Source organism: Pezoporus flaviventris, unplaced genomic scaffold, assembly GCF_033815535.1.
Source record: "Pezoporus flaviventris isolate CSIRO_AGI_PZ_B2104156 unplaced genomic scaffold, CSIRO_AGI_Pfla_v1 ptg000025l, whole genome shotgun sequence".
NCBI classification, from domain to species: Eukaryota; Metazoa; Chordata; class Aves; order Psittaciformes; family Psittacidae; genus Pezoporus; species Pezoporus flaviventris.
Window position 1 is genome coordinate 13,764,261 of NW_026892573.1, and position 143,038 is coordinate 13,907,298.

General features: G+C 44.0%; 3 protein-coding genes, 3 long non-coding RNA genes and 2 other non-coding genes across 14 annotated transcripts; 4 read left to right on the plus strand and 4 right to left on the minus strand.

Annotated features, from left to right (window-relative positions):
* Nucleotides 1-14,295: 14,295 nt before the first annotated feature.
* On the minus strand, nt 14,296-22,159 carry ALOX5AP (arachidonate 5-lipoxygenase activating protein). Its single transcript, XM_061457555.1, has 5 exons — nt 21,981-22,159; nt 18,385-18,484; nt 17,175-17,245; nt 16,189-16,270; nt 14,296-15,551 (listed from the first exon to the last, which is right to left on the minus strand). Exons 1-5 carry the CDS (start codon nt 22,048-22,050, stop codon nt 15,389-15,391), a joined length of 486 nt encoding a protein of 161 aa, XP_061313539.1. The 5' UTR covers nt 22,051-22,159; the 3' UTR covers nt 14,296-15,388.
* Nucleotides 22,160-27,991: 5,832 nt separating this feature from the next.
* On the plus strand, nt 27,992-28,065 carry TRNAN-GUU (transfer RNA asparagine (anticodon GUU)). The gene has a single exon. It is a non-coding gene; the product is annotated as a tRNA-Asn (tRNA).
* Nucleotides 28,066-28,279: 214 nt separating this feature from the next.
* On the plus strand, nt 28,280-28,352 carry TRNAV-AAC (transfer RNA valine (anticodon AAC)). Its single transcript has one exon. It is a non-coding gene; the product is annotated as a tRNA-Val (tRNA).
* Nucleotides 28,353-32,649: 4,297 nt separating this feature from the next.
* USPL1 (ubiquitin specific peptidase like 1) lies at nt 32,650-49,412 on the minus strand. 3 transcript variants are annotated; one of them, XM_061457559.1, is made up of 9 exons: nt 49,146-49,412; nt 44,870-45,036; nt 44,192-44,320; nt 42,473-43,130; nt 38,415-38,501; nt 37,877-38,006; nt 36,576-36,701; nt 35,773-35,933; nt 32,650-34,611 (listed from the first exon to the last, which is right to left on the minus strand). In XM_061457559.1, the coding sequence occupies exons 2-9, from the start codon at nt 44,966-44,968 to the stop codon at nt 32,744-32,746; spliced, it is 3,258 nt and encodes a 1,085-aa protein (XP_061313543.1). In that variant the 5' UTR covers nt 44,969-45,036; nt 49,146-49,412; the 3' UTR covers nt 32,650-32,743. The 3 variants fall into 3 exon arrangements, with proteins under 3 accessions (XP_061313543.1, XP_061313541.1, XP_061313544.1); XM_061457557.1 differs by lacking the exon at nt 49,146-49,412 and having other exon boundaries at nt 44,870-45,282; XM_061457560.1 differs by lacking the exon at nt 49,146-49,412 and having other exon boundaries at nt 44,941-45,281.
* Nucleotides 38,913-42,464, minus strand: LOC133271484 (uncharacterized). The gene is made up of 2 exons (XR_009744162.1): nt 42,029-42,464; nt 38,913-41,438 (listed from the first exon to the last, which is right to left on the minus strand). It is a non-coding gene; the product is annotated as an uncharacterized LOC133271484 (long non-coding RNA).
* Nucleotides 49,413-62,098: 12,686 nt separating the features above from the next.
* LOC133271479 (uncharacterized) lies at nt 62,099-83,332 on the plus strand. 5 transcript variants are annotated; one of them, XR_009744156.1, is made up of 5 exons: nt 62,099-62,275; nt 64,012-64,101; nt 64,421-64,491; nt 69,233-69,376; nt 82,723-83,332. It is a non-coding gene; the product is annotated as an uncharacterized LOC133271479 (long non-coding RNA). The 5 variants fall into 5 exon arrangements; XR_009744158.1 differs by having other exon boundaries at nt 64,015-64,101; XR_009744160.1 differs by having other exon boundaries at nt 64,036-64,101.
* Nucleotides 83,333-86,442: 3,110 nt separating this feature from the next.
* LOC133271480 (uncharacterized) lies at nt 86,443-87,716 on the minus strand. Its single transcript, XR_009744161.1, has 2 exons — nt 87,617-87,716; nt 86,443-86,694 (listed from the first exon to the last, which is right to left on the minus strand). It is a non-coding gene; the product is annotated as an uncharacterized LOC133271480 (long non-coding RNA).
* A 5,839-nt stretch (nt 87,717-93,555) lies between these two features.
* Nucleotides 93,556-102,298, plus strand: HMGB1 (high mobility group box 1). Its single transcript, XM_061457556.1, has 5 exons — nt 93,556-93,738; nt 96,558-96,720; nt 97,027-97,172; nt 98,143-98,317; nt 100,290-102,298. The coding sequence occupies exons 2-5, from the start codon at nt 96,571-96,573 to the stop codon at nt 100,464-100,466; spliced, it is 648 nt and encodes a 215-aa protein (XP_061313540.1). The 5' UTR covers nt 93,556-93,738; nt 96,558-96,570; the 3' UTR covers nt 100,467-102,298.
* Nucleotides 102,299-143,038: the final 40,740 nt, after the last annotated feature.

A 143,038-nucleotide genomic window follows, 5' to 3' on the forward strand; every position in this document is an offset into this window, starting at 1 on the left:
TTGGAATGTTTCTGGACCCTTTCATTGAAATGTGCATGGGCAGATGCACCAAAATTTCTAACTAAAACCCATGTTTCCTCTTGGGTTGCCAAAGTTTGGGTCTGATTTGGGGGGGGGGGGTTGCTCCAATCCCTGTCCAGCCTGGCCTTGAACACTTCTTTGGGTAACCCATTCCAGTGCCTCACAACCCTCATAGTAAAGAACTTCTTCCTTATATCTAAACTGAACTTCACGTGTTTAAGTTTTAACCCATTGCCCCTTGTCCTGTCACTACAGTGCCTAATGAAGAGTCCCTCCCCCACATCCCTATAGGCCCCCTTCAGATACTGGAAGGCTGCTATGAGGTCTCCATGCAGCCTTCTCTTCTCCAGGCAATTTCCATGTGGGATGAATGAAAAGTGCAGTCTGCAAACTTCTTGTGGCTCCCACTGACTTGGGTGGATAAGGAGCTCCTTCTCACACATGATCTAGCAGTTCTTGCTCCTCACACACTCCAGTCACACTGCAGCCAGAGGTCAAGTTCTTCTGCAGTGTGACCTTGCTGGTAGCTTTTGCACTGGTGTTTCCCAATAACTTCCAATGGCTGCAGCATATTTTGAAAGTTTAGGAAGTTCACTTCAATTTTTGTGTGATCTTTGCAGAACTGGTGGAAACCAGATGGAGAAGAGCCAATTCCCCCAGAAATTTAGAGCTCCAGCTGAACTCCTGTTCAAATTGTAGGAAATACTGAAGAAAAACTCTCATGCTGAAAGCCTGCCTGTGGCTTTCAGCAAAGGTTTAAAGGAGAATTAGCTGGCTAGGTTAAACACCACCTTACTCATTCTTGTAAATCGCAGCTCTTAATGCTTCATTCTTATTTTGCTTTTTGTGCAAGAATTACAGTCTGAGGATGTGTTGTGCAATGAGACAGATAGATGAACACCTATATTGGCAATTTTATTACAAAACTGTCAATGAATATAAGCCAGAGACAGGTACACGATGGTTATGATGACAGTGATAAATAAAAGGGGAGATGCTGGACCCTGATCATCCTTGACCAGTCCACTGCTCAGGTTCTGTCTCATTCCTTCATTCAGTTTTGCATGTAGTCCATCTAGCTCTTTCCAAGATGAAGCCCAAGGGTTCTGAGGAGGGCTTGCTACCCATTATGTGAAGAAACACTTTTATCTATCTTTAATCTAATACTAGTTTGATCATGGTCCCTCAGTTCTAGTGAATATATATATGTATATTCAATATACATAGTGATATAGTGAATAACTGTTCTACCTTCACCTCATCCACTGCCTTCATGATTTTGTAAATGTCAGTCTTAATCCCCAGCCTCCTTCTCTCCAAAGCCTTTTCAGTCTCTCCTTACAAGTCGTTTCATTATCTTGATTGTTTTAGTTGTCCCTCTCTGCCCTGTCTCTAATTCCTGGAGTTACATCACATCCTGGAGAGGACACAGCTAAGCATCAGTGGGAACATCTTCCATCTGGGTTATGCAGTACAATTTGCTAACTCAACTCCAGACACAGAAGCCTTGCATGAAGTGTGCTCCGGCCTCTCAGAACCACAGGTCACCTCATCAGAGAAGAGCTTGGCTGTACTCACTGTGCTGCTCTGACTGCATCTTACTGCACAGGTCTCTGTGGTCCAGACGGAAATCTGTGGACCTTGGACAGAAATCCCTCCTAATTAAGTGAAAATGTGTAATAAATGTAGGCAAGTTGACCCCTCATTCCCTTATACTTACAATGTAAAGTGACCACAAAGGCACCTAATTGCATAAAGACTAGATTGACTTTTCCATGATGCCACTGCCCTCCCAAGAGGACAGACGACCACAGGGCAGTGGCTGCAGTGTCTGGGTGCTGCAGCTGCAGGATGCTGGGGACAGCCACCCAGTTCATGAGGCAGATGGCTTGCTAAGGGCAGAGGCTCTCCAGGGCATTTCACGAGGTGACAGCAGAAATAAAACCCAACAGGCCAAAGACATTAAAAACAGCCCAAACAAAACAAAACAGAACCCCTGGATCCAGGAGAGCACTTGGTGGTTTCTGGTAAATGGCATGACTAATGCCTTGCCTGAAAGTCCTGGCCCCCTTCCAGCAGCCAGCCACCTACCATCAGCACTTGGCAGTGGCTGCTCCCCAACACCCCTCACTGAAAGCCAGGGGCAAGCGAGCCTCCCACCAGACAGCAAAATCAAGATGTTAAATTTTGCCGAGTCCTTGGGGCTCTGTGGGCCAACCCTGACGTGGGGCATGGGTGAAACACACACAGGAAGGAGGTCTCCCAAGGTCTGGAGATAAAACAGTGTGTGGTTGGGAAAGCTGGGAAGGAGCAGGTGTGTGGCCAAGGCTGGCTTGCTGCCTTCCAACCCTTCCACTTTGGGTGGAATTGCAGCAGAATCGCATCCTGTGCGTTTTTAGAAGTGTTCCTATGGCCCTTACTGCAAGGCTTGGACCTGAGGGAGAAAAGAAAACTGTGGTTATGAGGAAATAGCACTGACCTCTTACAGGTTGTTTTTGTTTGACTCAATCCATTAGAGTTCGGGTTTTACAGTTGTGTGATGCAAAATATGTCCATCCTTAGGATAAACCTAGAGAAAACAATGCTTATCTCTTGCCTCACAATTGGTACTTGCTGGTGCTGTTCCTAAGGTCTTCAGGTGGACAAGAAGAAATTAGTGTCAGTAAGAATGCACGTAATCTGTCACCCTTGCCCAGGGTCAGAGCTGAGGCAACAGACAATGGGCCCCAAAGCCGGTGCCTCTACTTGCTTTTGTGTCCAAACACAGTCATGAAATCTAGTTGATTGATTGGCACAAAAATGAGCCCAGTTTTCACTAAGAGGTCAGATGAACTCAGGTCCATGCTGGCTATACCCCATCTGATGGGATTCAGTAATGATCGCAGGTCTTTCCTGACCCACTTGCTGCAGCTCCATGAGCTGTAGCTCACAACAGAATCCATCTGGCATAAAATGGAAAGAGAAACAAGTGCAGTGAAAACACAGACTTTGGGATCTTCTGGGTCTTCTGAGTTTACATTTCTGTTTATGTAAGAGTCAGTCTGCTCCTGGACAGCTTGTGCCTTACATCCCCCAAGGAGATACTAATTCCTGTGGGCTGCAAACTGCGTTCTCCGAATTGGAAGAGAGATTTCATCGAACATGGGAGAAGAGTGAAGGCAGCAAGAGGGGACAAAGCTGCATGTCCACATAGCAGCAGGGGAAAATAAAACAGGGCCAGCTATGGCTGCAGTGGTGATGAGGTGCAGCAGAGCCCTGCTGATATGATACACAGCACGTGACACACCAGCAGTAATAGGGGAGAGCAACAGCCCTCTTAGCCTTCTTCCTCCTCCCTCCCATAAATCTTCCTCCAGCTGACAGCGGGCAATGTGCTCATCTATTCCCAGTTGTAACCATGCCTGTCCCTTTATAAATTTAACCAGATAGCTATTTTCCTATCCTTGACTCTAAGTAGTTGTGCAGCTTTTGGGCACACCAAGAATGAAAAGGGAGCAGTATGCATTTCCAAGAGATAAATATATTGCTAATGCTGCTCCTTCTGTTTCCTTTATCCCTTAATATATTGCTAATGCTGCTCCTTCTGTTTCCTTTATCCCTTACTTTTGTAAATGCTTCATACATACGTGCTAACACCAGCTCCCTTGAGAGCTCAGCACTGCAATAGCTCTCTCTTCTCCTAATCTTGCCCTTCCTAGAAGGACCATCTGAAGGTATTTCTAGACATTAACCAACAGTTTCTGTGCAGGGTTCAAGTTTGCTGTTGGGAGTCACTGCTCTTCCATCAGAGTGCTCCTCCAGTGGGACAGCGTGGTCTGCTACAGCTGTGCCATAGCTCTGCTATATCTCAGCATTCACTCTGGGCCATCAGATGGAATTTAGGACAGCTTCATCATTTCGTGATGGGTTTCTGCCTTGTGATGACTGACTTCTCTGTAACCCTTTGTGCACGTGAATCATCTCCAGTATAGTGATATACACCTATATGCATAGAATAGATGTATTTCTGATGAAAGACAGGCCTGATAATTGCATAAATAAAGGCGTACAGATAATGGAAATAAAATCAATGTACCCAGGCAGGAAATAAGCAAGTCACCGATATGAAATGCACATTACACTGCTGACAGGTGTTTTAATACAGCTTGTGAATAAGGGATTTATTTATAAGAAAAAAAGCTAAGTCAAAACCTCAGAGTCTAATTATTTATCCAGCTATGCAATTACTAGTTATAAATCTCAAAAATGGCTGAGAAAATGTTTGGGGAAATGCCAAGTCTGGCTTTGAAATGCTATTGCTAGGAACTGTGTTATTCCTACCAATATATTATGGCCAAAGACACCAGAGACTTTCCATTTTCTGGGAGCTCTGCCTTTTTGCAACAAGAAATGTGCTTTCAGTGATGGTTTTAATATCACATTACAGGCTCTGGCCACACAGGGGAGGAGGAATGGAGGTAGTTGGGCCTTTCTGGATTAAATGTCTATTATATGGTTGCCAGGGACAACAGGGACTGAGTTTAATTCTATACTCATATCCTCTGCTATTCAAATTGTTCCTTGGGGATGTGCCTGATCTAATATGAACTGCACTAAATCCTGAGACCTGTTGGAAGAGCATTGGCCTAAGTGATATAATATGTGCTGAGGCAGAAGAGGAGCGTGTGAGTCAGCCAGGGTCAGCTTAGCCTTTCCCATCCTGAAGACTCCAGTGTTTGAGACACAGGATGGTGACAGGTCCTCAGGAGCACAGCTCAGGGACACAGCTCTGCTTCCCTCCCTGCCACTGCACACAGGGATTTTTTTCCTTGAAGCTGGCCCTGGTTCTGTTTCAGTGCTCTTTGCACCTTCCATCCAAGCACACCTAATCCTGGAGGGCTCCTGTACCCAAAATCTCAGTGTCACTAGATATTTGCCAATGGTAAATTAATAAGCTCCGTAAAGTAATCCATCGGGACTCCTAGCATAACAAGAAGAGTACCAGTGCAAGAAGTTTGGATATATGCCGTGATTTTAGCCTTACCCACCTAGATAGTGAATACAAAGAATGAGTTACATACCCTAGTATAGTTTCCACAGGGCTATTCCATGATTGTACTTTTATGGCAGGGATATCTTACGCATACCTCCCACAAATTTCTATTGTGGTTTATAATGAAAGACTCAGAAACTGGACCAGTAATGAACTATAGATTCCTTGTTAGTGTAAAACATATTACAGTAGTAAAGCATAGGAAAAAGCCAATTAGCATTTGCCATCTGGGTCAGAAAACCCCAGACAGCCACAGTAAAGAACACTGCCATGTTGAGGATGAAACTTTGGTGAAACCTTGTCCAACTGACACCTGCCAAGGCCCACTGCAGACTGGTTTGAGCTAGGTTTTGGAGACTGTCCACACAGAGATGCTTTCTGGGATGTGCAGGCTTCCTAGGTGTGCTACACCTCCACTAAAAACTGAAAAGCTGCAACACAGGCTGCTCTGAAGAAATGACTGCTGCATCACCCTCTGTGCTTTATCAGCCCAGAAGGGAGGGAGGGAAGCATTGAGGACACTGCCAAATGTTGCCCTAAGCCACACTTCCACAGCTGCTGGCACTGTATTTATGCTGGCTTTTCTGGAGGCATACATCTGATCTAGGTCTGCCCCGAGCCTGCAGTTGGTGGCATGCAGTGGGTGCAGCAGTGCAGGCTTCAGGTGCTCTGGGTAGCACTGCAGGGTGCATGCACCCTGCCTTCCATGCCTTCTGCATTGCTCCCTCTAGGGTTGCACCTGCCACACCTGGATGAAAAACCTCCTGGATGAATACAGCACATCATTCCCAAGATGCCAATTCTTCCATAAATGAGGGCTTTAGCCTGCTGCTGCCCCACCACCTGCTGAACATCTTCTGCAAGCTGCAGTGGGTCTGGGGGTGTGGGCCGGTGCATGCACCAGTCCTGCAAGTGGCAGTTCAGACACAGTTTGGCTTCCCATGTAACACACGAGCCTCAGAGCAGAGCTGCTGCCATTGGCTGCATTGCTGGATTTCTCGCTAATAACGAAGATTCGGAGGGACAGCACCATGCCTCAGGGGTCTGGGTCCAGGAAAAGGGTGCTGAGCACCAGGAGAGACATTCAGCAGCAGTGGGGAGACCTCAGGATAGAGTGGTGGGAGTGGTGGTGTTTGCTGGTGTGGGATCATCTTTCCATGGCTTGGAGAATGAAGTGATGAGAGGACAGTCATGTGGGAGAAGGCAACCTCAGCCCACAGCCCTCAGGGCTACTTTGGAAAGCTACATCCCAGAGGTCTTGACCCATATTACTTTCAAGTGGCAGCAATACAGGAGGTCAGGGCACATTTTACTTGTGTGAGCTTCCTCAGGTAGACTGTGGATGCCAGTAGGATGTTCACTTGGAGGGGTGCTTCTAAGCATCACCACGGGCCCCAGGACCTGTCTGCTCACCCAAGCCACAAGGAGACTCTTCACACCACCCCAATTTGTGTGGCTGTGCAGAGCTCCAGCACAAGGCCTGCATCATGCCCTGGGCTGGCAGAGAAGTCTCCTCCGCTGGGAAATGTTAGGAAAAGGCTCCTTCTCCACTGCAAGCTGCAGCACAGGTTGGTGCCATCCAGGCTTGAGGTTTGCATGTGACTGATGGTCATGTGGGGGTGGAGGGAGAGAACAAGCCCTGCCCAGCTATGGTCTTGAGGGCCTGTCGGCTGATCTTCCTTTCATTTACAGCGCTGAATTTTTCATGCTGCACTAATAAACCCCTCTTGTACCATCCTGTAATCATTTGCTGAATCATTTAACAAAGGAACAGATTTGGCAAGGTGTCTCCTAATTGATGCGCAGCATGCATCACCGCTCTGCTCCCCTCACCTTGGTGGAGAGCCATGGTGCGTGTTGCAAAAGTAGCTGGGAGCAGAAATTCATCAACACACCAGATCAGCTATGCTGAGCCAAAACTCTTGTCAACACGATCCTGCCTCTGATGGTGGCTGAGAGCAGATCCCTGGGAGAGCACAGGGCAAACACGACAGTAATCTCCAAGCCTCCCATGATTTCTGGCTGTGTTTAAAAGCAGCAGCTGAACCTGCACAGGATGACACTGCTGATCTCAAATCTAACACCATAACTACCCAGGCATCTTCTGCTTTCAACCTGAGCTACACCAAGCCGAACACAACTCACAGCCACAGGCAGAGGCTGCACCCTTTGCTCCCCAGCCTGCATTGATCTTGCAGCAGCTGTGGCCTCTCAGACTCTTTCTGCAGACTGCTGTAACCTGAAGGGATGGGTGGTCTTCTGCCATTTGAGGTGGTGTGGTGGAGCAGGGTGCTGCAGCTAAAGCGAAAGTGGGGATGAGACACTGGGGTCAGGATTGGGAAAGCAAGGGCTGGGAAAAGCACAGGGAATTATGAACCATCTCCTTCCAGTGCCTGCAAGCTGTCAAGTGTGCTCAGCAGTGTGTGAAACCGCAGCCTTGCCATGTGCAACATCACGTCTCGACCTTCACTCGCCACTCATGATTCACATGGTGGCACCAAGTGGGAGACCTGGCCAGGTCCCTGCTTGGCAGCATGAAAGGTTAGCCTGCATGTCCTGCATGCCCTGCATCTGCCAGGAGGTCCAGAATGCCCATGGTCGCATGGATGAGGATCTCTTCATCCCACCGGGACCAAATGCCCAGCAGGTCACACACCCTGTGCCTGATGAATACTGGGAATGTGACCCTGGTGAGGTCCCACTGCTCCAAATCAGGTTGTTGAATATGCTTCTCAGACCACACAGCATGGGGAGAAACCAAAATATGTTGCAGGGGATCTGGGGGGTGCAGAGGGAAGGGAGGAAGGGGTGACCTGCCATGCTGGAGCACCCCACCATAGAGCAAGAGGTGATGCAGGACACTCAACAGCCTGGAGGCCAGGGCAGCCTCTTGCAAACATATTGTAGTGTAATACTGGAGTTAGGTTCCACTGCAGTGCAAATGTGGCAAGTCTTGAGCTCAGGGCTTGCAGCATCTGAGACACCCTGGGCTCAGGGAGATGTGTGCAGTCCCAGAGCGAAGAGGTGGCTCCACTGGGGTGGGGATCCACTGGTACCTCATGGGAGTAATCAGGGAGACTGGGCTGTGAAAGGGTAGTGGGTGTCACTGTTTACCTACCTTTCCACTCTCCCTTTCTCCCCTTTATAAAAGGCTGTTTCCGAGGCAGTGTCACTTGTGTGTGAACAGAAGTTCAGCTGACTTTTGCCAGACAGCTGGAACTGATGTTTTATGAGCAACCTTTGTTTAGCCAAAACTGTGCTGCCCACAGTGAAGCCCTGTCAGAAGGGTTACATCCTCCTGCCTCAGCCAAAACCAAATTAAATTAAAAAATTAAATACAAACTTCAGCCCCTGTTTGGGAAATGAAAGTACTTTTATGTAATACAGCAGCCCAGGAGCCATTAAACCAACAGTGAGTGAGAGAAGCAATGGTTGGCAAGGATTTTGGTCCCCATGACATGCCTGGGCAGAGCTTCCTGCTGCTATTTTCCATTTGTGAGCATCATTAGGATGCCATGGGTAAAGTCTGTGCTGTCAGATCTGCAGCAGAGGTTGCAAGCGTGGCAGGACCCAGGTACCGTTGTGTTTTGTGCACTGATGGGACGCTGCGTCAATCCTACGGACAGTAGGAGCTGAGAGAAGCAGGGGTTGGCATCTACATGGCTCTGCAACAATTCAGTGTGAACTAAGGGAAGGAAACCTCACCCACGTGTGAGTGCATGAGACTGAGACATCAGCACAACATTTACACCCTGCAGAGAGGAAACCCTGTGAGCTCCACAGGTATTTCTGTTGGGTCCCCACTTGTGGCAGTGGGGATCAGGTTGCTGAGATAGGTTAAAAAGAAGTCAATAAAAGGGGGAAAAATTAGTCTTCATCAGGGGCTGTAGTGATAAGACAAGGGGTAATAGGTTTAAACTTCGACAGGAGAAGTTCAGGTTAGATATAAGGAAGAAGTTCTTTACTGTGAGAGTAATGAGGCACTGGAATAGGTTGCTCAAGGCAGTTGTGAATGCTCCATCCCTGGCAATGTTCAAGGTCAGGTTGGGTGGGGCTTGGAGCAACCTGGTCTAGTGAAAGGTGTTCCATGGCAGGGGGTTGGAACTGGGTGATCTTAAGGTCTTTCAAACACAAACCATTCTGTAATTCTATGATTCTAAACCACAGTATTGTTAACTAGGTCAGGACTAAGCCATAACTTAAATGCTGATAAATGACTGCTGGCTTTGATTTATGGCTGAAGCTGTTTAGTCTGAGAGAAGGAAGTAGGTCTGCCCACCAGCATCTGTCCACCAGTAAGGGTACATGGTTCCCACGGAGGTGGGAGAGCACAGAACAGGGCAGGCAGCAGCCATGGCTGCTGGTGGGGATGTGCACTATCCCCTCCTGTCCACTGAGAGCAGTGGGAAGGCTGGTGTTGCCCTTTGAAAAGAAATTCCTTTGCTGCAGCACAAAACACAACACAAAACACGTGAAGCGGCTGGCTAGAGGACATTGCGCTGCTCTGCTTGATCCCAGAGCATTGAAGGGGCTCTTGCTGGGTCAGAGCAATAACACAGGGACAACAAATCAACCATATGCTTGTACAAGCGGTGGCAAATAGCAGTGCAGGAGGCAGCAGCCCTTCTAAGCCTTCAAAGCATCCCTGGCCTTGCAAGAGATCATGGCACCCAAGTAATCCCTGCCAGTTCCCATGTGACAGAAATGGCGCCTCTGTAACCATGAGCTGAATTCCACTGCAGCACCACCACACCTTTATTTTTTTTAGATGAAAATCACACTCCATTTGCTCTCCTGCCCGACATCATAGCTGGCACTTTGGTGCCTGATCCCCTTCCCCTAGGGATGAGCAGGAATAGCCCAGCGAATGGCACCCAAGAAGCTCAGTAGGCAGCCAGCATGAAGCCCCAGGAGCTCATCTGTCTGATGAAATCATCTCACAGTGTGAAGATCCTTGCAGCTGAAATTGAAAAGTTCTTTATTTCTCCTCTAAAGGGAAAACCAGCTCACTGTGGAGGCTGTTTGTCCTTTGGGGTAGGAATCTCACTCTTTCCAGGTTTCGTGTCTCTGTGCGCTGCTTGGGAGCACTGAGATGCTCTCTCTGGCAGGCAGGATGGATGGAGCAATGCTGATGCTCTCCTCCCACAGCCTCCCTCTGCCAGGGCAGGTACACCGAGGGGCAGTGGACAGGCAGCAGCTTGAGCTGGTCGTCTCCACATGACGTGTTTTCCTGAGGTTCATTACAGTGCTGTTAAAAGCTCTTCCTCTGCTGCAGTCAGTTAGCATGCAGAGCCTGCTTCTGCATCCTAATGTCCTCAGGCACTGAGCCTCCTTGAGAGGAGGCGCAGTTTGAGATGTCCCGCACCCTCCCAGACAGCCAGGGACATCAATCTTCATTACCAAAAGGGATTGTGAAGCTTGTACTTGTCCCTTGGGTGCTCCAATGGGACTTTCCTCTGCTGGAGTCACCATGCCTCCTGCAAGGGTGCTGCTGGGCTCTGCGAGGCTCTGCAGCTCACCAAGGGTTTTTTCCATGGGAATGCTCATCCTGCTCATTCCAGCTGGGACGTGAGACCAATTTAAAATCACCCAGGGAATATTTTTAACACTCTTCTCATTCCGTACTGCCACTTCACTTATTCACTTATTAAGGGTGGACTATTTCCAAACATTGCCTTCATGGGAAAAAAAAGCAGCCACTGAGTTGGGCCAGTGGTTGGTGATTTGCCACATCCCACCCAGAGAGGGCATTTGGAAGGTTTCTGTGAGTGTTAAACCAGCTCCTCTCCTAAAGAAAGTATCTCAGAGCAGGTGGGAGCTGAAGAAGCTGCCCAGAGCCAGTCTTCGCTCCATGCCAGCAGAACTCCTCTTCCAATACTCAGAGACTCATTTGGAAACTTGTCTTAGCAAAAATATGACTCAGATGAAGCTGATACTGCACAGGCTGGTTTTGCATGTTCTGGGAATCTGGAAAATACTGCAGGAATCCTTTATGGGTGGTGCGCATAGTTTTCTTATCCCACTGGGATGTTACCTGCTTGCTCGGACCCGCACTAAGCAGGCCTGCTCTCTTTGGGATGGGTAGGGTAGGGGTCCAGCTTCAGGACTAGGCCTCCTATGTGCCAGAATAATAAAAAGCAGCATTTGAGAGCAGCAATGCATCTGTTCAGAAATGTGGATTCTGTTGCATCACCATCAGGCTTCAAACCTCAAAGGAACCATTTATCCCATCGCCAGAGGCACCGGCGTGCCAGTAGGACCGACTTTCCACTAGAGGGTTGTAGTGCTGTACGGAAACAAATGCGGTTACTGTGGCAGGAATATTGCATGTACTCCAGGCCTTTGTCAGCAGATCAAAAGCATCCTGCGACAGCCCAGCTTCCAGCAGCCTCTGCAGTCTCTGATGTACACAGCCTGCACTCTGTGAGAGGGCTGGTGCCTGAGCAGCCTGCTTCCCTGCCTTCCCTGGAAAGCCTCTAGCATTCTCATGACTCAGCACCTACTGTACATATATATATATACACATATACACACACACACAGATATAGTAAGTAAACACACTGTATCTATGCGATACACACACAGACAATATGTGTATGCATGTACCTGGGGTTTTATGCATGAGCAAAACCCACAGCCGGGCAACAGAGTGAACAGGACTACTAGCAGTATTGGTGCAATCAGCAGGATGGGAAAGCAATAGCTGTTCACATACAGCCCCCATGCCAGGCCAGGCGCTGCTGTGCTGTGCACTGCACCAAACACGGGTGCTGGCCCCGGAGCTTGCAAACCAGCCTTGAACAGGACATGTCAGAGAGGACTGACACTTCTTCCACCAGCTATGTCCTCACATCCATCACAGCTCAGTAGGTCCAAGTAGGTTTATGTATATGTGACCCCACTATTCACCTGCACATCTTTCACAGTAGCTGTGTATTTTTGCATATGGATTTATAAAGTCATAGAATCATAGAATGGTTTGGGTTCGAAAGGACCTTTAAAGGTCATCTAGTTCCAACCCCCCTGCAAGGAGCCTACGTTTGAAGCTTTCTGAGTAGCTGGTGTGCAAAGTTATGGTAACTACTGACAAGATCAGGGTTGGTTTACTGCCAAAACTGAAAACTGGAGGTGTTCAACACAGCAGGGAAAGCCCGCAAACCACTGACACTGCCTGGCTTTTGAAGGAAGGGTGGGAAGGTAAATGCAACCACAGGGCGTGCCTGTAACATGATGTCCTGGTTTTGGCTGGGATAGAGTTGATTTTCTTCCTAGTATCTGGTGCAATGCTGTGTTTTGGCTTCAGTCTGAGAACAGCGCTGATAACACACCAATGTTTTAGCTGTTGCTCAGTAGCACTTAATCCTGATCAAGGACTTTTCAGTCTCATGCTCTGCCAGTGAGGAGGAGCACAAGAAGCTGGGAGGAAGCAGAGGACACCTGACCCAAACTGTCCAAAGAGGTACTCCATACCACAGCACTTCATGCCCAGTATAGAAACTGGGTGGAGTTACCCCGAGGGGCAGATTATTGCTCGGGGCAGATTATTTCTCAGGTCAGGCTGGGTATTGGTCAGCAAGTGGTGAGCGCTTGTATTGCGCATCACATGTGGTTTCTTCTTTCTATAATAATAATAATAAAAAATCATACCTATACTATAATATATAATAGAAGTAAATATTATTCTATCATTATTTTATTTCTATTATCAAACTCTTCTTATCTCAGCCCACAGGTTTTTACATTGTTCCAATTCTCCCTCCCATCCCACTGGGGAGTAGAGGTGAGTGAGCTGGTAGCTGAGTGGTACTTAGTTGCAGGCTGGGCTTAAACCAGCACAGTGGGATGATCACAGAGAATTTACATAGTGTACCACCCGTTCGTCTGATACTATTACCTTTTCCATATATAGCTAGATGGAAAATGGGTTTTGCCTACATTTTCATCTCTTTTGTTATTAGAAGGGCTTTGAGGAAGTAAGTAGGAGATACTCTTGTATCTTGGGTTTAGCAGTAGCAGTCAATTTTTTCTCCTTCTTAGTAGCTGGTGCAGCATTGTGTTTTGACTTTCGGCCTGGGAACAGTGCTGATAATACCGTTGGTTTTAGTTGTTGCTAAGTCATGTTTACTCTGACCAAGGACTTTGTGAGCCTCATGCTCTGCCAGGGAGGAGGGGAAGCCAGGAGGAAGCAGAGACAGGACACCTGACCCAAGCTAGCCAAGAGGTATTCCATACCACAGCACGTCATGCCCAGGGAGTTACCCAGAAGGGCATGGGCTCTCTTTCTGGGGTCGAACTCATTTTGGCGAGTGGTATCATATTCTCTTCCCTTGTTATTTTCTCTTATCATTATTATTATTGGTGGTAGCAGCAGTGGTTTGTGTTATCCCTTAGTTACTGGACTGTTCTCAACCCATGGGAGTCACATTCTTTCGATTTTCCTCCCCATCAGAGAGAAGTCAAGTGAGCTACTTCGTGCTATAGAGGACAAAAAGTCACCAGGGAGACTCATCCAGCTGGGGAGACCTATAAGGTGGGCACAAAGGGTTGGGACAGTCAAATCCACAACTGATGGTCTCCATAACCAAGTCTCAGACCTCAGGAAGACCAGGCTGGCTGGACACCAGGGACTATGGAGCTGTGAATGAACCATCTCCTCCTCTGAACCAGCTAACAGCGGTGTCGGCGTGACATTGCTGATACCAGCAATGGGGAAGAGCTCTGTAACTCCAGGACACAGGGGCTACCCCTCTCCTCCTGAGGTGCTGCCCTCCCACAGTGGGGTGACCCCATGGGGCAGACGGGTCGTGGGTCACCACCAAGGATGGAAGGCTGCTGATGAGCTGTGGAGAGAAAGGATGTCAGAGAAACATGATGAGAAGCAGGGTTTGGAGTGTGTTACAGTCATTTGAGAAGGAGGGGAGGGAAGGAACCTAGGCACTGTACCTGGGAATAAGGTGTCTCGGCAGCTATAAGGTTAGGAGGTTAGAGTGCATTTTTTAAATTAGCTGTTTTAACCAGTGAGAACATTTATTAACCAGTCATCATGCAATAAATATGTTTATTATTAATATTTCACATCTAAAATCCCTGTAGAAGATTGAAAAAGCCCTTGTATGTTATTTTGGCAGTGTGAATGGCGCAGAGGAGAGCGGCTGCGCTCAAGTGCCTCTGCCCCATCAGGCAGCAACAAAAGGCGCCAGGCTTGCAGTGGCACAAAGGCAGGCAGCTTTCTGTGTCAACAGCTCTGCAAACCCTCTTCTAGCAGAGCGAGGAGTCTCTGTCTCTGTCCCTCCCAAAGGAGTCATAAAATACAGCTTTATCCACCCTGCATGCAGCAATCAGACAGGCTTAAAAGCTTAAGCACTCATAGGGTAGCAATGCTTAGAAAGATTGCACCGGCCTGTTTGCCTGCCTCGGTCCTCTTCTCTAATCCAGTCGCTCCTCGGTATGGACTTGTAGGGACACATTGTTAGAGACAGAGGCAGAACACTGAACTTGCTCATAGAGAGGGAGCTGTTAAACTTGTGTCTATGCAGGGCTGCAATGAGCCTGGTGCTGCTGCTCTCACTCCGCTTACCAGCCAGCTGCTGGGTTGTGGAGCACACAGATCATGCACCAGGCATAGAAGATGGGAGCAAACAGATTTCTTCCTTTTATAGTTTTATTAAACAAAGCCAAGCAAATCAAATCCAACCCCTCTGTCGATACTCCAGCTTCTCATTTACTCAAGACCCCTTTCCACATCTCTGGAAGAACAAAAAGGCTGGGATCAGTGTCAAGAGCATTACACACATGTATATTTATCAAGGAAGACCAGACAGAGGTCAGTTTGCTGCCCTGCAGCAGCAGAATCTCGGTCACCAAGTGGGAGGTGAAGGGTAGGTGAAGAGGCTGGTCCATGCCTTTACTGGGCCAAGGTGTGTGGGATGCTGGCAGAAGGCTCTGATTGTGCATGAGGATAACTGCAGAAGCCATTGGTCAGGAACAACACTGAGGGGCTCCTGGGTCTTGAAGCAAAAGCTAAGTACAACACAATTACAAAGCAAGCATACAATGTCCCTTCCAGTCATGCAATCAGCTCAAAAACTGCAGTTTAGAGAAAAAAAATCCAAAGAATTAACTGGAAGATGTTACCATTCTGTGGGCATGCTGAGTGCTCACGATAAATCTTTTCCTGAAGGAAAAAGCAAGGTTAAATCAAGCTACAAAGCCCATCAAGCATGAGATTTACAGCAATCTAAAAGGGTTATGGGTTCATTTCTTAAACAGTTGAATTATGGCTGCTTCTGGGTATCAATACATTAAGCATGCTGACCCCCTCAGTGCTATGGGGAGCTAGGGTATGAGCAACAATGGAGAGATCGCGCTGGTTATGGTTTTTATGTGCACTTCAAAGTCACTTCCGAAAAAGAAGATGAGATAGTAGTTGAGTATTCCAGCCACGGACATGAGGAACAGGAACAAAATGATGCGCTTTCCAAACAGGTGACCGGGAGTGCTGAGGAGACAGAACGGGGAAAAAGCCATTTGACTTTAATGCATGTCACCTCACACAAGAAGTCCTCAGACTTTGGACTCTGTTGTTGAGACCTGCTGAAAGACCTTGTGGCTGAGATAAATTGGGCAAATTTCCTCTCTCTCTGTTATTTCAAGGCAGTTGCAAGGCCTTCAATGCCATTTTCTGCATCCATTTGGGTCTGGATCTGGCGTCCTGTGCTCAGCATAGGCTACTGCTTACAAAAGGGGCCATTCAGAGGGACTTGTATGTCTTCTCTGCCAACACAGCCTGTGGGACAATCTTATTTCTGCATGTGTGTAATGAGCTTTTGTGATATGAAAGGATGATTTTGTGCAAATAGCGGCACAAACACACAAACACATGTGTTCACAGAGGTGTGAGCAGGAGCCGCTGAAGCAGTCGCTCTGTTCCTGCAGCTCCCCTCACCCCAGAGCCACAGCACCTCCCATGTCTCCCACAGCTCCTTCCAGAAGATGTGGGCTTTTCTTTGCCATCCCATGCAAGCAGCCATTGCAGGCAGCACCATGAGCCAGCAGCTGTGCCTGTGGAAGTGGCAGCATCCAGCTGTACTGCTGCTACATCCCCAATTTCATGAAGAGGCTCTGCAAGTCCTTACCTCTGAGTCCTCTCCCCCAGGTAGCCCACAAAGTACTTCTGCCTCACAAACAGGTACATCAGGCCGGCAAAGGCGGCAGGAGCTGGGTAAAGGGTAAGACAAGATGTTACAAACACCAGCCCAGGTCTCACTGTACGTACTGTTCCCAACTGCTGCCTGCGCTGGACCGGGAAGCTGGAACCTGCAGCCCTGGGTTATGGGATGAGTGTTGAAACCAGGATGGAGACCTGTGCATGGGAAACAGAGCACTTGCCTGCCCCTTGCTCCAGCTTTTCTACAGACTGTGTGGGTACAATCCTGCCCACAGCTATGCCCACTGCACAGCACACACTCATCCCCATTGGAAACACAGTGTGGCCATGTCAGGTTCAGGAAGGAGGGTGTTGGCTCAGGCACTGTCTTTACCAGAAGTAAAAGGCAGCTGATACATGCACTTCTCTAGGAGCAGGTGGAGGACTATGCTTTGGTCCAGTATTCATTTGTTGTTCACATAAATAAGGGCTTTCTCCTCAGTTATAATTTTCCCCACACTTGCAGGCAAAACACTCTTTTTCTGGTCAGGAACTCCCCTTTTCCAAAAATAATAGCCACGGACCACAGAAAAGTACTCATCTTAACCTCAGGCAAACTCAAATTGCACTGAAGGGGATCATAGAAATGCAGGTAAATATTCCTGGGCTGCCCTCAGCACTGGGAAGGGCTGCAGCTCTGGCAATGTAATCAAACGAGCCCGTTTCTAGTCCTGAGGGTGAATAATGTGGCATCCAGCATCCAAGTACTAAACTGTTCACCCAGAACAGAGGGATCTTATCTGCAATACCTATATGGGAAATGCCCCTGGCCCGAACTGTCCTGAATCACATCTGGGAACATGTCTGTTGGCATAAACTGTGCCAGAAGGGTGCAGGACGGGAATCGCCTCCAAAGCACTCACCATCCCTTGCTGAAAGCCAGGCAAGGTAGAAGGGAAAAACAATGAGTGTTACCTGGGCTGCAGAGAAGTCCAGCGCACCAGAGCACAGCGAGGAACGTGGGGTATGCATGTCCGCAGTTCTGGCTGGGGAGGGATTTACACAAGAGAAATCAGAACATGGGGAAACAGAAACAAATCCAATGTGTTTCACCAGCAAACTGGATTTGGGCTGCAGTAACTACTGCGGGTGGGCTTTTACCGCCTTTTGTGCCTGAACACAGCTCCGCCTCACCCGCACCTCTGCTTCCCTGTTCCCTTACTTGGATAATGGATGCCTTTGTCCTGCCTGGTGAGGAAAACAAACCACCCCGCGCACATGCCTGGCACCTGGGAAAGCTTTCCTCCTCTAACCTGTTTGATCAAGGCACGTGTATAATAGATGCTGTGTGCTTTACTGGCCTGGAAAATCCTTGTAATTAAGTCACATTAATCATGTTACTGGCATTGAAAGCTGCATGAAACCAACAAAAGGAAAATCACACTGCAAATAGGAGTGTCTCATAGAGTTAACACATGTCTTTGCAGGGGAACAGGAATGATTTCTAGCTGCCTCCTTTGGCTGGGAGTGCTTTCTGAGAGGGTAGCGCTTTGCCCTGGGCAGAGGCTGGACACCTGTGAAGGGCAGGACTTGGACATCCCATTTAGTTTCAAACACATCGTCAGTACTTCACAAATAATAAAAAGTGGTTTATGTTTTCTCTTCTGGGTTGGAATTATCTTTCCTCTTCTCTCCCTGGAGGGATGTCAAAGACAAGAGGTACAAAGCAAAGAGCCACATGCCAAGGGAGCTGCTGTGGACCAAGGGGTTTGTATGAGCTCTGCCACCAACCTGCTCCTCAGTGAGTTGGTGTCTTGCCAGCTCTTTCCTTTAGAGCCACAGTGCCCCAGGACACTGGCTGCATTTGCATCATCACCATTCCAGCATTAGCTACTGCTGGGTGAGATGGTTCCCAAATGAGGGATGTTGTACTCAAAGGGCTGAAAGTCCAGCATAAACACAGCACAGCATTCAGAAGGGAGATGGGTTCACCAGCAAACATATTAGAGAACTACAGGTCTGAACACTGCTGCAATGCACACAGCAAGGGAATGCAGATGAATCCTTCATTTGAGGGCATTGGGAGTTCACCTTTTGACTCCAAAAGGGTTTGTTTTAAACCCTAATGAAGAGAGAGACAGACCACTCTCTTCCCCCACTGGCTCCTCAGGGCTTGCCTACTCACTTGGCAGTGTAGACGCGATCAAAGGCAGAGGATCCTGATCGCTGGAACGCCTTGCTATTGCAGTATTTGCTTTCATGCTCCACTTTGCTCGCAAAAAAAGCTGTTAAAGAACCACAGATTATTCTGAGATGTTATTTCGAGATATTGCAGAAGCTGGTCTTTCTGGCTTCAGCTCTGTTCTCAAGAACAACCAGGGTGAATGGCAGGAGAGGACATGGGTGTATGGAGGTGCAGGATGTGGCCAGCATCCTCACTCGGTCACCAAGGTATAATCAAACCATCTGTGCAAGCGTACAGTGCAGCGCGACCTCAGACATCCCCACATGTCTGTATGTGACTGGTAGCAGGGTCTTAACCCTGAGCCCTGCTTCATCCCTGCACTGCACTTCTGGCAGCCTGCACCTCTGCTGCAGTACAGCCCCTGACTCGGCCCTTTGGGCCCCTATGGGAAAAAAGCTTTCCAGCCAGAGCTGCCAACCCCAACTCTCACTCTCTAATGAATCAAAGAGACAAGGGAATTTACTCCTTCAACAATACCCAGGGATGTCCTGCAGCTCTGGCTCATTTTCCAGAAAAGCCCATTGAGAACCTGGTCCTCATGCCTGATCTCTATGTGACCATTCTGTGCGTATCTCCCTTTTAAACAACAGTGTTGTGTCAGGGTGTTAGCTGCTGCAAAACTGCAGCACTTGAAGATAATGTATCATGCGCTTGACTAACACGTTTTATCTGATGACACTAAGCCAGAGACCATCCATCATGTGTCTAAATACACCAGAGAGAGAGCCCTGGCAGGCTACCAGCTGCAAGCTTTGTATTGTTGTGCATCCCATCACAGTGTACCCAAAGCACTTCATGGTTTAGAATATTAGGCATATACATATATATAAAAACATAACATGCCAGGAAAGATTATTATAACAATAGAAGTGTACACTGATATGCTGCAGGATTTCATCCCTGGAATCTGAAGATTTACCTCACTTTTCCCCTTACTGATGCTGTAGGTAGGTATTTTGTGTGTTCATTGCCTTCACTAAAAGCGACTGAGTGCTTTCCAAGATTGAGTGATTCCCTGAGTATGCACAGTCTTTCTCCAGGAAAACTTGCAGTGGTTTAATCCAGTGTCCCCATGTGAGCCAGGCTGCAGACCCTCTCACTGACACCAGCACAGTGCCTGGAGTACCTGGCCCTGGAGGACCCAGAGCAGACACTGTCCAGTGGCACAGCCACTGAGCTCTCAGCATCTTCATCCACTCATGACCTAAGCCTTTGGCATGGGGTTATTAACCTGCCTACAGGGCTGAAGCACTACAAAGGGCCAGAGCAGAGCTGACAGATCACATCCAGGAGTGGTCCCTGCTGCAGGGCTGTGCTCCCATCTCAGCAATGTTGGGCTCCTGTTAACCTGGCATTGGGGAAGCAGGAGGCTACAGTGTAAAGCAGCTTGCAACCCCATGCTTATGTTTCCTACTCTTCACTCTGAACCTGAAGACAAGAGGGTGATTTCCCAGGTGAAATGACATGGGTAAACAGAGCAGGGCTGGAACTGAGGAGTTTAATTCAGCTCAGCTACACCAGGAGATGATGCCGTGAAGCTCCAAAGCTGCTCAGGCTGCCCTGAGCCTCAGCCACTGCAGTCCCACTCCGGTGAAGTTAATGTTCAAGAATTCAGTCCAAGCCTGGCTGTTTCACAAGTTCATGCCAATAGAAACCATCCACTGATGCTTCAACCTAGTGAGTGCCCGATCTGCTTAGTGATGACCACTGATTTACCCCAAAAGCTTCTGAATTGCAACATCCCTCTGATGCAAGAACAAAACCGAAAGCTGCGTGTGAGAATCAGCAGCATCCAGCCTCACAAGTCATTCTGTAGGATCTGGAGATTCCCAATATGAGTAAGATGACAGTAAGTGGACGTCAGACTGGGGCAGCACCACAACCCACATCTAGCTTTCACCCAAACTGTTTTCTGATCTTGTACCAGATGCAGAAAAGCACATAAACCTGAATTTACATGGTGCTGACTTCGTGTACTTAAAGACAGTCAAGCAGATGCTCAAGCTCTTTGCTGAACCAAAGCTACAGCAAGAGTTCAGTACAAATGATATCTCTTGACAAGCATGTATGCCACCTTAGTTATTACATTTGTTGCAGGACTTCCTGTCAGTCCAGTCTTTCTAGACAGAAAGCCTGGGAAGAGGAAATCAGATGATGCAGGGTCTGAAATCATGGTTCAGAGCTTTGTTCCACTCGTGCTTGGCACACTAAGTCCTCTGCCAAGTGTTGCACTGCCCGCTTGCAGCAGTGGGGTCAATAATCTCACAGGCAGATTTCATTAGATGAAAGTGTGTGGCAGGCTGGAAGGCAAATGCCCATGCTTCAGAGTGAGAGGGGAAAAACACGGTATATAAAGTCCTTTGGTTAAATAGCAAGAAATGTGCATTTGGCACTTACTATGGTATGCGCTCTGATCCCACCATGCTGTATTCAGGCAATGTCACACACTGTGCATTTACCAGAAACCAGCACTGGGTTAAACCATGTGGTATTTAGTGCCTATGTCGAAACCCAACCAGTCCACATCACTTTTTTGGTTTTGCTTTCTGGCACAGAGGCTTATGTAGAGGCTCCCACCACTTCCCCTCTCTGCAGCAGCCCAAGAACAGCCCATTTACTAGGATTGAACTATGTTGAGTTTGCACTGGTTGGGAATCTCCCATCCCTACCAAGAAGCCTTCACAGAAGATTGCTTGCATATGCATCAACCCCTCACCTCACTGCTGGCTCTCCTTGAACCTGGGCCATCTCAGCGTCCCTGGGGTAAAACACACTCCCTTCTCTGTATTCTGGGCAGAATTTCGTGCTAAATTGCTTAAGGACTTGCAAGAGATGATGATAAAATTAAAATGAGAAGAGAAACTTGTTGTTTTATTTAAAAGGTCCTGAAGAATGGTAGGGACTATAGACGTCTGAATAAGAGCTGAAAAAAAAGAACTTCTCCATTACAGGAAATATGCATTGTTCTTGGGACTGCAGTTAATTGAGATTAGTTGGACTGCAGGACCTGGAGATGCAGGAAAACAGTAGAGTTGCCTGCTCACAAATAACCCTAACAGTCTTCGGATGAGATGGTGCAATTGTGACCCCTTCGTGCAGCTCTGTGTGAAGGTCTGACCCATCACAGACCACCGGAGCCCCAGCCCCTCACCATGGTGGCAAGGCTCTGACTGGTGGGCAGCTCTGCCTGCCCACATTAGGGACTTCAGCCAGGGAAAGAAGCCTCACTCATCAAATTTAAATGTATGTTGTCACAGAGTACCCCAGCATGTTAGCCCTTTCACTAGCTGACATCTGTATAACAAACTCACTCCAGAATATCATGGACTAGGACCATGCAACTGCCAAGGTACAGCAACAACAGCATGGAAAATTACATGTTTAGAAAATTGTTTCATTTCTAAAGCCAAAGTCATGTGTAAGCACACACAGTTATAACCAGAGATTGTCTATCCAAATTTCAGGTCAGCATACATCATCCTGAACTCTTCTCACGTCCCCTTTCACCCTTAAGCAAATCCTTATTTTTGTCTTACCATTCTGGACAACACTTATCAAGGTGACAATGGCGAGGAGGACAACGCTTCCCAGGGTTTCCTGGTCCATTTTGCCTGTGAGTGCCAGGGAGGACGCTGCAGTCTCCTTGGCAGCCCAGCCCTACAAGCACAGAAGGAGGAAGTGAAGGTCTTTCTTAACTTGAATCATTAACACTTCCTGTGGCTTCACAGGAGAGTGGCAGCACTTCACCCCGCACTCAGGTGCCTGTCAGAGAAGCAGAGCCACAGGCTCACTCGCTTGTCATACACAGATGAAGCCCAGAGAAGCAAGAGGTTAGGTGTCTGTGATCTAAGAGGATATATAATGTAGGAATATATCTAAATCAGTAACTCCTTGGAAGACTATGACAGCTGCCAGCATTCAGCGGGCTCAGGCTTCACAGCTGTACCCCAGTTTTAGTAGTCAACCCCCAATACGGCTGAACATAACTGCTACATAATGTTCATGCCTCAGCTTTGACCCTGTGACAGCAGAGAAGCACAGGCTGCAGTGCCGGACATCTGCAGAAAGTCCCAGAGCTTCTGTCAGATCAGTGGAAAGCATCCTCATCCAAAGTGCACATCACTCACTGCCCCTAACTGCTCTGCTCCCTTTTGCCCATATTCTGATAGGGAAAAGCCTTCAAGAAATTCTTGCCTTTAGTGGGGATTTAACACTAATTCAAGTAGTATTTTCACCAGACTGAGCCCTGGACAATTTCTGCCCCGTCTTTCTGTTTCTACTCCATCACATGGTACCCGGAAGGTCTGAGTGCCCCCTAGCATCCAGACCATGACAGTATAACTGGTGACCTCTCTGGATGGGACACACTCCATGGGAGTTCCCAGCAGGAGCCAAGCTGCAAAATCCACCTTGTTCAGCAGGGACACATTTATCTAAAGCTCTTATCCAGTCTCTCTATCATGCGAATTATTATCATCTGCATTATTAGATATGGAAAACACTGAGGTCCTCTGGGCACAAGCAAATACAAAGAAACATGCTGTCTGAGAGGCAGGTGATTAATGTTGTGAGTTCTGACTTACTGTTAACTCAATAGGAAAAAATTGTCCTTCTGGGAGAACCTTCCATACAGTCCATCCAGACACAGCTGTGTGAGGAGCAAGGCCATAAATGTATCAAGGTTTAGATTTGGCCTGGTTTTAACACTTGGCAAATTTGCTTTAGGAAAAGAAAACACAAACCAACCAACAGAAGAACAAACCCAAGAACAAAGAGAGAAGCCCAACAGCACTTTGAGAATGTTTTTAGTCTATTTTTCCCACAAAATGGTCTTTTCTTACTTGAGCATCAAAGCTCATGTTTTGAGGTCTACTGAGCACAGGATCATAGCTGGTATTTAAGGATGGTATTTAATGCTAAGCGTCCACTAATCTTCTGAGGAGGAAACTCCGTCACCTAAAAGTGGTTATGGAATTAAATCAAAGGAGGAATATTGTCCAAGCAGAGTCCAGCACTGTGATTGTGAAGAAAGGACCTGTGCATGGACATACAACAGCAGGACTCCCAGTCATCCTCCCACAGCAGGCACTAATCCTTCGCTTTCTTCTAACTGTTTTATAGCCCACAGCTTGCTTTTGATTTACAAGGGACAGTAAAAGCAGATGAGCCCACTCTGAGATCTGCTCCAACTTGCACATACACACTTCCCTGCTTTCAAAGACTTCCCAAAGGTGGCTTCAGTTCAGCAGGACTCTCATGTTAAAGGGATAGGAATAAGGCTGCTAAGGTCTGAAGTCACCATAATGCTAAAAACCCCCATAGGAGGAGTTTATGCCAGCGGATTTCCAAGCTCCCAGCCCACACCCATGTGTCGGCCAGGTCAAGGGCTGAGCTGCCAATGCCTTCATTTCCTCCTCATCCTGCTCTTTGCTTTCCACCTCTTTGCTGCTGCTCAGTGCCTCTCACCATATCCTCACCCCTGCTTTGCACTCCTGCTCTGCCCCTTGCAATTCTTGCCTGTCTCTGGCACCTCTTGGCACTGCAGGACCTGCTGGCAGCACCACTGGAAACCCAGCTCACTACTTCCTCTTGCCAAAGCTCACTCTAAAGTCATCCCTCACATATGAGAGGAGGGGAACAGGGCTTCACCCTTCTCTCTGCAAAAAGAAACATGACATCAACTCCAGGGCTTGCTAAGCTGATCTGGGAGTGTGCAGGGAGAAGACAGCTTTGCCAGAGAGAATCTGTTTGGTATGGCTGCCTGAAAATAATAACTGCAGGGTTTTGTGTTTTTATCACTGTAACATCGCTCCGAGCACTCTGCTTGAGGAAAAGCAGAGGAAATCAAAAAAGTATGAGGGACATGGAAGAAGACGTCCCTTGCCTTTACCACAGCATAGCAATACTTGTTAATAGAGTCTGACAGAGCAGAACCCCCTTGCAGGGGGAACATTGTCATTTCATACTCTCTGGCACTGGAGTAGCTGCAGGATGAAAGGAGGTTCTGGTAATAATTTTGCAAATTGGGGAATTGCCTTGGCAAGGGAGGGCTAAGGTGGGACCAAAATGATTCTGCAAACAGCTTCTGCCACAACTACACATTAAATTGTTCCCTCCGTTGGATGGCTCTTGTGTCTCCTTCTTTTGCAGGATACACTGGGTCAAGTGAAGTTGGCAGCACTGGAAAACCCTGTCCACCTGGGAAAAAGATCAGTGCAAGACACCTCCATCCTATCCCTATTCAAAACAGGGGATTTTCTCAAGTAGGCAAAAAAAAAAGGGTGAGGGACAGACGTGCCTGCACTTGCTGTAACACCCAGTGTGGTCCGTGTTCTCCAGGCACAGGTACTTCAGCAGCTGCTGTCAGACCCCAGCCCTTCTGCTCACTGCATTGCTGTGTGACACCCACATCTTCCTGTCTGAGGGAGATAACCTTGCCACAGTGAGCCGTGAAGCTCATGAAAATGTGCAAAGCCAGCGAGCTTTTCCAGTTGAGCTGCGAGGCTTCCCGCACACTGAATCCCCTCCTCTGGAAATCTTGAGCAGCCAGTCAAAATAATCCTTCTGTAGGTTGCTTTCACACTGAAGGGGAAGGGACTGGGAACACGGATCTGTAAATAAGTGTTGGGATGCTCATCTCTCCTCTCATGCACTCTGCTCGGCACTCGGCTTCAAGGACTCCAGTGAAAGGGCATCTCCTAATAAAATAAAAGCTGCTTCTGTGAAGTTTCTGTGTGTAATTGTCAGGCAACATACAGCTCTCATGCTTTATCATACATGCAACAGGACACAAGCCCTTTGGACTGGTTGGTTAATATTAGCACTGTGCATTGCAAACTTAAAGCACCATGTAACCAGCAAATACATAGTACTTATACACATAGCATATGTGACTACGTGCTGTCACATCAGTCTGCTTCAGCATCCCTTCCAAGGCCTGACAAAACCCTAAGGAGAGCATGAACAGAGCTGGAAATGTGAAGTGCGACACAAAGAAAAGAGCAGTGCTGCAGTGGTTTAAATGCTGTCTTCATTTTGCATGGCCAGGAGAATAACACTGTGGGAGCAGTCACCGTGCTGCCCAGGAAATCCCTCCTTCTCCACATTGCCCAGACTTGACTTCTTCCTTGCTACGTAGGGGACAACATCCTACATTTGTACAAATTCAGCTCAAAACGCAGTGCTTGAAGGCAGAGCCCAAAGTCCCTCAGGGCCCCGGCACAGCCTCCTCCTCATCCTTTGTGTGTCACCCACCACCCTACTCAATAAAGTTTGCCCTTACCGCTGACATCCCTGTGGCTGCGCTTCACCCTTGGGTTCATTTCTGCAGCCCCATGTAACAGAGTTTGTGTGTTTGCCTTCCCCAGAGTGGTTATTTGGGTTTATCTTCATTATAATTCAGTGGGGTGACCCTGGAGAGCTGCTGCAATGGAACAAGACCAGTATGAATCTGAGCCCCCCAATCAGGACGCTGGAAAACAACACGGGCACATTTGGTGTTTCTCTGCCATTGGGAGATTGAAGAATTGAGCAGGGCCAAGACAGACCTTACTGAAGCTTTTTCGGCAATACCACCCCTCTCCTCCCCCCCCGTTTCCCAGGAAGTTATTGATGAGTATGGTTTGTGCAGTGTCCAGCGAGTGGCAAAGCCACCTCGTGGGGATTTCCTCTCTGTCATCCTTCCCTCCCTCGCTCCCAAGCAGCAGGTTCTCAGCAGCCACTGTGATACCATGAGGTGTCACCGTGGTGACAGCTACCAGACAGCCCAGGGAACAACCACCCTGTCACGGGAGGAGAACCACAGTCACAGGAGAGCTAAGGCTGGAAACGACCTCTGGATGTCATCTCGTCCAACCCCACTGCTCAAGCAGAGCCACCTACAGCAAGCTGCACAGGTATTGATACACATTGATAAGGTCTCCCTGAGCCTTCTCCAGGCTGAAAAGTCCCAGCTCTCTCAGCCTTCTTTCACAGGAGATGTTCCAGTCCCTTCGTCATCTCCACAGCCCTTCGCTAGAGCATTACCAGTAGTCTGTGTCTCTTCTGTACTGGAGAACCCAGAACCGGCCTCATCAGTGCTGAACAGAGGGGAAGGATCCCCTCCCCAGCCTGCTGGCAGTGCTTAGTGTGATGCAGCCCAGGACACCATTCGCTGCATTTGCCACAAAGGCCCATTGTTGGCTCATGTTCAACTTTCTGCCAAGCTGCTTTCCAGCTGAGAGCACCCAGCATGTACTGGTGCATGGGGTTTGTCCCCAGCTGCAGGACCTTGCACTTCTTGTTGAACTTCATGAGGAACCTGTCAGCCCATTTCTCCAATCCATCAAGGTCTCTCTGGATGGCAGCGTGACTCTTTGGTGTATCAGCCACTCCTCTGAGTTCGGTGTTGTCTGCAAACTTGCTGAGGATACACTCTTGCCCCATCATCCGCATCATTAATGGAGATGTTAAGCAGCTTTGATCCCTGGCTACACCACTAGTTTACTGGCCTCCAACTACATCTAGGCACTGATGACCACCCTCTGGGCCCAACTGTTCAGCCAGTCTTCAATGCACCTCACCATCATCTTATCCAACCCATACATACACAGCTTCTCTGTGAGGATCTTACAAGAGACAGTGTCAAATGCCTTACTGAAGTAGACAATATCCACTGCCATCTTATCAGCTACCTGGCCAACCACTTCATCATGGAAGTTTATCCAGTTGGTAGAGCACAGCTTGCCTTGGTGAAGCTATGTTGACTACTGATCATTTCTTTTTCCCTGGTGTGCCTGAAGACTGTTTCCAGGATTAGCTGATCCATCACCTTCCCAGGCATCAAAGTGAAGCTGACCAGCCTGAAGCTTCCTAGGTCACCCTTCTTGTCCTTCTTGAAGATGGGGGTGACATGTGCTTTCCCCCAGCCCTGGGGCTCTTCTCCCAGTTGCCATGATCAAATATGACGAATGACCTTGCAATGACATCCACCAGCTCCCTCAGCGCTTGTAGGTACTATGGCCAATGGATTTATGTGGGTGCAGCTTTCCTTTCTCCTGTCTCTGAGACCTAGCATTCCTGAGGGCAAATCGCGCTCCTTTGGCATGACTTGTTTTTCACAGCTCACATTAGCTGCTGTTATCACCTTAACACCTTTTAGATGGCTGAAAATTGATCGCTTAATAATTCATTTATAGACTTTATAGAGCGGAAGCGAGACCGCCTGGGCAGCAGATTCCTGGGTCTTCCACTCTGCTCCTCTTTGAGATGTTTCTTTCACACTGACTCACGCCTGTCAGTGCTTCCACTTTCCATTAGCTCTTGCAAACAATTACCAAAGGTCTTTGACCCCTGCGGGATGAATTTTGCCTTCCGTTCCTCTGGTCTCTGGTCACAACCAGTCTACTTGGTACTGCTGGAAGAGACACCACGCCCGCCCCCGCAGCCGCGGCGCGCTGTAAGAACTGCAGGAGCACAATGGCAGCTGCGCGGGTTTAGCGCGGGTTTAACGCGGGTGACCCGGGCTGTGCGGCCATCACCAACCACGTGGGGGAGAGCTCCGCAGCGGGTCTCTGTGGCGCAATCGGTTAGCGCGTTCGGCTGTTAACCGAAAGGTTGGTGGTTCGAGCCCACCCAGGGACGGCAGGTGACTTCTTTTTCTTATGGTGGTCGGGTCTTTTTCCTCCCCCGCTGGGTCCGGCCCGCGCTGCCGCAGATCTCCGCCGAGCCCCCAGCCTCTGCCTCCGGCGGGAGGAGTCTCCCCTTGTTCCCTGCCGGCGGAGGGGAATCGGTGCCACGCCGCCACGCCCCTTGTGCTCGGTCAAAGCGGCCGCAGAAACGACTTTCCCCAATGGGAGTTTCCGTAGTGTAGTGGTTATCACGTTCGCCTAACACGCGAAAGGTCCCCGGTTCGAAACCGGGCGGAAACACTGAAATTTTTAGTGTTTTTTTTTTTTGTCTTGGCGAACGTCAGTTTTCCTTGTTCCTGCATCAAAACGCGCACAGCGTGGAGGACATTACGCATGGTGAGGCCCACACATGTCCCGGTGCAGGAGAACACAAACTGCCTTCCGTGCCGGGGGAGGCAAGGGCTGGGCTGGGTGTTTTATAAGGGAGATTTGGCTCATTACCCTGCTCAAGCTTCTCCTCTGCAAGGAGGCTTTCCCCATCTGCGTGGAAGGATGACCTAAAGGAGGAGAAACGGTTCTCAGCAGAGGGGGTAAAGTTTCTGCAGTGCATATAAGGAAGATGGTGGGAAAACAGTCTGAGTTGTTCCTGTTTCAGGCTGAAGGGAAAGGCTGAGATGGGACAAAAACTTCAAACTCAGTATGATTCCACCATCAAATTAATAGCATTGTCACTGCTTTTCCTGAACAGCCACAGGTGTAGAAGATATTTGGTCCCAGGAACCACTTAAGTTTGGGCTGGAGATAATACCCCTTAAGGATAACATTTATGGTGCTGCAGCACAAAGCATTTAAAATCTTATCCTGCCCTGGCAAAGCCAGGCTTGAAGGCACAGGGATATTCACTGGAATAAAGTGCTATATTAAGAAATTCAAATGCTCAACTTCTTTCTCACAGCCTTCTCTGTCACTTAAATCTCTTTCTCTGCTACACTGATAGAGTGAGCCAGTGAAAATAGGGATATAGAAAATAAAACAACCTACACAAAAGGTGGTTATGGTATGAAGAACTGTAAAACACTATTTAAAAGCTCAAACATGTATTTTATACATAAAAAATACTGGCCGCCCTCTCCTTAAGCCAACAAGGTTGAGCACACACACTCCACTAAAAGAGGAATGTAAAGTAACTTGGGGTTCTCCCACTCTTCAGCTCTCCACCTCTGGCAGCTGCATTGACAGGCTCTGCAACAGGACCAGAGCCCACTTCTGTACACAGGAGCACGCAGACGCCTCCTCACCAGGTGCTCCCAAACCCCACCATGGGCATCAGAGAAGCCCCTTCTGACAGTCATTTACATAAAAGAGCAATACAGACCCATGTCCAGGGAGAAACATCTCCTGAGGGCTTCTTCAGCTTCTCTAGGAAACACGAGCTGGAGGCGTTCTGACCCCAGCAGGTCATCCAGACCTTCTTTCCACTCCGTTCCCAGCATTTGCTTTCTTAATGAGCCCCATGGCTTCACCACGCTTTCCTTCGCTGTGCAGCTCCAGCATCACCCTGTAAACATCTGCACTGTCTACGCACAGCAATGCAAACTTCATCAGTCTTGGAACCCTGTTAACCTTATTCTCCCTCTTGCTCTGTCTGCACGCTCAGATCTCTGCTCAGGCTGTAACCTCTTCCATTCAGAGTCTGCATCCTGGTGGACTTTAAAGCATAGCACACAGAGCTGGATTATCTACTCGGAATCTAACGTGCTTTGCCCTGAGCACAAAGATGCTACGTGGAGAACAGCAGCTGTTCAGCTTTGCAAAAGGAACAAATAGGATGCAACAGCTGTCACTGATACATTGTCAGGAAGGGAATTGTTATTTAAAGCAAGAACCAATGCTGGAAGAATAAACAGCAATAGCCAGTCATGTTATGAAAAACATAAAGATGAAAATCAGTTTTGTATTCAGCACCACAACAAATTTCTAGAGCAGTGCTCTAGTGGCTATACAGCTAAAACCCCATCCAGGCAGCTCCTTTGCAGATGGGCTGGTTCATTACAGGCAAGATGTGAGAGACAGTCCTTTTTCCCCCTGTACTCTTGTTTTAATATATCATTAAGTAGTAAGATCTGAATCAAAGTGCCAGAGCTGATTCTGAACTAAAATCTGTAAATCTGTGAGTAGCACAGTTGTGCCCTTCCCAAATCAGACGACACAGACTGACATTATGTGATGCAAGAGGTGAAGACACCTGAAAATATCATCAAATGCTCAAAGCTATTGGGCTATTTACCCCGTAATGCTGATAAAACCATCAAAATACAGTGACTAACTTCTGCTCATTAATCATATTTGCTATATGCCCACCTAGTGTACTTCTAATTAACAGAAAACTAATACAATACTTTGTGTTCTTTTTATGGCAAATAAAAAGCAGCATTTTAAGGCTAGTCTCAAAACAACAAGTCCAACCACTGAATGCCAAATGGTTTCTTTGGTGATGGGGTTTTCATTCACTCTCATCTGAATTCTCACTTGCACAGGTTCAGAGGTAGTAAAACATTTATGGAAACTGACAAAGCTGCACAGTATCATCTTTAGTGAGCTATTTCAGGAAAATAAAAGGCAGCAAAGAATTTGCAGCACTAACAGATTTAGTTTCATACTTACTTATCTCAGGTGCTATTTATTTGCTTTTGTATCTTCTATACGTGTGTGTACCCACACTGTATCCATGCAGCTGCTGATTGAGGACCCCTAACAACATCAGGAGGTCTCTTCCTTGTGGTGCCCTATGCATTCTGCATCACACCAACTCCAGGCTTGGCACTTCACTCACCCCTTGGTCTGTGTCATGTTTGGAGCCGGCAGTGAGGAGTTCCCGCTCCACAGCTGCAGGTAGTTGCCACTCAGTCACTCACAGACAGTACCTGTACTTGAAGGCAGCTCCCCACTGCTTGGGGAAACCTACAAGTAGTCGTGGTTGGAAGACACACCACTTTTTAGTGGTTTGCATATATAGAAACCACTGGCTGCAAAACTCCACAGGAAAACCTATCACCCCCCTCAAGTCTTGTAGAGGCACCTGGTTTATTCACAGATAAATCAAACTCTAAGTTTGGTCAGCAGGATTTTTAATAAGGGAATTAGTAACAGACCAGTATCTCACCGGCAGTACACCGGCACTTTGCATTCAGAATCCATCGATTTGTTTTCTACTGTAACGTTACCGATTACACTGAAAACAAAGAAGGAGCTCAAGTTCTTTACGAAGATTTACATTTCAAGAATTAAACCATTCCTTGTCTGAAGTGCCAGTTCCATAAACATGTACATAACTGCAAAAGAAATAGCTTGGCAAGGTGAGTTCAGTGCCACTGACAGTTTTTCAAACACTTCTTGAACCTGGTTCAAGCAATCCAAGACTATTTAAATCTGTAGCCATGCCTTGTAATACCAAGTAAGTTCAACTGCACCTATTGGAAGAGCAAGACTGAGGACTTATTTTTTTAACTTCAGATCTAAATCAATGAAAAGAAAAGGAGAACACCTCTGAAACTGGCTGAAATAAGGACTTGCTGGGAAAAATCTTGGTGTTTTTGAGTGCAAGAAAAATGTACAGCTAATCTAATTTAGCATATAATGCCCTGAGGTCTGTGTCTCTGAATATAAAAGACTCCCAACTAGCAAAATGGAAGCTATACAAACCCAGAAACACCAAGACGTGAATCCCTCTGCTTACTCTCTGCTGCCCTGACACAATGTTCATTATTTTCTTCCTATTAGCCTTGCCTCTCCTTGGCACTCTCACATACAGATGGGGTGCACTGCTCTAACATCTCCTAGTGACAACTGTAATGGGTGTTAACTACAGTTGATTTTAATTCTTAGAAACCTTTCTTCTATTAATGAACTTGTAGCTATGAATAATGCAAAGTTACATCTGAAATTCCTTCTCAGTGCTGCAAACATTGGCCTGAATCTTATTAATTTTACTTTAAAAATAACCTGGCTCAGAAGACTATTCTACCAAATTATATTTTCAGTTACCCAGGATTAAAATTCAGTACATGCTGTAAATTTAAATAGGAAAATTTCTGCCCTGCATCTGCCCTTCCTTGGATCCAAGGGGTGGACACACCAGAGTGAATTTACACAGCCGTAATTCTGAGAACAGAGTTCCTAGCAGAATACCAGCCTCCAGTTTACTGTTGCAAATGATCTTTGTATCAAAGGATGCAAACATCTCTGGTTAGAGAAGGTACTTTCGTTTTCTTGGGATTTTTCTTGAATGTCAGATAAAGTAACTTCAGGAATTGGGTGATCACTACTACCTAAACAGTATTTCTTACACCATTACATCATTAAGACTACTGAAGTTTATTATTTCTCAAACTCAGTAGAATATGGGTAAGTTTTCCATATTAAAAACAGCAAAAAATGAAGACTCATAGGTGTTTTTAAGCTAAAAGTTGTAATTATATCTGACAGGTAAAATAACTGCTTCTCAGAATAATAAAATGCATTAAAACCTTATTGTCTGCTACAATAAAATAATAAAAGAAACCAACCTCAAATAGAAATTGTTCAAGTACAGCCAGTGTGCAACTAAACTAGTTAGAAAACATAATTTAATAGTGCTTTGTTTCAAAATATACATAATATTGAAAAATACTCAAACCCAAGAAACCGAATATTTACCATGTTTCAAACAAAGTTTCATCAAAATGAGGTAAGTCTATGTCACCTGCCATTGAGCTCGGTGCTGAAATGGAGAACAGGTCTTCAAGGATGTCCTCCCTCGTAAGACTTTCAAAAGCAAGTTTTTTCACACTGGATTTGCTTACTGTATGAAGTTCTGAATTACTGTCCTTTACAGGACTGTAATAATTATGGTCCTCACTTGTCACTGCTGCATGTGGCACATTGGTCTTCTCATCGGACGCTGTTGTTGGAACACTGCTATCCACCATTTCCATATACATACATTCATCCTCACTTTTTGGAGCCTCTAAAGAAGCAACTGTTGAAGCGGGGGACAGTAATTCCGCCAGTATTTCATCATTGCTAGTGCACCCTGATACAGAGTTTGTGCTGAATTCGGATTCATTATCTGCGGCATCAATCTGACACTGCAGCTCCCTTAAAAAGCTCTGCAATAATTCACTGTCATTGTGAGATTCAGTCTGTGGTGCAGTGCTTACATCTCCATTCACAAGTTTTCCATGTTTCACCTGTTCCACTGCCAGCCTATCTAATGAAGCCAACTTCTTCTTCTTAGCATTAAGTTTTTTTAACAGTTTTAGCCGAAGTTTTTTTGTTTGGTCAGTATCTGACTCTTCTGCCTTCCCAGGGTTATGGCTATGTGAATGGAACTGACTCACTTTACCTGAGGTACCTAAAGTATTTCCTGACTTAGTCCAAGTTGGACCTTCAGTAGTGGTATGACTTGATGTTGGAAGACGCGTGCTTTGAGAAAATCCTTTGAAAGTTGATAAAGGATGAGTATTATTGCTCTGAGGAACCAGTGACTTCAGGGCCTCAGTGGTTTTGTTTGTACCTCTGCTTTGAAATCCACCAAAGTTACTTGCTCCCTTAACTGGCAACCGCACCTCACTTATTTTTTGCATTGAGGGAGTTTTGTAACTTCTTTCATTCTTGAGAGCTGAGGCACTCGAAGGCATAAAAGAATTATTCTTGTTTAATAATTTCTTTACCCAGCTTCCTACAAATCCTCTTTTTTGGTCTTTGTGTGAAGGCTGAAAGGAATTATTGGCAGCAGCAGAACCGGCAACCTGAGAATTCATTAGAGTTTTGCTTGCATCTTTTAAGTCGGGTGATTTTTGTATATTCTCTACTGGTGACAACTTCTTGTTTAGCTGTAGTTCTGAATTTAATCCTCCATGCAAATTAGTTCTGCCATCTGTTCTTTGAGCAAGTGAGTCAGACAGGTCAGGATGGTGGGTTTTGGGCACAGGAGGATTAATATTTGTTGGGTTCAACTTTTCTAGAGATAAGCAGATGCTGGAATCTTCATATAACGTGCATTTATTGCTCATAGCTAGCCTAGTTCCAGCAAACCCTCCTGTACACAGAGTGTTAGGTGAAAGATCTAATTCTTGCTTTTGGGTTGTGCCCATTTCAACAACAGGGTTATTTCCCACCACTTGTCCATTCAGCAGCGATTTACCTTCTGAGTTAACTTGAATTTCTTCAAGCATCAGTGTTGCAAGACCATCATGTTCCTCATGGTTTAGAAAATCTGGCACAATACTTTCATCCTCAGCTATCTGCTGCTGTTTCTCATCTGGATTTCTTGCAGAATCCTCTTTGAGATGTTCTGCATGTGTTTTTTCTACAGTGTTATCAAAACCACAGTGCAACACTGTGGAATTTGACTGTACATTATTAAAAGGAAAATCTTCAATATTTCTATTCGCTTCTTCTGGCACATGTGATGTTTTCCTTTCCCAGATAGCAATATGAATCTCTGAAGGAGGAACTTCAAAACTTATATGCCTCTTGCAATATGGCCCCTTTAAATCATCACATTCAAGCCAACTTCCTGGAAAATAAATAGCAACCAGTGTAGAGACTCAAAGACTTAAAATTGAAGTCACTATCCTCAGACACTTGCCAAATATTTGTATTACCCCATTCCCCTGGCAAGCAGAAAATAAAGGTTTTCTCCATTCTTTATTACATCAGAGAAAACTGGGAGATTTCCACTGGAAAAAGATCAAACACAAGCAGAATTTGCAGCAATATTATTGCAGGTCAGAGCAGGTCAACACAGAAAAAGTAAGCTAAGGGGTTGTTTTTATCTAAGCTAATGATGCTGACATCTTGTCTGAAAACACCTGCACAGGTCTGAGAGAAGAGCCAGCTCTCAAATAATGTTTCTATGCAGGCTTTTACATTGGCTGGGTGGGAGGCACAGGATTTAAAGATAAATTGCTCATCTAATAATCTGCATCATCTTCTGCAAACTGTTAATAGATCATGAGCAAATATTTTACAGCTTTAAGAATTTAAAAATAGATATATAGGATGCATAGGATGTTCCTAACTAGGCACTTCCCAGCTGCTTCCTCTCCCTACATCTTAAACTCTGGCACTGTGATTTAGATGATTTTCATGTGATCACACTTGATAAGACTGCACTCCATTCCCTTTATGGAATCATGAGAATCAAAATATCAACTTTTCTTCTTCTCTGATTATGGCATTCCTGTCAATGGCATAACCATCACACCATTAGTCACATTTCTAACATAGATTTGTAACTCCCACCCCTCAGATGCAATAAAGCTCAGAAATGAAAAGAAACTTAATTAATGCCAGTAGTTCCGTATGTTCTTCTGCTTTCAGCCAAGAATGGATTAGTAACTGACTTCAAACTAATCAATACTGTATGTCCCACAGCTGTGCTCACACTGTATTTTTTAACTTTTACAAAGTTATCAAGGAAAACAGCTTTACCCAAATAACTTTTGCCAGCGAGTACAGTGTAGGACAAGACACTTTTCAGTTAAAGCAAACTGAAACTTTCCCCTTGAGTAACAAAGTTCCCACAATTATTCACAACATTTTAATATGAAGTTTGGAATCCAGACAAAACAAATTCTCATTCTTATATACGGACTGTTGAGAGTATTGCAGTAACCCCTAAAACAGTATTTGATGTAGACTCATGAAGTATTACAATAGAATTTACGGTTCTTACCATCAGAATTCAAAGACCAGGTTATGAAGTGTTGCTTATCTGTTTGATACTGAACAACAGATGTTATTTTGTAGGTGTTTTCTTCAAACTGAAATGAATAGTTCTCCAGGTTGTTATGTGGCAAGCCTTCTACGAAATGTAACATTAATATTGAGGGTACTCTAATAAAGAAACAATAAAGAATCAGTTTATATTAACAAAAGAGTGGCAAAAGTTTCTCATGAAAAAGTGTCTCAAAGAGTCCTGCCCTTTCTATTCTACTCCCACATAGGACTCTTCAGATTGCACAGTAGTCAAAGGGTAAGAATACCCCAACCGTATATTCCATTTTATTATGGACTGGGGAAAAAACAGTACCACGTAAAGGATTTGGGGAGTGGGGAAAATGTGAAAAAAATAGGACACAAATGTGCCATAACCACAGTAGGAAAGGTTGTTCTGCAGTCCAACTTGTAAATGGACGATCAAACAACATTTTTATCCACCAATGGCAGGGGGTGTGAAATGGCTGACACTGGATATCAGTTGTCTATATTTACTACTTGGAAGTAAGTATTTATGACCTGGCTCAAACACATGCGCTGGTCAGCACGTTAAAAACTGCTGTTTCATGTTTATTAAACATTGTTTGTAATTTCAGAATTTAAGAATTATCTATAATCTTAAAAAGTGAGTATTTATCAGAATTTAATGTTTAGAACCTCTGTAAACCCAAGATAATAGTTTGGGTTTAAAAGTGACATGTTCAGTAAATTCTCAGCATTTTATGTATTTTACTTTCAAGTTCATGTATTCAAACTTACTTTTCCAAAATCATCTGTCTTCTTTGAGATCTATCACTACAGTTATTACATGGTCCAACATGAATAGCATTAAGTGGGTGCCAATCAGGGATTATATTTGTGAATGTTGTTAGTGTTTTCCTTAATCTGGATACAGACACAGAGTAAAAAAAGAAAAAGAAAAAAAAGTGTTAAGATGAGTTGTTGATCAGAACACAATAAATACACACATTAGGAGAAAAAAGTTATAAAAATATTAAGGCAAAGCCAAATTCTATTCATATTCATGCCATTTGTGTGAATTCCAAAAGTCACCACTTGTTTTCAGGAGCTCTGTGGCCTTCAGATTCACAGTATTTGCTCTTTCCCCCTAAGCATGTTATGTCCATTTCCTTTCCAACAGAAAAGACAGACCTTGTACCAGGTTCTGCGCAATTTACTGGCTAATGTAGAATCTCAAGGAGAGAGGAAGAGGCAACAAATTACCTCACAATCCATCTTACACAAGGTCTTGTTTTCAAAAAACAGTACACTGGCAGCAAAGATTACACAGAAGTTACATTGTATAAAAATACAATGTACAGGATATTAAAGTGACATAACAGCATATTCATTCATTAGCTACAGAAAGGACTTTCATTATATTCAGCCTAACCTAGTTTTTCAACTTTAAAAAAACCAACCAGAGCACGTAACAAAGGCCTTTGAACACACCCTATTAACCATGACCATACATTAGCTGGCAGTGTAACTAACAGCATTTATCTCATCTCACTTGTGGATCTAGAATTCTATTGTATAAACCTAAGACAGGGGAGAGAAACAGGTATTTTTCAAGTTGTGAGCTGTCTTCTGAAGGTGTCTCTCTTCCCGATGACTTTAAAGGCGCTTAAGTTACTAGCTTGTACCTCCAGCTATGCAGAAGTAAATAAATTCTCAAGAAATTAATTCCCTGTAATACTATTTTAGAATAGGTAATTCATGTGAGAGAATCTCTGATTCTTTGTAATCCAAATGAGTATTACAGACATTCCTCAATAGCAAAAGTGTACTAGGCTTGTATTTGTTAGAACCACAACAATTCTCAGCAAAATCTCAGAGTATGGTCAGGGACTCACACAATTACCTATTATTTCTTTTTTAAGTGACAATATGGTTGCCCTAGACACTAACTTAAAAAAGTAGATCTTAAAGCACTTAAAACTTCACCAACAAGTTTAAGCTGTTGGTGAGATCTGGAGATATGAAGAAAATCAACTATTATATGCAGATTTTAAAACAACAGAACAGTTCTATAGAAGCTACTTAGATAAAAACCTCACCGGTTCTGGTATTTGTAGCCACAACATACACATTCAAACTTCCATGAAAATGAATGCAAGAATAGTTTCTCAGCTTGTTGATCCAGTTGTAAGAGCAGAGGCAGTGCAAACACTGGACTCTCCTTCTTACCTGCAAAGATGGGACAGAAGAAACAGTCACTGACTATTTGAAATCAGCTTCCAGTACTTCAAAAAAGGAAGAAAATAAGCTTATTACTATTATTTTCATTGCAGTTATTCAAGGCTATATTTCTAATCCTCACAGCAAAGAGACTGAACCATGTTATTAGGTTGTTCTCACTGACAATTTCTTGAGTAAAGCATAGCTACAAAGATAAGATTATGCTCTCTCGAAAGTCAAAACCATTCAAAACAGCTGATCACACTGTAAAGTATATGTATGTCACTAGTAAGAATGAGGTACGTGAAAACTGCCTTACATTAGTATGTACATACATATTTTTATGTACTGATATACAAGGTATTATATGGAGAGTTTCTGGAAAGTAAATAAAGAGATGCTGCACTAATTACTTACCAACTTCACATTTAAGCCGAGTCTGAAGCTGTGCAAACATTCTGTTTCTGATTTCATTGAGATGAGATTCTGCTTTTGGAAGAACATCTAAGGAAAAAAATACGTAATGTCGTCATGTATTTATGTGTAACACCCCCACCCTTTCACACACATATGTACCCCTAACATGCACTCATTCTCTGCCAGCTAATGCCTTTCATATTGACGCATACTTGCTTGAAACTGTTGGTAAAACAGCCAGTGTCTGGTATTAACCGATTGGAAAATTATAGAAGAATTTACACAAGTTATTCACACTTTACTGCAGTCTGCTAACCAGAAATTATACTTGACCTGACTTAAATTATGGCTTAGTGTGTACCAACAGTTAGATACTAACAACATGCAAAGATATAGTGGAAGGTGTCCCTGCCCATGGCAGGGGGCTGGAACTAGATGATCTTAAGGCCCTTTCCCACCCAAACCATTCTATGATTCAATGACAGTGTAACCCTGGAGATTCAGAGATTAAAAGATGATTTTAAACCCTAAACATTAAGATCAAAAGTGCGAAAATTTGCTTACATGCTTTTGAATGCTACACACTTCATAATAAAACATGCTGTTTCTACATAAACACATTCTTTAAGCACAAGCAGGAATGTAACTTCTACTACACAATCATGATCACAACTTGTAAAAATTGAAGGATTTAGAGCAGCTGCTAAGACTATTTAGTCCTTACAAAATCTATGCATATAAAAAAGGTAAAAAAGTTTCTTGCTGCTCTATGGCTTTTAATTCTTTTTAAAAACAGCTTATGTAAAAGAGGCTTAAAAACTGCAGAGAGAAGCAGAATGAACACTGCACCTATTCTCCACAACAATTTTCATTCAATCACCTATCCACTGTTGCCCAAACAAACTACTTTGTTTTCCAGCAGTTCCTGGAAATGTGAAGATTCCTGGAAAGCAGAATATATGAACTACTTCAGAATATTTCTGGACCACCACCCCCTCGCCCTGTAATAGAGTATGTATTCTATGCCACAAGGTAGATGAAATGATTTTTGCTACACCTATTATTTTTCCCAGGAAAGATATGACCTTCTTAAAGTTCTCTAATGCTCTTCTGGGACTGTATTTTATATATTTAAACACATTTATCCTGAAATGTCTATTGAAAGAAAAAAAAAAAAATCGTAGAACCAACTAGGGTGGAAAAGACCTTTAAGATCATCAAGTCCAACCATTACCCCAGCACTGCCAAGACCACCACTAAACCAGGTCACTAAGGGCCTCATCTACACATTTTTTGAACACTTCCAGGGATGGTGACTCCACCACTTCCCTGGGCAGCCTGTTCCAATGCCTTAGCACCCTCTCAGTGAAGAAATTTTCCCTAATACCCAGTCTAAACCTCCCTTGGCACAGCTTGAGGCCATTTCCTCTTGTCCTAGCACTTGTTACTTGGGAGAAGTAACACCACATACCATTATGAAGGGCTAACAATTCATTAGCTGCTCCTCACTCAGAAAGACCACCTTATTATTTAAAACAGCTAAAGCTAGAAAGGGAGGTGCCATTCTCTACAGTTCACCAGGAGGAAACGGGGTAACGGCCACCTCTCACATCAAACGAGGACCACAGGCAGAAAAGATGCACACAGGAAATAAATAATGAGATGGGGAGAAAAGACGAAGATTAGAAAGTGGTGAAAAGCAGCAGGCAGCAGTGATGAGGCTAAGAGACACAGGAGCTCAGAGAAAAAACTCTTCACCTTGGCAGGAGAAGGTAAATGGCATCCCTGGGAGTGGCCAAGAGGAAGGAGGCTGTATTACTACTCCAGGCCGGATGTGACCCTTAAAATTTCACACTCTATTGGGACAGTCAGTTTCCCCTCTAAAGGCTTAGAAACCAGAATTGAAAGTAAAACACTACACACATTTACGATATTAGAACATTCAGGAGTGCTGCGGATGTGACTCATATTTTGAACATGTAATGATGGCAATATTGTGACACTAACAGCTCCAAGTTACTATAATGGAATCCCCATGCAACACGTGGTGGAAGAACACAGCTGCAAACACTTTCATGAGGGGTCTTACATGTTTCCTCATGATTTAGGCCAGTTTAATGGCTCAGTCCTCTTTCAGATTAAGATAACAGAAATTCCATTTACTTGATGGTTGTGTACCCAGACATTATTATTGGAATTCACAAAAAAATTTATTCTAAGTCATTTTTATCACTGATTAACATTTTCAAACCAGAGCCTGAAGTAAGATCCAAATCCATATTAGGTACATTTGGCCCAATTTGATAAAGATACCATTAATTTTTATATAAGCAGCTATTAACATTTAAATGACTTCTTCAAAATTTGATCAAAATTGCAGAAGAGATCCACTGCTAGGTGTAGAACTGTTTCTGCAATCAGATATTAGAAATTAAGCAGGATGATCTTCAGCTGCAAAGTTTGGTTCCAATACCGCTCCCAGCTTCCCCAAAAGCTACAGAATTTAGGATCATTTGGAGACTCAGGGGAAAGACCTTATGGCATGAAGCTGTGGATGGAATTTAAACTGAAATTATTTATATCCTGTTTTATTTTATGCCTTTAGTGCTATTCCATAAAGCAAATTCTAACATAAATGTAAATGTGTCAGCACTGCACAAGCAGTGTCAATGCATCTGCCCTTACATAGATGCAGTTGCTGAAGGATCCCTACCAATGTAACTCTTCCCATGCTAATCTGTGAACCTTGGACCCAATGTAACGTGTCATTTGTATCCAGAACTTCTCCATGAGCAATAGACAGAATAAAATATCTCTAAAAGAATATGCAGCTGTCATGGAGCACAATGGATGGCCAAGAGAAGGTAAAAAAAACACCTGAGAACAGCCCCTGAATATAAAGGCTGTAGGAAGTAAAGCCCATCCTTACCTGTTGGTTTGTCAGCTGTCATCCTCACTGAATCCTTTTGCTAGTTTGGACACACGGATGACACCAATAATACCTTTTGACTAATTCCATTAGCTCTGCTTTACAGCTCCTATTTATTAAATTATTGCCTATCCTTTTCTACATGTTTTTAAAACAGAAACACAAAGGATTTATGAAAGCAAGAAACAAGCCATGGGTCACCTGCCCCAGGCTACATTGCAAATGGAACTGAACGAAAGGCTCTGGTTCCATCCCTGACTAACTAGAGATCAGTATTAATTTTCTAATAGATGATCTCTTAGAATTTCACTTAAGACACCAGTGGGTCAGTTCAAGAGGACTAAGACAAACAGATCTTAGTTTAAGTCTTAAACTGAATACACAGTAGAGGAGCTGATCAAAGGCCATAGTAGTTGATTAGAGTGACACATCCTCCTCTGACTCAGCTGTGCTGCCCAGAAGGTTGCCCCTAGTTGCCCATCACCACCCCTGAGCTTGGAGGTTAGTCCTCAAACCTATTAAGCTGCACATGTAACACTCACAAACCCTTTCAAGAAGGTATGAACCAGGTTAATGTGTTTGACCAATTTTGACTAAAACAGGTTAGAAGTGCTATCATGCACAGCACAGCTTGCAGACTTTAGGGGAAGCATTCCTTCAGTGAGTGCAGCTGGAGCCAGAAGACAAGATATCTTCCCAGCTTTACTATTTTTGGTGTGACAAGGCAACTGCCCACTTATACAAGGATATAAGCCACAACGGAAATTAATTTGTAGATTAAGATTAGAACAACATCCTAATATGTTAACCATCAGATAGGAAGGAAACAAAGTCAGGTTCAATTACACAAAAAAAATCACAAATTCTGTATGGAGGATATGACAATAAAAAATTCAAGTTATACTTAGTGTTTAATTCCTTCAAAGTGTGCATGTTTGCCCAAGAAAGAGGTTACTGGGATTCTGATAGATAAAGCACACTACTCTGCAAATTCATGATAATGAGTTGCGAATCATTCTTTTGTGAACTTGAAGTAGAATGAAGGCACATTTAAGGGAACTGTACTAAATTCCACATATTTGTAGCAGATGAGTCTGAGTATGAAGAAAGAACAGCTGAATTTACTCACCTTTTACTTTACTCCTTTTACAGGTATTCAGAAGCACAGTTGCTTGATTATATTTTGTTAAGAGTTCCTGAACTAAACATTTTCCATCATCACAGTCTTCTGCTAGAGGAAATGTTAATGTTTCTAAGTGTACTAGTGCTGACAAAATACAATCTAACCAACAAAGGTTATGCAGATTTCTCCACTGAAGACATAAATCTGTGTTATTAGTGGAACCTTTATCACCTTTGAGCAAAATTTCAGATGTTGTTGAGGAAAGTTCAGAATTTGGCAAGAGTTGAGCTCCAGGACTAGAAGCATTAGGTGAACTCTCTTTAGAGCTGTTGGTGTTTGTGGTTGTGTCAAAATTCACCTTCTGGGTGCAGACCTCCACACTGATACTAGGTTTTTGCTGGTCATTTTGTAACATGTCATGTAGGCTTGACTTGGGAAGACATAAACCATTCTGACAGCTTTTGACAACAGGGTCTGTATTAATACTGTGCACACCATTTGCCACATTATTAGTTCTTGCTTTTTTTGGCTGTGATTCAACAGAAGGAAAGTCACTGATGCCACAAAATTTCCTTTTCTTATCAGTAGGTGGAACTTGATGATTTTCTGAATCAGCAGAAGTAATTATGCTGTTTAATGGTTTATAACCAAGAGGGTAGATACACTAAAGGAAAGAAAGAAAGTTACAGTGAAATCTACAAAGCAATTTCAGGTGAACAAGATCTAAAAAAAACCCACAAAACATACTCTTAAAAATGTAATGTAGGACTTCCGTAAAGTGGCATTTTAGTGAAATCATTAGATATATTCAGTCATGTTGGCTGCCACCAACCACCTCATTGTTTTTCATGAGCCCTACCATGGTTTCAAGGAGAAACTGCTCCATGACCCTGCAAGGCACAGAGGTGAGACTGACTGGTCTGCAGTTAGCCAGGTATTCCATTTTTCCTTTCTTGAAAATCGGGGTTATATTTCCCTTTTTCCAGTCATCAGGAACTTCACCTGACTGCCATGATTTTTCACATACGATGGACAGGGGCTTAGCAACTTCATTTGACAGCTCCTTCAGGACCCACGGACAGATTTCATCAGGTCCCAAGGACTTACATTCAGGGTCCTAAGATAATCTCGAAACTGATCCTCTTCTACCATGGGTCTAAGGTCTTCATTCTCACAGTCCCTGCATTTGCCTTTCAAGACTTGGGTGGTGTGGTCAGAGCACTTGCTGGTGAAGACTGAGGCAAAGAAGTCACTGAGAACCTCAGCCTTCTCCAAATCCAGGGTAGCCAGTTCTCTCGTTCCCTCCTGGAAACGCCCCACATTATCCCTGCTCTGTCTTTTGTTTGCGACATACCTATAGAAGCCTCTACTGTTATCTCTGACATCCCTGGCCAGACTGAATTCCAACTGGGCCTTGCTTTCCTGACCTGATCCCTAGCTTCCCAGGCAACGTCCCTGTATTTCTCAATATTATTTAGAAGCAGGGAGGGATGGCAAAAGCAACTCATATCTAGCCTAGTCCGTACTAGTTTAAAGTCACCAGTCCATATGGGATTGCTATACCCTCCCCACATACAGCGGAACAGCAGCTGAAAAGCGAGAGGCAACAAAGGCTTCTCTCAACAGTCTGCTTCCCATCACCAAAATACTGAACTTAAAGAGGTGTAAACACTGAAGGTAAAGGCCTATATGCAAACCAAAACCCCCTGTTAATTAGTGTAATACCAGAGGATTTCCACAGAGAAAAACAGACTCTTGAAAATTAATGCGGTAAGTCCGTAAAACTTGGATCTGGCCCTTCTCTCTGCAGACTGGACAATGCTCATGTGCAGCTACTTCCACAGGATTACAGTTCTGAAAAAATATAAAAGAAAAAGCAGTATAAGCGTATGTATTTCATATGTTATCACAAGGTAAGACATACATACATATCAAGATAGAAAACCAACGTGCAACTTCTAAATGTAATAGCTAACCCAATATTAAAAAGTAAACTAGATTTTAAAAATATAAGATACATATTCATACAGTAGTGTTTAAAATTAATTCATTTTTTTGATTTAAATATTCAAATATTTCATAAGGCATCTTTAACAACACAATTACATAATATTTCATTCTATTTGAACTAAACCACCAGACTCTTATTGCCAGGGAACACAAGCTCAGACCTTTGAAAGACAAATAAATTTAAATAGGAATGCAAACAGCAGTAAAAATAGTGCCAGTAAAAAAATCATAGGCACAGATTTACTTAAAGTAATCTTTCGCCATTGTTAATAGATTTCCGTGGAAAATAATTTTGAGATTTTTGTGTTTTTGCAAAATTAAGACCAATTAAAAATCTCTCAAAGCAGAGAAAAATATGAACTTTGCACACATGTAAAACAAGTTTCAACTGACTTTTCCCAAATACCCCACCATGTGGAGTGTCGATTTCCCTATACCAGTCCCTTCTCCAATCACTTGCAAACCATTTGTAGTCTTCTGGGTATCCATCATCCTGAGCCACTGGCTAATTTATGTCACTTGTAACAATGTCATGACCACTAAGGCTTTCTCAAAGACTCCTGAAAAATAAGAAGTGAATAAAACAATTAAAAAAAATTAGATTAAATTTGGAGGAAAAAAAAAAGATACCAACAATAATGCAGCATGTATATTCTGAGGAAATGAATTCAGAAGAGTATTTTCTTAGCTGAAAATACTTATTTTCTAGTGCAGATTATGAACTTAAAACTTCCATTAAGTCATGTAATAAATTTAACTGCTTTAGCCCCTGAATTTGCAAGCTTATCTATTCTTTGCGCTCTACAAGGTCTCAGTTTCTGCTTTGCAGAAATGTGGATGTTGTGCCTGAGCATCTCTGCTTACTGCACCTAACCCTCAGAGAGAACAAAAGCATGGGTACAACAAGATCCCATACAGTTAGAAATTGCTGCTGAGCATTTTTTTTTAAAAAAGCTACTGTTGCACCTTTCAAAACAGTGGATTTACTGAATAATCAACTATTAAAAGTTTATCCTGCAAATGTAACAATTCTTAACTACAGAAGAGCAACCTGCTGTTACTGTCACTTTTGGAAACCTCTCCTGATGTTATTTTAACACTGTTAAAGACATCCTAGCAAACTAGAATTCTTCCACAGTTATCACTACTATATAACTGTACTGCATGTTTTACATGTGACACTGAATATTCTATTTCAAATGATTTCTCATATTCAGGGCCTAATTTTGCTCTTCTCACATATCATACATACACAGAAACTTATTTTCTGAAGGGTTTCTACAAGGATGCTGGAGAGGGACTCTTCACCACAGACTGCAGTGATATGACAAGGGGTAACAGGTTAAAACTTAAACAGGAGAAATTGAGGCTAGGTGTAAGGAAGAAGTTCTGTGAGGGTGGTGAGGCACTGGAACGGGTTGCCCAAGGAAGCTGTGAATGCTCCATCCCTGACAAGTGTGCAAGGCCAGGCTGGATGGAGTCTTGGGTGAGACGGTTTAGTGGGAGGGAAGGATGGAACTAGATGATCTTAAGGTCATTTCCAACCCTAACTATTCTATGATTCTGTTTGTGAAGAACAACTTCAGTATGAACCAGGTACACACCAGAATGCAGCTCCTTAAGTCTATTCACTGGCACTGAAGCTAACTACACCTTGAATCAGCCAGAAAAAACACTGAAGTTTAGAACTGTAGGGACCATTCTGCTCCTGTTGACTTCATATGGAACAACCTAGAATAAATACGTATCTCCTTAAGATGTTAAGAAGGAAGTAAAAGGCAAGTTAAATTGCGAAGTCAACAGTATTAATCCCCTTCCTTCAGCCACGACTGTTTCTTTTTCATTATTTCCACCGACTAACATCCTATCCCACACCATGATGTCCTTTCAATCCTTTCTTACACTATTGCACTAACTCATATTATAGTTCATTTCAGAAAAAAGAAAATCCCAAGGCATTCTTGGAGACCTGTGTAAATACTAGTTTAACCCAAAACCATTTATAATCCTGGACGAGGACAGACTGTACAGAACTGGGCAGAATACTTAAAAAAAAAACCAACCAAAACCAGAGCATAAATAAAACCAATTCAATAGAAAAATGTAACAACTTATTTCAAATCAGTTCTAAATAGCAACTTGAGTGGGTCAAAATCAGATGATGGTGTGTCTTACTGATGCTTTCAGTGTCTTCAGCAGCTCTTCTCAGAATTACCAGGCTGCAGCATGTGAAGACAGCATACCCTGACTTTTAAAACTAATGGTGGTAACGGACAGTAAGTACATAAAAATATGAACCCACATGCTTTAGAGAGCATGTTTAGTTTTCAAAGTAGATTTGGAAGGTGTACAAGAAACAGCATTGTCCCACGCTCAATCAAGCTAAAAATTCACGAATTAGCTGAGAGTATACACGCTTGTTGGACTACAAAGGCAAGCTCTCCAATTTTTCACACAGGGGCAATATCACTATTACACTGTGACTCTACTCTATTATCATATATTTAGTCTAGCCAGGAACTTGATTTTTGTCATGCAGGTTGTGCAGAGATCAACCATGCTAAAACAGGTAACAACTTTACTCTCCATGCTATAGCTAACAAGAAAATGTCTCTAACTATTGTTCAGGGGGCTTTTAGTCAATTCTTTGGCCTGCAGCAGTCTCAGCTCTCCAGAGTAAATAAAATACACAGATGACATGACTGGAACTCCAGGCAATTTCTCACCACATAAATATAACTCACACTCAAGAAGATTAGCAACACTAACAACCTTCAGGTTATTCCTTTTTAAGCTTGCCTTGGGTTTATAAAACATTTATTTCTCTGCAAGTCCCTGTTTTGCCTGTCATCACTCTCAAAAGGAAAGCAAGGGTTTTGTTATGTTTTCTGTTATTTCTGCTCTTATTTTTAAATACTGTTCTGAGATGTACAACACCTTCCTCAATTGTAATCACCCAGCACCACAGTACTGGAGTAAAGACTTTTACTGCACTTAAAATATAATAAACTTAAGAATAAATTATTAATTGTCCTTTTACATCAAAGACAAACTCAACAAGCAAATAGAACAGGTGTGCCAGTACTGCATATGTAGAGTGGTACCAACTGGCTTGCCCGCACTTTTCAATATTTGTAACATTACAGCAAGTTAGTTGTGATCTCTGCACAATGTACAAAACTTGTCAACAACTGCCAAAAAAACCAGCCAGTTAAAAGACTGCTGTATCAAGGGCTGAAACAAACCATTTGTAGCTTCAAGTAAATTCCACATTCCAGATGGGAAAGTACAGAGAAATGCATTTTCAAGCTTACCAGGTAATGTTTTAAACCAATTATGCTACTTTCCTTCTTTACCCTGAATACTTGAAAAATGTAACTCAAACTATGCTTCGGACCTGGTGTAATTATTAAGGTTATGCTCATGCTTCATTGATTAGAGTTGACCTAATGACTCACTGCTGCAAAACAGGGAGGTCTCCTCTATCCTCATTTCCCTCTCCCCACCTTCTCTAACAGCACATTTGTCAGACTTTCCACAGGTAACTGAACTCAAAAACCAGCAAAAAAAAAAAAAAATCAGTAAAGCACAAGTTTTTCTGCTCTTCTAGTAAGTTAAATTAGCCTGTGAAAAGGTCCAATGAGGTACAGAGCTGACAGGGCAGAAGACCGAAACCAACAAAAAGGTAGAGGTTTGGAAATACAGATTTGATGGATGTACTGTTAGATGGTTATGGCATTGTCTAGATGGCTGCACTTAAAGACTTACAGTCAATGGCTCTATGTCCCAAGTAGAAGCCAGTAACGACCACTGCCCTTCAGGGGTCCATAGTGGGACCAATACTGTGTAGTATCTTTGTCAATGACACAGACTGTGGGATTGAGTACACCCTCAACAACTTGATGATACCAAGCTGTGGTACAGTTGATACCCTGAAGGGAGGGGACACCATCCAGGAAGCCCTTGGCAGGCCTGAGAGGTGGGCCAGTGAAAACCTCATGAGGTTCAACAAGGCCACATGACAAGGGATAGGGACTACACACGTTTTGTTGACAAATCATTCAGTACTTCCAAAAAAAATGCCAGTTGGTACAAGGAAAATACAACCTAAACTAGTGAAGTTTATTATAGATGTGGCCAAGAGATGCAAGATCACAGGAAGGGACATGGCACAGGATGAGGGAAGAGGGATGTAGGGTGCCCACTGCCAGGGCTGTGCTGGCCCCTGGGCTGGCAGCTGCCCTTTCCACAACACCTAAAGGTGCTCTGCTGCTGAAGGTACAGCTGTGGTTAAACAGCCTCCTCAGTTCTTAATTGACATCCAGGGCGATCCATATGTTATGGAAAGACTGCAGAAGAAAGAAGCGTTCGTGGAGTCAATTGTCAGAAGGTAACAACCCTGACCAACGGGTACAAACACATACACACGTGCGGCAGTACCTCACCAAGAGCACCCTTTCACCAACGAGTGCTTTCAGCCGCACCGCGCCCCCTCACTGCACATCTACTGACATGAAATACTCAGTCGGCATTCAGGAACCCGTAAGACACCCTCTCGCCCCCAGCCCCGACCACGCACCAGCAGCCTCCCAGAGGGCTCCGCCTCTCCGCAGAGCTCCGCACACAACCCCCCCCAGCCCGCGGGCCCCACGCCGGGCCCCGCTCTCACCTCCTGGCTGCCGCCATGCCTCTGCCTCCCCGCGCCGCGCTGGCGGCCCCAGCCCCAAGATCCCCCTCAGAGGCCTTCCCGCGCCACACGTGAGCTCTGCGGGCACGGCCCTCGCCGCGAGGCCGTTACGCGGCGGCCGTTACTCAGCCGCCGTTAACCCGAGGCGGCCGCCAGGGTCAAACGCGGCCCGCATGGCAGCCCGCAGGGCTGCTGCGCAGCTTCCGGCACCTCCCCGCCGCCATGCCGGCCCGGCCCGGCCCGCCCAGCTCCCAGCAGGCAGCGGAGGCGGAGCCGCTGAGCGGCGGCGGCCCGAGCGGGCCTGAGGTATTCTTTCCTGCCCTTCCCCCTCGCGGCGCGGTGGGAGGGGACGGTGCGGGCCGTGGCCTGCCCGCCTCCGTGGGGGCCGACCCTGCGAGGAGTCGGCGCCGCACCGCTTTCCGTCGGCTGCCCGAGCAAGGAAGGGCCCTGTAGCGGCTCCCTGCGTCCACCGAGGGGCGAAGCTCGGTAGCTGCGCCCGTTGCAGCGCTGTGGCATGAGCCGGCAGCCCTGCCCTCTGTAAGCCTGCGGCCCCGAAAAATACCGTGCTGCCGCCTCACAGCCGCATGGCTTCTAGCCATGCCTTTGCGCGTACTCGGAGCAGGGAGTTGATTAATCTGCAGTTCATTGAACACCTGCTTAAAATCACGCCCAGAGTGTGGTTTAACCTTTTCCGAGGTTCGGTACCTCGCGGCTTGCCTTTCTCTCCTATCACTGAGACACTGGTTCCGTCAGCCCTGCTTCTGCCGGAGCGCTGTGGTGATGCGCACTCTCCCTGTTGAAAATCTAACAGCCTAGAGCATTCTTTGCAGTCGGTTTTGGATGCTTCAGCCTCAAGAAGCTGAGGTGATGTGGAGCTCTCGGTCTCAGCGAGTATTAATGCATTAAGAGCCTCGGGCTGAAAGAGCTCAGTTTTTGATGCTAGTATTTGAATCCGCATTGGCCCCTTTTCCTCGAGCGTGAGCTGCAAGGAGCTAAACGGCAGCGGCGTTTAGCAGCGGTCAGTGCTCTCCTTCAGCTACGTCAAGAAGGCTGGCAGTCAGTGTGGTCCAAGGCAGACAGATCTAGGGGCTGGAGGAGGGAATGAGTCAGGGAATTTTTCTAGCGATAGCACCAAAAAAAAAAAAAAAAAAGCCTTCTCTATTATTGCTGCCTCTGCTTTGCTGGCACCTTACTCTTTTACACTGTATGACTTATATTCGTGAAATAATCTGTTAGTGTATTGGCTTCATTGTAACATCCGTAACCTCGCATTTTACTGTAGCTGTTCTTTTAATTTGTACAGCAACGTTTTGAAGTTTGAATTAATGTTTGAAGATACTTTTCTCTATCAGAGGAAATTATTTGCCTGACTGGAGAAAGATTGCAATGAAACTTGGCAATAATTTTATGTGAAGTACTTTTTTGAGCCTGGGCTTGGGTTTTGATTCATTAGTGCTTTCATGGTGGAGGATGTATTTTTTTTCAGTTTACTTGCATCAAGAGTGTAAAGCACTTTGTGATAAGTTGAGTAGGAGCAGGAACTGGCTGTCTCTACAGCCACTGAGACTGGTGTTTCTGCATGTGCATCCAATGCAATGTATTTAATCTCTTTTGCAGTTGCTCTGTTTAACTGTTAAAAATGGTCAAATAACATAGTCCACTGAAGAATGTTGTTAAGTAGTTTCATTAGGCAGTTGTATGTATGCAGTGATTTTACTCGTGGTATTTTAGAACTCGTAAAGTGGGTTTAGCCCTAGTAATATTTATTTATGACTAAAATACAGTGCTTGCTTGTGTGCAATTTTTAGCTTGTTTTCCTCGTAGTTTAGGTTTTCACTTTTCCCAGGGGTGACTAGAGCCCATTGTTTTGGATTGGGCTTCCACCAAGCATAAGCTTTTGTTTCAAGTATATACTTTGTAACTGATGATATGGCTAAAGGTGTTTGCTTATGTTTGTGTGTGCACTAGAATGATTAAATAGACATTTTTCCTGCTTATTAGTATGGACTAATGTTGAAAAAGTTCCAGTATAGATTACAGTTCTCTGATCACTTACAATTCATGACTTGATGCTGTTACGATTTTTAAAGCTAACATAATATCTCCCCTCCCCTTCTTTTCCTCCCCTGCTTTTTTTTGTAAGTTAACATATTTTGGGGACAGATTTTTTAATAGGGCCTATACAATAGGCCATGGGTAATGGTTTTAAACTAGAACAGGGTAGGTTCAGACTAGATGTAAGAAGAAATATTTTACGATGGGAGTGGTGAAACACTGGCACGGGTTGCCCAGACAAGTTGAAGATGCCTCATCCCTGGAAGCATTCAACCTGGTCAAGTTTGAAGATGTCCTTGCTCATTGCAGGGGGGTTGGACTAAATGACCTTTAAAGGTCCCTTCCTACCCAAACTATTCTATGATTTCAAGTATTTTCTATATACTGTTAAGTATCACAGTATAATTTATTGGTATCCCTCCCCCTCCTTTTTTCCTTCCTGACATTCAAGTTGAATAAAGGAAAGCTTGGGCCAAAGAAAAATTCCAGACCTGGGTTTTAACATGTGCTTGAAGAAGAGAGTTTGCATGTTGGCAAAGAAAGGAAACTGAGATTTTTCATCTCACAATACAATAAAACTTCATTTGGTCTGAGTAAAAGTCTTAAAGTAGTAATTACTACATGATGAAAACTCCAGAGTCACCAGGAATTGGTTTGGGTGTTCCAGATGTGGACTTGTAATGACTCTGGCATCTACTTAGGCTGCTGTTTGCTCAAATGTTGTTTTTTCTGGCATATTGTGTCAGTTTGGTTCATATTTAACTAACAGTGTTTGAGCACATGGCTTATTTCTGGTTTTATTGACTTCTGTCTTTCCCTTTTTAAAAGGTACCTTTTTACTCTTTCTTAACATAAGAAGAGTAGAAGGGTTTTCTGATATGTTTTTGAAGCTGCTTTGGTTCAGGGAAATGAACATACATACCTGCTTTAACTTCCTGAATCTTGTTGCAGTGTTTTCAAGCATAATTCGCCAATTTTGTGATTACGTCAGCAGTAAAGACTTCAAAACAGTTTAAGAATTAGTTTTAATTTATTACAGTATTTCTAAAAAGTGTGTCTAGAATGGGCTCTTTCCATGACTGAAGCCCCTTGGCATGTACACTGATCATGTAGCATAACAGGAGAAAAACAAACGCTCTTTTCATTAGTATGTTCAGATACAGAGGACAAGAATTAATCATATAGTGGCTTCCACCAGGGCAAGCTCTAAAATGGGTGTTGCCTAAGCCTTGATATATACCCACACATACACACATATATATATCAACATGTACACGCACACACATATATGTGTGTGTTGTTGAGATAGATATCTATCTATCTATATGTATAGATGTTGTTTCCAAAGAGTAATGTATCTGTACCAGGAATCATTATCTGGAAAATAATTCTGAATGTTGGGGAAATAATATTCAGGTCATATATTTAGAAGACTGTACTCAGGCTGAGAACATATGCTATTCATGTGTGTCTTCTAAAAATACTTTCACATGCAAATTACACACCCATTGGCTGCTTCCTTCAAACCAGATTGTCACTGCATGAAGGTCCCTGAGAAACTGAACATGGAGTGGGAGGTACTGACTGAAAACCTTTGCTCTGAAGGTTTTGTTTCTCAGCTTTTGTTTGCTTGGCTTTCCTTCTCCTTTTTCCAAGAACTAACAAAACATTAACATTTAAACTTGCAAAGTACCATTTTGGAAATGTAAGAAGGATAAAGGAACTAGTTGTTTCCCTACTATGGAGTCTGTAGCCTTGCTGGAGTAGGAGGAACCCATTCACTACTCCGAGTTAAAGGCAGACTTATTTTTTTTCCCTTGGTTCTTAAGGGTAGCTCTTATTTTGTCATCCTTAAGAGGAGCATGTTCTTTGTTCTGTAGCAAAGAGAGAAACCAAACACTTCAGGCCTGATGCTGGGTTCTCAGAAATTGTTGCAAAGATTTCCAGTTGGGAATTGCACCTGGCCTTCAAAATACTTCTTAATTTTCATTTTATTATTTGAGTTATTTTAACTTCCTGTCCTGCAGCCTGTAGACTTCTGACCTCATTCCAGTAGGGAACAATAGCCAAAACTTACTGGCTTTGCGTTTTCAGAAATTAATTATTCTTAGGAATATTTCTTGTAGGAAAGTCTCAGTGATAAAAATGTTGCTTCAGAAACCCCTGTAAAGATGGGTGATGTTTGGTATGATCATGATTGCTGTGTTGTGCACTTGTGTCCTTAAGATACTTCCAGTAGTTAGGTTATATTCCTGTGGCATTGTGGTATTGCATTGCTTCTCTTAGTGTAAGTCAGCATAAATAGGAAATATATTTTCACATTGATGAAAGAAATTGAACAGGACCCAACATGAGGTTAGTCAAACAAAATTCATGTCTCTGTGTGGGTACAGATCTTGTCTGGCTTGATTATGATGACAAGGACTTTAAAATGTGATATGAAAGTTTGAAGATGTTGTGGTTAAAAAACATACAAAATAAAAAGTATTAGATCAAGTCAAGTGTTTTGAAGTTAAGTGAACAAATCATAGATAGTATTTGATGCCCTGATACGTTATGTTGGTTTCTGGTCTCATATTGGTTTTCTTCAATCAATGTTGCCCTTTAAAGGCAGCTTATATCTGACTCTTATTTTTGTTTGGTCTTTATACTGGCTTTCTGTTCTTCTGCATGTAAATCTGAGATTTCTAAGTTTTTGGGGTTTGTTGTCTTTTTTTTCTTAGTTACGATTATAGTTTTACATGATTGACTTATGGCAGAATTCAATGACAGTAAGGTGATTCTTTAGCTTTGAGAGTATGATTTTCAGCAATAGTAACTGAAGGCAGTGTTTTACAAAACTTGTTGGGGTGATGTAAAATGTGCTATTTCTCTTTTGTATTTCTAAAAGGGAAATCAACTCCGAGTTACATCCACGCAAGTATGCAATATTTGATGCAACACATGACCCTCTTAAAAAGTTTAATTGCTTCATTCTGGTTGTGAAGTGACTTTGAAGACTGCCTGGTCTGTTTTCTTGAAAACAAGTGGTAATCAAACATTAATTAAAGTCAAACCATTGTGACTTTGGGAAAATGTTTCTAAATATCTTGCCTGCAGACCTTGGTTCAGCTGTTAGCAGAACGAAGCATATTAAGTAACACACTCACTGTCCAAGAAATTAACCAGTTCTTGTTAGACTCTATTAACATGCCTCAACATTTTTCATCTCTTCGTTTCTGGTGCTTTCAAAAGCAAGGGGTCTCTTCAAGTAAACTGATTTTGTACTGCAAGATGGTAGTCCATCCTGAGAAAGAAGGAGCAATGATATATGTCATGGAAAGTTTAAAAGTGACTGTTTATATATTCTTGCTTATCTAGGTAAACTTATATTGACATATTATTACCTATCCGTTAGAGACTTTCCCTCCAGTACTTACTGATACTTTTTCTAAGTTTTATCACTGTTATCTTGTGGTCCTTTTCTTATTCAGTCTTGGATTTTTTGCTCTGTACAGTCCCATTTAGGAAAACATCCTGTGTAAGGGTGCTAGTAGTGTTATAGCCACGAACACCACATGTGAGCAGAGGCTCCAGTTGCTGTCATCTCTTTCTAATAAGTGCTGTATAAATGCAAAGAAGGACTAATTCTTATTCTGAAAATACCTGTCCCATCTCTTTCTTGAAGTGCCAACATACTGCATGCTTCCCTGATTTTTCACACAATTGCATGAGTCTAGATGGTCTGTTCAACTTGGTGAGACTAATTCTGTGTGAACTTACAGGCTTTGCAAAATCTTTCCTGTTTGAATTATCATTTGGTGGTTTTTTTTTTAATGTCTAAAAATGTGGTATCAGGCTTGAAGTTAATGCATATTTGTAAAGCAGCTGGCAAATCTCTTGGTATGAATTCATTCCTTAGGTGGGGTTAGTCAATGAAAAGAATTTGTCTTTATGAAGTGTAGGGTATAGATATTTTTATGTGTCAGCTTTTATTTTGTGGTGGTGCTGAAAGGCCACATCATGATTGAATTTCATTATGTTGGTAAGAATACATGTGGTTCTTCACCATCAAAAAGCAAACATTTTGGGCCTGGAGACCATTATCCTTCTCTAAATAAATAAACGTTTGAGAAAAATCCCTGAACTGTTTGTAGAGTGTTTTTTCTCTAATTCAGGTCCTGTGCTGGCAGATGATGTGGGGAGTGGACATGGGGGGGTGATGGTGGTGACAAAAAAAACTATTGTTTTTTTTCCCTGTAGCCTAAAATACCAATAGTTCAACTTCTAGCTGAAACCTATTACTACCTTTGTTTTGCTGAAGTCAGTTTATCACCTCTCATTCTTCTGTGTTGCAACTTACTGGCATGTTAAATACATCTACTTGTATGTTCTCTTCCCTGGCAATCTCCCAGTTTTTCTTGAAAATTAGAGATAATATGTTCCAAAGCTGTGATAATGTTCAGTAATTGTTCTAGATAAAGCATAATTTCTAATTTTGTCTTTAGGACAGAAGGGAATGGCTGTAATTGTCTTTTTCAGTCTGATAGTACTTTTTCCTTATATCAGGAATTTTACTAAGCAGCCATGCTGATAATTTTCATATAACCTGTGGTGTGTCAATGCAGAAGTTCTTGAGGTGTGCTGATGCCATGTCATCTGTATACTGATGATGTTCTCCATGTACAGTACGGTATACTTGACACTCAGCTCTTCTTTTCTTTTTCATTTGTTTGTTTTCTAGTCTAAGTTGTCAGAGAAGTAGTTTTATACCTTGGCCAAAACTGAAAACCATCTGCTTTTTATATGGCAGCAGCATCTAGCAAGGTTTGGGTATATCTGTCTTGGTAAGATATCATGAGAGCACCTCCTTGCAATTTGTTCCCTCTTTCCTTAGACAAGGTGCCACGACACTGAGTTGTTACAGTGGTGGTCAGGTACTGAGCCTTCTGTCTCAACTAGAATGCCAAGTACTATATACTACTATGCAAAGTTACCACAAATATGGAAATGCAGTTAGTTTTGTTGCAAACAAGTATTCTTTATTACTTCTAAAACCAAAAGCAATATAGTTTGGTGTTAAAAGGGAGCTTAAATATTTAGTAGAATCAACTATTCAGCTTTATTAGCCAGAAAAATATTAAAGTTTCATGATAAAACTGTAAAAGAAAGGTATCTAAGGTAGAAATTTTGCTGGTGAAAAAATTCTGTCAGTTTGGGGAGCTGTTTTCTTATTTTGCTTTCAGAGTTGCTTGCTTGATTCCTGTCTCTTGTTGCTTCCCACCTGCATCTTTCAGCCATGTCCCTTTCAGGACCATGTGGTTGGTCCATCTGCGTTTGGACAACACCTCATCGTGTGACATAACTTCTGCTACATATACATGGGTGAGAAAGTCTGCTAAGAGGTCTAAATTTAATTCTTTTTGTGAATAATAAAGAGTAACATTCTTGCAATACCCTGTACTTTAAGAGCTAATGTATCACGCCAAATAGGAACAGGCCCTCTATGCAACCTAGCATATGGCAGTGGCTATTAATGAATGCTTGGGAAAGACACGTAAATAATGGCTTGAGCTGTAGAATTTGAAAGGTTTTCAGTGTATTTTTTTAGAATACTGGTGTTTAAAAATGCCTTTCAGATACGCCTAAGACCAAGGTTATCAGAACTGCTAAAGTCAATTCTTTTCTATATATCCTACTACTGTTTATTTCTTGTTGCTGTAGTTACCACTTAAATCACATTTTTATGGTTTACATAAAGTGGCCACAGTAAACAAAAATGACCATGAAATCCTAATAAAAGAGCAAGTAAATAAAATATTCTGTTCTCTTTCAGTTGTATTAAATAGATTTAATTAATATTGTTTTAATATCTGAAGTTATTTACAATAGCAGGTAACAAATTATTTCCTGGTTGTACAACACGGTTTTAAATTCTTCCACCAAAAAAGAAGCAGAATGAAAATAGTGGTGGTAACTGCATAAATCAAGGGCTTTTTAAGAGCAGGAGAAGCTGCCTTTTCAGCCAAGTAGCTGCAAAAGGGAAGGTAAGCAAAGATACTGCTTTAGTCAGTATCAAGTCTAAATAAAGCTTTTAAAGGAGAAAACAAGCAAATCTCAGTCGGGAAAGTAAGGCAGAACAAACTGGCAGCAGTAGTAATGTGGGAAGTAAGATAATGACTGCAAGCATGAAATTCAGATATAAAAAGGCTGCCACAGAGTCATTTTTGAAGAGGGTGTGATACTGGGCTGTTTCAAATTATTATTCTTTTCCATATATATGGAATATACTTTTCCATATATATGGAATATACTTTTTTCAAAGTATATACTTCATGTATATACTTTTATATATATACTGTTATGTATGTCATATATATATTGTTAGAATGAGTCCAGAGGAGGCCATGAAGATGATCAGGGGCTGGAACAGAGTCTCCTACGAAGACAGGCTTAAGAGAGTTGGGCTTGTTCAGCCTGGGAAAGAGAAGGCTCTGGGGAAACCTTAGAGCAGCTTCCAGTGCTTAAAGGGGGCCTACAAGAAACCTGGAGAGGGAGTATTTACAAGAGCATGTAGTAACAGGACAAGAAATAATGGCTTCCGGCTAAAAGAAGGTAGATTTAGATTAAATATTAGGAAAAAATTACTCATTATGGGGTTGGTGAGACACTGGCACAGGCTGGTCAGAGAAGTTGTGGCTGCCACATCCCCGGCAGTGTTCAAAGGCAGGCTGGACAAGGTTTGGCGCAACCTGGTCTAGAGAAAGGTGTCTCTGCCCACAACAGGGAGTTGGAACTGAATGATCTTCAAGGTCCTTTCCAACCCAAACCATTCTATGTTTCTATGATTATTTAGAAGATGAGTTTTTCTTCTCTTAATTAGTTAGGGCTGCAGAGTTCATGTATCTCCACAGCATTAATAAAACTCTTACTGTATTTCATGCTTCAGAACTGAGGGACATTACTGAACTGACATAAAGCAAATTCAAATTTCTTTTGTAATTCTAATTGTGGTGCTGAGTAATCATGGTTTTATAAAACATTTAATCTTTTTCTTCTTTTTACATTTGGATTTTTCACTGTTGTGGGGTTTTGGGTTGGTTTTGGTTTTGTTTGTTGTTTTTTTTTTAATTAGCAGTGCTGTACATATGAAGTCACTTCTAAGTGCACAAAAGAAAGGTGTAAACATCTGAATACAGATCCAAAATGGAGATCCTTATTAGAGCAAAATCGGAGGAACAAAATAAAACCACAGTACTAAAACAGAGATTCCCAGGCTTACTCTGCTGAAGTTCATTCACTGGCATTGATTACTGAAGGACTGTTGGTGCCAGTGGTGTTAATTTATCTGGTTTTATTGGCATCTATGAGAGCAAGGCCTCTAGCCTATGTTCACCAACCTGTTAAACACGCCTGAAACCAGGACCCCATGCCTGCTTCGCTTACTGGTTTATCACCTACTTCACTCCATCCTATTCTCGTATATCAGAATCTACTCTTGTACAGCAGGCCCACTTCAAAAATCACTCTCAAAACAGTACCTGCTTGAAAGATGTTGAAAGTGAAATGAAAGTGTGACACAGTACTTCCCTAATGTGCTGTGCTTCGGAATAATGTTCAACAAGGAACTCGTCCCACAAACCCATCTGCAGATAAGTAATCCTATCAAAGGCAGTTGAGTGCATTTGATTAAGGATTACAAGTGATTAGTGGTCTGCAAGGTTAAGAGTACGACCTGTATCATTAATGAGTATTCATGTAGTAATGCTGCTTTGAGAGCAGGTTAAACTAGATGACCTCTGAGGTCTGTTCCAACTGGAATAATTTCATTATTATCACACTTGTATTATTCAGATAGACATTTCATTTATTAAAACATATTAATTGAATAAACTAAGCTCTGGCAAGTCATCACAATTATTTTACCTACTGCATCATGTTGTAGCATGGAGTTGCAAATTTGACCTAAGTTTAACACTTAAAACAGTAAGAGAAATACACCCATGCCCTTTGTCTAATGCTTTGAATTCCTTGTATACAGTTTTGTATCAGATTTAATTCCTTGTAAAAGAATTCCTTCCTAGCACACAGTTGACATGGTTCCAGATCTGGAAGTAGTCCAGAGTTGAGTGCCTGACTATTTGATGCTTTGTGTGCAGTTGAACTGTGTGAATGGACTTCAGCTTACTCTGACTAATTAATGTACCGCTAGCACTGAGACCACAGTAACAAAAGCATCCATGCAGGTTAGCAGTCTAAGAAAGGCTTGTAGCCCTAAGAACTTCCCAAAGCAAGGACTTGGAATATGAGAGGGCGTATTTACATTAAAAAAACAACCAAACAAACCCACCACCACCCCAAAATAACCCCAATACAACCCCCCAATGTTACAGCGTACTCCGTAGATTCTGAATATATGTAGATGTTGAGACACAACTGGTTGAGTTTAATAAATGACACGTTAGGTGACTATTAAGATGAACAGTCTTTATCATTATTTAAGAAATTGTATTTTGATTAACAGTAGTATCACCCTTCTCATTACGATGTGTGGGGAATTCATATGGATTTCCTTCCTGTGTTTGGATAAAATTTGTACCTGTTGATACTTCAACTGTTTTCAATTAATATTGTTAATAAATTACTTTTAAGCCAGAAATTGGTGATGAGGGAGGAAATATAAAAATTACTGGCTGTAAAAGGCCAATCACTTTCACGTGCATGTTATCAGATATGTTTTTATGTAACTTTTTAACCCTTCCGAATACGTGAATTAAGCATGGTAACAGGATATAGCTGTTGTCATGTCTTATTGGTAGCAGCATGTTTCAGGGAAGTACTTGGGGTTTTGTACACTTTTATATAAGAAGAAAAGGAGGATGGCAACATAGCAAGTAATGTGTAAGGGCTTGACAGGTCTTACGGACTTTCAAGGGGTATAGAAAGCAACTAAAAGGAGTAAGAGGCACCAAGAGAGAGCAGAGTTACTTCCTTAGGCTGTTCTTCACTACAGAGATGTTGTGGACATTTTATTCTTTCTAAATAGTGTTGATGGGACATTGCCTAATTATCGGATTACAGAATCAAAAGATTGAATGCTAGAATAAGGTGCTAAAGAACCCTAAGTCATAAGTACTTGATGTGATTCATTCATTCAGTGGTTCTGAAGGATGAAGTGGCTGATCTGCTAATAGGAATGCATGTATAGAATGCATGTAGTGTGAGGTGTTGTGCCAGAAGTCCAGAAGCTATCAGTTGTTGTGCATACTGTACTTTTGAACACAAAGAGCAGATCTGGAATTTGCAGACCAAGGACTCGTATTTTAATGCCACATAAGTAGATTTGAATACTAAATGGATAGTCAAGTAGTTCTGTGAGCAAAAGTTCTAACAGTGCCTCATTTTCTATGTAGTATCTTAGAGGAAATGAAAACTACCTGCTGCAGCTGGGGTACTTACAAGGTGTCTCTCTTAGGCATGTATTTGTTCTCTAATAACATGGGCATATACTGCAGCCTCGACTTCAGTTTGGGGGTAGGTCTTCTTTATCCAACTGCTAGTACTTGGAATTCTGAAATCTCTCAATTCTTATTAAACTGTACATGACTTGTGAATCCTCATCTCTGACAAAACTTTCAGAAGTTGGGTAGTGGGTTCAAATGTTAGGAAGGGTCAGGCATAACCTAGGGAGATACCTTAAAAAGCATTAATCTCTCCTGTCTTTAGCAGGCTAAACAATGATCTAAATTGCTTCTTTTGTTAGTGGAAGAGAGATACACACATATGTATTTATGTACTTGCATGCCATATGAAGTTCATCCTACCTTCTTAAATTTACGATGTATGGCTTCTGGCAGGAAACTGTCTCTATAACCCAAGCAATGCTAGTGTGGCCGTACAAGCCTGTGCAATTGCAGGCATAGCAAACTGTGATGCAGAGATGGAAAGTTAAAATAGTCCAAGAATACCCTATACTGCTTTTAGTGGCAAAGTTGTCCTCTATCTCATAATTTACACTTAGGTGACAACAGTAGTTCCTGAAGTGCTGACATTTGTAGCTGCAATTAGCTATGTGCTTGTTTCCTTATTGTCCCTCCTGTTGTATTAGCATAGTCATTTGTGTTGTAATGCAGTGACTTGGATCAGAAAATTGATCCGGACTTCAAGAGTTTATTGCAAGAAGCAATTTTTAACCAAAGTTAGTTCCCTAATATGGCGAAAAAATAGTGAGTGGCTCCACCAACAGATATATCTGCACAAATGTGGTTGTGGCACAAACATGAGAATAAGGAGCAGAAGGGTTACCTCTGTTTGAATTGGCACTTTTACCAAAATAGATGTTCATCAAAATTATGCCTCTAGAATCTGTTTTGGAAGTGATTAGTTTTGTCTGCAAATAAACATCCAAAGTAAAATACTGTATATGTTCTATAAAATCAGAGAAAGTTGTGGGGAACTTGAGGGCTGGATATATTAGTAAATAATGGTAGATGTCATTCGGTATTTGTGGTTATAAAATAATTCACACTGGAAGGAATAACTTGAATTACTTGAAGATAATTTAAAATTACAAGTAAATCATCTGCAACAATACATGTATGATTACGTGAAAACTTATTTGCTGTGTGCCCACTGTACAAGAAATAGGCCTAAAATTTATTGAAAGTGTGCTTTATAGTAGTATTTATGTAGAAGCTCTTTATCTGGGCATTTTTTCTCAAATGAACTATCTGGATGTCCATCTGGTTTAGTTAAGTCATTTACACTTACTTTATCAGTCAGCGCATATACATATCCTTTGTGTGTTTTAAAATGTTATGGATACATAACAAGTTCTTGAAAACTAAGTATAGTCTTTTCAGTAAGTTTACAAAAACAAAGCCACTGTATTTCTTGCTTTCAGTTCAATCTCCTCAAATAAACTGGAATTTTTTAATAATGGCAATACATTCATTCTGCCATTTGGAGGAGCCTGTGCCACAGAATAATGATCTGAAGAAAGCTCACTTATTTGCAAAGAAGAGTCTTCATTTGGGAAGTAGTTCCGATGCAGCTAAGAGGTGCTTTGTCAAGTTCAGGTTAGTACTTCATTTTGTTTTGGTTTTATTGTACTTATTTTGTTTGGTAGGCTGGCATTTCATTTAAATTAGCTTACATGCAGTGTCATGTCGGAGCCTGACAGCCTTTGTGTTGGTCATTTGACTTATAAAGATCTTGAACTGAAAAGACACATGCAGTGGCATGTGCACTTATGAGATGTGTGGAGGGGAATTGTCTGAAAAATTATTTTAGCACAATTTATCATGTGTGGAGTAATTCAGGATGGAGATTATGATGATCATAATGCCATGATTCCCTTCTGCTACGAGTTCTTTTTCAGAGTTTTCTTATGTGTTTATTTTCTGAATTCAATATTCTGCTAAGCCAGAGTTGCTGTTTTGAATGTAAGTGTTAATTATTAAGTCTCAAATCATTCAGGGGAAATAAAAAGGAAGCTATGGTCAAGTTTTCACAACCCAAAATACCTTCAAATTTTCCACTTAAAAAAAAATCTGGGTTTTAATGTTCTGTGAGTCAGATTTTTTTCTAAAATGGATCCTCAAATCTTGGCATGCTAATGCTGGATCAGGATTTAATTTTAGATGAATGGTTACTGTAAGTTGTGGGTTTTGTTTGTTCGTTTTTTCTAGACATCCAATTATTTTTATAACATAATGACTTCCCAGCAGTAGTTGCTTTATACTCATATTCTGCATAAGAACTGTTTGCAGTGTACAAGTGATGATATAGAAAAACAAGAAACCCATAAACCAAAAAACCCCAAACCCCCACAATCAAATTGCTTCTTATCAGAAAGGCAGAGTAGATTTTGTCAGCCTTTACAGTGGTGCACACAGATCTAGAACCTTTTTATGATATCTGTCTACTTTGTTGCTAAATTACTAGATGACTTGCATATATAAAAATATATCTCTATAGATGTATATATTATCTGAGAAGCTTTTACAATACCATTTGTCTTGCTAAAAGTCCTACAGAATGAAAAGTACTCGATTTGGTAAATTTAATACTGTTGTATCTTTTGGGTCCATAGGCTCCTGTTCTGCCTGGTTTTGTGCACTTGCTTAGTTTCTTATCAATGCCACTAACTTCTTATCAATGCTATGCTGGTACAGTAATGATGCTGAAGAACTTCAGTGAAGTAGAAAGAACTGTACTATTTTAGTGTAGGCCTCTACTCCCCTTAGAGAAAACATGAAGATACTTGTTTAAATCTCTACAAACATAACAGACAATTAAAGTTCAGAAACTAGTTAAGAAAAGCTTTTGAACTGTTAGAGTCCTCCAAACATGGACAGCACTAGTGAAAAAGAGGCTGTTCCTTCAATGAAGTTCTAAAACTTGAAGTGCATTTCAATGAAATCATCACACAAGAGAATTAATTTTGGAGATACTTCTTAAGTGTTCTGGGTTTATTTTGCAGTATGAATGTTATGTGTTCACCAGATACCAATTTTAAAATATTTTTTTATAAATGCTACAGAATTATAAAAACTGAGGGCTTTGATACATCTGACTTTATTTTTAATACATTTGAAGAACAATTTTCTCAAGCATATTAGGTTTTCCTGTTGGTGAGAATGTATTCTAGCTGTACATGAAGTCAAACTTTTACTGAACATGGTTCCATAGGAGCCAAAGTAGGACAAGGGTAAAACGTAAAACAAATTCAGGATTATTCAATAATAGTGCTTATGATGTCTGTAATATGGATATTGAAAGCAGTGAGTATATTTTCATCTGAATCTTTCAGCAGAACTATTATTGTTTCTAGTAGAACCTCCTGTTTGTGGTCAAAATTGGGGTTTCCTCAAAGAGAGTCCTGTATCTGAAGGGTGAGAAGGTAAGGTATTTGAGGTTATATTATTCCAGCAAACAGTTAAAAGCAATTTCAATTACTTTTAACATACACAAATATACATAAATACTTGATTTATCATACATCAAGAAGTCTCAAATTGTTTATATCAGTTTCTGTTTGTTGTTTTTTTCCTTTTTATCTCATGGGTGGAATTTCTGAAAATATTCAGCTCTGCTTTATAAATGTGTTTTCCATGAAATCAGTGAGCTGACCTGAGTGGGAATAAAGGTTGGTTTATCTTTAGTGAGACAAAGTTAAGTCATCACTAAGTGGTTTTGAAATCTCATCCTTGAAACACTAGGTCTTTGACATTCAGTGGGATGAGAATCTCAGAACAGACTGACTACTGGGGACTCCCAAGCTACAGTTCAGGTAAATAATTTCTTTGGAGGAGGAACTTAGATGTTCCTTCTTTTGAAAATTAAGATAATTAAGTACCAAAGAGTGCAATTTAAACTATAAATATTTTTCACTTAACATTTACATTTAAAATAGATATGCCTACATTTGTGAGAGGTTTTGTTAGTTACAGTTCAAGCATTATATAGTCATATAACATTTCAGCAGTCCTGTTTCTAAAGAGGACTTTTTCACTGGCACAGAACATGAATCTCTAGTTCTATTCCCAGACACATTTTTATCTTGTTTTCCAACATGTAGCTGTGAGTGCATAGCTAGTTCAGCTACTGCAATTTCCATTTTGCAAAGGCAGAGATGTCTTTTGGTAATGCATGCATAATTTAGATGTAATAGCTTCTATATTGGAATAAGTGTTAGGGGCTCTGTTCTGATCATGGGATTAACTTGGTTCGTTCCCTCATCTAGCTGGTCCCCACTTTCCCAAGGGAAAGGGTAGCTCAGTTTGTGTTGCAACAGCTCAGTGTAGTTTGTAACCTTAAGCCTTGCAGTCACCTGGAACTGGTGCTTCTGCACTTTATTTCTGATCTCAGAAAGCACAGTGGTGCAGCGGGTACTGCTGCCTCAGTAGTGGAAGCAGGAAGCTTGGAGAAGAACAGGGTATGCAATGGGAACAGGAGCCATTACGGCCATCTCCAGTAATCTGTACTAGTTTATCACCCAGTTTCCACTTTGCTTCTCTGTTTTGGGGAAGAGGGGGAGGAAAAGGTGGAAAATAGTTCTGTAATTGGTATAAAAAGAGCAAGAATTTTTTTCTGTTTTAAAAAAAACAAGTTTGCTTCTGCATGATAGTGTTCCAAAGAGAAAACATTAAAGCTTTGGGGATTTTTTTTTTTTAGTATATTTTTTAAGGGGTTACCTAATTTCAATTATAGACTTACTTTTTTGCCTTCTTCAGAAAGAGAAAGATAATATAAAGGGTGAGGATTTTGAGATCAAGAATAAAAATTGAGAGTAGTTTAACAGAACAGATTAAGCAAATCAGAGATACATGTCTTAAGTTTAAGAAATATTCAACTTCAGTGAACCATTAACATCAATGAGGCGATATGAGGTTTCTATTTTCAGTTCTATAGACGATGCAGACTGTGAGAGGAACAGGTGCATCTGAAGTAGATTATCTGGTTTAAGAAAATAAGCAACTATTCCTGCCAAGCAATTGGTTAAACAAAACTATTAAAATACAAGTATTTTCATAGTAGCTCTCTAATTAATTTAAGTAATTAATGGAAGAAATATGTGCTTGTAGTAAGTTGCATGTTTCTTCACAGGTGACAAAAAATACAGATATTTTTTCTTGTCCTTGACAATTCAGTGATCCTGTAATTCTTGTCACAGGTATACTAAACAACTGGGAGTGAATTTCTGCACCTCTTCAATTTGTAAGGTCATAAAATCTGAGCAACAGTTACTAAGAGTTCTTGCTGGTTGAAAGAAATCACATAGCAGGCAGCACATTCAGTCTTATAGTAGTGATGTATTTTAAGAGACAGACTGTATCACTGTAGGTAAGGATGTGCCATTAGCACTGAAAAGTAGAAGCATGGTATCTGAGCAATATAGAAGCTGTGCACATACCTCTTTTTGTGCCAAATACATTGATATGTTAGTATTACAGAATATATTTGTTCCGTTCCTCTTGGAACACAATTAGCTTCCTCTCCTTTGTCCAAAAGTGCAAAAGAGATGTCTCTTACCTTGTTCTTGGGACTCATGATCCAAGAGATCTCTGTCTCAGAGAAGGCTCGTTGGCTGTGAGAACTGATATATAGCTTACCTTAGGGCTTAACAATGATAGCAGGACTGGATACCACCCAACAACTATGCCAGTTTTGGTTCCCACCATTTTGACATTCTTATTCGAGGCAGCCAAAAAAAAAAATGGATCTACCATTGCTTGTGGACATAGATGGAAAAATATCTTTTACATACTGGTTTTGGTTCATATTCTTAATGAAGCACATACAGTTCACCTTTGATAAGCAAGTTATTATTGTAGATATTTTACTTTATCCAAAGATTTCTGGGAGCTTGAGTCTTATTTTCGGGGAGACAGATGGGGAGACAAAAGCACGCATACATGCGTTTGTCTTGAGTCTGGTTTGAAAGCTACTGTAAAACAAGTCATAAGTAAGGAGGAAAATGCATTCTTGTTTTACCAGGTGATTCTGGTGTCTCAACTCAGTTGTCTTGAGGATACTATTCATAGTGTCCTAATGGGAACACACTGGTTAAAACATTATAATTTTTAGCTCTGTTTTCCTTCAAGGACCACCTGAGGAAGTAACTGAAGTTTGTTCCTGTAGAAGCAAAAACGTTGGGATTTTTTAACAGTGTAGCCTGAATTTGCAGATGCTGTTTGAAACAATCAAATACAGTATAGAAAATTGTGTGTGTGTATATATATATATATATATATTTATAGGGGTTTTATCTATAGTTATAGGCTGTATATATCTATATACATAGAGAACTATCTATATATAGAGATAGTTACAGAATAGTACTGCCACCACTATAGATAGTGGTGGAAGTACAGTTGTGCAGCTGAACTAAAGGGATTTTGCTGGATAACTACTGCCTGTTACTGTCATTGGCAAGTCAGAGATAATTTCCAAAGCTGTAGTCTGGTTGAGGAGGAGTATTTGCTTTTATGTGTATGTTCCAAGCCAAAACACACACTTTGTTTTTACCAGTGTTTTTACTAAGATCCAAAATCATCACAGCATTGTTGCTGAAAAGAAAAAAAAAGTTATTTTTAAAACAAAAAGTGTTATGAAAAGAACAGTGACACCTGAGTGGCACAGAGAAAACCTGTCAGCTGAACTCTTGACAGAATCTGGCGGAAATTCAAAGTCTGGTTTGTCTCTAGTAATTCTATTAACATTTCAAAGGTGGGTGATGTTCTGGGAATTTCACAGAAGGGATTATTTTTTAAGTGAAGAATTAGTGCTTTAAAGCTCTGCCTGTACTAGGACTATTGCTGCTATCTTGCAATAGGTAAATGAATTCTATCTGAGACACCAAGTTCTCTATCAGTCGTTTTGCTACTTTATCTGTACTGGCATAATTGAAGTATCAGCCATCTTTTGCCACAGTGTGAATAGAGCTGTATCAGTATAAAACTGCATATATTGGTAGCTTATTTCTGCGCAGAAGGAAACAACCTAGGGCTGGCCCCATTCCAGAAATTTTTAATTGTATTGCAGTTGCTATGCTTGTATAAACTGTTTGTATTGGAGACCTTATACCAGAAGAAAGTGACTTTGTTCTAGTTTATTTGCCTTTATCCTTAGAGCCCCATAAAAAGTCACAGCATTTCAGTTTCATAGGTTCACTTTGTGAGCAAACTTGCCCTTTACACGGACTTACCTCCATCTGTGCTACAGGCTAGAAACCATGGGTGTTTTGACAATAAAAATGCATCTTCCTTTCTAATATAAGCCTAATCTATTCAGTTAATACTAGAACAAGAACAGTGCATACTGTGAACGGTTAGAATATGTCCATCTGGCTTCACGCATCAGAGCCTATAGAGCAGCTGTCCCTAACCTGAATCCCAGCTTAACTCTGTTATTCAGCAAGGAACACGATGTTTTAGATGCTCCAATCACACTTTCAGCTGTTGTTTTATGTAACAGTGAATTGCCTTGCTTTTCTGCTGTGTAAATGAATCTTGTCCATTATGTGTTGCCTAACAATGAATTAAGAAAGTTGAAGTCAGAATATCAGAACTTGGATCGCTTGCAAATAAGGATGATTTGCATTTGCTCATTCTGTAAAGATAATGTTGAGCAGATTCAGATGATTCCTGTTTTAAAGCTACAGGTTAGGAAGAGATCTTGATCCACATTAAAAGGAGGGGAGTGGATCCTAATGGGGAAAAGTCTGAAAATCACTATAGCCCTTCTGCTCAAAGGCTGGGAGCAGTAAAGAAAGGATCTAGTCAGAGACTAGCAAGCAGGAACAGAAAGAGCCAAAAGCCTAGGGGACCTTTGACCATTCAGAGAACATTCACTAGCTTTAATTATCTGTTCTCTGTCCTATGCTCATTGAGCATTTGTTCCACCTTCTCTCTGTCCATTCCACCTCTATTGCTTTAATACTGCTTACTTCATTTGATTCCCTCCACCCAATCTGCCCTCCTTACTCTGTATATCCTTCCATTTCCTGGAAACAGAAGCAAAAGCCACCCCCAAAACAGAACTAGTGTTACATTTACTACAATCACAATGTTTGTGCTGTGTGTGAACTTTTCCCCCATGCTGTCTTATCTGTTTAGACTGCTGGTTTTTATATGACCAGGGACCTTTTACTGCTCTGTGTTTATGCGCTGTCCAGCAGAACTGGAACTTCAGTTTTCATTAGTCCTTAGAAGACCTTAAATATGATTAAGAATAATATTCCTTTATCCTGCTTTTTTATAAGAAGTTATTTCCCAACAAATGACTACCCTTAATGAGATGAGGTAGATGAGATTTAACAGGATAAGAGGAACTTTGCTTTTGTTGTTTTTCAATAGGTGAACTAGTGATTTAAAAGTATAATGTTACAACTGTGGTTATATTATAGTCCAGAATAAAATGATAAACTTTTCAGAATTAATTTTATATTGACTATTTGCATTGCACTTGCAGTGATTTGTAAAATGTTGGCTCGTTTCCCGTGTTTTACATCTTTTAAATTTGCTTTCTAGAAACCATTTTGGTAGGTGTGGGTTGCTTGTCAGAAATCCATTCCGAAGCTTGAATGCCAGGCAAGCAGGGTACTAATGATGGATACGAATGGATATCTTCAGGATAACAATGGATGCAGCATCTTCAAAAGCAGTTTCATTTTGGTAAGAATTTGCATGCAATGTATTAAACAGTATGTGATAGTTCTCAGTAAAATGTGTTTGTATATCTCTCTGAAGATTTGCCTGATTGTTCAATGAAAATTTCTTCTAAAATATGAAAAGTAGGAGCATGACTCTGCATCGTGTAGTATTTTAAATTCTGAAACAGTGTACAACAACTTTAGTTTACTTAGTGATTTCTGGCATATAAAAAAGGTTAAGTATCTTTAGAAAAGTAAGTTATTTTAGAGAAGTAGTTAGTGGCCATTTATGGCCATTGTTAATGAGCCTGTTTCTCTGAATATTTAAAATTTAATATTGTGAACTGTCATTTAAAAAGAACAGCTTTCTTTTGCATTCAGAGTATGTTACAGCTAGCCTCTGGTGGCATATTTCACCGTTATACATGTAACTGTTCTAACAGGCATTGCATCCAACTTGCAGGAGATATGAAATACTTCTGTCATTATTGAAAAATTACTCATAGCAGGAAACTTTTAATCCTTGTATAGGTTAAAAAAAAGTATAACAGCAGAATGCTAAGTCACTACACTGGTACTACTTTGCTAGAAGCTTCACACCAGTGGAAGTTTTACAGTAACTACAGTATAAGTGGTTCCTTTTAGTTTAGTCTTTGAAACAGCTTAGGCCAACAATTCCTTAAGCAAAAATTCTTGTTTTCACCAAAACCAATTATGTTCATATCCATGCGTATACTGACTTCTTGAAATTCACAAAGAATTTGTCCTTTCTACTCCTTGAATTGCGCTGGTGGTTAGTACTGCAGTAGAACTGTTCCGGTAATAGCTGGCAGTTCCTAAAGCTTCTTCTTAAAGGTATTTTTGAGGTCCTGAGTATATACTACGTAGTAAAAAGCAGCACAGAGACTGAGCATTCCTCTGATGAACTAGTTTCATAGCTGAGGTAGCTGTGCCAGCAGTGAAATTAGGATTTTGACACACCTCAAGAACTCTTAATTTTCTTATGCCATGCTGAAAGCTGTGGTGGCTCAGGAGCTGATTCACAAGCAGATTAGGCATTAATCAGATGGACTACATTGGTTAGAGGGGTGGTAGTTAATGTCTGAGAGCAGTAACAGCGTTTTGTACACTGCGTGCCTGTCAGGAGGCCTTAGCCCTGTGAAGAGGCAAGGATAAGGAGCTCAGGCATGTCATTGTGCAAACACAGATACCTCCTATGGGCACCTGATGAGAGCAGCAGAACTGTGGTGTATCCTGTTGGGGGGGAGCAGTGCCAGCCTAGCTGACAGAACCCAACTGCGCTGTACTCAGTTGCATGGTACATACATGCACCATAACTTAACAGGTACCTAAGCCAGCAGTAATTGAACAAGGGTATCCTCCTCACTAAGATACTGGGAAAGTACAGAGTGTGCCTGGTAGATGAAATCCAGAGAGGTCTGTGGCCAGATTCCAAAGGCCTGATAACAAGTGTACAAGTTAGACCTGAAAAGATTAAGGTAAGCAGTCTCCTCATTTGAAATCAGATTGGTACGGAAGTGACTAATAGTGACTTCTATGTAATATCCCTTTCTGCAACACTCATCTTTTCATTTTTACTTTCTAGGTGGGTGGGAGACAAAATCTGGCCCTCAAAGTGCTATACACTCATTTCAGTGCCAAAACGCAAAACACAAATCAGCAACTGTAATGTAAGGGCATGCTAGGTTCCTCTAGCTGCACCAGAGAAGTATGAATGCTAGATATGTGAATGTAAGTTTAGATATCTACCTAGATATGTTTATAAGTAGTTTTTTAAACTGCTATGATTCTGTAGGCTATTGAAGTAACTTGGGATGAGGAAGTTAGGCTGTTCACAACATTTTTTGCCAGGCTAGTCTTTCATTCTGGTTCACTGCATGGCAAGTGTTTAGTTCTTTGTTTGATCTGTTTAGATTTTAAGCCAACTTCTAGGGAGGAAAAACAAGAAGGGGTGAGCTCTTCTTAAGTTTTAAAACCCCTCAAATTCTGAAGGACAATATCAATCAAGAAAAACCTAGTTTGCAGTTTCCATGACATAAAGGTATCTTATCTGCAGTTGCAGTAGTTATAAAAATCAAGGCTGGAGTGTCTTTTTCTCTTGATCTTTTCTAAGGTGACTGTACTGACTGGTATTGTTTCAAATAAAAACAGTTAAAACAAGTGATTGACTTACGAAAGGGTTGACTGACATTTAGTGTTTAATTCCTCTTTTGCTGAATCATTTTTGGCATATTAGCTTTATTTCTGACACTTTAGTAGGTGGAAGCCTGAGGGGGAAAATGTTGTAGTTCTTTCACAATTCATTAGTTTGTGGATGTTTCTGTTATGTTGTTTCCACACCAAATGACTCATATGTTAAACGAACACGCCAGCTTAAAGGCATGCCCTCAATAGTGCAGCCCACAGTGAAACTTGATGCCACTGCATATAAAAATTGGAAGATGCTCAGACCCATTTGAATCCTCAGTCAGTTTGGTGCACATTGGACACACGTGCTATCAATTAGTGTACTTGCTTTCCATCAGGGTACTTGCTTTCAAAAAGCTGTGTTTTACCATGTCCATTTGCTCTTTCTCACACTGCTGTTCTGATGAGTTTGTAGGCTACGTTTGTCTGGTGAGCATTAAGTTGGAACGGAGAAACATTCATTTATTTAATAACATGGCATAGTTTCAATGTATTCTTTTCTGGACTATTTGGTGATAGACTACAGAAGTAACCTGCTTTGCATTGCCACCTGTGTATTTTTTAATAATTTAGACAGACTCAGAAATGCTTTTATTTGGGAAGTTGATAGCACACATCTAATGCCCTACATATTGTGAAAACCGTAATTAGAATGAACCAGTTGGCCTCTGGTTATCTTACCTCTCCTTGAATTTTTATTTTCTTACCGATTTAGTTTTTCCTTGTTTAATAGAAATGTGAAAGACAAAACAGATTTACCTGTTGACAGCATCACACACATTAACAGTTACACTAAAGAAGTTTCATACCAGAACACTGTAACAAGCAGGTCTTAAACTGGCTCAGGGTTCTAGTCCTACATTTTCTGAGTATCTGCAATATGGAGACAGATGTGTACTCACAGCCTGCATTGATTTGTGTACTGAAAATATGTATATAACTCCATAATTTTTGTTCTCTGGATGACAGACCTGTGGTTTTGATAGGAGTAAGATGGATTGCTGTGACAGACTAGATACAACATACCATGAGTCAGGTACTCTGGCTTTTAAATAACAGTCCTGTTTTGCCATGCATGATACGTAGCAGAGTAGTTTATGCCAAAGTGAACGGATATATTTATATTAAAATGCTTTTTCCATAAATTTTTCACTTAACACTACCCATGGCTGTACACTGGGTGCAAGGTTTTCTGTCTCCTGGCTCGTTTTCAGGAGGTTCTTGATGCTCACCTAGCTCTGCTTCCACTGATGTGGAGCTTATCTGTCCGTCCCTTGTCTGCTTGGGGCTGCAGGACTGTAGACACATTAATGAAAACTATGTGTAACTATTAACAAAAGTGATGACAATTTCCACAGGAAACACTGGAAGGCAATAAAGTAGCCGCTTCAGTCTTGTTTCTAGCACCCCAGACCAAGTCATCTTGGGTCACATAAGGATGCCTCACTGAAAGAGTATAAAAGGTATAAAAAATGACCATGCTACTGCTGCAGCTGCAAGTGGTGTTGAAGTATAGGCAAGGAGAGGAAGGAGGTAGCAAAGTGAAAATACATCAGAAATTGTGGCTCTGGCCAGGCTGATGTGTTGGAGAGAACGGGGTGTATGTACGTGCAGAGGGCAGTATCTCTGCCTTCCTGTACACATGTGCCTTTAATAACCCCAGGTAGCAGCAAAGGCCAGAAATGAGGCATACTGGTATATTCCACCTCTACAGGGGTAAAAGCTGCCTCAGCAGCCTGTTCTTCATGTGTGTCTTCTGAGTCTTTGGCTTGTCAAGATCCTTCCTTCATTTGTCAGGAGAGATCCTGGAATCTCATAGTGTATGCTGCAGCATGTACACTTTTGAGTCCTGCTTTCACTTGACCACCTGCTCCCTTCCTGTACTGTGTGATGGAGATGGGCAGTTCGGAGGGGCTGGGCTTTGAGGTCTAATCGGGGTTTCTATGAGCACAGACAGGCGTGATGTCAGGCGCTGAAGGTCCTGGCCTGTTCCCGTTCCTGTTGGGTCCTTCCGTCCCTTTCTCCTCGGGAGGTGGTTTCTCCCGTGGCTCCGGACACGGGTGCGCTCAGGTGGGCTCAGCCGCTTCTCTGGGACATCGCACCCGAGTCAAGCGTTGCCTGATCCCGCCGGCAGCGCGATCGGGGAAGCTGCCTCCGTCAGAGCGAGCAGGGCTTCGCCGCGGTGCCTCGGGCCAGCTGCAGCGGCCGGGCCGTTCACCCGCAGCGCGCCGCCCCCGCCGCATTAGGACCCGGGCGGGCGGCTCCTCCCCGCCGTAGCTGGGGGCGAGGGGGCGCGGCGCCGAGCGGACCTTTTCCCGCCGCGACAGCTGCTGCTCGCTCCCCATTGGCTGACAGCGCGGGACTCCGAGGTGTGCGCCCCTCCGAGCGGGCCCGGTCCGCCCCGCGGCCGAGGCGATCCCGGCGGGCGGCTGCCTGCCTGTGGCAGCGGCGCTGCTGCCGCGGGCTCCCGTCCCCTGCCTGCTGCCTGACCGCTCCCGCAGTGCAGCGCGGTGTGGCTGTCGGCTCCACGCGCCTGGAGCTGCCCTTACCGTGCGTGAGGACTGCGCTGCCACAAACGGGATTGCGCTGGGGATACCCTCGTGCCGCTGCTGTATTTCTGCTGATGCCATGGCACGCCTTTCTAACGCGGATTTGAGCGCGCTGACTTGTTTCGTGCTGGGGAATTACATGTGCAACTGTGGGCTGTATGCCAGAGGGGGGACAGGTTCTTGCCTGCAGCTTTTGTGTACCCTGGGAAAAGACGTGTAAATAATGATAGATGAAAGTGTTTAACACAACGAGAGCTATTTTAATTATTCCAGGAAAATAATTTGCACAACATACAGACCAAATGATAAATACAACCTGAAAGCTTACCGTGTTAGTTGTAGTTTTATTGCCTTATGTCAGCTTTGTGCATATATAGTGTAACATACATACAGTGTAACATTAGGTCTTCCTTTAAAGGCTATACAGTGGATTGTGACAGATGTTCAAAACCATGCTTTGGCTAATATTAAAATATCCTCCGTTTAATGCCTACATGATATTCATACAAGACAGGTACTGTGCTCTTAAATCAACTATTGTGTATCCTGCTGAAATCTTTGCAGTTTAATATTTAAAATGAGACATTAAGAATAAAAGCTCTCATCATTAAATAAGAATTAAAGTGGAGCAGAAGCTGATACATTATCTGACACTTGGCTTCTATGGCTGTGTATCACAAAGTAATGGCTCTCTTAAACTGTACATTAATCACCAACAAGAAGTTCAGAAATGTGTGTTTCAGCCCAGAAACTTTTACTACCAAGCAAATAGCTTTCATGCTATTGGCATGAGCAAAGAAATGCCTTTAACAAGAAATTCCTTCACATCTAAATGAAGTTAATTTATACCTTCTCCCATACAAGTTTAGTTTATTGCAATTGCCCAAGGAAAAAAGTGTGTGGGGCAACTTTGCAGGTAAGCATACAGTGAAGTATATTTCAAGTTATGTATATTCAGTACATGTTTTCAAGCATATGATAAAATACCTTAAAAAAGAAAAATGTCCGTTTTAGAAAGTGATCAGTATTTGTCAATGGGTTGTGTAATTAAAATGATCACAGGCAAAATCTATACTTGTAAAAGGTGAATCTGGCAGGTGACAGTTCTACTCACAAATTCACAGCCTGTGTCATCCCCCAAAGAGTAAGTTAAACAAGGAGAGTAAATTTTATGTTCCAGTTTTCCAGTGGTGAACGGTCAGCTGCTGTCAGAACATAAATGTTATAAGGTATATTGCCTTTTGGATTCAGAAATTATATATTGCCTTTCTGCAACCTGTTGGGTCGCTTTTATGCCAGACAGCTTTTCTGTCATTGCAAGAAATACTGCAAGACAGTAAGGTCTTCTCAGACTGACAGCTGTACATGAACAGCATGTACATGAAATTCCCTTCTCTAGCAGAACCAGTACCCATGCCTACATGGAAGTGTCACTGTACAAAGTTTCTGTAGCTCTTTGAATTCTTGTTTTCTCTCATACTGGTATTAGCTTCATTGTCTCTTTCCAGGAAAGAGTTCCCAGGCTATCTTTCTGGCTCTTTGTGCTGTCTCTATTACTGATCTTTTGCACCTTTGTTTGTACCCTCTATCATATTGCATGATACTTCAGCCATTTACTTCTGCCCTGTTCACCGGACCCAGTCACCGACTAAGCCACGAAGGCCCATCCTTGTGTTAGCAGTGTGGGCAGTCTCTCCCTCCTGTTCTCCCACTGTCTCCCACCCCCAGGCAATATAATGTTCTGTTTGCCTTCCCAGACACAGTGGGGAAAAAACCTCAAAACATATGAAGCCCCGTCCTTTTGCTCCTTTTCATTTTTTTCCCTTGCCTATCTTAATGAAATTAAGACTCTTTGCTTCTCAAGAAAGAATGATAATTTTCTCTATGTTTTTGTAATGACTAATACAATGGGGTAATGTATTTTCTAGCCTTTGCTGTACAATATGCATTTCAAACTAAAACAGGATGATCTAATCAAGATAACAAACAGTATAGTGGTGGTGTACTAAGGAGTTAGTGCTTATGCTATTTCTGACTGCCTTGTTTGCGGGTGATCAGTAAGTAGTCACTTTTTGGGTGGTTTTCAGCAAGCTCTGTGATGAGGATTCTTGTTAAAACAATCCTTTACAAAAAATGGCAAGGGAGAAAATGTTCTATTTTAGGTCTTTGAAAAATAGAATTCTAGGAAACTGGAAATGAGGAAAACCATGTTTTAGGTGGAACCTTCTGTGATTCAGATAAATGAGTTTATAATAATGCTGATTTTAGTTTTTAATGTATTTGACTTTACTGCATACATAAGAGCTTAATGTAGGCAAATTTTAGTTGTTTCAAAATCTTCTCTGACCATCCTGTTGAAAATGACTAATTAATAGCATTTAATGCAAACTTTAGGAAGAGTTACTGTGAGATTGTGCATAAAAGTTCAATGATGAAATCAACTTGCTATTCTTTTTGTTGACATTTTTACGTAGGAGCTATCATATTGGCTTAAACCATAACAGTTTCCTGTTTCATGAGTAAATACATCACAGTGCTTCAGCTGATGTTAACTCCAAATAAGTTTCTTCCTGATTTCTTTATGTAATAACCAATTTGAGCTATGCTATTGTTAATAGGGACATTGTTTTCATATTTTTAACTGAATTTCCTTGATAATCAATATGAAGAAATGACACATGATATGAAAAACATTTCTCATGATCAGGTTTGAATTTTCTGCACTGTGGGTGTTTCTGTGTATTTTTTTTCCTAGTGTTGTAAGTTAGCAAGCATACAAATGTCTGACCTGACCTCTCTAAAGCAGTTGTTGTTTTATATGTCCATGCATAATACTCATGATTTTAAACTTCCTAATTTCTTTTCATAGGATGCTTTCAGTATTTATCATTGCTCACATTTGAACCTTTTCTGGGTCTTTAGTATCCTTTTGGATAAAGAGTGACCTGTAGCTCGTGTGGGTTTTTAGTTTTTGGTTTTTTTTTTTCTGGTAAGGTCATAGCATTGATTTTTATAATCCTATTACATTGGCTTTCTTCTATTTATCCTCTATTGTTTAAGCAGCCTGGTTTATTGTTGGTTGGGTTGGTCTTTTTTACTATAGTGGTATACTGAGCAGAGACTTTCACTAAGCAGCTGAAGTGGTGCCCTGGTTCTTTCCTGAGGCCAGAGCATCTGGTGTGCTTTCCCATTACTGCATGTTCGAATGAGCAACTTCCAATAAACAGAGGCAGGCCTACCATCTCCCTTGCACTTGACACTAACATTCACTTGCCCCAGTGATCCAGTGCATGGAACTACACTGTTTAAAAAGCAGTTCTAGGCTTACCAATAAAGGGTTGATCTTTCTCCTAGTTTTCTCCCTAAGCAAGCTCACCAGTGATGGTTGCTGCTATTGTGGCAAGATTAGAAGAGCACATGTCAAAGGAAGGAGGAGGTAGAAGTATATAATATGTTCTTTCTGCACTGATCTGCATCAGATCAGTTTAACTAGATTAAGACTGTGTAAGTGGTAACAGAAGTATTGAGTTTGGCAGAAATGCAGGATGGATGAAAATATATTTGTAAGCATAAGATGAAAGAGCAAAACAAAGGGTTAAAGAAATGGCTTGTACTGATAATGAAGAAAGGACGCTGTTTCCAGAACACCATTTCCAGCAGTATCTGTGTACCACAGCACAGAGGACATGGCAGAGAAAGACCTTGCGTCCTAAGAGCAGGAGGATGGCAAGGGTTGTAGTGTATTACACACACTGTTGTTTTTCCAGTTAGCCAAATGAGAAGAAACTGCAGGCAGACATGTAAGACCTATATTTCAAACTAGGAAAAACAGACAGTGGGCAGCAATATGACCTAAGATTTATGGGAGGCAAGGTAAGCAAGATCCTGAGGCAAAGGACTATCACAGCTGATTCCTGAAGGATATCCTAAAAGATCTGCTCAAAAAACAGGTTTTTATTGATAGTTAAGGACAACTGAAATGGAGTGAGGACTTAATAGCTGGGGCCCTTGTTTTCTGTTGTGCACATAAGTTATCCTGGCTAGCCATTTGGACAGAACTATAATGATTTAAACTTGATTTGGCATTTTTGGGGTCCACTTATTAATAGCACTTTTCCCTGATTCATAGTAACCTAAATGACTGCAGATTTTATGCCGTAGTCCTCACCCCCATGTCTGGATGATTAACAACTGTACCGTAACATAGAACCGGATCCATTCTTTTGAGACACTTTGCATTTAACTCTTTGCCATTGATTGAATTTATTATGATGAAATAGATCAATTAATCCAATATTTTGCTTTTTTTATTCTCATCAGGTTTTGATCTCTGCCTGTCTATGTCTTAGGTTTTTTGTTTGCTTGCTTCAGGAGGAAATCTTCTCTTTTGGCTTTGAAAACTTCTGTTACCTGGATGAATAGATCTGGAGCAAGAATTAGACCAGCAGCAGTAGTAGTTGTTCTGTTCCGTTTCTTTTGTACATGATGCCTAGTATGACTTTTGCTTATTGTTTGCGCTATTTTCAAATTTGTGAGAGACTCCTATTTGATTCAAGTAACTTCTTGAAGCTCATTGTTCCTTCATAATGTTTTATTCTCTTTTTTTCCCCAGCAATAATCATGTTTCTGGAGACTCAGAGATTTTCTTAGCATGTAAGATATGGCTGGGGGCTTTACTTCCTTATTTTGGTCTTTAGGAATATTCTTCATGTTACTAAAATCTTTTTAATAGGGTGTATTTAAAGTTCAATAAATTTAACAGTGAGAAGTGTGTGTTGTGGGGCATGAACTCTTAGCATATAGTAAGGGGTTCCTTATATTTCATACCTTACCAGTCCTATATTTTACTATTGTCTCATGGATGACTTCAGAAAAAAACTAATGACATGTGTCACACATGACAAGGATTTCTATGGTTTTTGTTTCCCTTACCCTGCTTTCTCTGCCAGAAGGTCTGTATGTGTCCTGGATCTACATATACCTTCCCATCAGTCTTACTCTCCCGTCTCTTTCACTGTATTGAATTGTCTTGAGGATTTGCCCATCATTCAGACTGGGGAAAAAAAAACAACTGGTGCCAGCCATGAACACGTTCCAGCACTTTGTTATAGGATTCAGGAACTTAGAAAATAACAAAGTTAAAGTTGATGCATAGCTGTGCATCTTCTACTTGGCATGTGTGCATAGTTCTATGATAATTACATATCAGGTACTGTTTAATAAAATACAGCAGAGCATTGTAAGACTGGTTTTGTATTACTGTGTTACTTGGGCATTGAAGTTCCTGTGCTTCTAGGCACCACTCAAACATGGGCTGAAAAGATTATATGCAGTCCTAAATACTTACAGTGTAAATATAGTCCTGTTGAAAAGAGGAAATATACATAGATGAGCAGGGAAGTACTAGGAATTGAGGGGGAGTATTCATACTTCAAGCATCCAACTCGGAGACCTAAATCAAAAGACTGATAGATCATTTCCACAGCTTATCCAGAGACTCTTTCAAAGGACAGTTTGGAATATTTCAGGAGTGAACAAAATCCCTCTCAACAGAAATGTCTCTATTTGCTGTGTAGGAGGATCCTTCTCCACCCCACACTTGCCTACTTTACACACTTTAAAATAGGTGGTGAGTATACATCTTATTTGCTCATGGGGGTTGTAGGGGCATTTTAGTAAGCTTAGTTTCAAAGAAAGCTTTGAAGGACAGTAGTGAAGTGTGTTTTCAAATATTTAAGGAAGTTTCCCTAAAATGTAAGGTGTAAAACAGAAAAAGGCTCAAGAGGTTTGTTTGAAAATGTAACATGGATGAGAGAGGAGCTAGAAGCTGGACTGCTGACACTGAATGACAGGTAGGAGACAGGAAGGGCAGAGAGACAAGAATTCAAACCTTTTTTTTTTTTCTTCAGTAAAAAGTGAGGGGTTTTGAAAGTGTTTTGGCCAAACATAAAGTAAAAAACAGATCAGACAGTGTGATCTAACGAACTTTTCAGCTTTACGTTTCCTAAAAGTTGGCCCAGCTTCAAATGCTAGCAAACCACAGCTGTCTTCCTGACACAGTTGAGGAACAATAGTTGTGGTGCTGGTAAGTGAGGAAGGGCCTTGAAAGTGAAGACAAGTAGTGTATTACAGGAGAAGTCAGGGAGAGCTTTGGAGACAGTAATGTGTTCTCCAAGTGATCAAGTAGGAAAAGGGTCTTTGCAGCAGTTTTCTGAATGAGTGTGAGATTAGGTTGTGTTTATCAAAAGCAGAGAAGAAAACATAATGATGATGATGATAACCTGATGGAAACCTTAAAGATCTGTTCTCAAATATAACTGTATTGTTTACTGTTTGGAGTTCTTCACTCCTATGATTGCTTCCCAGGTAATATTGCTTAGAATATTTCCCCACCTGCCACCAAAGACTGGACATTAATTGTTGGGTTTGATTTGTAATGTTGCAGTGGGGTGTCTAGCATGAAAAGTTGTGTTTTGCATTTGCTGATCTTTTTAGTTGGTTTACAGTAATAATGAATTGGTTTACAGTAATAATCAATAGAGTTCAGTAATTTCTTTACAATTAAATTATGAAGTCTTCTAATAACTATACTCCAGAGTACTTCAATAATACAATTAATTGATTCAGTTCCTTATTCTGATCCTTCCCTATGATGTAAGAATTCTCCGTAGGAGGAGGAAGCCTTCAGTTTGCTTAAGGCATTTGTAGCCAGGTCTCGTACTCAGCCACAGTCATCCTTTCCTTCCCCTTCAACATGTCCCACAACTCAGGCTGAGAAGGGGGACTGGGGAAAGGGCAGAGGAAATAGCATCTGCTCTTGGCTACTTTTCCACTGGTGCATAGTTGTATGGGCATGGTAGCAAAGAGGAGTGAATTAGAATTGTTTCTAGGTTTTTCTCACTTAAACCAGAGATGAGGCAACTTTAGTGTCAGGGAGGCATAACCCAAAGCAAAAAAAACCCACCACCTCACCTTTTTATTTTCTTTCTTGTTATTTTTTACAATAGATACATTACTACCAGCTGTTGAAATGTAAACTGTTAATGCATTTTTGCAAGAGCAAGAAGAAAGGCTGTCTGTGCTGTCTAGTAGTTAGGTGTCCAGATTAAAGTATTACAAAAAGTATGTAGCATGCTCAGGGAAGAGAAATTAAAAATTGCCTGTCCACATATATGTAACTGAGTGACAGCCAGGTTTTAGGCTGTAACTCTCTTGAGATAAAATAATCAAAATATGACACTATATTCTAAGTGTGGTGTTGCAGGTTCTTTACCATGTACTGATTTCTGACATGCATGTGGTGTACAAGTGGGAATTCAACATTCAAACGGAAATCAAGATTTTGATACCTATCCTGAGCTAACTCCAGCATTAAGAAGACAAACATTACCTTCTCACACAAATTTTGGAGGTCACCTCTGCCTTGCATTTTTATGAGTTGCCTCATAGATAAGCAGTCTAAGTAAAGTTAGCATCTCATCTCAGCAAAAAGGGCATCTTAATGCCCGTAATTTAATGCATAGTGAACAGAAAACTTTGTATATAGTATTTTTCCCCACCTAGCAATAATAGCAGTTTGAGTCCTTACCTCTCCATCAGCACTGTAGGCAAATCAACATCTCTTTCAATGAATTTCAGATGTTTGTGTCCTCATGTATCTTGGAATATTTTTTAAACTTACTGATTTATTTTATGTAAAGGGTCTTGCTGCATCTTAAGCTATCAAACAGGAAGTATGAAAGTAATCAGAGAGAGTTGATTCTCCTGAACATTTTTTTTGTTAACAGAAAGTGTGTTTATTTTAATTTGTCTTTCTGGGGTGGATGAGAGATGCTGCTGCTAAAGTTTGGATGACAATACTCCACAGTGTAGCCTGTGGTTCTGCGTCTTTTTTGACCATAAACCTGATACTCCTGTAGTGTCTTCACTGCTGTTGCACATTTCAGTGGGCAAACCTCCTTATAAAGTAGACAGGTTTTTGCGACAGTGTATTTTCTTATTGGCAATTGTATATGATACTAGTGTGGGCTACCACAGGGTCTTATCAGTATGTTAGGAAGAAACACCAGCATAAAAAGCTACTTCACTTAACACAGTGCCAGGCTAGAACTACTCAAAGCTTTCAGATAGGCATAACAGTGCATGTTTTTATAGAAATAATACTACTTTCTGTCAGTTTTAGTGTTTTAAAATATGGTATGATTATCTAATTTTAATTTTTGCCACCATGTTACTAAGAGGATAAAAATCTACGCCTGTAGAAATGAAGAGTTGATGAAGATAAAAATGTCACCTTAATTGATTTTAGACTCTTTTATTTAAATAATAAACCAAAATATATATAAATATCAAGAAAAGCAGCAGCATGCAAGAGGTGAGCAAACACATTGCAGGTTCTCATGTTTGCCTGAAGGGGAATATGGTGTGATCAGTTAATGCTGTATAAAGGTATCGCTACAGACTTTGCGGTAGCTGCAGTGTTTTGTTGTAAAAACATAAATCTTGTAATGATCTAAACAGATTATTTTTTCTGAGACTTGTTTGGTGTCTCTTTAATTAGAGCTGTGCGCTGTGTTACCTGATTTCATCCTTTTTCTGTTTACATATTTAGGCCCTGCCGCTGGATTTGTTCAAATGGACCTCGATAGCCAAGGGGCCTGACTGAGTTGGTGGGACTCTGGATAACTGCAGGTTTCTACTCTGAAGATCTGATTGTAGGCCTCCACCTAAATTTCTATTTTATTCCTCTATTGGCTTCTAATACATGAAAATTATCCTACAAAATGGTATTGTCTTTGAGTCTCCTGCACACCTACTTTAATAGCATTCAGACACCATGTGCTTGGGATGTTGTCACAGATTGTTAAAGTATTTCTGTTGTGTCATGTACCAAAACCTCATGATTGCTGTGACTATTGTGTTACATTTTTACATTCAGTGGCTTCCTACCAAAAATGGAGATCATCACCTGTGTTTTCAGTCATTGTGGTATTTCTCTTAACTCAGATGTGGAAGTCAGAGTAACTGTTGGAACTCTATTCAGGTCACTTGTAAAGGTGTTAGTAGACTTGGTTTTATTTGCTGAACACAAATAAGATCTACTTTATTTTATTTTGCAATGTGCTGTTTTCTTAGTAGCCTACTACTGCTGAAAGCTTTCAGTATGATGATATCCTGTGATGTAGACCAATAAAATAAGTAGGAAAAGGCAGTAACTTTTACCAGCTCTCCTGTTGTTTTTCTGTTTCTGTGGCTGTGGTTACATGACATACTATACAGTTGAGAGTGAGGACATCTTGTATTTTGTGAACCAGAGAATATCTTTTGTTTGCACTGTTCCCTGTCCTGTTCCATATGACCATGTTGCAGTTACACTGAGTACTAAAGTTAAATAGGTCTGATAGAAGCTGGAAAGCACTTTTCAAAATGACATTAAAGAGTTTGAGGGGAGAAAATGGAAATGCTGCATCCCTGTGCATATTAGTGTTTATATTGTATGGACTTTTTAAAGCAAGTATGCAGCAATATAGAATAATTAAGAGATTAAAAGATCCAAAACTTTCTCTGTATATAAAGAATCAGAAATACCTTATTTTTTTTTTTTTGAAGGCTTATTACAGTGATATCTTAAGAGCTTCACAGTATTTGATGGGGCTTTTTGCGTATTTCCAGAACAACAGAAAAGCACCATTGTCCTGTTTGACCACGGAGAAAACCAATCCACTTCTTCAGTCAGTAGTAAAGTTGATGATACTGATTGGGTTCTCCTGCCTTTTAACCTTGAGCCTCCAGCTCCATTCTCCCTCAAAAGCCAAAGCTTCCATTCTGATCAGCTGCTTTGCATTTCTACGTAAAGGGGCCAAGGTGTTTCAGTTTGGACTCCCAGTAAATGAGGAAGCCAAGGTTGGTGGCCATCTGCCAGGGTGCTTGGTCTGACTTGCTGCTTCTGCACAGGAGCTGATGGCAAACACAGAGGCAGAACTGAGTGTTGCTATGTGGCATTCAGCTGCCTTAACCATATGCCCATCGCTCTCTTCCTGTAGTTGTGTGTCTTGTTCTCTGCACAACTTCTGGAGCAAACACATATACCAGCCTATAAATAATCTAATTCGATGCACAACCCTGATTCATTTCCTGAGCAGTGTGTGTCCGGCGCACACACGGCAGCCACAGTCATGTGGAACAATTCAGCAGACTATGAGGGCAAATACTAAGGCTATAAAGTGTTTAAACTTTGTAATGAAATAGAATTTTTCTAGTGTAGCTTATTATAGCCAGAGATTGAAGTATTTTTAACAAGGAGCAAGAAAAATTAATGTTTTTAGAACTGGTTATAACCATTTACCTGTCTAGTATGGGAATGTGAATATTCGGCTTAGTGAAGTACAGAGCATCAGCCGGTAGGAGGAGGCTGGCTCTGGAAGGAAGGGAAGGAAGAAGGCTGGGTAGTAAATGCCATGGCTGTACCCAGTATGATTTCGAGTCTTGGGGACTGTTTGGGGAGAGCTTGCCCTAGTTTTTTTTTTTCTCTTCAGCACTCCCAGCCCAAGAAATTAGCTCCTCTGGAGTTTCTCAGTGCAATAGATGTTGGGGGGAGTGTGGTGTGTTGCTGTAGTCTGCTCTTACTGTAAACAAAGAAATGGAAATCAAAGGTGGTGTTTTCTCCTCTATTTTTCTGTTGGAATATAAGAGGAAGCACTCTTCAAGACACCCCATTTTCTTCCAGATGAATTTCAGGGGCAACCCATGTGATCCTTTGTCTGAAAAATAGGTAGCAAAAACTTTTCAAGTAGAAAATACCACTCTTGGCTTACCCCTTTAAATTTTCTTCCCAGTCAAACTGTAGTGACCTGTTGTGTTTGTAAGCTACCAAGGATGGTGTGTAGACACCAGAGCCAGAGCAGTGGTGCTGGGAATCACAAGCTCATCTCTGTATCTTTAGACTTGATTAGGGTGATAGTTTGGTATTTTGTTTTTCTTTCCAGAGAAATCTTGCCAGACCATGGGCTAGGTTTCAGTTTTTGTTAGTGTTCTACTTTATCCATGGATGGCACTTGAGATTTGATGACTGGGCTAGCAATTTGTTATGGAGAAAGTAAAGAAACCTCATGCTTTGTTTTTGCATACTTTTTTTTTAATCTGGGTCATGCAGTCTTTTCCCACAATTAACACAGCAAATTCAGATGTCCTGTGAACAGCACTGGAGATGATACTGAGATATATGGGTAGTTAGGAAGATTTTGGTCGAGCCATTCACTGAAATTCATAGAAGTCAAAACATTTGCAAAAGTACATCAGTTCCACTGGTGTTCTGATGTAAAGAAAAAATGAAAACCCTCCTTTTAACCCTTTCTTAAAATGAGGATCAGAGTTTCACAGCTGCAGAGAAATTGTAGAAGCAGGAGGAATCAGCCTGCGTAGGGCAGAATCACCTTAAGCTGGTATCTTAACTCAACATTTTGTATCATGAAACCATGGCCTGAAACTACTGCCTGTCATATCAGATAATATTATACTTGGATTTATTATGTCACTTCATCTTATGTATTGTTTCTAACCTTTTGCAGGGATTGTTTTCCTTTTCTGGTTGCTATTTGTTGGTTTAGGGTGGGGTTGTTGGTTTGGGTTTTTTTGGGTTGCATTGTTGTGTTTATTTTTCCCCCGAGCACCTAGTGTGAGGGAGCTCTGATCCTTGACTTGGCTTCCAGGTACTAGGATAATACAAGTAGTAATCATACCTGCTGCTAAACATTTTCTGCCTTATTTTCATTTGCATTTGTTTGCCTTCAGCTTCCAGTCATTGATTCTTGTTATGCCTTTCTCTGATGGATTAAAGAGCTCTTTAGTACTCACTATTTTCTCCCCAGGAAGGTGCTTTTATCCTGTAATCATGTTACTTCTCAATCTCCCTCTTCCCCCCTCTTTTTAAGATAAACAGATTGAGCTTTTTATAGTTTTCATTATTTTTTTTCACATTCTCAAATCATTTTTGTGGCTCTTTTCTATTCCTTCTCTGTTTTTTTCTATTTAAAAAAGAGACATAAACCTGTATTTTTCTAGTCACATACTTAATTTCTTCACTAGTTATGCCTGTGCTAGCATGGTCAGAAACTGATGGTTTTGCATGATCAGATAAAATAAACAACTACTTACTAGGACTTCAACACATCTGAGTATGTAATTATTAGTGACAGAAAAGGCTGGATCACTTAAAAAAACATTTAACTGCTTCATAAGCTTCAGAAGGGCTATCAGACCAGCAACAGTGGGTGTGCAGGAGAGGTTGCAAAAGTATTTGTGTTGAAGTTTTTAAGGAGACAGAAGCGAAATAAAACTAATAATCTTTATAGTAAAGCAACAAGAATACATCAAAACCCAAAGTGTTAATGGACAACACAGTAATAAGTACTTGCCAAAATTTTGTAGGTTTGAATGGAAAACCTTTGTTAGTAACAGACTGTGTGGGTCTTGGAAAGAGAGACTGAATGGACATGAATATACACATCCCTTATATCTGTTTAATCCCGTAAGTAGCCACTTGCTTATATTTTGAAACCCTGGAATAGTTATGTGATCTGTTATGCTGTAAAAGAAAAAATAACACAGTATCAAGAATATCTTTTGTTATAAAAGCTGTCATCATTAAGTCATATGAGTTCAAATAATCAAAATCCAGAGCTTCAAAGAGGCTCTTGAAAGTTTTACTGCTTCAGTATTTCTTACCAAAGGAGTGGCTATTCGCTTTGATTTTTATCCATGCTGTAGGACAAGGGTGAGTTAAATTTACCCTAAGGAGACTAAGGAGATACCTGCATGGTCAAAGCATCTCAGCCTACCCAGTGACTTTTTATACATAACATGCATATTAACATCTGAATGGAATCCACACTCCCAGATCCATGGAAACCATCAAGTTTTTGTTACATTGAACTACAGAGTATTTAAACTCTCAGTGCTGCAGATCTGTTTAGTGCAAGTTTGTCTAACTTTGCATCTGACACAAATTTGAGGTCACCACATTGACTTTCTATCCGAACTGTCTTGCTTTTTGACTTTGAAAAAAAATGATGCCTTTCATTGTGGCAGTATTCACTCAGTGAAACTTGGGCATATTCAGTAAGGGACTTAAATTTGCTTCAGCAAAATTTAAGTTTATAGAAACATGGTAAATGAGAAAAAGAGGGGAATTAAGAGAATGTAAAAGACTTAAAGTCCTCTAAGACTCCTGAGAAAGGAGTGAAGGTGAATAAGGAAAGAATAGAAAGCCAAGTGGCCTCTAGTTAAGAAAGCACCAATCTAAATAAATTTAGACTACAAGTGTGTGTTAATGAAAAAGTTCAATACCAAGATTCTGCTTGGGGAAGTTGTCTCCCTGCAATGATGACCTGACAGAGCTCTTTTCAAAACAACTGTCTATTGTTGGAAAGAGATGAGAGAAGTGTGCATTCCCTTGAATGCCTTTTGGTATCACAGGCTTAGTCAATACGAAGTATGTAATTTCTTACATCCTAGGTTGCCTCAGTTTCTTCTCTGGGGTCTCTCAAGTCCTGAAGTAGAGTCCTTAAATAAAGGGAGATGACAGCACTGGGAAAGAAGACAATAGAAGGAGCAGGATGGTTAATTATGATAGAAGCTGGACACAGTCTGTAAGAATATTAGCATGACTTCAGTTCTCTGAATGTCCATTTAAGAGGCGATCCTCTTTCCTGAACCAGTAATAAACTGGGATGGCTGCATATAATTTTTGTTTAACCAATGCAGCACCCACTGGAGTATAACATACACTGGATAACTATTCTGGGGGTGTGGAGAGAGATGTGGTGGCTAGAAAAATACTTTGCCATTAAATAGTGCTACTGATCAGTATTTGGTGAGCAGGCACAGCCGCCACAGTGCATTTTCCAGCTTATCTTCTCACCAGAGTATGGGGAAAAAGAGGAGAGAAAGGGGACAGAAAGGAGAGAGATGGAGAAAGGGTAGAATTTTTGAGGCTTCTTCTGCTCTTCCATGATACGTTCTTTGCCCTCCTTAAGTGATTCACTCTGAAAACTTTTAGTACTTATAACCTTCCTTGAGCACCTTATCACATTGGGAAGTTAGCAAGTTAACTGTTGCTGAATATGTGGACAATTCCCCGAATGAATGAGAAGCTCTCCATTGTCTGCCATTGCATTGTCAGGGATGAGACAGACACTACTCTGACAAACATATACACTGGGCTGTATTCATTCAAAGGTCAAGACTGTCCTATCAAACTATGCAAGTTACTTTTTGAAGCTCTGTTTCCTCCAGGAGTTCGTGTAACTGCTTGTATGCAGTATAGATGTCATAGTAGATCCTGTGTAGGATCTACCAGGTAGAGCGTTGCATACTGCATCCCCTATTTCTGTGGATATCCACATCCCATAAATTCACATTATTTTCCTGTTTTGTGGAGATAATACTGTGTTAGGACTTCTAATATCAGGGTCTGTGTTGGTGTTAAGGTGTGTTCTACATATTCAGAAGCAAGTGGTTTAGCCTGTGTTGCAGGTACGGATGGAGTCCTGTATAAAGGATCAGAGTTCAGGTCAGAGCGATGTTTGTATATTGTGTATTTTCAGAAAACTGATGGGAATAGAAGCTCTGTCCCAGTGCTATACCTGGCTCAAGGAATCTTTTCAATTTAGCATGCAGCATTGAGGGCTATCTGTCCCTGGATATGAGGCAACATAACTTGTTGAATCTTCTGGGCTGGATAAAATAGGAAGAATGGAATCTCAGATATTTTTCATCATTTTAGGCCTGGTTGGATTCTGTCTGTTCAGGTGTAGAAGTCTAATAGTGGTGTCAGCTTCAGAAACTTACCTGCCTCTAGACTGAAGTGAGAGAAGCTGTGTACTAATGCCTCTAGAAGAGAGTGTCTATGGAGGTGGGCAGCAACATTGTGAGGTTATTAGAAGCAGCTGATAACTGTTACTTGGTGGTGGACTTGAGTGTGCAATCACATAAATAGTCTGGAGATTTTGGAGAGGAATGGAATATTTGAATCAATGTTTCCAGAAAATTGAAGGGATAAGTAGACCTTACACTGCATGTTGTGCTCTCAGCAAATCAAACATCTCAACAGGTCAATGACTTCAGAAATAGTGCAGTTCTGGAAGAGCATTTCTTCAACTCCTTTTTGCTGTTGAAGCTGAACACAGTTCCCATCTGTCTGAAATTCTGGAGGCACTTAAAGAAGTTATGTACTTGTAGATAAGGAATATGATGCTAAAGGAATCATAAATGTCATAATAGTAAATAATTTACATTACTGTTACCATGAAACAGTTACTTTCTATACACATTTTCACTGTAAGAAAATGTTCATGGCATACTGATCCTCAGAAGAAAAGTCCACATTGACGTATCTTCATCAGTTTTTCCCACTTTATGAGCTGAACAGCATGTACAGTATACACTTTTGCTATGGAAATAAGTTTTCTTGGATACTTTATAACAGCTAATTCCTCAAAAAGAGTACAAATTCTAATGTTATCAATTATACAGGTAAAAGCACCGCGTAAGTGCTGAGCCTGATTTAAGAGCACGTCAGCTCTAGAAACGATGGAATTGTCTGCAGGGCTCATATGTCAACAAAAATCAGCTGGTTCACACATGAAGCCTGGCGAGGAAATTACTGCAGTGGCACATTTGCCATCTCTGCTCCCTGCCTGCCTCTCCCAGACCCTTTCCTTTAGTCAGCTGAGGCAACCTTGTCTGGCTGCTGTTAACACTCCGCAGTTAACGCTCACACATATAGCCTAGCCAGACAGTCATCCATGCTGAAAGGAAAAATGGCCTTCTGATGCCCTGTTCACTAGGTAATGCTTGCTAATAGAAGGGAGCCAGCAATATATGTGGATTACTTGACACAGTCTGAGCAAATCCATCCAGAAAGGTAAAGCAAAGCACATTCCATGCATTGTTACTATTTGCAGACATGCTAAGTCTCATTTCTTTGAATGGAGTCTTTCTCTTCCAGAAATTATTTTAAGGAAATATTTGAAGTATCTCCTGAGGATTTTAAATAAGACACCAGAGGAAAAAAAATGGTTACAAGTCTACACCTAATGAGCAATTGAAAATCGTGTTCATCTGGGGTGTGTAGAGGCTGGCACTGCAGCCTCAGGAAAAGGGCAAATAACAGCCAGTGCTTTTTCCAAATGCACTGTGAACAACCTGCCTGCTGTATGGCTGGAAGTGTTGGAAAACAGCAGTGAGAACCCGAATCACCAGCAGTTCCAGCATGTGCCCAGGGGCCCTGTCTCTGCAGATGTTTTGCTCTCATTTTGAGCTGGAAATGTAACAATTTTATTGAGAAAGGTTTTCAGATCTCATTAAAAATAGCCTAACAGTAGCTTTGGATTTGACTATAAAGCTAGTTTTCATTGTGCCTGTTTCACTGTAATATTCCCTCAATTTTCACCTGAAGAAACAATGATCTTCTTCTTGGGAGGGAGGATGGAGTGACAAAATCTGGAGGCACCGTATCTCTTCATTGTCAAAGCAAGCTATGAAGTCTTCTGCTTTCCAGCCAAAACCACTGGGAGTAAGCAGTGTCTTTCACAGAAAGCAAAATCTGTAAGAGAAGGTGGTGGTGTGGAACAGCCCAGGGGATGTGTGCTGCCCCACATCTTGGGTCTCCTGCATCTCCTGGAATTGATGCAAGCTTCTTTTCTCACCTCTGTCAGCAACCACAGCAATGAAGTAGGCAGACTTTCCAAGGTCTGGCTCCTTATATACTGTGACTTAAATTCTGCTGAAGGAGTCTCACCAAGGCATTTCACAAGGTTATTTTGGGAGCTGCATCTCGCTCTTGATAGGCTTCACTGCCAACCAGGTGGTTTGTACTTCTTGGGATCTCCATCCTTGTTTGTTTTTGCTGGAAGTCTTCAGCTGTGAGCTGTACCGGGAATGAGGTGAAGTGAGAGGATCATTTTAAATACAGTAAAACTCTGTTTTCATCATTCAGTTGGAACTTCTCTGTTTCTACTCAGCAATACACTGGTTAGAAGAATAGGTCTGTCTTTGGAGAGGCCTTCTCTGTTACTTCTAAAGCAAATGCAAACCAAAAGGATGCTTTAAAAAGAGGTTGAGAATACATAGCTGATGTTTCCATCCAAGTTCAGCTTGCTTTGTGTGGAAAAGAAATTGAACCAAAAGGCTCCTTACAAACATTTCTATTAGTTTTTATAAGTAGCCACAAAGTGTATCGTAAAAATTGAGGTATTTGAAGATACGTTATCTAATAGAAATCGGTCTCATTCTTGCTTTGCAATAAGATGTCCAATCCTTGTGACTTTTCCCAAAGTATGCTCTAGTTTGCAGAACACCAAAATTACTAAATAGGGGTTTTGAAACTTCCTGTGCAGCTATGTACTTTTTTATTATTATTGTTTCTGGAGGACTCACAGTAGGCTGTTACATTTTGACCCGAGTATTCTGTGGGCAAAGCCTCTGTGCGTCAAGTCAAAGGTGGCTCATGTTATCCAAGTGATCTCAGTGATTTGCACCTGTCATCTGGAGCGTAATGTAAAACAGATTTGGACTTGAGTAAGGTTTGCAGAAGGAGGAATGTTTGTAAGGTATCAGAAGGGATATGGCACAACATGACATGAATGTCATATAATCAGAACCTCCTCATCACTTGCATTTTGCTAAATTCTTAGCTCTAGACAACAAGTGGGAATAAATGCCTGCCTTTTCCTGCCTTTTGGGTCTGGTTTTGATGGAAGGAACTTTAAAGAAGTTCAGTATGTGCCAAGCTATCAGCTCCTCCGTACCAGGCCATGGAACCACTTGTGCTTGTTGCAGTTTTCCTCTGTTCCATCTCTATGTAAAGGTTTCAACTTTGAGACAAACCAGCCAGAAAAACCTTTCCCTAAGACAGCAACATTAGTGCTTCTTGTTGTTCATGTATTTTCGCATGATGTCACAATGCAGAGCTGCTCTCTTCATGTGTCCATCGGCACTTCACAAATGAGGCAGTTTTAGAGTCATTACATAGAAGGCTCTTTGACTTCTCTAGGGTACCTTGCCAAATGATTGATAATTGTGAAGGAAGACTTTGAATTCATTTGTCTTCTCAAGAGCAAGATCTTGAAAGAAGCACCAGCTTGAGGTGGGGAAATGTTAGGAGGCGACAATCATAAACCAAGCAGCAACAGCAAGTGGCTCAGGCTTTGGATCCAGAACAGAAATTACTGGACTCTGATCAGATGAATACATCTTAAAAGTCATTCTTCCCTTGTAACGGCTGTTATGCTGGTGATATCAGTATCAGGTCACATTAAGAGATGCTCTGTACAATCCTTAAAAATTTTGTAGGCCACCTAAACATGAAAATAGGACAAATCTGTGTGCGCCAGACCACAAACCCTTTGAAACTTCATGGATAAGAGAGGACTTAAAGAGAACATGGTAATTATGTAAATAGTAAAAATGGACTGTTTGCACATGAACATTTGTGACCATATACCCCTCTCTTCATTCAATTTTGTTACTCAGTAAGTGCACTGATAATGCCCTTCAGGGGAGCACAGTGGTTTCTGATACGTCATAGCAGTGCTCCTCACAAGGCTGTTTGCACCAGTGATGAGTGATGCAGATGTGAAGGGTTATTCCTTCTGCTCGAGTTTTCTACATCTGACTCGTGCAATGCAAGCGACTATAACAAAGGAGCAGGGTGCAAGTGGAGGACAGTGAGATGTGGCCCAGGTTACCAACCTTTCCCCGGCCCAGCCTGCCTCTTGCTGGGGCATGGCTCCAGAAGCTCTGAGGACCCGGGAGACTGCCTGCCTGCCGCCCCCGCTCCTTGCACCCCGGGGGTCATGAAGACAGCAAGCACCTTCCGACTCGTTCTTACTCATTGCGGGGAGCAAAAACCCCGACCCACCCCACAGCGCCGTGCAAGCGGGCAGAGCAGCGCACGCAGCAGCTCATGTGCTGGCCCGCGCCATGAGACTGCAAAGCCGGGTGAGAGGCGCGGGGAAACGCGGGCTCGGTTCCTCGAGCCCCGCTGCGCCTCCTTTTCCGCGTCCGTGAAACTGGACGGCACGAGGCTAGAGGGGAGGGGCGCGGAAAGCGCCCGGTGCTCCGCTACCTCCGGGGCCGTGCGGGGATCCCAGCAAGGCAGCGGGGTGCTGCCCGGGAGGCGAGGGGCCGTGGCGCGGCTGGCAGGGCAGTGCCGGCCCGTGCTGCTCCCGGTCGGCGGCGCGGCACCAAGCCGCTACCTCAGAACTCCAACTCCCGCCGCCGCCCGGCTCCCTCAGCTCACTTTTATATTTGCGCGCCCTTTCAATCTTCAGTGACGTGTCCCGCGCCGCTCCCAATCGGCTGAGCTCTCTGGTCAGGACAATGGAAGGGCTTCGGCCAATCGGCGCGGCGGCTGGCTTGGCGGCAGCCAATGGGGATGGGGCTGTGTTGAGAGTAATGTTACCAGCGTTGAGAGTGTGAGGAGGCTGCGTATCGATCCCGCTCTCACAGCCATTGCGGTGCACCGGGCTACACAGGGACCCAGGCAGCGCTGGGGCCGGGCGGGCGGCCGGGGTAGCGTCTCTGGGGCTCGGGACCGAGCTAGGGCTGCGTGCCGACTGTGACACCGGTGAGTACGCGCCGGGGGCCGCTGGGCTGGCCGGGCGCGCTCGCTCGCTCGCTCGCAGCCGGGCGGTGAGCCGGTGCTGGCCGCCGTGCCGCCGCAGCTGCCTGGCCGCGGAGCGCGGGGCAGCGCTGGCTCTGGCTCCGGCACACAAAGGCGAGCCGAGCTGTGCCCAGGAGACCCTTCCCTGGCGGAGAGCCCCCCGGCCGGGGCGGGGCGGGGGCGCGAGGGGCGCGGGCGGCTGGCGACTTCGGAAGCGGGGCGGCGGGAGGGAGGAAAGGAGGAAAGGGAGACGGGCGAACGCAGCTGCCCGGGCGGGGAGCCGTGGTGACCAAGGGTCGCCCGCCGCGGGGGGCGCGGGCCGCGCCGTGCCCCGCCGTAAGCCGCTTACGGTACCTCGCCGTAGCCATCGCTGCGGCGGCGGGGCAGCTGGCGGGCACAGGCGCGGCGAGGCGGCGGGGGGCTTCGGGCGGGCCACGCCGCGCTGCTGGCCCTCGGCGAGCCAGCGGGGAGCGCGGGGGCAGCGGGGCGCGGGTCGGGGAGCCGCTGGCCCCTCGGCCGCCCGGCTGTAACATGGCTGACGGGAGCCGCGAGCGAGAAAACAAGGCGAGCGGCGGCGGAGCAGAGAGGCGCTCGGGCGGGCGGGGGCGCAGTTCGGGGGAACTTTTTTTTCTGCAGCCGCCGCCGCTCTCCGGAGCGCGGGGCCCGCGGCCCAGGGGCTGCGCGGCTCTGCGGGGAACGGAGCGAGCGGGGGTCTCCGCCGGGGCTCTGCTCGCGTCGCCGGGGCTCGGGCAGGCGCTGGAAGCGCGCCGGCCTCGCCCCCCTCAGCTCCCCGCTCAGCTCTCCTCTCCCCGTCTACCCCCCGCCCGCCCTCCCCCGGCTGCAATGGCTGAGTGTGTGCGCCAGGGTAGCGGGCGCGCTCACACAAAGGGAAGGGAGGAAGGAGCCATGTTCTCTGCGCGGCGGCGAGCGCGGGCGACGCCAGCAGCGGCCATTCCGCACCGCCCAGCCGCTGCCGACGCCCCCGCGGGACGGGGGTCGCCGCCCTGCCCCGCCGCTGTCCCTCAGCGGGGGTCCCGCGGCGTGGCCTGCCCGCCGGGCCGCGGGGGGGTGTGGTGGCGGGGAGGGGGGGGCGGGCTGCTCCGTCTCCTCAGCGTACAAAATGGAAGGAGACTCGGCGGCGGGTGACCTCCTCCGCCAGGAGCCTGCGCCATGGCGGCCGCCACCGCTGCTGCGGCGGCGCAGGCCTCGCCTCAACGGGCAGGCCTCATGGCGGCGGAGAGCGGGGCAGGCCTGGGGCGGCGCGCCCAGCTGTGGGGGCACGGGGACGGCGGCCGGGAGGGCGCTTTGTCCCGGGGCTGCGAGCGGTGGCCGGGAGAGGGGGTCGCCGCCTGCGGGCAGCCGCAGCCTCGGCTGCCAGCGCTGGACATGTGCTCGCTGCCCGTCGGCTGGGGGCCCTCGTGTGAACGCAGAATAAAACTTCCACAGCTCCTTTGGCATAACCAGACTCCTTTTTTTCCCCTTTTCTTCTATTTTTCTTCATTTTGTCTTCTTCCCCCACCTCCAGCAGGTCTTTTAAGGGACTTGAGAAGTTTTCTGAGCCCCCCTCGCAGGGGAAGCGTCCAAAATGGCGGGAAGGAGGCTTTTAAACGCCAACTCACTGTCGCAGCGCCGGCGTTGCGGTGCTTACTCCTTCCCACACCCTGTGGAACACCCCTGCCCCGGCCCTCCTGCCTGCCCCCCGGCCGCTAGGCAAGCCCGGGATGCCGGTTGGCTCTGGAAACATCTCCATGGCACGCAGGAGCCGCTCCTGGTTCTTCAGCCCTCTTGTTTACTTGATAGAAACTTCAAACCGGACGTGTTTAGTCACAGAGCAGAAATCTGTTTCTGTCTATCCGCCAAACCGATAGGAAATACTGCTTCTGTGGCAACATGGGCAGGCGGTGCGTGCCACTCGTTTCTGTCTTTTCTCAAGCGTTTCTTTCAATTCCTGCTGAAGAGCTGAGTTTGTCAGTGTGCAAGTGGCTTTTTCCAGGGAGCTATGAAGAAATACTCTGAATGTCTGACTCGGGTGTGAAAGTTTCAGGAAGGTGTTTTTCATTCCCTCTCAGACCCTGAAAGAGTCAGATAGACATTGTGGGGAGCAGCTCTGCCATTCGTATGTAAATGTCGTACTTTCAGCATCCCTGGCTTGGTTGTAACATGTTTGACTGAGTGGTGTTTCATTCCTGTATTTCTAGGTACGCATACAAAGGGAGAATAGGCTTTTGCAGTATACGGAAAAGAAGGGTGATAATTTATGGCATATAACATTTAAAAAAAATAATACACGTATTTAGTAAATGAGCATCCAAGGCTTTCAGGGGAGGGGGACAGAAACACGGGCTGTAGGAAGAGAGAATTCGGTAACCCAGAGGACCAGCTGAGACACGGTAGTCTGGTACTTTTTCCTTCCTTTCATTACAACTTATTCTTTTCAAGCATATGATTGATACACTAGCAGTGATCACCACTAACTGCAGTCTCCACTGCAGTAGTTGCCTTCAGATTGCTTAGAAGGGGCATTTTTATTTGCAGGGGATCAGACCTGCATGTTTTGAAGGCTGTTTGAGATGTGAAGTTTCTTGTGTCTAGGTCACCTCAACCAGTGGTGGCAGAAATCTGCCATAAATTATCCATAAGAGAAACTTCTTCCCATCGTACGATCTCTGAATACTGCCCCAACGGGTTGTGTTTGGTCTGATCCTTCATTGTGGCTTATTCTTCCCACCTTGGTTTGTAGCAAGTACAGGTTTTAAAGGTGTCTTTTTTTCACTTTGTTACAGAAAATCATCCAAAATGGGCAAAGGCGATCCTAAGAAGCCGAGAGGTAAAATGTCTTCATATGCCTTCTTTGTGCAAACCTGCCGGGAGGAGCACAAGAAGAAACATCCAGATGCTTCAGTGAACTTTTCAGAGTTCTCAAAAAAGTGCTCAGAACGGTGGAAGGTAGGAATAACCACTGGGGATCCGTGTTGGTACCCCCGATGATTATTTTAATCAAAACCCTAAGTGACTGCTTTGTGTGAAACTATCCGAGACTGTAAATGATCTCTTTAAAGTTCAGGTTTTAGATAAGTATGAAGTGCAGTTACAAGATGAGTGGTAACAGTCCACTGTTCTTGCCTTACCTTTAGCTCCCACAACTCATATTTTTGAATGGACTTGGATATGCTTATGAATCTTAACATACCATTCCGATCCTTATGGGTTCTTTCCAAGTTGACATACTCTGTGATTGTAATTGCCTTCCAGACTATGTCTTCTAAGGAGAAAGGGAAGTTTGAAGATATGGCAAAGGCCGACAAGCTTCGTTATGAAAAAGAAATGAAAAACTATGTACCACCTAAGGGGGAAACAAAAAAGAAGTTCAAGGATCCAAATGCACCGAAGAGGCCTCCGTAAGTAGATTTCTAGTTTTAGCTTATCTAGTTCAGGACCATCATACTGGAGTGTATCTGTAAGATGATCATGTTACCCCGGTTTAGGAACTTCAGAAATACAAAGATGACATTGATTTTCCTGACCAGTAGCATAAAGATGGGTTGAAATTTTAGTTAGAAATACTAGGTCTTTATTTCCAGGCTCATATGTTATCAGAGCTGGAATAATGTCAGCCTCTGAAAGTAGGTACAAAAAACCAACAACGTGTAGTTCAGATTTTTTTCGATTTCTGTTAAGAGCATAAATTCTAGTGTAAAATGGCAATGAAATACTTCAAGCCCTACTCTCGTCACCTGCTTGAGCAAAGTTTTTGATTGGCAGCTCACTTAAAATTACAGCCTTTTACACAGAACAGATTAGAGGGATGATCTTGACAAAACCAGCTTGGAGAATTAAAACTTCAGTCACTACAAAACGACAACTGACTTCGGATTCACCTCCTACTCAACATCAGTACTTGGTAGCAATACAGTTTTCGTCTGTGTATGTATTAAGTGGAGCTAATGCTGAAGGGAACAGGGAAGTTCCAGTAGAAGTGAATGTTCTTACTTGGGCTGATGCTGTCATCTGAAAATACTAAGTTTTGTAATAAATAATGCAGCTTCTCCATCTTTTAACAGTTCTGACTTAAAATTTTCTCCTCTGGCATCATGCACTTGTTTTTTGAGATGTTGTCAGCAGATGGTATGCAAAATTTGCCCTTCTGAGGGTCCTGCTGAAAATCGGACCAGATGTGTGGCATTACTTAAGAAACAAGGATGCGTTAAGTTTTCGAAGTAGTTTGTTCAGTTTTAATGCTTTCCATTGTCATTAATGTTTGTCTCGCTTGAAGGAGCTTTTCCAAGACACTCTTTAAGAAAAAGCAGCTAGGTTCACAAAACTTTGAGTCTAAAATTAAAATAATGTTTTCTTTTTTTAACTCTTTAGTTCGGCTTTTTTCTTGTTTTGCTCTGAGTTTCGTCCAAAAATCAAAGGAGAACATCCTGGTCTGTCCATTGGGGATGTTGCAAAGAAACTGGGAGAGATGTGGAACAACACTGCTGCAGATGATAAACAGCCTTATGAAAAAAAGGCTGCCAAACTGAAGGAGAAGTATGAAAAGGTAACATTGACATTTATGGAGATGTTTTGGGGAGGTCAAGCCTTAATTTAGACTTTTTTTTTTCCCCTTCTTACATACTCTGATGCTGCAAATTATAGTATGTCAGTGACAAATTTGATCGTATTTATTGGAAAATACCCTCAGAATAAGGAGGCCTGAAGTTTGTTACCGTAACACTAAGTTGCAGTCCCTTGTGTTCAGCTGTTTGCATTCATCTGTAGTTCAAGACCATTAGTGATGGCTTGCCGGATGCCATGGTGTCTCTCATTATTAGAACCACAGGTCACAGCAGTATCTGAGTTCAGTTGTTAGTATTAAGTAACACAAGTGAAGAATAAACTGATTCTCCCTAATTTTGGAGGGACTGATGAGCATCCCTGAATGTTAAGATTACCAATACACAGCTTTCTTAAATATATTCTTGGGATAATGTCAAAGCACTAACGAGATACTAGTTTTAGACATGTTTTTCCCAGTACCTGGTTTGTACCCAGCTACTTTCTAGTAATTAAGCATAGTTAATAAACATACGAAGCAGCATGTCATATAATTTCTTTGATTATTAAAGCTAAATCCCCCCACCATGATGGGAGCTGTGGAACTGCTTTGCACACCCAGGGTAGCACTTTGTGGTTTTATTTCCAGAGGCAGATTCCCATCCTAGCACAAGGAAACTTAAGGGAGGAGGAGATCCATGTTAGCATCCCCAGATGATGCTTTACAATGGATCAGCAGCTACCTATAACTAATGTATACCACATATATATATATATAGCCATTTGTGTGCTGTGACCTTCCTCTGGTATTTCTCCTGTTGGCAAACAAAACCACTTTAAAATTACAGCATTTTAGTGATCAAGGTGGCTCCTTTGAGTCCTAATTATGTGCTGGAGAGGAATTGCAGGTCTCAAAGCTTTCTCACATTGTCCTTCCTGTGCAGCTTAAACTCTTCAGCATGGCAATTGTTTGTATGTACAGCCAAGGCAACTCAGAAGAGACTTTTTAAGTGGTAGAATTATTAATCTTTGTTCCCAGGTACTGATCTCCACTAGTACTGCCTGTATTTCTTAGAATTACAAATGGGATTTCACTGCTTGATTTGGTGGATATCGTATCTTCTACAGATTCCATGCTGAGCTTTGAGAAAGTCTGCAGGAACTGAGATTAGTGGTGTAATGTTTGCTGGGTGGGGAATACTGGGAGGTTTGGGCCATCTGCATAAGTGTGTTGATGTTTCTCTGTTGCTGGTATGTTTCAGTCCTGTAGATTGATTCTGTTACATAATTGTTTTTGTTACTTTGGCACAAAGTTGGGAATCACTGCTTTTCTGACCTGGCCTTCCAGGTACAGTTTTGACTTCCCTGTAACAGGAACTGAATTTTATGCATTATAAATGACTGAAATAAATTTATTGCATGCAGAAGGTGGCACTGTCTACCCTTTAATCAAGTTATACCTTTTATTTTGTAAACTTCAGTTAGGCAGAATTCTGTATAACTGCTCTTCACTGGGGCGTAACATTGTGAATATTAGGACATGTCATTCCAAGGTGTTCTTGATGGCTAATTACAATCTTGTGCCTCAAACAAGGATTTTCCTGTGCCTTTCCTTAGGCATTGTAGAATTTAGGGCTACAAAGGGACCTTAAGAGGTCTCCCTACTTCATTTCCTTATGGGACAGTGGGCTCAGCTGTGGTTTTACAATCTGAGGCAGCAGCTTTCCCAGAAGTTTAATAGCAGAGGCTTCTCAGTGTGTTCCAGCTTGCCGGTATCATTTCTGTGTTAGAGGGTTCCCCTTTTTCCAGCCTTGGGCCTCAGCTCCCTTTGTAACTGCAGCTACAGTGCCCAGTCCTACCCCTGCGGATGTGGAGAAGGGGCAGATACCTGGGGGTGGGGGGCTTCGTTTAGCAGTTGCTCAGAGCACTTGGCTGGTTACATCTTTGAGAGATTCTTCCTGCTTTTCTCCTCCAAGGATATTGCTGCATACCGGGCCAAAGGGAAGGTTGATGCAGGCAAAAAAGTAGTTGCCAAGGCTGAGAAGAGCAAGAAGAAGAAGGAGGAGGAGGAAGATGAGGATGAGGATGAAGAGGATGAAGATGATGAAGAAGAGGAAGAGGAGGAGGATGAAGATGATGATGATGATGAATAAGTCTCTTTTAGAGCAATTTCTTTCTTGTCTATAAAGCATTTAACCCCCCTGTACACAACTCACTCCTTTTAAAGAAAAAAAAAAACAAAAACAAAACAAAATTGAAATGTAAGGCTGTGTAAGATTTGTTTTTAAACTGTACAGTGTCTCTTTTTTTGTATAGTTAACACACTACCGAATGTGTCTTTAGATAGCCCTGTCCTTAGTGGTATTTCAACGGCCACTAACCTTGCCTGGTACAGTGTGGGGGTTGTAAATTGGCATGGGAGTTTTAAAGCAGGTTCTTGTTGGTGCACAGCACAAATTAGTTCTACATGGGGATGTAGTTCCTTTTTCATCTTCAGTTGTCTCTGCATCATAAAAAATAATTGTTGTTCTGTTAACTGAATACCACTCTGTAATTGCGAAAAGGAGAAACAAGAAAAGTTGCAGCTGTTTTGTTGACATTCTGAATGCTTCTAAGTAAATACAATTTTTTTTTTATTAGTATTGTTGTCCTTTCAATAGGTGCCCTTGGAAAATCATCCTTTTTCTTTTCTCTTTTTTTTTTTTTTTTTTTGAGGGGAACTCATCTTTTGCTTTATTGAATGCCCGTATGGGATCACGGGAATATTACAGTTTTCATCTTTAATATAACCAGCTGATAAACAAAGCTTTGATCTGCATACCCTGCATAATCGGGATAGGGTAAGAAAAGAAATATGTAGGCATGTAATGAATGAACATTCTTCCATAACTGGAAACAAACCAACAAAAAAATTCAATCTCAACAACCTGAAACTTGCTCAGATTTTTGTGAAATGTAATATTCTAGTGAGTTGCATGAGTTTACCAGTCTTGGAGAGTTGAGAAGTATAGAGTTCAATTTTACAGGAATGGAATACTTGGGGGGCGAGGGAGGGCGGGGAGGGAGGGAATGTTCAATTTTGTCCTCGAAGGACCCATAGGAAGAGCGTATGCCCGTCTGGTGTGGAGGCATTTACAGGTGTGATTCCGTTACCGTGTAATGGAAGTTGGATTTGTAAATCTCTGGACACTTGCGAGCGATGACCATACCTAAAATGTGTAAAGTTAAAAGCATGAAACTACCGTATTATTTTTTGGTGACAGGTCTGGTGATGGCCACGGGCTTTATACCATGAAACTCTCCTGGTAGCAAATGGCCCACGAGAAATGAATTTTCTTTCTAAGATTTCTATAAATGGTACCATTATTATTTGTTAAATCTATGTAAATTCATATTTGTATTCTTGAAATTCTAGTTTTAGCCCTTTAAACAAAGCTGTATATTGTCTCAAATTGAAAATGAGATAAGATGTATTTTTCCTGTTAGGTTTTATACCGCACTCTTGATGTTTGCCCATTTTTAAGTTAAATATAGCTGTATGGAAAAGTACATTTTATTAAATTTTGCATTAAAAAATGAAATGTTTATGGTATACCAACAATGTCTAATTTGGTCAACTATAGTTCTCTTCCAAAACCAAAGCTAAGGGGTTTTTTGCATATTTAGTAAAACTTCAAGTGCTGGCAACTGTAACTATTTTCACATATACCTGCTTACCAGTCTGGGGGACAATTTGGCAATTTTGTGGTTACAAAATTATGGTTCTCTTAAGTGCCAGTGTTTAAAAAAAAAACAAAAAAAGGCAAAAAAAAAAAAAAGGCATTCTTGTAATTTTACACGCTTTTGTGATGGAGTATTGTTTTGTTATACAATTTTGACTTTCAGATTCTTATTTCAATTTGCATTTATGTATAACTTCAGGAGAAATATTGAACATCTGAATCCTGGATGATACTAATAAACTAATAATTGCAGAGGTTTTAAATACTTAGTTAAATGGCTCACTTAATATTCTAAGGGGCTTTTTTGTGTGTGTGTTGGTGTTTGCAGCTATGCACATCCCTGCTTTCTGTTCAAGGCAGAACAATGCTATCCATGAGGTCTTGGGATAGAAAGCTTAGGACAGAGTTTGTTTTTTTCTCCTTAAACTGCATATCGACCGTTTAAATGCTCATAACTAATTGCAAATAAATTTTCTGTGCTGAAGGGTTTTTTTGTTTCCCCAGGTCGTCAGAGGAAAGTAGACGCGTTCCTTGTTCTTGGAACAAACATGCTTAATGAGATCCCTGTAATGTTGTGCCTTTGTTCTCGGTGCTTGATGCTGACAGAAGTAACCTAGAGGACTCAGCTGATGTTAAAAGATGAGTAGCAAGCACTTCCCCAGCAGCCAGGCGCGGTGTTTGCATCGACTGTTGGGGTTAGCACATTGATAACAAACAGTGTGCTCAAGGCTGGAGAGGGTAGGTAATACAATCATTACAAACTCTACTTTGTGACTATGAGACCCACCCAGTGCTATGCTGCAGGGGTGGATGGTAGCTGGGAGGTGCACCAAAGACTGGACCTCTCCAGAACAGCTGTTGCTTTCTCATGAGCAGTTGATACCTGTCTAAATCATCTGAGCTTGCACATGTGTATTGGACTGAAGTCTTGTGTCTTTCAGAAAGCTGTTTTGAAACAATGAAGCTCCTATTTCTAAAGGGGAAATATCACGGGTAAATTAATTCTTATAAAATCAAGAGTTCAGAATTGATGCTGGAAGGGACCTCCCCTTTCTCCATCTGTGGTCCTCTGTGAGTTACAGCTGTTACTCCTCTTGGTTGAAATTCTACCTCATTCTGAGCACCCATGTGTCCAACTTGACTGCTGTGGGATTGCTTGATCTGAGGTCAGTTATTGCTGACATTGAATCTACCTCTGTGATTTGTAAAAGCTGGTGATCGCTGAGGGATGATGAATGGTGAAACCGCAACCGTTTTGCAGTGATTCCCTACGAGGGAACTGGGTAGCACTGGCATCACTGTCAACATGAAAAACATTTCCTGCAGCTTTAACCGTCACATAAATGCTTGATGTAGAACAAAAAAAAGGAGGCCTTTCCTTTTCTAAACAAAAAAAAAAGATTGGTTTGGAGATAACTTGAATGTTAGTGGTAGTAATGCCTTCAGTGCCAAATGAAGTTATAATGATTTCATGGTGGTTTATCTGAAGTTGGTTCTGAACAGAGATGCAATTGCAGCCACCTGCTTTCTAGGTATGCTCTGTAGTTTTAAACTGGTTTAACTAAGTGTACAGATGGTGTTCATCCCTTCTGCTGTGTGTTCAGTAATCACACCGGCTCCAGCAAAAAGTTGAGCTTACTTAATAAAGTGAATCTGTCCCAGCAGATGGGCTGCTAGAAGCCTGAAGGAACAGCTAACCAGTGGCTGAAAGGATTCCTGCAGCTTATTTAGGGTGATGCTGGCCCAGAACCCCTTTACAGCTCCTTTTACCAGTGTATCAAACCCACTGTGAAGGAGAAAAGGCTGAATAATAGCTGGGTTTAGGCATGCTGGAAAGCAGGGAGATGAGTTTGAGGAACTTCACCAGAAGAGGAGCTGGGTGGATTGCAGCCACACCTTCAGGTTCTCTAGATGGGTGATAAGCCAAGCTTGAAAAAAAGCCTCTCCTAATTCTTGCTAGCCTAAGGGTTAAACCTGTTAGAATAAACATTCCTGTTCTGCCTTCCCAGCTACGCCTGACAGAAGATGAAAGGAATAAAGCGGATGGATAGCATTGAGTTAGAATACATTATTCAATATCAAGTGTATCAGCAACATGGCAAGATACAAACATAATTAATACAAGAGACAATTAACATTCACTATTTCCAGGCTCTGCCTATAGCAGCTGAGCAGCTACAGGCTTTTGGGACACAAATGTGCTGATTGTTTTGTCAACAGCAGTGAAGTGCCCAGTATCTTCAAATAACATTCCTTCCTTATGCTCTTCAGCTTACCATCGCCTGGACTTGACTAGACCCTACAGATAACATCGTTTGGGAGATGCTGTAGAAGAAAACACTGGTGTGTGGCATTTTCCTTTGGAAGGTGCTATAGACAATGTTTTAGCCCCTGGAATACCTCAAGGTTTTTTTTTTACAAAGGTGCCAGTCTAATGCAGTGCCTGAATGTAGATATTTATTGATAAATTCTCCCCAGCATTTGCTACAGAATTGCACCCTACATTGAAAACCACTCCAAGATGGTTTCAGTTTAGTCTAGAATAGGTTCACTTTAAATTCACACCAGCCTTTGCTCCAAAGTAATGTACTTGTGGACAAGCTGTCAGATTTTCTTCCAATGTCGGAGTAAAAACCCAAGAAAAGTAAATCTCCGAGAGGTTTGTAATGTTTTGCAGAAGATGTCTTGCATTTCTCTGTATGTCATGCTTTGGCTTTTCTTTTGACAGTGCTTCAAGCAGAAAAAGTCGTTTTTTTTTTTCCTCCAGTGAATTTATTATTAAGAATGAAGGTCAGATTGCTCTTAGGACTGCTTTGTGCTCTTGAAAAATACAGCGTGGCTTCTGCTTCAAGAGCACCTAATTTTGAAATCAATCTGGCTGAAGCAATTACTATTAAAGGTGACCCGCAAGAGAGACAGGCCTTTCCTTTTGTCACTTTGGGATGGAATAAAAAGACCAAAGCTATAAATTAGCTTAGTCTACCTGTTCACTATGTCAGAAGCTGAAGCCCTCCCTGCAGCAGCAGTGCTTGAGCTCAGGCTAAGCAATGAGAAGTTGGAGGAGCAAGATGGGCAAGTGGGATGTTCAGCCATGCCTTTTGAAATCTTATTTATATTACTAAATCATGTTTGAATTAAATGAACATTTGGCATAAAGGGAGTTCCATAAAGGAATGCTTCCCGCAGCCTTTCATTTATTAAAGTGGCAGAAGCTCAAATCACACATTTCTGACCTCCTCAAAGTTCCTCAATCAAAGCAGGAAAGGCCAAACGCTGTAGCTCAAAGGCCTGGAAAGGACCCAGCTCCCCACACACCTTACAGCAGCAAGAGGTCACCCTTTAAATGCTTATTGCAAGATGCTGCTCAAAAAATTGGCTTCTCAAGGGGAAACTGAGGATGTGCTGCAATCTTTGGCGGGTGTGTTTGTTAGCAGGAGTAAGAATAACATTGTCAAACAAATCTCTTGGAAGAAACTCCAGCCGAGGTGTAACATCCCAGACACCTCCTGCTCCTTCCCAAATCAAAATGTAAGAATGCAAATAATAACTTTATGGGGAAAAGCCTCCCTTGCTGAAGTGCTGGGGTTGACCGTACTTTTTCTTAGCCCAGCCCAAGGGGAAAATGACCGTTCTTTAAACTAACACCAGCCAGTTGCACTCTGGATGGTGCAGGCTTGCAGCAATGTTGGGGTACTGACAATGGTTCAGGGGCTCTGAGAGCCCCTTCCCTGCTGCCAGCTCACTCCTAGGGCTGGGGAGACGCTGAGAATGAAAACCACTGTGAGGAAGGACGGCATTGAAGAGCCGGCAGGCGCCCGTTCACAGGCATACCATGCAGAGTGTAAGTGGTGGGTCATCCCAGGGTGAGGGGCTGATGCCTGGAGTTTGGAATGGAGGCGTGAAGGGAGCGGAGCGGCGGGCTGCAGAATGGGATCACAGGCACCAGCCCTGGGAAGACAAGCAGAATCACAGTGCTCTTCTTAAAAAAGCTCAGAAGTTTGTGTGGTGCCGATTCCTAGGGGAGAGAACTTCCCTGCAAAACGTGCGTTAGCAAATGATTGAATAACAGTGACTCATGTTTCATTATCAGACTTGTCTGTAGTGGCGCTTACACTTGTTCTAGTTTTGTTGACACACATTCCTACTGACGCCTTCCAACAAGGAAGATGCCGTGAACAAGCACTGCATTGTAAATCCAACGCTGGAAATGCAGGTGAGGATTGATCCCAGCCTGAGCCCTTCAGCACAGGAGCAGCTTCAGCAGCAGGTTTGGGGGATGGGAGAGTTTGGGTTTGGTGGCAAAATGCTGGTGGGTTTCTTTTGGTGGGGCACAGCACCTGTGTTGGCGTTTGGGTGTTTTACAGGCCAGACTCCTTAGGTCCTGCCTGGTGCTGATGGCTTGTCCCATAGTCGCACTCTCTACAGGCAATGTATACCTGGCTCCCAGAGGGAGGCTGCCTGTGATAGGGACCCCTCCTTGCACCAGTGTGGCCGTGACTGAGGCTTCTTCCAGCACCGTTTCCTTTGAGGTGGAAGAAGGAAATGATCTATTCTGGGGGAGCCTTTGTACCAGATGTTCAGTGGCGGCAGCGTCATCTCGAGCGCTGTGTGCGCTGCCTCTGTGCAGGAGCACCCAGGCTCTGCCTCCCTGCCTCTGCCCTGCAGCCACCACTATCAGCCCCACTCTGGGGTAGGAGTGAGTCTGCCTCCCCCCCGGCTGCTGGGGGCTGGATCCCTGTTCCCAGGTTGGACAGGAGGGTTGTCCTGCAGCCCCACAACCCCCAGGCAATCAGTGCCATTCCTGTGGTGCCAGAGGTGTCCAGGGACACCCACCAAACCATCCTGAATGCTGGGAGACAGACCCGCATAACAGGGGAAAAAAAACCCACTCTGTTGCCACATGGTGCAGCATCCTCAGGATGTGCTGCTGGCTGCCTTTGGTGTCCCTGGTCTGCCGGCCTTGATGCTCCTCTTTGCTTTGTCCCTTGTTCCTACTGACGTCGGTTTTTCTTTCCATCTGAATCATTTAACGTGACTCTGGAGCACAATGGGGCTGTGATTTTTTTCAAAGCCACCAGCCTGCAGGAAACAGAAGGTCTCTGAATAAGAGGGAGGCTCTTGTTACAACTTCCCTCTTATTTACTGTTCCCAGTAGCAGAGAAGTAGAAAGACAATGAATGAAATGGAGGATTAATCACACGTAGCACTGAAATATAAACACGGGGACTGCAAGTCCCAGAGCAGTGCTCTGAGCAATGGCTCGTACCCGCTGCCTGCAGAAACCCCACAGCAGCGAGGCCTCCCGGGTCCAATGACAACAGGCAAAAGGCAGAGGAGACTCCATCGGCAGAGTTTCAAAGGCCAACATGCAAAATGTGGATTTTATGTGGATTTTCCTGTTCAGCACTCTCCAAACTTGAGTTCAAGGTGATATCCCAGATGCTTAACCGTCAGCCTGTGACTCTTGAGGAGGAAACTCCCTTTTTTTCCCATTTTTCTGTGTTAAAACAATAAAAGTTTGGGATAACTCCACCATCCTACAGAAGGCTTCTAAAAATGCTTCACAGACAAGCTCCTGTCCTGCACGGTTGCGTAGCTTTGCTCCCGCTAGAGGTTGTGGGCGTTAGGCTCGCTCCCCTTTTCTCTTGCCTTTGGGTTGGTGTCCAAGCACTGATCCCATTCCTCATTTGTTTGGGTTTTTTTTTAAATCAGACCCGTGCCTGTATTTGGCTTTCAGCTGCACATGTAGAGTGTTCACACCAGCCTGTGCAAAGGTGTTGAGCACCCCAAGTTAATTAGTAATAAGTTAACCTTGGTCCTCAAGCAGGCTGTTTGTGTGAGGCCGATTGCCCCCATGCAGTTCAGTGAAGGTCTTCAGTGAAGCAAAACTTTGGGAAGAAACATGAAAACGGGGATGGGTGACACAGCTCAAACCGGCTGAAATGTCTTTAATGAAAAGCTGGTTTCTGTTATCTGAATATCTGCACCTGACAGGGAGCTGCTGCTGACTTTTCTGGCCTTTAATGCATTTCTGGCATTCAATGTGAGGGCTGAGGTGAAGCAGAGAACACAGTAAAGCTGATAGAGACATTGCTCCCGGTCCTCACTCGCAAATCCAGGCAAACCTCAGAACTGCTCATTTTATAGCTCTCTTTAGGAAACAGACATGAAGAAGTTAATGAAAATTTATTTGGGCCACCTGCAATAATAAAACTGAAGTAACCTAAGCCTGAAAATACCAGGATGTGCCTGTAAGTGAGTAAAAAAGCTGGAGCATGTGGTACAATTAAGATAAAACCCGAACCAAACCAATGCGTGTTAATGGAAGACTTGGAGGATTATGCGAATCAAAGTTGAGATCGCCAAAGCTCTGGTGCTGCTGAACTCATCCCTGCCATAACCCTGCTACCAAGCCTCTGCCCTGCTGGGACCACCGAGCCCTGCTGAGGGCTCATCCTGGCCTTGCCTTCCCCTTGCCCAAGGGTTTCGCAGCTTTGCTTTCTCTTTCTGCTTTGCAGGGCTGGCCGGGTTGCAATAGCCTCCATCGATTATTTACACTGCTTGCACAGAAATCACAAAGAAATATGTATACTTTTTAATATGAGAATATATATTTTTAATACTACTGCTAAGGCCACGCTGGTGCTGCATTAAATCAGTCAGTGATACCCTTTTAAATGCCCTTTCTAAATACCTTTCGAGAGGTATAATTTAAACACAGCAAAGGCAGGTACCCCTGGCTGGGAGACCCCTGTGGCTCCCACCACTCCGAGCCCCTGCCACTCCAGGTAACAAATCTCCAACGCTTGATATGCCAGTAATTCCCTGGTGAGGAGAAAGAGGTGAGGAAGAGCCGCCTGGGGTCTCTGGTCATGGTATGAGTGCTTCCCAGATGGATCCTTCATTGCCTGCCTTTGATTTTACTTGTTTTAGGGTAACTGGTAATAGAGAGCTCCTGAGCAACCCAAATTTGGACAGTCTTTGGGGATCCAGATAATAAACTTTGGGAAGGGTCTGTTTTTCTTCTCCTTCCACCTGCTACAGTGGAGGTTGGATGAGCTCAGGTCAGAATGGGGGTTGCTGCTGTGCCCTGCTGGGCTCCCTCTTGACCCTGCTGCTGTCAACGCAGTTCAAAAGATGCTCTTCCCAAAAGCTGCAGTTCCTCAAGGCAGTGAAATACTGAGGTTGTCTGAATAGTTCATCCCTATAAAAACCAAACCCCTCCGCTCCTTCAGGAAGATTTAGAACCTGTGCCTTTTCCATGGGTGTTGATGGTGCTGGGTACTGAGGAGCCTGCAAAGAGATGACAATGAGAAACAAACCAGTTCCTGGGCCTCTGCCCTCTGCGTCCCTGCCGTCCCTAAGACCCCATTGTCCCCACAGCTCCATTATCCTCATGTCCCCATGGGTGGCAGGTACAGACAGGTGCTCTTGGCATCTATGGGGCTCCATTTGGAAACCCGGGATGTGCTGCCTGCCTGCCTGCTGCTCATCCCAGTGTTATTATTCCATAGCAAACATGTTGCATGCCGTAATGAGTAAGAGCTGCTGGGTCCCATGGTTTCGACCTCCCAGACAGACATCCCAGTGCTTTCACAGGCATTTTTCCAGGGGTCACTTGAATTCATGGGAATGGGAGATGTTAAATGTGCTCTGAATATGATCAGAAACACTTCTGTAGAATGCTAATCTAGAAAGTGTGCTGGGGTTTTTCTCCCTTTACTCCCAGCTTTCTGGTTTGAGCACCCTGTTAGCAGAAACTCAATGAATCTTCATGAGAAGGCTCCTGAAGCCTATAGGGCTTTGCCTGCTTTGTGTACTCAGTCACGACTGCTCTAGCAAGTCACCAGAACTTCAAAAAGTATCCATAATACAATAGCTTAAAAAATAAAATGGATTCTATCTTGTCACAAAGGCTGGGGCTCTGTCCCTGCAGGTCTCACAGGCTTCAGCCTCCCTGCCAAGGCTGCGGAGTGTAGGACCCCAGCCAGGAGCCTTAAACCTCACCCCTCAAACTAAGGGTAATTCAAGGGAAGGTGCGTGCTCAGTGTCTCACCCCGCTGGGGTGAGAAGAGTGCAGGCAGAGGGATGCAAGTTCCTGCCCCACATCCCAGCTGCCTGGCACCCCGCTCCTCTCCTGCGTCCCTTGTGACTGTGTGAGTGATAGGAGCTGTGCGGTGGTGACGGCTCCCCAGCATTCCGGGTGTTTGATCCGAGGAAACCACCAGTAAGCCAGGAAATGTCCAGATTACATCACAGGCAGAGTTCTTTTGGAGTGCTTGTTAAGGGCCGTTCCTCTGCAGTGCGGTCCCAGCTGCTTTCGGTTTTGCTTCGCATTTTGACTTTTTAGGCAAATCCTCCCCCAAACACTGCTTTACTTTGCTCTCCCTTTGATTTACAGTGCCTTTGCTCACCGCGGCCTCAGCACTCACTGGGGAGAAGGCCTTGCTTTGCCAGACCCATCCTGAAGGGAAGTGGTGTGGGACGTCTGTGGGCCGCATCCTGCAGCGGGTGCATCCCATCACTGAAGAATCCGAAGCCAAGCAAGCATTGGGCCCATGGGGATGCTGGCTAGAACACGGCTCGTGGAAGGGATGTGGCAGCAGAGCCGCTGCACATTTTGCTCCCTGGGCAGCCCCATGGTGCTACAGGGAGGTACCGAAACTTCACAGCAAAACTGCACCTCGTTATTCCATCCATTTTGCAATCCTGCTAAGGAGCATCCAGCAGTGTAGGTGACCCACACATGTTTAATTTCTTTTACAGTCTCTGTTTTGATATGTGCTGGATGTGTTTTTATAGAATGAAGATTTATTAGAACCTGGAATTTTATGGCTTTAAGGTTCAATTGAGTGCAGATTGTGAGTTTCTCCTTTTGGAAGTGGAGGAGAAGGTTTAAAAGAGTCCAGAGAAGCGTGTTCTGCCTGTGGCACTTGTGAAACTCTAGGCCAAGGATGACACCTTTTTGCTTAACTTCTACTATAATGTCAAAGCAAAAATTTACCATCAAAGATTACGTCTTCCACATGCGATGCCCTGCTGTAGATACAGATCACGGCAATTCTGTTGGTCTTCTTTCTTTTAAGTTATTATCTGCCATAAGAAAGCCAGGGCTCGGTGCAGGATCCAAGGAGGATGGCAAGTCAGCACTAACCCAAGCCATGTATAATTAATGATAATGTGTCTCCACTTAAAAATGTGCGCTTGCGCTCTTGGTTTGTCTTATAAAAGCACAGCAATGCCTTTGCTGCCTGCAACACTCGGGAAAGCAGCGCGGTTTAAAACACATGTAGAGCTGCAGGAGTAGCTATTAAACACGTCCCGTGTATTTATATCACATTAAGCGTAAACCGAAGTATTTTCTTGGATGCTAAACATAGCTCAGTGAAGAATGACATTGGTTCAGAAGAAAACTCGGCTCCTGTTTTGCTCTGGGAATCTGCCCAGAGAGGCTGTGGTGCCTCATCCCTGGAAACAGTCAAGGTTGGGTTTGCTGGGGCTGGCCCTGCTATGGCAGGGGGTTGGACTGGGTGATCTTTAAAGGCCCCTTCCCACCCCAACAATCTGTGATTCTATAAAGTAACTCCATAGCCCCCTGCAAAACTATATTGCTTTTGTGTTAGGCTAGGCACAAGCGGGTCTGGGCGTCCTTGTGCCTCAGAGTTTGAGGAAGAGGATGTCCTATGGGCACCCGCTCAGTGGCCTGCAGAAGACGAAGTCTTCATCATCCACCAGCAACATGGCAAGAAATAGGAAAACGCTGGTTTTGTGTTTCACTACATGGGTCAAATGGTCCTGAGTGCTCTGGTAGGTAACAACCAGCATCCGAGGAAGCAGAGCCTGAGCCCAGCTCTCTGGTTACCACTACGTAAGTAAAAAAACAAGCTCATCACAAGTGATGAGGGTAAAGTGCCAGTTTCGGTTAATAATAGAATAATAGTAATAAAAACCCAACAACCCCAAACCAACAAATTATTGCAGCATGAGGAAAGCCCTGAGTGAAAATGATTGTTCATGCCAACACCAGAAATATATCTTGTCATAAACCCGGGCCCCCACATCTGCTTCACCACCAGAGGATTCTTTATAAACAGCCTCTTTAATTTCATCTAACAGCCTGTTCGCAGACATGCAGTCCAAAAATACATCTCCTTTTCCTCCTTGCGCTATCCTGAGCTTGGCAGGGCACCAAACATGAGGTTCAGCTCCTAGTTCAAAAAGCCCTTTTTTAAGCATTTACTCAGAGCCTGATTTAGTAAAAGCTCTGTCCGGCTTCCTCTGGGCAGCCCTAATGGGATGCAGAGCCCTGCACCTCTCAGGGCTGCTCCTGACCTTTGCTTTCAGGTATGCCACCTTCCAAAAATGGGAGTGCGTGAGTGGCACAGGAAAAGGGGAGCGGAAAGCACAACAAAGGGTGCCCTAGTACTGCTGGTACCCCAAGGGATGCCCATGAACCACCAATACCCCGAGGGATACCCCGGTGCCACTGGAACCCAACCTTCCCTCCCACTGGCCCTGCCTTCTCCAGGGGAATGGGGACAAAAGCATCAAAGCCCCCAAAATAGCTTCCAACCCAAAAGTGCATGGGGGGAGGATGGATCCATCATGTCCCAGTGTGGCACCACACTGCCGAGTGCTCGTAGGTGCTCCTGAAGGAAAGACAGGGCATTCACCAAAACAGAGGTAGGGCTTGTTCCCAAAGGACCCCCGACACCAGCGGCAGGGCAGGCATGTTCACACCTCGCAATGCTGCTGTTCCCAAGCACAACATTGATTCTCTGACTTCTGATTGCCTGGGAAATCAGGAAGAGATATTGGCTGTGATTTAAAGCCATGGCAAGAATAGATGATGTCACCCTGAAAGATAGAATACCTCCCTGCTGCTAGGGCTGCGCCACATTATGGGCCCAGGCTTCCAAAGAAATCAGTGTGGGGAGCACCGCGCAATGCCGCGTTCACCACAATGCAGGGGTTAGTGCTAATTAGCTGGGTAATTCAAAACATTTAATAATTATCCCATTTGACAAACCCAGGCGCGGGTTTCAAGCCTCAAAGTCTGCAGTGATAAAGAAATATTAATGGCCTGGTGCATCTTGATGTCCAGGGGAAGAGGGTGTTTAATAGTTTCTCCTTATGGTTCAGTAACTCATTTAAATTACTCAGAAGCTACACCAGCAGCAAACATAACCAGTGCTGCTGGGGGGGGAGGTGGTAATGACTAGATTTTATTTAGCATTGCAGAAAGGATTAAACAGAGTAAAATAAAGGAGGGGGGAGTTTCCTGGGTGTTCGTTGAGGCAGATCCCATTGCCAAGACGTGGAGGAGGATCAGCAGAAACACCCTGGAGCCCATCCTGTTATTAAATTAGCAGCACAGGTGTGAACAAAAGGGAACCGCTGCTTTGACAACAGATGTTATGATGGAGGGACCCTCTCTGCTGCTGCAGGGAATGCTGGTGGCACGGGGGGGGCTTGTCCTCACCTCCCAGAAGGGACTTTCAGACTGGTCCTTGTGGTTGTGCCACGGCGGCTCAAGGCCCTTGTGCTGTTCGTCTGCCAGTCCCCAATGGCACTTGTTCCCACAACAGGGAGGGAATCAGGGTTTGCTGGGACATGGGATTTCACCTCACAGGGAGCACTAACGATGCCTTCCTGCTCCAAAATTGGCTGATGCCTTTCAGGTGAATTTCAGCTGAATATTTGGGGAAAACAAAGCAAAGACAGTTAATTGAGAGGGAGAAGCGGGTTTAACTGACGTGCTGCCCAGCTGTGAGCTGTGGTACACTGACCCTTCCTTTAATGTGCTACATCAGGAATGTAATTCAGTTCTAAATTAGACAGCGTACATCAGAAATCTTGCCATTTTGTAAGTCATATTTAAAGGTATTTTATTCATACAAGCATCCCCTTGTTAGCTGCATCAGAATGCCAGTGGTACCTGTGCATGCTCTGCAGGAGTTCCTGAGATGTTCCTACACTTCACATCTCCCTAGCATGGGTTCAGATAACCCCAGCTGGAGGGTACACATGGATCTTCTTGGCATCTCTTATGGCCAGTCCCATGGCCAGTGGGGTCAAATGGAAAAGCCACTTTGGAATGAAGAGGCCCAGCAGGCTGAGGTGGGCAGAGGAGTGGGATGAGAACAGATACCTCTGCCCATGTTGTGGATCTGCCATCCTCAGGGAGTTCCCAAAATTGACTGGATGAGGCCCTGGAAAACCCCATCCCTCTCCAAAGCCCTTTCAAGATTGGTTACTCCACCTGGAGCTTGCAAGCAGTGCCAATCTGGCTCCAAGCATCCCGGCTCTCAATGTATGGGATGCTCCTCAGACCCCTCAGGTAGATATGCTAAAAGGCTTCCCCCAGCAATGCCTGGAGAGGCTGGATCACCCCAGCTTCACTGATTATGTGGTAGGAAGGAGGGTAGGAAGGAGGCTTGAAGAGGTCATGTTAAGGCTGCAATTTCCAAACCAGCATGAAGGAGCTGGATGTCTTAACACCCTCAGCTTAAACAGTCCTGGCTGTTAAGGACTATGCCATAGATTTAGCATTTCCTTTACCTAATCAAGGAAACTTTGAGGGATGTTAATACCTAAGGAAAACTTTTTTCCCCATGGGTTGCTGGTGGAAAATAGCTTGTGGGCAACCTAAGGCAATTTGGCCATAAAAGCAGAAAAAACAGAGGAAGGGAAATGCAGCCCCAGATGAAGGCTGCATGGAGACCTCATAGCAGCCTTCCAGTATCTGAAGGGGGGCTATAAGGATGCTGGGTATGGACTCTTCATTAGGGACTGTAGTGACAGGACAAGGGGTAACGGGTTAAAACTTAAACAGGGGAAGTTTAGATTGGATATAAGGAAGAAGTTCTTTACTGTAAGGGTGGTGAGGCACTGGAATGGGTTGCCCAGGGAGGTTGTTCACCTCCATCCCTGGTGGTGTTCAAGGCCAGGTTGGACAGAGCCTTGGGTGACATGGTTTAGTGTGAGGTGTCCCTGCCCATGGCAGGGGGTTGGAATGAGATGATCTTAAGGTCCTTTCCAACCCTAACTATTCTATGATTCTAAGTTGAGACAGTAAACAGAAAAGTAACAGTTCTGAGATGTCCATAGGTTTCCTGGATTCATTTCCCTCCTTTCCCAGTGTTTTGCTGAGCACTACAGAATTCAAGCCGTTATTATTTTAAGGAGTTTTTGCCTTTTCTGCCTGCAAAAATAGTCATCACTTGTAAATTGAGGCATCTTTTCTTATCTGGTCTGCAGCCAGAGGGGCTGGAAGCAATAGAAGAAGTGTGAACTTTCTCCTTCATCTCAGAGAACATTAACTTCAAAGCCCAGCCATAAACTTTCAGATGTAATGACTATTTGTCCAGAAGAGAAACACATCAGCTTGATCCATGACTGAAAGGTATAAAACACAGGGGTTACATTTGCGAAACACTTGTGAAAAATACACAGCTGTAGTTGGGTGCAGGAGGGGATGTAAGTTATTACCAGATTATTTGGGCAGGCAGGCCCCAGGGGCAGAGCCAAGGTTGTTTTAGGTCCAGCACCAAGTGGTTTCTGTCCCCAGAGAAGCCGGGCTGCCATGTAGGGACATGGCCCAATGTGCCTTTGGTGCTCACTGAGCAGGGACCTTGTGCTGGCAGCTGCACCACTCCGACTCTTTCCCCAGTAAACAGTGGGATAACGTCTCCCCGTCCAGCTGCTCGTGCAAAGCCTTTAGGACCACCAGCACTTGCTCCTGTGTCCTTGCTTGGGCTGTGTGAGCACTGACAAAAGAAGCCCCCTTTGGTGCATCCACCTTGTCCCCGGAGCACCGCTGAGCTCCAGGCAGGGTGAGGGGTCCGCAGGCAGCCCAGAAGCGCTAGCAGAGCTAACACACACACACAAAGAGATTTCAGACAACCCCGGTGAGATTCCCCCCACCCCCATCCTTACTTTTTTTTAGCAAACTTTCCACTTTTCTGTTGAAAATTCCCTGGAAAAGGAAAGAAGAGTAAGAATGTTTTTGTGTTTCCATGGCTTGCAGAGGAATCTGGAGGGAGGAGAATTCATATTATGGGACTTTCTTTCCCCAGGGTAACCATTGCACATGCCCTTCCTGAGCTCTTAGGGCTGTGTAAGGAACACAGACCAGATGGCGGATGCATGGTCCCTGTGCGTGGCACACAGCACTCGGGGAGAGCACCTTGCGGGATGTATCGGCTATGTGGTGGAAGTGTCTTTAAAGGAAGTAACTGGGAGGTCTTGCTGCAAGGCACCAGCTCCTGCTTTCTGGGGCTGGGGGATGCGGCCCAGACCAGTGTGATTCCTGCCTAAGGATGGGGAGAGGGAAGTGGTGGAGCATGAAGGGAGGTTCTGAAAGGTCTGTAACATCTTCTGCCAACAGATTTTCTGAATCAGCCCCATGTGAACAAGCCCAGGAGAGCTGTGTCATCCTGCAGGGCAGCTGGGCCCCTGTGGGGCAGCCCTGCGTGGGATGGGGGACAGGGGCCTGCCACCACTGCTGGGGAGCACGATGTCAGTGGCTGGGCTGCCAGGCTTTGCTGCACCTCACTTTCCCCCTGCCCCATGCTTGCCTGTCCCCTCATCCCTCTGCGAGGTGTAGAAACGCCTTCTCAAGGAACCAAGGAGCAAAACAGAGCCCCCCTTGCTTACCACGTGTGCTTAGGTCCCCAAATGCCTTTTGAAGTGGATGGAGCTGGTGGTGTGCATCCAGGTCTGTCACCACACAGGAGGTGTTGGGAGGCTCTGCTGTAAAGATGTACCTGTGCTGTGTGTTGTGTGTTTAAGTCTGCTCTTTGCAAAGGGATCCACTGTAGCGATCCCCTTCTACCTGGAATACTACCTTCTACCGCCAGCCCATCAGGTCCTGGGCTTCAAAGCACATGGGGAGCAGTGACCTGATTTATTACAGGGTCAGAAAGCAATTGCCCTTCTCTGCTTGTGTATAAATAACGAATAGTAGTTATACTTGTGAATGGAGGCCTGCCAGAGGCTTTGGGTGCCAGCTGTGACAAAGCACTTTGCAAAAGGAAGAAGCAAACAAGAATCCTGGCAGCTTTTTACCTGGCTGTGCAGCTGTGCTGAAAAAGGTGCCCTGAGGATCAAAGGGAACCTGCTCCTGTTCTCCCCAGGTGCCGTGATGCTGTGTCTGTTAGACCAGATATTAGTGCTCAGGCAGCAGAGCTATGAACAGCACAAATGTGCACTATGCTCTTCAGATGCTGTAAAAGCCAGAAGGATGCCAGATTAGATTTAGGCAAGCACATATGGATGTGTTGCCTTCTTCAGCCTTGTACCATTCCTTCAAATCTTCTGTTGCTCTGGATGAAGACAGAAGGCACGGCTGTGGACAATCACAGCTGTAGAAGCATAATTGCAATTGCTGTCTGAGAGCTGCTTAGTGCTTCTGGTGATCCTTGAGACCTGCAATGGGTGACTACAGTACTAATGGGGAGAGTATTTTGGGGCAGGGATACAGTATATGAACAACTCTGCAGAAGGGCTGGAAAATGCCCCAACACTCCAAGCTTTTGGTGCTCACATTTCATTGAAGGGAAGATGGGCTGAGGCACAAGCACAGGTTCAAACTGAAGCCCAGATTTCCGACTCTGGGATTTCAAGCACTTGGGAATCATCTCTGTGGCAAAGTCCCATACACCATGGCTTACCCTAAAGGCTGAGGTGCCACCATAGCTCAGCTCTCAACCTTGTCCCTGGCCAGAATTACACCACTAGTCCATTGACAGCAAATCCCACCCGCTGACTTCGTATCTGCAAAGGGGTGTTCAGCTTCTGGGGAGGTAATGGGAAGGTGACAGCAGTGTAGTCTCATGTCAGTGTCGGGAACAACTGTGTTCCAGCAAAACCTCCCTCTAAACCCCATACACTGCGTAACAGATGGTACATCTGTTTCTATTTCCAGCATGATCTCACTAATCACTTTTTAAGAATCCAGCATTCAGGGTTAATCAACATGAGCTGAATTACAGCAAAGGTTCCGAAAGCAATGGAAAATCCTGTGCAACTCCCTTTTGATATCGAGGTTTATCCTCCGCCTGAATTCTGCCCAAAGCCCTGTGATCCCTGCAAAGCCAGGGCCTCTCTCCAAAGAGCTCCTGCCTCTCCTGGGTCTTTGTCTGTTTGAGCAGGCAGCTCTGCCAACAGTTGATTTTTCTGTTCAGTAGTCAAACTAAAAGCTCAACAAACATGATATAGGTCAGCCCCAAACCCTCACAGGAGTGGAAGGGCAGATTCCCAAGGAGACTCTGTCTTCAGCCACAAGGCTTATGAGCAAAAGCTATCGTCTGCTATAATCCACTGCCTACAACACAGGCTCAAAGCACGTAAGATGCGAGTTCAAAACCCTTCTGTTTTTCATACAGAAGAAGGTTTTTAAAAAGGTTCCTTAGAAGCAGCATCACGCCCAGTGTGCCAGCAGCACCGGAGGCATGCTGGGACTGGAGCATAGCAAAGCCAGACACTGGCTTAGCCTGGCCATGCCTACGCGGCTCAGGCCAGCGCAGGGTGGCACGGCTGGGCTCACAGGCACTGCATCCAAAGCCTGCTTCCCGAGGAGAAAATTTGTCTTGGAAACAGCACTTGGAGTGACTCAGTCATGAGCCTCAGGGTCAGTGGAGAGTCCAGTGGAATGGTCCTGGGTGGGATCCATCCCCTCTTTGCTGGCAATGTTGACATGCCCATCAGATGTGCCTCCACCGTCACAAACAGCTCCCCAGCTGACTCGTCGGTTCTCATCCTTGATTGTCTCTGCCATGCCAGTTAGTACATGCCTGTGCTCTCTGGGCTCAGGCAGTGGTGCCCAGTGACCTGACAAGAGGCACTGAGCACAAACTGAAACACTTTTACTGTGAGGGTGCCTGCATGATGGAAGAGGTCACCCAGAGGGGCTGTGAAGTCTCCATCCATGGAGACACTCAAACCCTGACAGCATGTGGTCCCGTTCAGCCTGCTTTGGCTGTCTTGGCCTAGGCGACCTCCAGAGTCCCTTCCAGCCTCAACCATGCTGTGATTCTCTGCATTTTGTTTAAATCTCTGGCATAAAGCACTGTTATTTTCAAGTATTCCATCAATTCTGCCCTCAGTACAGGAAATTCGGCTTTCAAGCCCAGCAGCACATCGAACCTTCACCAAATCCATGAGGCCAGAGTTTCAGGAGCAGTTTAACAACCTAACAAAGCCAGGAAGTACAGAACGTGCTATGTAAGTCAGATGTTTCTACTGCAACAACCATATGATCAAAAGTTTCTCAAGCAAAACCATTTGCTGTAAGGACAGAGTGGAGCCAAGTCCGTGTGATTCAAGTTTTAGAGTCAGTTTTGAAATGTCAGGAGTTACTTAGTGCCACCCAGTGTTGGCAGCCAGAAAGAGGGAGGTTAAATATGATTACAACTGGGTGTAACCTACTAAAACAGGAAAAAAATCCCTGCTCTTGCTCTGTGTAATTCCACAAAAGCTGCGCAGCACCAAGGCTCAGGACAGGAGTGTCCCACAGCCAACACGTGGCTTTAAATGTCTTGTTAGAAACATACCTTCCACACTGTAAGTCGCTTTCCAACACAGGTAATCAGCGGGAGATGCAGAGAGCCTCTCCTGTCCAAGACTCGCTCCTGTAGTCTGACGTCAGTGTAGACAGAAAGTTGTGCTGAGCTTTCTGGTTGGATGTTCAGGAATTTAGATGGGAAACACCTATAGAAGAGGTGTCTCTTTCCTAGGGTAAGTAGAGTTCAGTTAAAACATTATTCACCCTTTATCTCAGATACTGCTATGACCTGCCCTTTCCTTGAAGCCTTTTAAATTATACAGGATCCCATGTGTATCAGACATGGAAATACTCTCCCAGTTCTGATCTCTGGATGGATGAATAACTGCACATATGCTTTTGTCCTTCAGAGGACTATATAAAGCCAGTTAAGTGTCACAGTCCCATTTAACAGCATGGGAAGTGAGGTGCTGAGCAGGCATTGTCCTCCCCATCGCTGCAGAGAGTTGGGCCTTGGCTAGGAAGAGATGGAGGGACCTGAAAACCAGAACCTGAGTGGGAAAGAGGGGAAGGGGAAAGCAAGGCACTGAGATACCTTGAACCCACCACACATGCAGGGTGAGGGGATCCCAGGGATGTGGTTTCACCTGTAGTGGCCATGTCAGAGAAATCCTCCTAGCATTTTGAGATCCCTTAGTCGTTAAGTTAGTGTCATTGCCCAGAGAAAGAAAGACAACAGTGGTTTCAGCTGTTCTCTGTGGTTCTTTATTTCAGTTCCTACAAGGAAAGGGTAACACAGGAGCTTATCTCACATCGATACAGCAGCAACATGAAGGGTGGGTGCCCTCCAAAGCAACCTCACCTCCATGAGGAGCCTCTCTGGTTATCCATGGTTTTGCACAGGAGGGGCTCCTTTTCCTGCCACCCACAGAGCCACATCCCAGTGACACAGCGATCCCTGGATCTGTGCCTGCCAACAACAAGCTTACTCTCTTCTTACCTTTCACCGAGCACTGGAAACGGGCCAGGTGGTGCGGCCGTGGCTCACGTGCCGGGAGCTCTTCTGAGGCTGAGACACTTGGACTGTTGTTTTCCTTTCCTGCCAGTGCAGAGAGGTTCCTGGAGGAGCTGGGCTGGATCTGAGGGCTCCTGTAGGAAGATCTCCTGCCATCAATTATGTCTGCATGTCTCTCTAGGGTCCCCCATGTTCTAGGTGCATCTGTACTGTGAGATTCCCAGTCCTCCTCCCACAGAGCTCATAGTTTAAAATCCCAGGTGGAAAATCACTAATTCCTGTGATGGCGGCTCAGTCTGTGCCTTAGGAATTCACCAGAAAGAGAATTTTCCCAAAGAGGGGCCACAGAACACAGTGAGCGCATAAAGAGTTGAGTGGAGGAAGGAGACCAGACAAATACAGCATTCATGGAAAAAAACACATCTGTGTGCATGCCCCTAGTTAGGAAGGTTTACAGAGTAGGTTTACGATGAGAGACAGTCCCTGCTCCAGAGGTTTTACAGCGATCAGGATGAAATGGCAGGAAGGGAGAAGGCAGAAGCAGGAGACCTGTGAGTCCCTGTGTTGCACAGAGCAGCTCTGCTCCGTGTGCAGGTCCGAGGCATTTTCCAGCCTATAAATAACCCGGGGACGCTAATGATGCCATGAATCTCCGCTGGCTGCCGTCCCAGCCGTTTCCAGCGGCGAGGTTACCTTGCCCCTCCCAGCAGAGGCAGGTCTCCAGGGGAGCCTGGGACAGATGCTGTGTGCCCGGAGCGGGGGCCATGGCCCTCGCTGGGAGGACCCTGAGCCGGCCTTGGCAGCGCACCAGGAGGAGGTGTCCCAGGAGCAGCCCTCTTGGCTCCCGGCCTCGAGGGAAACACACCGGAACAGCCGGCAGGGAATACATGATGGCAGACAGCAGAGTACTGCTGGGGAGTGTGTGACTGCTCCTGCCTGCAGCACCCATGACCGAGACACCTTCTTCATCTCATACAAGAAGATACACCTGATGGGGACCCTCTGCTCCTATGGACCCTGCTCCCCCACCTCTGCCTTTCCAAGGACAGAAAGTGGCAGGGCTCAGAGCCACAGGAGAGCAGTGAGCCCGGGAGGGGACAGCTCAGGGCAGGGAGTGGCTGTGGTGCAGGTCCCTGGGGAGACCAAGGTCTGCCCTGAGAGCTTCTCACCCATCACTCACACCCATAGTCAGTTCTTCCCCCATAGGCTAAGAGAGAAGATGTCCCTTTCTGCCTGGGGGAGCATGGATGTCTTAAACTCAGACAGTGAAAGGTGCTTTTCCTCCTTCCCACAGGCACCAGGAAAATAAAAAAAAAAAGTGGATGTATGTTGCTTTTCCGTTCTGGCATGAGGCTGATCTGAGGTAGGTCAATATCAGGTGCCCCAACACATCCTTGCCTTGTCATGTATGGTATAATGAAAGAAGAGCTCTGTCTCTGCTCTTCACTAAGGTTTCACTATGAGATCCTGTGAGGAGAGCAACCCCAGGACCACATCTGCCAGGGAGAAGAGTGGCTCAGTCCCTGCTCTCAACACTCACACTGCACCCAGAGCCGGTTTGGTGTGATGCCATGGTACATCTGAAAAGGGTACCATGCTTTTGTTTATTATTTCTGTTACAATAGGCCAGGAAAAATTAATTCCTAAAAGAAAATGAAGTTCACACTTAATGGAAATAGGTGCCTTTGAAAACCAAGTCTACACACTGCTTTCCTGTGACCTGCCTGCTCAGATATCCAAGACGGTCAGATGCTACCACACATGGATAAAGAACTGTTCCTGTAAAACCAAATGATAGTGCTGGCCAACCTTTTCATTTATCTTTTCCGAAGAGCTCAAGAAGTTGAGACATTCAGCAAGTAATATCACAGAAGAGATATAACTCAATCCCACACTGTGCACTGGATTTGTGAAGAGGAGCTACGGACTCATATGTTAATGGCAGTACCTGAGAGGCCAACCCCAGTGAGATCCTACTATGCAATGGAGAGGAAGTTTCTTTCCCACCTTAATGAGCCTTTTTTGCAATGCTTTCACAAAGGCTCCTTTCTGGTCCCTGCTGCCTGTACCTGGCACTGTGGTGAGCTGGTCAGCACCACCACTCACCAGGACGCTGCCATTATGGATGTGCTGATGCAGTGCAGCAGGGAGCAGGCACTGCAGCAATTGTTTGGCTTCATGGAGGTGTTCTAACACACATCTCCAGCACACACATCTCCAGCACACACATCTCCAGCAGCTTGGGGAGACTCAGTGCAGTTATTATTAACCCCTAATCGCTGCTTGTGGACTGGGTGGTTGCCAGGATGGGAATTTTCTTTATCACTGGAATTTCATCAGTTGGGTTTGCTTGCCATGCATTAGATTGTCGCTTTTAGAGGTATAGCCATCTAAATCCTATTGTATAAACTGGAGTGACATCAACCTCAGTAGGGAAATTGGGAAAAAAGCCCCTCAAAATCCCGGTTTTACTCCTGGTATCATATGTCTGGAGAAACAGCATGTCCAATAAGAAACCAGTTGGCAACTGCAGTCTGGCACAAGACACACAGAGATACTCCAGACAGACTTAATGTTCACCTTGACAAAGTAATCAACTTGTCAAGCAAAGGAAGTCACCGTGGCCAGAGTGGTGATGGAAGGTAACTAATACTCTCCATCTGCAGCATCAGGCAATTAACCATTTAAAACATTACAAGAGAAAAGCACTGAAATGTTAGAGAAGAAAACGTATAAACAGCAGTGGAGACATCAGCGACATGTAAGGGCCAGAAAATGGAAAAGGAATGCCAGAAATGTTTTATATTGGCCCCAAATGAATAACAGCCGCAAATGAAGTGGTTAAGGCTTGTTCCATATGGTAAAAATACAGGCTAAGCCAAGCAAATGGTCTTAGGTGAGTAGCATAGAAGAAATTATCTCCCTGGAGCAAGAAAGGCATCTGTTTATTTATCTCAGTTATGAAAATGTCCTTGACAGATGTTAGGAATGCTGAGCTCTCTCTGGGCAGGTCACTTACCTCCTCCCAGCTCCAGAGGAGGTACTGCTGTTCCCAGTACCCATCCTGAGCAGTCATCCCCACTCTTCCCAGGAGCGCTAAGCTCCTTCCCCTCAGAAGGCACGGCCCTCCCTGTGCCTGGAATATGCCACTACAGACAAACGTGGCTGCTATTAATATTACACTTGAAGAGATCCTTGCACTCCCCTAAAGCCTCACCTGCACAGAATCACTCTGCAGGAACAGGGCTACATAGAAAGTGCCTTTAATGGCAATACCAGCTAAAGTAATTCCTTCCTGCTGACCCCACTGTGCATTCACCCCAGAGCATGGCTCCTGCTGTGACAGCCCTTGCTGGCAGCAGGAGGGCAGTGCTGAGGACCAGGGCCCAGAACTGACCAGTCTTACACAAAATCCATCAAAAACCTGTTGCTGTTTAGAAAAAAACACCAAACAAATCGAGAACCTAACCTGAGGTACTCCCTGCTGTGCACACTGATGAAGAGGTGATGCACTGCAGCTCAGAGGTAGGAGGAGCAGCTACAGCAGGGATGGGTATTGCTGCCGAAGGTGAGCCTCAAACTATGGCCAGTATTTCCACATTTCCAAAAGGAGGGAGAGAAGGGTGACAGTGTGTCAGATGGGCAATAGCTGGAGCAAGGTGGGAGAGCTGAGCCCTGCACTAAGGCTTAAGTGAACCAATGCACACAACCACTGACAGCATTGGTGTCTCCAGGAAGGCCAGAGGACCCACACATGATGTGAACCATCAAAAGCAGTGATTCATCATCTCAGTCACAGAAATGTGAAATTCTCTCTTGTTGCTGTTGACAGTTAGCTCTTATATTTGCCTGGAAAACATGTCCTGATGCTCTTCCTCCAGGACACTTGAGTACACGGCAGTGGGAGCCTGTTGTTGCCTTCTGTAGGACCAGGATGATGCTGTGCTGGCCAGGCATGAAAATGAAGTTGCTCCTCTGGTCCCAGGTGAGCAATGAACAGACCTCAGGATTCAAGAACACTGGAAATTACCACAAGTATGTACACCTGGCATTTCAGTGTGCCCCTGAAGGAGCAGAGCCTCCTCGTGCTCTGAATGGGCTGCTTTACCTAGTTTGGGTTTCTCAGTGTCCTGGAGGAGAGAGTAGGCAGTTGTGAGATTCTGTCTCTAATTGGGTCCCTGTAGTGGTAAGATTGCTTCCTTTATAATCTCTCAGTGGGAACTGGTACTTTATCCTCTGTACTCGAGTTTTATTTCTTTCCCCCTTGTTTTTCCTCCAAAGCTCAGAGTCTCCCAGTCCACTGGATGACAGCTGCAAAAGCCTCTGACATTCACTTTAAGGATGTTTCTTTTCAGCTGCTTCGCATTTGCTTTTCCCAAGCTCTTGTAGTGATATTTACTGCAGCTAATGGATTAACTCATGGCTGGACCACTTGCTCGTCTCTTCAATCCAGCACTGTTTTAAGTCTTGATTAGCTGGTTTGATTTCTAAATCTCACAGAACTGCTAAGTCTGAGCTGTCCTGTCTCACACCATGATAGGGAGATGGTTCCTGGTTATGCAGGGGAGCAGCTCTGGGCAATGCACAGGCATTAGGCATTTGGGGGACTCCACCTCTCCATCAGGCAGCAAAACAGAGCATTATCCAGGGGAGGTAATTCAGTTCACAGGGAAAGTTATCTGGATACATATGTGAAAAATGATGCAAAGCAACATGCACTACATTTCTCAAGCATCTTGCACAAGCGACATTACACAAATGGAACTTTCTCCACATTTTTGCAGATCCTCTTTTCTGTTTCTAGCTTCTGAGCACATTCCTAGCAATGAACAGTGGTCCAGTTTCAAAGCAGGATCCTTACTTGAGTCCCTTCATAAAATTAATCTGATTTGTGTATCAGATGTGTATCAGACCCAAGTACTTAGAGGGTCTGCAGATGTTCAGCTGTTGCCTCAGTCAAGCCATTTCTATTTTGGTAACTAACTGTGGGTTTAGGCACCTGATCTGCAGCAATTTGATTTCCAATTCCAAAATTCTGGCCTGAAGGTAAGCAGAAAACTGGAATTTGTAGCCTGGACCTTGGGAACACACAAGTCACGTGGCTACCTAAACTCAGGCTGAAAAGCAACACACATGGAGGCTATTCACTTGTCAGAAGACAAAACAGGAAGTTATTAATATCAGAGCCTGAACTGACTTGAGAGTCAAACAGTATTAAATAGAAGGTGTCTCCACTTTTTCCTGTTTATCTCTTGCTGTTTTAGAGGATAGGGGAGATGAAGAGTCAGAGAGTTTCTCAATTTGGTGCTGCAAGGCAGTGAAATTGAGCCAGCAGACTGTACATCGCCACAGTAAATATATGGCATTTCTCTCCTCAAGACCTTAAAGATTTTCTTGTACTTTTAAACAAATAGGCAACCTATTTTGAAATGATAGGGTAGCACACGACAAAATAATGCATGCAGTGACATGCAGGAGGATAGACCGAAGACCAAGTGAGCAATGAATGAAACTACAGGGGAGGGTAACAGGCTGGCTTGATGTAATTATCATAGGAAGACACTGGAACCAAAGAACTTTCTCCTGACAAAGTGTCACTTGATTTTGAATTACCACTGTTCGTTGGGACTACAGTGCCATGTCAGGTCTGTGTGGTGCTTTACCAAAGCATGACCAAATTACTGGCAGGGTCCTGGGAGGAAGCTCTGGGGTAACTCCAGAGCTTACCACCACATGGTACAGAAATGAGCAAAGCTTGCTGGACTGATGGCCCAGCCTCATCAAACAGCACAGCACACGCCAGAGAGCACTCAGCCCTCTGTCTGCACTGCTGCTGAACACGGGATGTGCTTTCAAACAAGGATAATCTGAAAACTGTCTTTCCACAAAGGGAACTGGACACAGTCCCTCCTGAAAGGCAAGGCAGGAAACCCTGTGCTGAGAGCAGGCAACAAAGGCAAAAAGGTGCAGACAAACTGTTCACATGGGGGCTCATTGGCTGCTGGAGCCTTTCTGCATTTCATCAGTTGCTGTGGAGGTGACAGGGCCAGGGAGATGCCTTCCCGGCCTCCACATTCTCACAGCATTTCTCAAAGGGCCCATGTTGGGCCCAGAACAGCTGGCACTGAACAGGAAAAAAGCAAACCCCAAGACTATTTATTTGCTTTGACTTAAAACTGGGCAGGTGACTCTTCCTAGTGTAACTTGTTTTAAAAACACAAAACACTTAACAGTAGGTACCAGCTCCCTTGGAAAGGTTTCCTTGTTCTTGGAGGAGCAGGAGATTGCATTGAGGACTCATTTGCTGGGCGATTTCACTCTTTTGGAGTTATTTGTAGGTTTGGACCCGTTCCCTCTTCCCCATCCTCTCTTGCTAAGCCACTCACAGACATGTGAAATAAACTCCTAGAAGCAGATCACTCCCGCAGAGCCCTACACCTCTGAACTGATACCAGAAAATCACTGCACCTGAAGAAGACTGAAAAAAATAGAGATGACTGATTCTTCTTTTCTATCCTGAGGAAGCTTCAGCTGCAAAGGCAAGGCAAGAGTCACTCTGTTTTCTGCCCACTGGGGTTGCAGATGTCAAACAAAACCATCATAGGTTTCATTGCTACCTCAAGGAACTCTGCTGCAAGTAACTTGCAGGGTCCTCTGACAAGATTTGTTACCTACAGCATTGATGTAAGCAGTGAAATCTTCATGGGAGGGCACAGGAGTCTCCACTCAGGCCACACTGGGGGGTGTTGAGTAGAGAAGCATGGCAAGCAGCTGCCAGGCACTTCTGTGATCATGGCTACAGTCCTTGCTAGACTCCTTCATAATCCCAAGCTTCAAGACATGTAGACATGGATGGGTCCTTCTCTGGCCCTGGTCCTGTGCTCCCACTCCTGAATTTGCTGACTCCTACCTTTGAGGACACAGTTTCAGGGATCTAAACCAAAGAAACCAAACTAAACTAAGTACATCTCCTGAGTCCCAGACTAATAGATCTGATAGTCCCTACCTGATAGATCTTTCTTGGAACTAGGGAGAAGAAAAAAGGTAAAGAGAGGGGGCAGAGACATCACCTTTAAAGACTTGCATCCACAGCAATCCCACACTGCTTTCCCTGTCTCCTTTCTCTCCCAGCTATGCCTCCGGCAAGCTCCTGTTTCGCGCTGCAGTGCTTCTCAGAGGTCTAGCCCATTGAGGCGCCAGGCTGCTCCTTAGCTCCATGCTCAGCACACACCAGGCTCTACTGCACCTGGTGTGCACACCACAGATAGAAGGAATAACCACTCAGCAGCACTGAGCAAGATGCAGGAGCTGGGAAGCATTCTCTACTCTTGCAATCTACCCTTGTGGCCAGTCCCAGCCAGCCACTCCTCACTGCAAGGGATCTGTAAATCCTGGGATTTACCTGCCTTCACATCCTAACAGGTATCCCAGAGATGGGTGCCTCCCGCCTCAGCTCACAGATGAGGAGGAGGGAGGGAGGAAGAATGTTTCAGACAAAATGGAATTAGGCAAGGCAAAAGTCGTTACTAGGAAAAGTAAATGAATGGTATCAAAATAGATACAAATAGTTTTCATGGTTTAAGCAAGGTGAAACTTAGCAGAGTGAAGGGAAAGCATTCTACAGAGTGAATTAGAGAGATTTAGAGAACATCAGTTCCCTGTGTAGCTCAGGTCAATCATTGCTTTGCATTTGAAAAATCAGATGAAGGATTCCTTTTGCTGTCCAATGTATACAGTCAAAAGGCAACAGGGTGAATCCCTTCAGGGTCTGATATGGCTCTCTCTCATACCCTACCTGAATGACTCACAAGCTTCAGAGTACTCATGCGCCTCAGGGGTATGGAAGCGTTGTTAGAGAATGAGGGGCAAAAAGGCAGAGGGGATGGGATCAGCTTTCCCAAGGGAGCCACTGGCAAGGCAGAAACCTGGACGTAGACAATGTAAGTCCCAGGCTAGCAGCTGAACTTCCAGGAACATCCTCTTCTCCTCCAAAACGTGAGAAAAGAAGAAACCAAACCTAAAGCCACATCACAGTGATTTAAGTTAAGAATCCTGGCTGCACTATCCCACAGAGCAATCACCGCACAACCCTGGCTGGTTCCACCACCACCATCTTACCTTTCCCCTCTCAGGTTTTCTCTTGCATCTTGGCATGAATTGGGAGCTGCCTGAGGCAGAGGCTGTTTAACCTTCCCCATTACTTTACATGTGGCATGCAGTATCATGGGGTATCTTGCAGGGTTTGACTCTGAATTGAGTTTTTCAGTTGAGAGTCAAATTATCTAATACCACTTGTGTCTGCCTTGCTCGTCCCTGTGAGCAGTTGTCAGAAACAACATGAGTGACCAAAAGCCATCTCTGCACAACACTCAGGTTTTACTGTCTCTGCTCACTCAGATTTTTTATATTAGGGAGATTATTTAGGTTGTGGGTGATAGCTCTTGAGGGTGACAAGAACCTTGTTAGTGAGTCTGTCCTTAGGCTAGCAAGCCTAAAGAGCTGCATGCAGCAGAAAGTGCTTGATAGGAATGAAGCCCCACAAATTTGTTTATGAAAACTCTTATGTCCAAAGTGCTGCTGTGAAGGATTTATGCAACTGAGATGTGAGTATGTGTTTCTGTTCCACTACCGGCTTATTCCTATGAATCACCCCTCTACCTGCCCTTCAAAGCTTTGCTCTGAATATAGTGATGTATACTGCTCCTGAAGAGCCTTGGGAGAGAATCTAGAGGGTAGAGATTTGCTTCAAAGTAAATCTTCAAACATCTGTTTGTACTTACGGCACAAATATTTAGCATACTACAGCACAGAGCTGCCTGTAGCTTCAAGGCAAACGCAAATGCTAAGAGGTATTAAATACTCATAAACATAAACAAGATAGCCTGGAGTAGCTTATCAGTTAGGTAGTAATGGGTGGGGAAAGGCTTATTGTGTATTTAAAGCCCAGCCTTTTTCCCACTGATATTTTCCCTGTTAGTTATGGGTCAGGGGGAGGAAAACTGGCAATATTGCTCAGGTCAGAGTCAGTCCTGACTCACCCCTGCAGCGGGTCCTACCTCCTGCTGCACCAGTGTGCAAGGGCAGTCTATGGCCAGCCATCCTTGACAGCAGTGCTATTTACTACAGCAGGTTTCTCCTGTTGGAATAGGAGTAACTAGTCCCTTTGGCTAGCTTGCATCTTGTCTCTGCTCCCTGCTGGCTTCTTGTGCCCCTCCTCACTGGCAGAACATGAGAGACTGGAAAGTCCTTGGTCAGGGTAAGTGCTGCTTAGCAACAACTAAACCATCAGTGTGTTATCAGCATTGTTCTCAGACTAAAGCCAAAACACAGCACTGCACCAGCTACTAGGATGAAAATTAATTGTATCCCAGATGAAGCCAGGACACAGATCCAGGATAAGAGGTACTTGCCTGGCAGCCTGGCAGCAGAGGTCTTGCTAGTTGGCTATACAGGAGCATTAGGAGGAGTCTCTAGCCTCACATTACTGTTTGGTTGGAAAAAAAGATGAGCAGATGAAGACATTATCACCTCCTTAATACCACTCTACCACAGAAGGCTAAAGTGGAGCTGCGACATTAGGACACTTGCACCATTGTCCAAGAGAGAGATAACATGATTAAGCTGGTAGAAGCTGCTAGTAGTTTGGTCCTCACACTCCCTGGTAGGTGAATGGGGAGATCATCCATCTGGCTTGTTAAAGTCCCTGAATCATCTCCTGTTAGGTTCTGATGGCTGCCAGTTTTAGTGCAAAGAGGGGACAGAACCTGTAAAGATTGAAACAGTGCTGTTCCTGATGGGCATAAAACATTATGGACAGCATCTCAGTTCACAGCCTCTTGTCTAGTCTAATCCCACCTCCTTGGAGATTTCAACTCGACTGCCATTTGGAGCAGCTCTGCCCTGGACATACATTGTACTCTGCCACCTCTGCTGCAGAGACAGTAATGTCTGTCAGCAGAGCAGTAACAAACAGCTGTGTGGGTCACCTCTTCAGCCACTTCACCATCATTTGCTAGAGCTCATTTATCAGAGCTCTAAATCACAATGCAGACACTAAAAATCAGCCTGAGATGGATATGCCTGGACCACGAAACCTGCAAATCCTCTGAAAAAATGCAGCCTAGCCCAATAGATAGTGCCTTCTGCAGGAGAGATGATTTTTGTTCTTGTCAACAAGAAAAGCACTTTTACACCAATGCTTTTGGCAGTATGGAAACATCCCTGTGTACTACAAGGTACTTACTACATGGACAGAAGCTTCCAGAGTAGATCCACATTCACTTCTGCATGTCTGGAGGTGAAGAGGGCTTTTCAGTCATGCTGAGATAATGCGATTGAGCCAACAGGAATTAAAGCTATGCCCTTTTCTGCCTGTTAAGACATGGTAAAAGAAAGCAGCCACCTTAAATCAAAGGGTCCAGATTCAGGGAGGTGCTCCAGCTAGAAATCAGAAGGCAGTTTACAGATACTTTGATAACTTGAGCTTTCATCATTCCACAGGCCCCCGAGATCAGTTGGTGAGGGCTGAGTGAGTTTCCTCATATAGTATTTGAAGGCAAAGTCAATCTACATTTGCTTCCCAACAGGCAAGCCCAGGCAGCTACAGCATGTTATAAAAAGAGATTAAATGCAAGTTTTGCAGTGCTACTGTCTGAAAAGATACAATCAGTTCTATAGTTAGGAGCTTAGGAGTTAGGATTTTAGATCTGATGTAGGCAGCTTTGAAGCACCAGTTTTGTCAAGAATATCCCATGCTTTGTCCTATCTTGAAAACTGAATTGTTTAGCTATTAAAAGAGATTAATGTAATCTCTGTGTCTATGAAATTGGATTTTGAAGCAGCTTGCTCACTGCACTATCGCCAGAGCAGTGAATGAAACCTCTGCTCCTATTCACGTTGCTACACATTATGTGTCACACCTTGTTTGAACCCAGAGTGTGCTGGCATCGCCAGTGGGACAGAGTACCTGGCAGAGGTGTGTAGCCCGCAGGGCAAGGGAAGCTCGCCAGAGGCCACTGGTGATGGACTGTGCTGCTTTGGACCCCTCAGTGTGAGCAGGCCCAGGAAGAGAGATACTGAGATGGTGGGGCAGAGCACACAGGCTGGGAACAGAGGTTGAGGGAGCTGTGTGGGTTTATCCAGAGAAAAGGAGGTGGAGGGGGGGTGATCTAACAGGAGCCCACTGCAAATCATGCCTCCCTCAATGGGAGTTACATGACTTGACAGAGCCGAACATGAACAGCAGGTGGAAGAGTGAGGGGCAACAAGCCCAGGCTGGAGCTTGGGAGATGAGAATGGACATCAGTGAAAACACGGCCCAGAGAGGGGGACTCTCCATCCTTGGAGGCTTTCCTGACTTGGAGAGACTATAGCAAGGCTGACCTGACCTTGAACGACAGTGCTGTGCTAAGCGGGATCCTGGAGGAGCTTGGACCTTCAGAGGACCCTTCCAACCAGCATTTCTGTATTTCTGTGCTTTTTTGTAGTGAGGGAGATGGGTGTGGTTCAGCTCCATTGATCCGTGTCCCTTTATCCTCACTAAACATCTGGTCCTGCAGTCCGAAAATCCTGAAATAGTGCTTAGAAAACACTTCAGAAAATTCATGTGGGAAACCTTTCTTCTGCTCATGGCTCACGACCATTGAGCCATGGTCTGCTACAGAAAGTTCTGGAAGCAAACTGTCTCAAACATCTGGTTTCATAAAACATTGAAAGCAAGCACAGGATTCTTCCCAGCTGTGAACCACTTTCTCCTTGGCAGAGGTAAGCTCTCAGTGCCCCAGGGTCAGAAAGCAAGACTGGACAGTACCTCACACTGAGGCAGTACCAGTTCTCAAGGCAATCCCACATCTTGTGTGGGGTCACAGTTGCCACAGTCTTGAATTCCACCAGGTCAGTTTGGGCTCCAGGAGGGCAAATACAATTACACAGGAGATGTGCACGTGCACAAACTGAAGCCTCATGCTTCTACCTAGAGCAAGAGGAGATTATTAACCTCAAGGGGAGTCATGACTGCTAGGACCAGATTGTAATAAAAGCTAAAGTGGCCAAGCTGCACAGAGTCAAGCATGGGACCTTTGACAGCTGTATCACTACATTATCCCATGGCACAAATATTCCTCAGTGTTCTGTTCCTCCTGTAGACAGAATATGCTATCAGAGGTGGGGATGATCAACTACACCATCCTCATTACAGACTCCTTGCAAGTTATGTTGTGGGATTCCCCATCTCTGAGCTCCATGCTGAGGAGGACACTGGGACACAAGTGATAAGTACAAAGAATACTCTGCTGGCCCTACACTCATCTTGGGAAACCAGGGACCTCAAAAAAGCTGCCTTTGCAACCTGGGAAACCAAAGCTGAGGCTGGTTCTAGGTGGGGGGGGAGCAAGGAAAGGCAGAGCAACTCTGCTGAGTGCAGCACATGTCAGCAGGCTCCTTTTCTACAAAGAGGGACCATGAAGCATCTTCTGGCTGTCCCAAGCAATTGCTCTCTAGCCAGTCTTTGTAATGTTTGTCAGCCCCTTGCATCCTTTGGATGTCCTCTGCTATGTTCCCCTCTCTTGGGAGGGGGTCTATTTGCAGACTAAACTCACCATGGAAGCACTGGCTACAGCTTCTGGCAAGCCATCCTTCTACAGTGCTGTGGCCCTACAGTGCTGTCCTGAGTTGGTAGCAGGTGAAAAACTGAAAGCATGGGGGTTTAAAATGGTTATTCTTCCCTTTTTTGCAGCAAGAATCTAACTTTTCTGTCTTTCCCAGAAGTATCCTTGGTTCAGTGGCTTGGGAAGCACCCTGGCAATAGCAAGGTTGTTGTAATGACCGATTGCTCCAGGGCAGTGGATGATTTTGTGCTCCTGATACAGGGAGAAGGGCTGAAGAAGAAGAAGTTAAATCAGTGGGTGCCTGTAATTGTCGTGCTTCTGATGCACCTGGCAAAGGCTGCAGAAATGGGTAGAGGACTAATGGAGCAGCCCCACACCCCAAAGCACCACAGACCATCTCACCACCAGCAGCAAGATGCTCAGCACTGGTGGAAGGGACAAAGAACTCGCATCTGTGTCCTCTGCTTTCAGGCAGAAAAAAAAGAATCTTTTGTAATTTCTCTTCCTTTTGGTCTTTGTAAACAGTTTTAGAGACTTGTTTATACAGAACTTGTTTTGTCCAGTTGGATGCATCTAGGTTACTTGTTCTGTCTGTTCTCTCCAGTTGTAAGCACTTTCCCACTAATTGCTGTTTCCATGACCAAAAGCTTTACTTTTGCCTTCTGAATTCATATTGAATTGACAGCACATGCATACACAGCCCCAATACTGCCCTCAATGGCTCAATGCCCCTACCGCCACTGAGATGGCAGACAGAAGGACCTCAGTAGCACACTGTCCCTCCAACATTGGCATGCTGCTGGCTTATCTCTAGCAAGCCTGGTTTCATCCCTTTCTCCCCTCAAATCCAGTTTAAAGCTCTTTCAATGAGCCTGGTAGCTCTTGTGCAAAGATCCTTTCCCCCCTTGAGAGAGGTGTACCCCGTCTGTCACCAGCAGGGCTGGTGTCGCGTAAACCGACCCACGATCAAAAAACCCAAAATTCTGCTGGTGACACCAGGCTCGAAGCCAGGTATTGATCTGCTGGCTCTTCCCATTTCCTCCCTCACCATTCCCTGCAACTGGAAGAATAGAAGAGAACATTACTTGTGCTCCTGATCTATTAACCAGTCATCCCAAGCTCCTGAAGTCTCTCTTGACTGCCCTAAGGCTTCCTGTTGCAACTTCATCGCTGCCTACCTAAAAAATCAGTAATGGATAATAGCCTGAGGGTTTTACCAGGGTAGGAAGCTTCCTCTGCACATCTTTAGCCCAGGCCTGACGGAGGCAGCTGGCTTCCCTAAGTAGTTCTGGTCTGTATATTGGGCCTTCTGTTGCCTTCAGAAGGGAGTCTCCTATGGCAATGACCCATCTTTTTTGCTGTATGGAAGCAGTTTTGATGTAGGGCAGAGGCCATCTTAACCTCAATGACACTTAACAAGCTCCATGAACCATCATCCTTGCCATCATTCGGTTCTACCTGTAGAGCCTCACACTCATCATGTGTATGAACATGGGTAGGTTGGGGCAGTCACAGAGGAGAAGCGCCTGCTGCCCTGGGCAGGAGCTTGTCACCATTGTCCCCTATCCCTTAAATCCCTGCGTTCAGCCAGGCAGAGAGACGATCAGGAATCCTCTGTATCATGCATCCTGTTGGGCTTGTCTTAGGCAGGGTGTGATTCCACTAGTCTGTATTACTAGGATAACGCTCAAGTGAGCACTGCATGTTACATTTGGCTCTACTAGCTCCTGGTGCCATGATCCTGCCCATATCCATCCATTTGTTCTTACAGTCAATTCCCTTTGAGCATGTGTGTTTTGTTCCTTGTTCAGAGTCCAGTGAAGCATGGTCCTGGTTATGAGTATTGGTTCTTAGGGACCGTAGTAGTGACATTAATGAAGTTAGTAGAACCCCCATGACAAAATTCCCTGTTATATTATTGCTAAAAGCCATCCACATATCTATAGAATTATTAGTTAATGATGCTCTCTCTTCTGCTACTGTAACTTGGATATAATGATAAATTTGTATTGATAAAGCTTCTACACTGAAATGATACTTGCCATCAGTAATGTGGTCTTAAATGTATGAACTGAAAACTCACTTGCACCAACCAACAACATTGTCTAAGCACCAGAAAACATGAAAAAGAAACGTTCTTGACTCTCCCCCAGTAAAGCTGCCACTTAGATATTTTTGAAATTTAATTAAGCAAATGTCATCATTCCTAACACAAACCATCTTGTGGTGAGCATGCTTGTGAATGCTCGCAGCAAAGCAGAAAGGAGAATTGGAACCCTGAGGAGCTAGGAATTATTCCCATATTAGGTACTATTTCCACAATGAGCTGCGTTCCCAGTTTATCCATTTTCATTATGCCAGTTTATTGCATTGATTGCAGGGATGTGTGTTTAGATTTAAACCTCATTTTCGCAGGTTCTGCATGAACAAGTCACAAAACAGTCCCTGCTCCTGTGTAGTGTCACAGTGACCTGAAAGCAGAGGATAAAGGATAGAGGATAGAGGATAAAGGCGATGAGGAGAAGGTTCAAACTGATGTCTCCAGCAAAAAAGAACATTCTACAAAGCAGGCAAAATCTTGCTCTTCCAGAGGAAAAATGTACAGCATGAAAGTACACAGGGGCTATGCATACATCTCATATTTAAGGGTGGATGTAGTGCTTATGAAATGAGATAGATAAATAGTCTAAGAAATTTTAGTCCCCTCCATCTAGAAAACAAATTTATCAGGTGGCCACATTCCTCCACAGGGATCTGCCAAGCCCAGATTTAGAAGGATCTGGAAGGGAGGGGACAGTTCAGGCTCTGCATTCACTGCAGTTTAAGCTCTCTGTTCCCACTGCCATCAAAAGCAGTGTCTTCACCACTGTGACCTCCCCATCCCCTGGAAAAGGGGTTAAAGAACTAATACTTGTAGACCTCAGGTGTGACAATAAACCCCCCACTGCCTCCAGCAGAGCCCAAGCTGTCCCTGGGTCTAGGATCAGACACTGGAATCTGAAGGTAGAAGGCAACAGATTATTAATGAGGAGACCTGTTCAAGTGTTTTGGTAATGTGGCAGTGAGAAACATCGTGTTATAGCTTCAGCAAACAGTGCGTATATAACATGCCACTGTGAAATCTGGAAGTCTTTGTACTCTAATACTGTTAGGAGAAGAAAAAAGGAAAACTTGTCCATATTTCTGAATATACTCTCTTCTTCAGAAAATAATGTTGACAAAGCCAGAACAGGCCTGCTATATCCAGCTCTTGTGTACATGTCCTCATTCCTATGGCTTAATAAGCATAATGAACTATGAGGGGAAGGTAAATAGTCTTCATTCCACATCTCCAAGGATAATAAGAAAGAAGAGATTTCAAACATTGGTAATGACTTGGAGAGCTGCACATTGCTTAAAACATCGACCACGAGCCAAGAAATACCCCTCAAGGCTGCAATCAAAAACTGTTTTGGCTCTGCACTGTGAACAGAAATTCTGTTTGATCAACAGAGCCATTGCAACAGCAGACTTGATGTTTGGAGGCTGGAAGCTCGACTCTGAATCAGCACCCCGCACTGCAGCTGAAGCCTCCTGCACGGTGAAGCTCTGGGCTCATGAAGTACAGTTCTGTTTAGCAGCTTCAGGTTAATCATGATGATGACTGAGGAGCATCTCTGAAGCTTTGCCCTTTGCTAGCTTAAAGGTCTGCATAACTTTTCATGGGGAAACAGGAGAGATCTGAGAGTGGCCAAACCACTCCTCTCTTTTTGTGAGCGGATGTTGCTTTGGGGGAATGGGATCAGCTGAACTTTTTGTGAAGAGGCTCATTCAGCCTTCTGCTCTCCGTAGCTGGTACAAGCATAGAGGCAATCCCTGACCTATAAGCCATGCAGGCTAAGAAGAAAGCAGACATGTATGTGTGTCCTCAACCAGAAAAAGACATTGGCCTACCAGAGAATACTGGCAGGGAGTAAAGGGAGGAAGTGAAAACTGATTTTTAACAGAGTTTCTCAGAAAGTGACACTTTCTCAAAATATTTTGGATTTTTGTTGTTGTTGAAATGTAAAAAGTAGACAACACTTAAGTTGAAATTTGGAAAACTGAAGCTCTATTATTCATGTATAAATCTGTCATCATAGATGTGTTTCCTGCTGGTGTCACTAAGGAAAAAGAAGAGTTTTGAGAAGATAGATGGTTGTGAAGAGCAGAAGTCATTTTCAGCAAGCAACAACAAGCTGTACTGATACAAGAAAACCAAAGCATGATACTGACTACTCCTAAATACCACATATTAAACCCTATCTGGGTAATTACTTAGGGACATATGGATTATTGGCATCTCCATGCTATGGTGTGGTGATCTGGCAAAACAGAACCTGCTCTAACCATGGGAATTGGATAAAAAAAAGGGAAACCAACCAGCCAACCCTAGAGGTTCCTGTTCAGCAAAAAAAGGCATAGAGACCCATACCTGTGTCAGGGACACAAGAGCTCCAATGCAAGCCAGACATGACCTGCCTGAGGTCCTCAGGAGAGAAGAACGAACTTCAGACAAACGTGCCATAGAAAAGAGCTCTAGAGCCCAGAGAAGTAATCGGGTCCTCACAGGCCATGAGCAAAAGGGTCAAGTACAGCAAAACAAAACAAGCTAGAAGCAGACATATTGTGGGTGTGTGATGTATGCTTACTGGCACCCCAACACTGGATCAGGTTGCACAGGGAATTTGTGGATTTCCCCCATTGCTGGAAAGTCAGGTTGGATGATGCAGTGAAAGATGTCTCTGCCCACAGCAGAGGGGGTGGACTAGATGATCTTTGAAGGTCTGCTCCAACCCAAACAATTCTATGATTCTCTGATTTCCTACTTAAGCACAGAAATATGAAGCCTGGAATGTGCTGGGTTTGACAGTTTGAACTACTGTTAAAAGCAATGCAGCTTTTCCAAGCATCATCTCAGTTTAGTTTTTATTCAACTTTTGTAAACAGAAAAGCACTAACACCAGGTTTGCTTGTTTGTTTGTTTGTTTTTCCCAAAGAATGTGTCAGTGCAAGGAGTTTGCAACGCTTTTTATAGTCTGTGACCTTCTTATTCAAACCCAGGCAGTATGAAAAGAGGCGATGATAAATTATGATTGAAGATTTACCTTTCTCGGAAGAAGGAAGATAGGGGCAAAACACAGAAAAGGGGAAACACAGGAGAAGAGGAAAAGCAAGCACTTTGTCCACTGTTACCTCCAAGCTTTATGTCTGGCAGAAACAAAACAAACCACCTACAGGAAAACTGTATGTTTATTTCCAGTGAGAAATACACAGCTTAACGTCCCAGCTAAAGCCACATGGCAGTGGGAAAGTACAAAAGTTTGTATCCTTGTCACACAGCCAAGGTGAGCATTGGCTTTCTGCAGAGTGGCCTTGGATGGGCAGAGTCATTTCTGTACAGGGGAGATAGAGATCACAATCACTCTATAACTGTTACCCCCAATCTCTACTTCAAAACCCATGTAGTGTTTCCATAGCGTGGCGGCATGTTCGGGTACAGGCCCCCCAGGCAACCTAACAGCAGTGAGCCCTGGAGAAGGAGTGGAGCAGCCACCCCAGGTTGCTGAGAACAACTGCCAGAGCAGTGTGAGCCCGTAAAAGAGGTTGGCACCTACCCCTGTCAACAGAAGTTCATTTGTAATTACATCAAATCCCAGGAAGGGCATGTGTTGCATCACTTGGGAGCACACGCAGATTTGGGGCTAATGGGGGAGATGTTGACACAGTATCTTTTGTCTCTTGCCTCGATAAACCACAGAGGTGGTAACAGGTAATTCCCACCAAAGTAAACACGGGCATTTCACACCTCGCGGGCGTGCTGAGGACAAGCAGTGCAGCATCAGTTCCCATTCATGCCTCTGTGTAACCACGGACCTGTGGCTGGGCTCCAACATCCCAAATCCTTTGTCTGAGATCAGGTGCTGGCCTGGTCCCTGGCCAGCTCTAGCAGCAGAGGGCTGTGAAGGTATCTCAAAGGCTTGCCCCTTCTTTTCCCACAAAGGCAGGCACTGAAGCAGGGTCTCCTGCCATTACTCACAGGAATTACTGAGACCTGAGCAGCAGCTGGGACTTGGCCCAGTTCAATGTGCACTGGTCACAGAAAGACACCACAAGTAGGGCCGTGGTTATTTCTACTCCTTCAGTGCAGGTGTGTCCCCTTGCTAAGACCCGCTTTCCTACAGAGGCTCTGAGTGAGCCCCTTCATCCTCTGGACCTCCTGCCTGCCAAGGAGAAAGGGACCTGATTACCAGCACAAGTAACATTTGATCCTTTAGGAGAGCTGGGAACAAACAGCCCCATCCAGTCCAACATGACTAAACAGATCCGCACAGGCAGTGCCATGCAGGCTGTGAGCGGAAACCAAGCACAGCACGCTGCGGGTTGGCAAGCCCAGGCTTTTCTTCCTTTGAGTGGAAGCTCATCCTTCCCTTTTATTTAAGCAACACTTCCAATGGGAAGAAAGGCTGGAAGAAACTACTGCCTCATCAGGGGGGCCTCTCACCAAGCTTCACGGTGCTGCTAAGAGGAATCCTGCCTGTTTTCCTTGAAAATGAGTACATCCTTTGCAAAAGGACAGAGAGGAGGAGCCATGCACGAAGAAGGCAGAGATAGGAAGGATACCCTGTGGCAGGGAGAAACTCCCCAGCTTGTGTAACTTGCCCGGGTAGAGTATTGCTCTGACAAGTTACGCAGGCTTCTACAGTAGCTATGAATTCGATCCCATAAAAGCACAAGTATCAACAGCTCAATCACACGCTGGGGTCACATGGCAGCAAGGACAGCACACAGTAGCAAATGTGGATTTTTGTTTTCATTTTGCTTGCTTTTTAATATAAAGAAGGAGTGAGGAGTGAAGCTGGGCGGGGAGGGCTTTTTATTGCTCACTGGGAGGTAAATAAGGTCTGCAACAGCTCCTGCTTTGCTGTTGCTTTCCCTCAAGAGCACAGGGCTCACCACTTGGTGGATAAAGAACTGGCTGGATGGCTGCACACAAAGAGTTGTGGTCAATGGCTCAATATCCAGCTGGAGACCAGTAACGAGTGGTGTCCCTCAGGGATCGGTGTTGGGACCGGTCTTGTTTAACATCTTTGTCGCTGACATGGACAGTGGGATTGAGTGCGCCCTCAGCAAGTTTGCCGATGACACCAAGCTGTGTGGTTCAGTTGATACCCTGGAGGGAAGTAATGCCATCCAGAGGGACCTTGACACGCTTGTGAGGTGGGCTGATGCCAACTTCATGAAGTTTAACCGTGCCAAGTGCAAGGTCCTACACCTGGGTCGGAGCAATCCCAGGCACAGCTACAGGTTGGGCAGAGAAGAGATTCAGAGCAGCCCTGTGGAGAAGGACTTGGGGGTGTTGGTTGATGAGAAAATGAACATGAGCCAGCTTTAGTGTGCGCTTGCAGCCCAGAAAGCCAACTGTATCCTGGGTTGCATCAAAAGGAGCATGACCAGCAGGTCAAAGGAGGTGATCCTGCCCCTCTACTCTGCTCTCGTGAGACCTCACCTGGAGTATTGTGTGCAGTTCTGGTGTCCTCAACATAAAAAGGACATGGAACTGTTGGAACAAGTCCAGAGGAGGGCCACGAGGATGATCAGGGGACTGGAGCACCTCCTGTATGAAGACAGGCTGAGAAAGTTGGGGCTGTTCATCCTGGAGAAGAGAAGGCTGCGTGGAGACCTCATAGCAGCCTTCCAGTATCTGAAGGGGGCCTATAGGGCTGCTGGAGAGGGACTCTTCATTAGAGACTGTAGTGATAGGACAAGGGGTAATGGGTTAAAACTTAAACAGGTGAAATTTAGATTGGATATAAGGAGGAAATTCTTTCCTGTTAGTGTGGTGAGGCACTGGAATGGGTTGCCCAGGGGGGTTGTGAATGCTCCATCCCTGGCAGTGTTCAAGGCCAGGTTGGACGAAGCCTTGAGTGAGATGGTTTAGTGGGAGGTGTCCCTGCCCACGGCAGGGGGGTTGGAACTTGATGATCTTAAGGTCCTTTCCAACCCTAACTGTTCTATGATTCTACGAGGTTCTGCCAGGGCTGGGAACGCTGCATTGTTACCAGGGCTTACAGACCCAAGGCTGTTCTGCAGCCCAGAGTGACTTTGATGCTGTCTCACCACACCTGACTGACTGACCTGAAGGCAGGAGCTTTGGCTTAGTGCCTGGCACAGCCCTGAGTGGCAGGCAGCGGTGTCTTAGGGAAAATGATGAAGGTATGAGGAGATAGCATCATAGAATGGTTTGGGTTGGAAAGGACCTTAAGATCATCCAGTTCCAAACCCCTGGCATGGGCAGGGACATCACACACTAAACGATGTCAGGATCATGGCCTGGGAGGGATGCTGTGAGGGGCTCTGTGACCAGGATCCTGAGTCATGCCAATACAGCATGGCTCAATGGTGATCCCTCTTAGCCTCAGTGCAGTGCGAAGCACAGGCTGGCACAGACTGGCTGGGGTGGCACACAGCCAAGAGGGCTCCCTGCAGCACCCACCTCTGCCCTGGCCGTGGCATGCACCCTGCAGCCAGCAGTGAGGCCAGCATCCCTGCTGCTGCACTGGCAGCTCTGCCTCAACACCAGACCACTTGCTGCCCGGTCATGTTTTACTGGTCACAGGCGGTTATCTCTGTTCCAAAGACACATGTCAAAATCATCTTGTCCCAAAGGGTCTCAAAGTGAAAGAGTTTGTTTTAACTCACAGAAACCCCTAGGGCTTTTACTTCTCTGTCTCCACCTCTCTTCATTTTCTGTGGTGTCTGAGACCCTAAAGACTCAAACCGGACAACAAACCACGTTCTTGTTTTGACAATTTTCAAACAAAAACCCTATCTTTTCTTTACCCACTTCTCTCATGCAGTATCTACTTATAGATCTGCATATTTGGGGTCCATTTTCAACAATCCTGTTGACATTAGATATAGATTATTGCAATAAGCCAAAATAACAGGTCAGCAAACAGTCTACTTGCCTTTTTCATGATATGGAGTGCAGCAAACCATCCCTTCCAGACAGAAAGAAATCAAAACTCTGCTGTCTTACACCATGAGGTACTCGCGTAGATGCAGCTTTTCTTGGCAAAGCTAAGCTTTACTGATGAATCTTGTGTGCACACATGTAAAACAGCACAAGTGTGCATACCCAGAGCTGGAAGAGCAGCATGGGGTCAGGCTCCTGCCTTCTCACATCCCTACCCATGGCTTGGCTCAGCTCGTTTCATTTAACTCCTCTGGTACAATTAAAGCAGCACACACTCCAATGTGGCTGCAGTGATGCTGCTATAAAAATACAGGAAGGGAAACTAGATTTAACAGGCTATGGCAGCTTCGTGCTAGCATGACTGTTCACACCGGTAGTCGTACCAGCATCGATTTCCTTGTGAAGATATGGATTACCCAGCTGAAAGTCCTGTATGGGCAGGAGCACTGTGGAGAGGTAAGACCCCTGCACTACTTGGCAGGAGCAGCCTGTGTCTTGCAAAGTATCCTCCTGATTTAGAGGAACCAGAAATGTAAAGGAGAGTATTTGTTTTCCTTTTAAAAATAGCTTGTTCTAAGGAATGCCATTTTCAACCGCAAGAGGATACAAGATGGAAGGGATACAAGACCTAATAACCCACCTGGAAATACTTTGTATGGAAAAGCAGTTCAGCGAGTTTGGGGACTGTGCCAAAGAATTATCACACAGGCCTTGCTTGATATGCTTTGGGTTTGTGGGCAGCTTTTACAACCTAGCAGGATTTCCAACGCTGAGGTGCTTTTAAGCTGCCCGTGTATGTGCCTGGCCCTTATTGCAGCCCTGGCTGCTGGCCAAAGAGATTCTGTTTGTGAGACAGCGAACAAGTGAGGATCATTACAA

Coding starts and splice junctions, on each gene's coding strand:
- ALOX5AP (XM_061457555.1), bottom strand. CDS start 22,050: ATGGACCAGGAAACCCTGGGAAGCGTTGTCCTCCTCGCCATTGTCACC. Junction 17,246..18,384: donor GATCGCGTCTACACTGCCAA/GTGAGTAGGCAA, acceptor ATCCCTCCCCAG/CCAGAACTGCGGACATGCAT. Junction 16,271..17,174: donor TGGACTTCTCTGCAGCCCAG/GTAACACTCATT, acceptor CCCTTTACCCAG/CTCCTGCCGCCTTTGCCGGC.
- USPL1 (XM_061457559.1), bottom strand. CDS start 44,968: ATGATGGATACCCAGAAGACTACAAATGGTTTGCAAGTGATTGGAGAA. Junction 44,321..44,869: donor TGGTGGGGTATTTGGGAAAA/GTCAGTTGAAAC, acceptor ATATTTTTTCAG/AACTGTAATCCTGTGGAAGT. Junction 43,131..44,191: donor TTCTCTGTGGAAATCCTCTG/GTATTACACTAA, acceptor TCTTTCCTTTAG/TGTATCTACCCTCTTGGTTA.
- HMGB1 (XM_061457556.1), top strand. CDS start 96,571: ATGGGCAAAGGCGATCCTAAGAAGCCGAGAGGTAAAATGTCTTCATAT. Junction 96,721..97,026: donor AGTGCTCAGAACGGTGGAAG/GTAGGAATAACC, acceptor ATTGCCTTCCAG/ACTATGTCTTCTAAGGAGAA. Junction 97,173..98,142: donor AATGCACCGAAGAGGCCTCC/GTAAGTAGATTT, acceptor TTAACTCTTTAG/TTCGGCTTTTTTCTTGTTTT.